The sequence below is a fragment of the Oryctolagus cuniculus genome, chromosome X (genome assembly GCF_964237555.1).
Source record: "Oryctolagus cuniculus chromosome X, mOryCun1.1, whole genome shotgun sequence".
NCBI lineage: Eukaryota > Metazoa > Chordata > Mammalia > Lagomorpha > Leporidae > Oryctolagus > Oryctolagus cuniculus.
The window spans coordinates 72,712,826-72,857,004 of NC_091453.1; the positions used below are offsets into that span (position 1 = coordinate 72,712,826).

Genomic DNA, 144,179 nt, shown 5'->3' on the forward strand with positions numbered 1-144,179 from the left:
GTTTTAACAAGCCCTCCAGGCAGGGAAATGCTTTGATTCTCCAATTGTGTGAAAAGAATGGATGTGAAAGTACATTTTATACTGTGTGGTTTGAAGGGTGATGGTGGTGGTGGTGTTGATGATAAGATGATGCTCCTGTTGACTTTTTGCCACACCTCAGCAGGCAAGTTTATCCCCTAAGCCCTTCACCCCTTAGCTCCTATTGAGTTTCTCTTAAGGCCTGAGAGAGAGAGAGAGAGAGAGACTTTTAGGAGCTTTTGCGCTGTGTGAGTGGGTAAGTTAGATAAGGTGAGCTGTTCCAGATGGCTGACAGTGAGGAAGTCAAAAGATGACTCCTGAAACCCTAGAGAATAAGAGGCACTGCCAGTATTAGCGATTCAGTGGGAGAGGTGGGAAAGCTCAGTTGGATGGGGGGTTGTGGTATTGGAAACAATGCCTCCTATTAGTGGTGGTGGCAGCATCTTTGTTTAGGTCTTGAAGGATGAGAAGGATTTAAACACTCTCCAGGAAGGTGGAAGTCATTAGAAGGAATGAATATGAAGGAGAGGCAAGAAATAAGGAAAAAGCATGTGACTTCAGTTTGTTATAGTATTAAAACTAGAAGGAGTCTTCTATTTATCCAGAGTTCTGGGTAATTCTGTGGGTATTGGCTGTAACTCCAGTCATTTCCTTCCCAATCTGGAAAATATATTGTAAAAAAAGTGAATGTGAGTGACATTATAGGGAGGACCTAGACTCTGTTCTTGAATATAAAAATTAAGTCATTCAAAACATTTATACTTTAATTTTAGTAACAAACTGTTTTTGACACACTTCCCAAGTAATCTGCATGTACCAGAAATTTTGGTAGAATAAATGACTTATATAAGGCCACTAAGAAAGTGAATGGCTGAACTGAAACTGGAACCAAGTTCTTTTGACTTCTAGTCTGGTGTGTTTCCCTTGTAATATGTATGGGAGTACTGAACAACTTTCTGGAAGATAGAAGTAAGAGCTAAATTTATCTTGGTACCAACTCATTTTGAAATCCATACATAGTTTTTCATAGTAGGCATTTTCCATGAACTTTTTGAAGATTCCCACCACTCACCTAGTATTTGCTTCAAGGCTGCTGGAATGGAGCAGTCTGCCCTAAGTACAAGACTCAAAAGGCATGTGAGGGAGGCTAAGGCAACATTATAGAGAACTTAGAACGCCAGATTGAAGCTTTTGGGCAGGTAATGGAACGCTGCTGAAGGTTCCAGAGCTGAGATGTGGCGCCACCTGCCATTTGGGAAGATTACTCTAATAGGGTAGTGCAACAGTGCCTGGTGAATTGGAGCAAGGCAGTACCTGAAGGGAGCAAAGCAACTAAGAAGTAGTCCCAAACATAGGTGGGAAATGCCACAGGCTCTATCCCTCTCCCCATGCCATGAGTACATTTGTGTTTTTAACAGAAGTGAGTTAGCTGCAAAATCCATCTCTGCTTCTGGGGTTTCAGCCACTAGTGATGGGAATATTGGGAGTGGGAGCCTTCCTGGCCCTGGAACATAATGCTGTGGGGGAGATCTCCTCCGGGACTCCACTCAGACCAGTCCTTACTGAAGCTCAGTGCTGCTCTCTGCTTTGATTTTGCACTCAAGTTTCTATGTGGTAGGAGCCCAGGGCCTAGAGTTTAGGGAGTACCCTGCTCCTCCTTTCACTCTTCTCACAAAGCCCCAGGCCCAGAGAGACTGCTGGTTCATGTCACCATGCCAGTTGCATCACCCAGGAAGCTGCAGAGACCCTAGCTACAACAAAGGGCTTCACAGTTTACAGCTTTTAAAGCTCACTCAGACCCATTATCTCATTTGGTTCTCACAACAGCCTTGTGAGGTGGGCAGGGCTTCTTATACTCACAAGTTAATGGGATGAAACTGAAGACCAGAGCGGGGGAAGTAACTTGTCATGCAGCCAGTGAGTGGCACAGCTTGTTTCTTCTGCCTTCCAGGCAATATTCCATGCTTCCACTTGTGCTATTGGGGTTGCGGTGGTCATTTTTATTAACATACCGAAAATCCTCTCAGATTTCAGACAGGGCCCAGACTGGGGTGTGGAAGGGCAAAGTCAGGAGACCAGATTTCTCTTTCTTTCCAATCCAGGGCCCCTCCTTCCACACTGAGCTGCTTCCCTCTAACTTGGTGGGAAAACCCTTGGCCCTACCTGCCTGCAGCCTGGTGCCCATCCCCTGTCTGATGCCATTAACACTCTGGGTAAGAATGTGTCACCTTTGCCTGCAGCCTGCCATGTTTCCTTTTTGCCACCCTTTTCCCTCACCCTGGGTCGCTGGAGCAAGGGTGCAGCCAAGGGGCTCCCCTTCCTCGGGCTACTCCTAGCAGCAAAGCTCACAACCCCAGATCTTCCTTGGGCAAAAGTACACAAAACCAATGGTTGACTCAGAGACCAGGTCAGCACTACACACAGGCAGCCTTTAAAATATGGATGGCACAGGGTCTTTGGCTGAGGCTGCTTTGGCTGGCCCTTTCCAGGGCTCTGACTGGGTCCTCAGTGTGAGCCAAAGGCAACACCAACCAGAGTAGCATCAGCCCGGCTCTCAGAGTTCATACAATGTCATGCTGTCTAGATTTTCATCATGAATGTTCCCGAGACTCAAACGCAAAGGGAATTGGGTTGATTTCAACTGGAAAATATTCCTGCCATCTCAACATTCTCTGGAAGAACCTGCCTGCAGCTGTCACGGGGCGGCCCCCTCCCTGTAGTGCGTGGCTTTTCCAAGGCTCAAGCTCCAGGGATCTGGAGGGGAAGAGGAGGAGGGGACCAGATTCTGTACTGCCTGCCCCCCACCCCACCCCAGGCCTGGCTGGTGCTTGAATTTTTCAGGCCTGGAATTGGGTCTCTGGGATTGGGGGAGGGGGCAGAAGAGAGGGGTTCATGGAACAGGCCCCTGCTGGGTGGATCCCTGCTTGCAGCTGGTTGCATTTCTTTAACTGACTGGCTTCCAACAGAAAGAAGTCATCTTCTGATACAGAGGCATATTGCCTCGGTCAGAGACTTTAGCTGGCTGAGGAGGGGCAGAAGACCTGGGTTTAGGTCTGGGATCTGCCAACGACTAGCATTGCGGCTTTAGGTTAGTTAGCCATCACTTCTGTGTATCTCAGCTTCGTCTATTTAAAGTGGAGCTGCTAGGTCCTGCTGCTCACATGTGTGGTGTAAGAACAAGGTGTGGGGGACATTGACGAATGTGCTAGGGTAAATTAAGGGATTCTCGGAATTTATTCTTACCTCACCCAGACCCAGGGGGCTAAACTCATTGCACTTTTTTCCTTTTCCACTGTCCGATTGTGTTGGCAGAATGGTCAGGTGTGGGAAAATCTCTAGGGACTTGGAAGGCCAGAAAGCAAGGAGGAAATAGTGGTATAAGTGTAGAATACTGCGACATGAAAGTGAGGATATCCTAAAATCTTATCAAGGTGATGTTGACAGCAAGCTGGAAACAAAGTCCTAATAATGGGAAACAAGATGTTGGGATCAGGGGTGATGCCTGGGGTGCCAGGAAAGTGAAGAATGCCAAGAACAAATTTTATTGCCTCTTAGCATTGTGCCTTGGATTGGTGCTAATCCTACTCCAGACATTGCCATCATTAGCTGCCTGGGTTTCCAGATCCTTGGCCTACCTCTGACTTCTTCAAGCCACTGATTTTCATTGTATCAGGGTAGTTTGGGGGCTGTATATACCTGGGAGGAGTGTCAGAGAATACAGAGACCAATTTCTGACCTGAGATCAGAAATCACTTTAGTTCTGCTTGTGCTCTTGTACTGTTGTCTCGGACTGACTGGCCTCCTGAGATCTGTAGGTGTTCTGTACAGTTTGAGCTGCCCTGTATTGCTAAGGAGAAGGCCTGGATGACAGGAGGATGACCTGGGGTAGCCCAGCATTCCTGGGACTTCAGAGTGGACATCTTCCTGAGAAGAGAATATGGCACTTATTCTTTACAAAGATTCTTTTATGGAATTTTTAAAAAGATTTATTTATTTATTTGAAAATCAGAGTTACACAGAGAAGGAGAGGCAGAGAGCGAGAGGTCTTCCAACCACTGGTTCACTCCTCAATTGGCTGCAGTGGCTGAAGTTGTGCTGATCCAATGCCAGGAGCCAGGGTCTTCTGGGTCTCCCATGCGGGTGCAGGGGCCCAAGGACATGGGCCATTTTGTACTGCTTTCCCAGGCCCTAGCAGAGATCTGGATTGGAAGTGAAGCAGCCAGGTCTTGAACTGGCACCCATATGGGATGCCGGCACTGTAGGCAGCAGCTTTATCCACTACGCCACAGCGCCGGCCCCCTATGGAACATTTTTTTTAAAGGAAAGAAAAAAGAAAGGGAAGCAAACTTGGAAAAGAGGGATTGAGCTAGGCTTCTTACCATCTGGTGGTTACACACCGGCTTATGCAGTGAGCCTAAAATCTCTGAGTTAGCCCAAGACCTCCTGTTTCATAGTCCTTTGTACTTGGAAAGATCATTCTCTGTCATTCTTTCAACCTCCTAATACAGTGGGGGGAAGTATAATAGGAGTTACTATATCCATTTGGCACACAAGACAACTGAAGTTCAGCAAAGTGAAGTGATGAGCAAGGTCGCTAGTTATTAAATGGTAGTGTCAGGATGAGAATGGAAAAGACCTGGCAGTATTCTTGATACCTTTCTATTTTCAGTCAACTGCCAAGTCTGAGTGATTCTCCTACATTCTCCATCAGTCCACTTCTCTCCATCATCATCGTCACTACCATAGCCCCAGCCCTCCAGACCATCTTCCACAGAGGAGAGTGGTCTTTCTAATCCGGAAAGCTGGTTATGATGCTATCCCGCTTAAAACCCTTCTGCTTGCTCATAGGGTGAAGAACAAGTTTTTGAATCTGGCCTGTACGAGCTCCATAGGGTCTGTTGCATTTGGCTCTCCACTCCTGTCTCTTCCCACTCCATCCTTACACTCTACTTTCCAATAACTCCTAATGTTTTCAGGTCTTTGAAGATTCTTGGCATTCTTCTGACTCCAGTCTGTGAACATGCTATTTCCTCTGCTTCCCATACTCCATTCCCTACTCTTCTTCATTTGGAAAATTCCCACTTGTCCTTGTAGCCCTAGCTCCAGCATTGCCTTCTTGAGGAATCATTCCCTGACCTCCTTCCTTACTCAGGCTGGGTTATGTACTAGTTCACTGAACTTACATGGCACCCAAGACTTGTTGGTTAATATAACTGTTATTGTACTGTGCTGCAATTACCTATTTACTTGTATTTACCAACAGATTGTGGGCATCACAAAGTCAAAAACAACGTCAATTTTAGTTCTTTACCATGTCCCTAGCACCGAGTCCAGGGCTCGGAACATAATGAGAATTTACAGATATTTGTTAGTGAATGAATGAATGAATGCATAAACAAATGGAAGAAGGCCGGCGCCGCGGCTCAACAGGCTAATCCTCCGCCTAGCGGCGCCAGCACAGCTGGTTCTAGTCCCGGTTGGGGCGCCGGATTCTGTCCCGGTTGCCCCTCTTCCAGGCCAGCTCTCTGCTGTGGCCAGGGAGTGCAGTGGAGGATGGCCCAGGTGCTTGGGCCCTGCACCCCATGGGAGACCAGGAAAAGCACCTGGCTCCTGGCTCCTGCCATCAGATCAGCGCGGTGCGCCGGCCGCAGCGCGCCGGCCATGGCGGCCATTGGAGGGTGAACCAACGGCAAAGGAAGACCTTTCTCTCTGTCTCTCTCTCTCTCACTGTCCACTCTGCCTGTCAAAAAAAAATAATAAACAAATGGAAGAATAAAGGAATGATGTAATCCAGGTCACCCACCCTTTGTACTTGAAAGCAACATAATTGAATAGAAACAGTCATTTAGCTTTCAAATTATTATTCAGTGGATATCCAAGAAATATTTATTACTCAAAGGACTTGAACTTTGAAGGAAGTGGCCTGAGACCTGCAATGCACTGTATCTACATATAACACATTCACTTCTTCAGTTATACTTAAATTTTGAGCACCTACTCTATACCAGAGGACACCATCATTATCTTGTTTTTCCAATTAAGAAACAGAAGATCAGAGAGGCCAAGTCACTTGCCCAAGACCACATGGCCATTAAGTGGCAGATCTGGGATTCCAACCTAAGTTTGTATGACTTTAAAACATGCATAATCTGTTGCACTGACTCACACCATGGTTACTTGAGAACAGAAGCTACCTCTCTGTTTCCCACATTAAAGGGTACACAAGAACAGATTAACCCTTTGGAATATGGATGTTAGAAATTGCTCATTAAGGCACTAGGTTTTCAGGGGCTGATCGATTTCCAGAATGAGATAAATTTCCCTGCACTGCCTGGTCTTTAAATGATTTGTTTATCTGAAAGGGAGATGGACAAAGAGACAGAGCCCTGTCAGAGGCTACTGAGGTAGACACAAAGGGGAGAAAAGCAGGACTATTGGTCCACCCTGCCTCCAGCTTCATCAGAGTCACTCACTGGGCAAGGTAATATCTGGTTGCCTGCTAGCTTAGACCCTCCATGACTCTGCTTGCTGGAAACAATGCTGGGAAACTTGCTCACTCTTCCTTATAGCCCATTCAAGGACATGTGGAAATTTCTTGAGTGATATGGATATCATGAGGATGAGGGAGGAGTAAAGGGAAAGGACTGTCACCTGAAGCACCAGCAGTTTTTCTCAGTGATGTCATAGAGTGGGAAAGAAGACTCCTCATGCTTGTGGGTTGCAGCAACTTCCATGGTGCTGGTTATCCAATAGTGGACTTTTTCAATGGCATCAAGCTCAGATGTTGAGAATGTTTTCGACTTGCTTAGCCTTGGCTCACAGACTTAAATGCTGTAGAACTTGTAGGATTTAGTTAGCCAGTGAGGGATGCCTCGTCCATGAGACTAGGGCAATTCATACAAGCTACCGCATGGGAAGGCCTTTAGAATTGATGATCAATTTTAGCATGTCAGGCTATCTGAAATGATAGATAGGTCAAGGCCAAGGGTAATAATTTATTTTTATTATTTATTTATTTGAAAGTCAGAGTTACACACAGAGAGAGAAGGAGAGGCAGAGAGGGAGAGAGAGAGAGAGGTCTTCTATCCGCTGGGTCACTCCTCAGTTGGCCACAATGGCCAGAGCTGCACCAATCGGAAATCAGGAGCCAGGAGCCTCTTCCAGGTCTCCCACACGGGTGCCCAAGGACTTGAGCTATCTTATACTGCCTTCCCAGACCATAACAGAGAGCTGCATTGGAAGTGGAGCAGCCAGGATTCAAAGCGGCGCCCATATGGGATGCCAGCACTGCAGACGGTGGCTTTACCACCTACACCACAGCACTGGCCCCAATAATTTCTTACCTCTGTATGCTACATTGTGTTTTACACAGTGCTCTTCAATCTAGGCTCTCAATTGAGTTTCACATTAAGCCTGTGAGGTTGATTTGGCTTGGAGTGTTATTTCCGTTTGATAGATCCTACCTCTTCATCCTTTAAGGTCCAGGTCCAGAATCACGTCCTCTATGACAATTCCATTTATATGCTTGATCTTGCCACTTACCCATCAACCACCGTACTTACACTTTATGTTCTGTAACTTTGTCATTCTTGTTGGAATCTCTGTTTCATGTGTAGATGTTTTGTTCCCTTAACAACCTGTCATCACCTCTAGTAAAGCCTTCTAACTGGCTTCCTTGTTTCAACTCTTACTACTCTCCCTAGGGTCTATTCTCACGACAGAAGCTAGAGTGTTCTTTTTACAATGCAAGTCGTATCATGTCACTTCCTGTGATGAAAACTTTGTAATGATTCCTAGTCTCATGCAGAACAATCCAAAGCCTTAACAATGGCCTATAAAGCCTCTCTTATGCTCTTCACCCTGCCTGCTAACCTCTCTAACATTCTCTCTTGTTTCTTTATTTGCTCACTATGTTCCAGTCACATTAACCTCCTTGCTTGTCCTTGAACATCTCTAGTATATTCTTTGTTAGGGCTTCTGTGCTTTTTATTTCCTCTGTCTGGAGTTATTCCCACCTCCCAACCTCCGCCACAGCTACATGACTGACTTTATTACTTTCCTCATGTTACTTTATAAGTCAAATGTTACTTTATAAATGAGGCCTTTCTTTATTGCACTACACCTTAGCGCTCCATTTTCTTCTTGCTCTGTAATATTATCATCCATTGCACTCAATGACATACTATGGTTCTGCTTGTTTATTTGATTATAGTCTATCTTTTCCTGATTAGAATATGAGTTTCTTGAGAACAAGTACTTTGTTTTGTTCTATGCTACATTCCCAGCCTCCAGATAGTGTTTGACACACAGTAGACATTCAAAATATTTTGTTGGGTGAGTAAATAAACAAGTCCATAAAAACCTTAAGGACAGGCTCTATTCAATTCCTACATTCAGACTCTTCATGCTAAACACACTTTCCTTATTTGAACAATGGGACTTAAAGTAAAAAGGGCATTTAGGGACCTTATATTATAGTCTTCCTCCCTTATTCCCTTATGTAATAGACAGTATAACTGAAGTGGTGGGTCTTTAAAATTTTATTTATTTATTTTAATTTTTTATTTGAAAGAGATGCAGAGAGACAGAGACAGAGGCAGATAGAGAGGCACAGAGAGATCTTCCATCTACTGGTTCACTACCTAAAATGCCCACAACAGCCAGGACTGGGCCAGGCCAAAGCTAGGAGCCCAGAACGCTATCCAAGTCTCCTACATGGGTGGTCGTGACTCAAGTAGTTAAGCCATTATCTGCTGCTACCCAAGGTGCATATAGCAGGAAGCTGGATCAGAAGAAGAGGAGCTGGGACTCAGATCAGGAACTTTGATATGGGATGTGGGCATTCCAATTAGCAACTTAATGCCCACTCTAAGAGAAGGGTATTTAAAGAAAAGTTTATTTAGTTCCATCTACTTGAAAGGGAGAGAGAGAAATTGAGAGAGAGAGAGACAGAGAGAGAGAGATATCTCCCATCCACTGATACACTCCCCAAATGCCCATAACAGCCAGGGGTGGGCCAGACTTAAGCCAAGAGCCTGGAATTCAGGTTTCCCACATGGGTGGAAGGAGCCCAAGTACTTGAGCTGTTATCTGCTGCTACCCAGGATGCACATTAGCAGGAAGCTTGATTGGAAGTGTAAGAGCTAGAACTCAAACCAGGTACTCCAATATGGCACACGGACATCTCAAGTGGCAACTTAACCCACTGCACCACAATGCCTTGCCCCAAGGAGGAAGCGTCTTGATCAGAGTCCAACAGCAATTTGTTGGCAGTATCAGTACAAAAAGTCATCTGAATTTAGATCTACAAATTTTATTACTATACCCTGCTAGGCTCACAATTTAGGCTTATTTCCCAAGTACCGGGCAAAGGCAAGGCATTGTGAGTCTAGTAAGCTTAATAAGTAAGTAAGTAAGCTCAGGGCAAATTAATGTGAAGGTGGAATAATTTGGCTTTTTTGCAAAGAGGAGTTTCCCTGAACATTTTCCTCTCTGGTTGAGGGGGACAATAAGAACTGGAGAAAGTATTACAAAAATACCTGAACTTAGTAAACCATAAATATCAGAGTCATTCAATACATCCATCAGTAAGCCATTCTGAGTGCCTAACATGTACATAGAACTGCACTAGATGATCAGAGAGCTCTGGAGACATTCAACCTTGATTCCTCTACTCTAGGGGCAGTCTAGCCATGGAAGTAGAACTCATATGCCTGAAGCAAGCAGATACCAAACTGGGAGATGCAGACAAGGAGCACTGTTGAGAACAGTGGGAGACCCTTGAAGGTTGACGTGGTCCCTGAAAGCATGATGGAGGAAAGGAGACATCTTTGCACCTAGTTCAGGCTGTACTCTTGTGGGTGCTTTGTCTGCTGTCATTGAGACATGTTCAGTTTCTTCCATGGATGTGACCCTGTCTCCAGTTTCCCAGGGAAGGTTGATGTGTTTGATGGACTTACCAGGTTGTTTGCATCTCCCTCTTCCCTCCTTCCCAAATGGAGTCTGCTCTCAGTGTGATACATGTTCACTGAGCATCCCTTGGGTACCAGGAACTGAGGCTGGGGTTTGAAATGAAAAAAGAGATGAATATGGTACAATTGTTTAACTCCATAGCTCAGCCTGTGAGAAGACAGATAGATACACAGAGAGGTTTGCAAAGTAGTTCAGTATTTTTTGAAGAAATCAGTTTTTTACAAGTTTGTTCATAGCAAATAGAATTGAAATGGCAAATTTAGCATATTATGCTTACGAACAAATTGTTATGAGAGGTCATATGAGAGAAGAAGTGATGTGGTGGGGTCAACCAAAGCTTCCCTCACCAGATGATATTTGAATAGAACTTAGAGAATGCTCAGAATTCTAGGGATTCAGGGTTTGGGAGGTCTGGTTAGGGGAGCATTCTAGACAAACAGGACAGCACACAAAGGTGGGAGTTGTCTAGCTTGTCTGAGAAAGTTAGTTGCTCTATGTGTTGAGAGTAGGTATGCTAAGTTCCTGGCATGCTCATCACTGTCACCTCCTCCCAGTCCATAGCAGAAGTTGTTCATCAGACGTAATATTCTTGTCCAATGCGATTGGATGTGTCTTGAAATCTTAAACACAGTCCTCCAAATGGTTGCTTGTAGCCAGTTTGAATTGACTCATGAAGTGAAATATATTTGCCATGCTTGGTTCATCTGAAATTTTTTTAAAGTTACAGATTTTCAGGAAATGGAATCTACGTTTTTAACAAACTACTACCCCATCTCGTGCCCGTGATTCTGATGTAGTTAGTCCGTAGATTTGTATTTGGTAATTACTGTGGTATATGATATTGTCGAGTTTAATTTTTTCTCCTACTGTCAGATATTTTAAATCAGAGTAGTGGTTCGTATTTTGGAAAGCCGAGTGAGGCAACAGCATGGAATAGAGACTGGAGGAAGGAAAGACTGGTGGCCAGGAGACTGCCTAATATATAATTGTAATATTTCAGGCAGGAGCTGGTGAGTGTCTAAGAGGAGAGGATGAAGTAGAAAGGCACTGAGACAGATGATAGAAAAACAGTAAGCACAAGAATTCAGGTACTTTGGGGGAATACAAGAGAGGGAGAAACAACTTGTAGGTGAATGGGGAAGCTTGGTTTATGGAGAAAGATTTATACAGATAGAACTTAAGCCAGGCCTTGAAGGATAGTTGGCATTGGACATCGAGAAAGGAGTAGGAAGAGGTCATTTCTGACCTCTGGACCAGCAAGAGCAAAGATCAAAAGGCAGAAAAATCACAGGGCATGAGAGCGGTGAATAGTTCGATTTGGCAGGCTTTAGTCTGGCATTCGGAGGTGACTTTTTTCCCATCATCATCCCTGTTCCTAGATGGCTTCTCTCACCATCCAGCCTGCAGGTGCTCAGGAAACATAAATTGGTGTTAATATTAAGTGAAGTGTGGCTGAATGAGGAAGGCTTCTCATCTGCAACAACACCGCTCTAGTGTTGATTCTGAGCCTTTTGGTTTCTGTGTGGTTCTGGGTTGTTCCCACTGCCATTTGCCAACTTTGAACACTGCTGAGGGAGGAGAGCTAAGGAAGGATGAAAGCTGTTTATTATCTAATGGAGGAAGGAGAACAGGCCTTCAGCCACAGAAAACTTCTCAGGGAACACCCAGCATGTATAGTGGCAATCTCTGAAGAGCCGTGAGAAAATCCCCATCTATTCCTAGGCAAAAAAGAGTTGTGAGAAACAAATTCGTTCTTCAATTGAATTATGTTATAAATTAACTCCACTCTTTATATGACATCGCATTCACAAAGTGCTGACTGAGTTCATTTTCTCCTTACAACAACCTTGTAAGGGTTGTTTTTGATTGTCCTCATTGTGAGGATGAAGAGTGGTTTAGAGAGGTTATAGGTCTTGATCAAGGACATCAGGTTAGTAATTGGCAAAGAAAGGCTCACACCTGTGACTTCTGCTTCTATCTCCAGACCCTGAACATTTCCACTGCACAAGCAAGTACCAACTATTGGTAAGCATAAAAGCTAACCCCTTCTTGCAAGGAGGATTCAACAACAGTTCATTTCACCAAATATCTTCAGAGTACCCATCCTGTTTTAGGCACTATACTAGGTCTGTGGAATGCAGACACTGAGAAAACACAATTCTTATCCTCAAGGAGCTCATAGTCTAGTGGAAAAATAGGCACATATACTGATAATCAGAAGCTAATGACAAAAGAGCTGATAGAAGACTATGAAAAGCACTGTGAGAGTTCAGAAAAGGGAACTACTGTACTGAGAGGAATTGGAATTTCAAGAAGGCCAAAATTTTGCATAAACACAATGAAATTCCTATAGCATATTGCCAACTTGTAGAGGAAAGATTTGAATGGGTATGTTTTAGGGCCTTCCTGAGAAAAAGCCTTTGTGCTGCTTTGATTGGAGAATTAACTGGATGCTTTACTGGTTGTCATCATTGTATAGCTACTGTTTGGGCTGCTTCCATTGGGTCCCCTGGCTTGTCCCAGCAACTTGTGTATGGACTTCTTCTAAGTCTGGGTGTAGGTATTGGATACTGGGACAGCAAACCAGGTATTGCCATTTGTAACTGTTGCACTTGTTCCTGAGGCTGAAGTGGGTGAGGTCCCTGAGCTGTAAGAGTTTATAGTCAGAATAGGGCCTCTTAGGCATTATTTCACTTGCCAAAAGAGGAGAATTGAACTAACATCGACTGAATGTTTAATATTTTATTCATTCTAAAATGAAATAAAATATACACTTATGAAAATTCTCCTGTTTGCTAGGCATTTTATGAGTCACATATATTCAGCTGGGAGAGACAATATCTAAAGAAGTGATATGCTATAGAGTAAAGTTATCTGTGATGAGCTGTAAGTACGTACATGATGGAGAAACACATTGTATTTCAGGGCTCAGAACCATCTTTCATGGGGAACCACCATTGGAACTGGGCTCTTATGGATGAGCATAGCAAGCATTGTGCTAGGTGCTTTAGGAAATTAACTCTTGGTCAGGATGCTTTTGGCTTCAAATTACAAAAAAAATCCAACTTAAATGGGCTGAAACAAAGCAGAGGACTTATTGGCTCATGCAACAGGAAAGTCTAGAGTTCAGACAGATTTCAAGCAGGGTTCAACCATGACTCAGGCTCCTTTCCTCTGTGATTGTCTTGACCCTGTCTGGGTTGGCCTTGCCCAGAGGCTGGTTTTTCTCATGGCTATAAGAGGGAGACCAGTGGCAATTGAGATTGATATTTCCTCTGTTCTATTTAGTGAGGCAGATGGCATTGCTTCTCACAATATAGCACAAAAGTGAACTTTAGTGGTTCAGGATAACTAAAACTTAGGGTAAGATTACAACAAGCGTGAGAAGTCTCTCAATAATTATCTCAAAAGCAGTTGAACAGTGACAATAAATGGAAGGGAACTTTAATTTTGGCTTATGTTATATATCTATTTCTTATTTTTAAATATTTTATTTATACTTAAATATTTTATTTTCCTATGCCTCTCATGATATGTGCATTGATCTAGAGACTAATACATTCTGGACTTCTGGAATAGTAATACACTTATCATGAAACCAAGGTTACCTGTCCTATCAAGGCATTCTTTACAGGATGCATATGCAATGCAGCTGGTGTGCAAAACTAGTTATAAGCATAGTGGATGGCATAAGAGCACTGTCTCTGGAGTCTGCCACATCTGGATCCTCATCTCTGCTTTGCCATCACTTAGCTGGGTACCTCAGGCAAATAACTTTGTCTTTTGGAGCCTTTGTTTCTTGATCTACAAAATGAAAACAATATTGAGACTGACCTCATAACATCTGAGGATATAATTCATAATTCAGTAAATGAGATAATTCATGTGATGTATATGCAAAGGTTCCTAGTAATATTTTTCCACAGCACCTATAAGCCCAAAGAAATATGTAACACTTTGGTTTATTGAATAATTACATGAAAAAACCTTAATAGTAGTAGTTTACAATGCATCCAACAGATGTTGCTGTTGTTTCCTTCAGAAATTTAAAGTGTCTTATAGTACCCCCGTAAGTTGGCTATGGTACCCTGGGGTGCCTTGGTGACCAGTTTGGAAACAGAATATTAGGCACATAGTTCATGGTAATTATGTGGTGGCTACTAATATTGTGAAGGGGGGCTCCTGTTGTTGGCACAGTGGGTTAAGCCACCACTTGCAATACCAGCATCCCATATGCTGCTTCACTTCCAATCCAGCTCTCAATTAATGTGCCAGGGAAAGCAGTGGAGGATGGCCTGAGGGAATGGGCCCCTGCCACCACATGGGAGACAAGACAAGCTCTTGGCTTCATTTTAGCTAAGCCTTACCCATTACAGCCATTTGGGGAGTGAACCAGTGGATGGAAGATCTCTCTCTCTCTCTTTCTCTGTCACTCCCTCTCTCTGTATAACTCTGCCTTGCAAATAAATAAATAAATGAACATTTTAAAAAATATTGTGAAGGATTTATGATTATTATTAGAGGGGACCTGGCTATTACAGAGGTAGTTTTTAGTTTGACCTAGATATTGACTATCCCTAAGGAGGGAGGCTTCCCTTTTTTCATAGTAATCCCTGGAAGACCCAGCTGTCTTCTAAATCAGCACTGTCTCACACCAGTCTGGGAGAAGAGTGTGATTTCTATGTGTACAGACAAGAGAACCTCATTCTCTAAGTAGAGCCAATTTTTAGCTTTGCCACTACCAAGATTTTTTCCACACTCCTACTCTCACCCATTGACCAAAAGTCAGTCTTTCAGAAGAACCTTCTATATATCAGATCGGAAATACTTCCCTTGGTCTCTGCCTGACCTTCCCAATCCTGCTTTTCTTTTTTCCCCTCTTCCTTGTCTTCTTTTCTCCATGTCCCTCTTAGTTGGTGTCTGAGACTGGGGTCCTGCCCCTCATCATGAGGGGTGACTGGCTACATACTTTAGGAAGGATGATTGATTGGATTTTGTTTGGAGTCTCATCTTGGCCTGTGTGGAGGCTGGGACAGTGAGTACTGATAGCTTATCCCTATGCACCTCCTTCCTCTCTCCTAAGAGGACAGAGGAAAACAAATAGAGACTTCAGAAAGTGGCCTGGCATTGGGCACCCTTGAGAGGCTGAGGGGATGGGGGTAGGGACTATGCTGAATCTTTAAGTCTCAGCAATTGAGGTCCATGGGAAAGCTTTGATTTTCTTCTAGAGGCTAGATCTGACTTTAGTTCTATTTGGTTGTTTAGATTCACTGAAGGGAAATCTGATGTTTGAGGAATGAGAAGGAACGAAATAGCAGACCTGTCCATGCACTGTTGACTCTGGGCCTCCTTGGTGCTGGCCGGCAGAGGTCGGGAGCGGCTGGCTGGCTTTTCGCCCCGGCCGGCGGCGTTTGCTTTGGCCGTTTGGGGAAAGAGCACTTTGTGGAAAGCAAGCCTTCCCGGCCAAGGGCCTATTTTCGTCCTGAATCTGTTGAGTCCAGCCTGAAGGCAGGGTCCAGGATCAACAGAGGCCATGGAAAATGGGACTGGATGCCTGGCAGCCAGAATTGTGGGCTTTATCTTCCTGACCAGGGCGTTCAGACCCATGAAGGCAGGAACGATCAGGAACAGGGAACCTTGTGGCATCAGGGCCAGAAAAAGCTAGTTGTTCTTTGAATGGTCATTGTAGTCCAGGCCTGGCTTGAGTATATCACTAGGCCTCACCCCTTTCCACGCTATCCAGTCGAGAAAGGTGAATACATGGCTAGAGCTGACCTACTTCCCAGAGTTCCTGAAGTGCCCTAAGTATGGGCCTCCCCATACCAAGGGACCACTAAATTACTGGACCAGTATCCTTCCAATGAATCAGGTGCCACGGGAAGCAGAGAAGTCTCAATTATGATACCTGTCTTCTAGGATCTCAAGGTCTTTCCAGGGAAACAGGCCATTTTTACAAAGAGATACTTTCAGTACTAGGCAGGGTATAGACAGGATGATGTAACTGATAGAAGAAAGCACTAAGGGAGTTCAGAGGAGGACTAGAGCCCTGGGGGAGGTGTGAGTTGATTTGGGTCTTGAAAAGTAAATAGGTATCAGATACAGATGTGATGAGACATCTCTTTTGCTCCTAAGGCAGAAATCTTTTGAAATTGACCCAGCATACATCTTTGGTTTACTGTACGTTTGCTAGCCTCTAACCAGATTGTGTTTAGACTAGGGTACCTGTGTTGAGATGGTTCTGAACCTGACTGACCAGAATGACTTGAACTTGTCAGACAAGAACATCTTGTCTAGAGCTGGGTTAGAACCAGAGTGATGTCTGGAAGCATGAATCATCTTCACCAAGTCCTGCTTTTACCCTGTCATTCAACCCTATCGCAACCTGAAACTCAATAGTGACTCTTTGCTTGCTTTCAGGATAGCCAGGCAACTTTTGTTTGGTGTCAAGTCCTTTCATGGTCTGAGCCCAACCTTTCCTTCTAGCTGTTCTCTCATTCTTAGACTTTGTGCTCTATACCAGCTAAAACTCCTCCTTATTCCTTGGAGCCTGTGGGAAATGACTTGAAATTATCTGTGGGCTTGGACATTATCCAGAGCTTTAATATAAGTCCCCTTCCATGCTTTGGGAATTCTCTCTGAGGTCTCTTTATTTTCTTTCATATCTACAATTCCTGCTTTACTTAAGCAGAGTGCTGTTGAAAATGGATTCTTTATTGCTCTGGATCAGAGTCATGAAGGGCCAGATAGTAAATAATTTAGGTTTTGAGTGTCATATTGTCTTTGATTCTATTATTGTATCTGCTGTGGTGATGTGTAATATGCTATGGTAATATGTAAATGAATGAGTCTGTCTATGTTCCAATGAAACTTTATTCATGGACAGAAATTTGAATTGCATGTAATTTTTCACATGTCATAAAATATTATTCTTCTTTTGATTTTTTTTCAACCATTTAAAAATGTAAAAACCATTCTTAGCTCTTGCCCTGTACAAAAATAGGCAGTGGGTTGGATATGCCCTGCAAGTCCTAGTTTGCCAACCCCTGCTCTAAAAGGCAGAACACAAACTTCTGGGTGGAAACTATGGGGAAGAGATTTGGGCTCAAATTTTTTAAAATGATCAGAGTTTTAGGAAAATGGGGTATGTTGTCCAGGAGTTAGAACTGCTACATTTTCACTTAAGGTATTCAAGCACCACAGGATAAGAATATCACAAGAAAACTCAAAGGTCTTGCAGGCGGTTGGACTTGATGCTTTACAAATCCATAGGACTGTGCTTTCATCAAAGTGTTGCGTTGTTCACATAGCCATCCTTCCCCAATTACTTACTGTCCTTTTATTTTTGAAGATCCGTATGTTTGTCTTACACTCCTCCCACTCAGCATTTGATGATACTCTGTCAATTTACTCCCAAGTTTTCCTGTGTACACTTTATTTGTCTTCCAAAAACCTGGGGGTTAAAGTCAAAAGGGCAAGGTTCACCAGCAGCTGCTGTATGGCTGGCTGCCTAGCAACCATTAGGGGCAGCTGAGAATTACTGCAGAGGCCTTTGTGGGAAGATGGTCTGACCTAACCATCAAAGTAGAGTAAAAAGCAAATGAGATAATATCTGAAATGCTCTTTGTTAGTTATAAAAACAGGGCTTGATGTTGCCTTACAGATTATAATGCCTTCATTTGCTTCCCTATAAAAAATTTAAAGTTATTTGAAGAGATTTAAGTTTCTTTTTGCTCCCCTCCCTTCCACAGTGGTTTGGTCCTGCTTCTTTACTAAGTCAGCATCCCATTTCTGCCAATCCTCCACAGTGGTCTGATCCTGTCTCATGGAATACCAGGCCCTTTGTGTTTTAATTCTCTCCTCCACTTGTCCATTCCTTTCCCCGAGTGGTTTGACAGCGCCTTGTAGAAAAGCATCCCGGATTAGTTTTCTATACATCTCAGTGGTTTGCTCCTGTGTGGAGAGCATCAGCATCTTTCCCCCTCCTGTCTCGTGGCAATGATTTGATCCTGCGTCATTGAGCATCAGTTTCTTTTAGCCCCTCCTCCGGGGTCCACAGTGGTTTGATCCTCCCTCACTATTAGGTCCTCTCTGATTCCCCCTCCAGCATCACCACCACAAATGGTATGGTCCTTAGCATCAGGTCCTTTTTGTCGCCTCCTCCTACACCCCCCCTCTGCCCCCGCACTGGTCTTCCAAGCAGATTGAAGCAGCCTCATCTCATTCCTGATTCATCCTGGTCTCCTCAGTGGCTTGCTCCTGCATTAGTAATGTGAAACTGGCCTAAATGGGTTTAAAATGATTGGAAGTTGAAATCTTTCCTGACAAGGAAAAAAAATCAGTTCTGATCAGTTCAAATCTATTTTGTCCAGTTTAAATCAATTCTGCAGAGCTGGAGCCTAAGGTTGGTCACCTAGGAAGATGGCTGAAGACTATGCGGATTCAAGCCAAAGCAAGGAAGCAGGTACGTATAGAAGTTGAAACTGAGCTGAGAAGTAAGAAAGAAAACAGATCAAATGAGGATAGGAAAATACAGAATCTAGGATTGTTTGAGGGGTGATTCAAAAGAGGTTAGTTGTATCCAAAGTTGGTGGGGTTTATTTGTGGGGGGCTGCGTGAGAAGCCATTTGGGGGAGGTAATGCTGGATTTGGGGCTCTGCCTTGGTTTGTCTGAAAAGCAGTTTGGGAGCCCATTCCAGCCAGTTGCTCCATCTGGCTAGAGCTGAGACTGGGTTTTATGTGGATCCAGTGAATCCTGGCTATGCAAACCAGCCCTTGGGGCCATTCTTTGTGTCTGGCTTTACCACTGGCTGAAATTAATAGAGTCCCAAACCATGCAGGACAACCTTCCTATCTTTTTTACCGTAGAGAATCCTGTTTAAGGCTGCTTATTTAGGTTGGGAGAAGACTGGTAATCTTGGAAAAAAGAGCTAATTGTAATAAGTAAGACATGAAATGAATGAGCCTATTAATCAGAATTGAATTGAGGAGTATATTTTGTGTTTTTTTAGAGAGATGTGCAGGAGACCAATATTTAATCTCTCATCTGTAGATCTGGTTATCTATCTCCTTGTTGTTTGTGGGCTGAACTAGAAATTGGCCAGTGTTGTTTGGATTTAACCTAGCTGGTTTTTTTGTCCTTTGTGGGGACTGCAATATGAAAGGTACAGGAACTGAAAAACGTGAAGGATGAAGAACGAAAATTTCAGACTGCAGTATTTCTAATTTGTGCAAAACCTCTGCAGTGGGACAGTGGGCAGGCCAGATGCTTTGATGACGAGTGACATAATGCTGCAGGATTGAGGGTGGGGTTGGAGCTCTGTTTGGTGCAGTGTGTCTCAACATCTTTTCCTCAGATAGACAAGGTTCTGCGGCTGCTTACCTGTAGGGAAGATTTCCTGGAATGGCGTAGGAACTTGGCTGCTTGGGAGGAAACAGAACCTTTTGTGAGAGAACTTGGTTTAGGAGCCTATGAGTTGAAAGATGTCTTTTATGTAAGATGACTTCAGTTAGCCACAGCCTATTTCTTGATAGGGAGGATGGCGGCCATTTTAGTCAAGGCAGTTGAATGGCACTTCCAAATGTTGAGGTAGAAAAAAAAATCAGATTGGAGTCACATAACCCAGACATTGAGGCCTAGCTCTACTATTTTCTATGTGGACCTTGAAAAAATGATCAAACCTTCTAGAGACTCGTTTTCCTATTTGTAAAATAAGGTTAATATCATTTGTTCTAAAAGATAAGAACTTAGAGTTTAATGCCTTTGGGAGTAAACTAGCTGCCATTCTACATTTTTGTCTGACGAAACCAGATTGCATGGCAGGGATTACTTCTGTGTCTGCATGTAGGAATAATTAAATCTGATAAAGATAATTTCTCTTTAAATTTTCAGCAATGTTTCCATCAAATGAAACTACTGGATGGACTGTTTTAAGGAGCAAAGGAGAAATTGTCATTGAAGTATTTTATAAACCACAAAGCACAATGTAGATGTGAGTGATTATTTTTAAAATAATTGTTGATTATCATTAGAGTGGTGCTGAGAAAAGCCACAACATAAAATGTCTTCCAGTGTTGCAGACTCACAGATCTCTCTGATTCCAGATTCAGTTCTTGCCCTACATCACACTGGACCTGTGGCCACCAGAAGTCCTGACATGTGGTATGCAGCATCATAAAGCACAGTGACCTGAGGCGAGGGGTGGTAGGTGTGTGTGGGTGACCATGTCAAATATATAGATGACAACAAGGTGGGGTGTAGCTGGTACTGTAGGCATACACATCTTGGAATGATCTTATTTGCAAGGCAAATCTGAATTACATTACTTGGATTCCGTCACCCTCCCCAAAACAGCAGGATCAGGTGAAAGAACATAAGAAAAGGTAGTGATGTGGGCTTTAGAAACATGGAGGTCCTGATTCTGGCATTCGCAGATAAGGAAGATGGGAGCAAGATTGGGCTGTAGAGTCTCAGCTTGAAAAACATTAAATTTCAGAATACCTGTGGTTGTAATAGTGCCATCAGAGAGCTGTACCCTGTGCTCAGATTTGTGGACTGGAAAATGTGAGCTTTTTGACAGTCACTTGACTAATACATGCAGGAAGGTGATGGTTACAGTGAACATGTATTATGGCAAGGGGTTTGACAAAGGTTTTTATTTTTGTGGCATCCTGTTGAACAAGATGGAGGAAGCACAAGCTGGAACACCATTTCTTTAGTTGGATTCCAAAATGGTTTTTTTTTTCCTTTAAAAAATACCACTTATTATCTGTCAGACATTGTGCTAGATACTTTATATGCATCAATCATTTAAATCTCTCAGTACCCTCTGAGCTGTGTATTAGTCATTCTGTCACACAGGCGAGGAAACTATTTCCAAAGGATGCTAATTATGCAGTCTATGTTTCCCTGGAGCAGCTATTCTTAAGAAATGGCACATTCTCGGAAAGATTTTTCAGAATCACTTGGATAAGGGCTTTTCCAAACCACACAGGCATTTTTTCCACTTAACTTCCCTTTAGGAGGACTGTCCTTCTTTGGGTACCTCTGATATTTTGTGAGCTACTGTGATGGTTGGGACTGGGTAGTGGGAAAAGCTCTCAGGTGTACTGAAGTATGAGAAAGCTTGACTTTCACTATTGCAAAGAGAGTTCCTTTGTGGTAGTTGCAGGGCTCTGTGCCTAGACCTTAGTTTCAACATTTTAATTAATGAATTGCATAGGAAAATATGTTCATTAAGTATTAAGGGAAAACTGGAATGGGAGGGAAAATATATATACTGATTGACAGAATGAGGAATCCTCGAAGAATTTACTAGACTATAAAAATGGCCCAAGGACATCAAAATAAATTTGATAAGAATAAATGTGATATCTTGCACTAGCATTAAAAAAACCAGAAATTTAAAAAATTAGCAATTCTACTGGATGGGTTACATGTTTAATATGGCTGCCAAAACAGTTAATGGAAAATTGGTCTGAATTAATGGTAGTATAGAGTCTAGAATGAGGGAGATGATTATTCCACTCTTTTCTGAGTTGGTACAATCTTACTTTAAGAATTATGTTGTGTTATAGCTATTACCTTTTAAAGAGGCACAATGACAAAATAGAAGAGAAACCTGGAGGGCAGCTTAGGGTTTGAATGCTATCTTCCACTATTTGTAAGGTTGTCACTAAAAGAGGACTTTTATCTGAATGGCTTGACCCCAAACAGCAGGATTAGGATTACTGGGTGGCAGTTAGAGCAGAGTTAGAAGGGAATGACTTCCCTATCATATGAAGCCTTTAAACAGAAGCTGGCTAACTATATGTTAGGTATTTAAGGTTGCTCTAAGGCCTCAGAAGTAGCCTGAAATGCTCCAGTTTAGCAGGTTGAGAATCACCATGGGCATTTCTTGAATGTTCTTTATCTGATTGATGGGGGGAGTGGTGATCAGAAAGGAGAAGTATAGGGTGAAACTTGTTAGGAACTAGTGAATCCATAGAAATGCTGGAACTAGCTGGTGTGGTCCAGCCAAGGATGACACTGAAGGAAGGAAGCATTGACTAAGTGCTTGGTATATACCTAGTACTTTTACTGTCACACAAGTTTTTTCTTAATTGTCATAATGATTGAGTGAATTATGTATTATTAGTTGTTCTTTTACAGATGAGAAAACTGAGGCTCAGAGAGGTTAAGCGACTTGCCCAAGGTCATGCAGCTAGTATGTGGCCTTGGGAGAACACATCAGAACCCTCCATAGGGAAGACTGTTCCAGAATTTCTACTTTTACCTGATCACTTCTCCAGTTGAGTAGAGTTGGTATTGCCAGAGGCGACTCAGGATTGTGTGGACAAGTGCGTCATGCTGGGCTGGGTGCCCGGAGTAGATGAGAATATCATGAAGATATATGATCAGCCTGTAGTCCAGCAGGTCCTGGAAGATGGTGTTGGAACGCAGCTGAGCTATTACACAGGCTAAATGGCATGACTGTTTATTCACAATGTCTGTACCTTATACAGAACACTGTCTCCCATAGGATCTCAGAGTGGCACAGATATAAGAGGACCTACAGATCTTCTTTTTTTAAAATCAGGAAACTGTAGTCAGAGACGGGAAGGGATTTTTTTTAAACCTTCCTGAGACTGCTGTACAGCAGTCCAGGATCTTCCTCCCTCCCTTCCTTGTTTTAAAATATTTATTTACTTTATTTGAAAAGCAGAGTTACAGAGAGGCGGAGAGAGAGAGAGAGAGAGAGTTAGGTCTTCCATCCACTGGTTCACTCCCCAAATGGCTGCAATGGCCAGAGCCAGGGCGATGTGAAACTAGGAGCCTGGAGCTTCTTCCTGGTCTACCACGTGGGTGCAGGGGCCCAAGGACTTGGGCCATTTTCTACTGTTTTCCCAGTCACATTAGCAGGGAGCTGGTTCAGAAGTAGAGCAGCTGGGACTTGAACTGACACTCATATAGGATGCCAGCACTACAGGTGGTGGCTTTACCTGCTACGCCACAGCACAGGCCAGAAGGGAGTTTTAAAGCTTCTTCCACTTAATAATTTTCCCTCTGTTAGTGCCAGGAATTTATTTTTTAAATGTAATCTAGTAAATTTAAGATTAGCATTTCTTAGAGTAGATTTATTTATCAGGAATGACCAATTCTCTTATAAAAGTTGCTACTCAGTTTCAGAGCTACAAGATAGATACACAATGTTCTGGTGTCCTTCCTGCACCTTCCCCCAATATTATGGAAGCCAGTATAATAAAAATGGAAAGAGTTTTTATAAACGTGAGAGTCAAACAGATTGGGTTTACTTTCTTTACTGGAATTCAGAGGAAATTCTTCAACGTCTTTGAGCCTCAGATTCATTATTTGTGAAAATGGGAATAATAGGTTTATTTTAGCCATGTGGAGTTTGAGGCATCCAGTTGGAGAGATCTAGGGAGGGCCAAAGCTCAAGACAATGACCTTGTCTGGGTATGCAGATGTGAGAATCAAGCACGGACCAAAGTTTACAAATCCATGACCATGGGTGGCACTGCCTAGCCAGAGTTCTCTTCCATGTGACAGTCCTCCAGCTGTTGAGGGAGATAGTCATGTTATTCAGCTTATTCGATTCTCTAGATTTAACATCTTTGGTCATTCTGCATTTGCCTTGGATTCCAACCTTTTATCAGCTGACTTGTCCCTTGAGGACATACCATATTTTGATTTTGTCACTCTCGAGGCATGTTGCTCTAAAGCTAAACACAGTACTCCTGGTATGAGGTGGAGTAAGAGCAAGCCCATCACCTCCTTCATTCTAGACACTATACTTTCTTGATGTAGCCTGAGATGCATTAGTTCATTTTTGATCTCCAAGTCTTACCATTGAGTCATATCGTGTATATATATATATATATATATATATATGACTAGATCTCCTATGCCTTTTAGAAGGTACTATACATAAGGCATATTATGGACTCTCAGTTGATATGAAATATTGATTATATGTGGCAGTGAGCCTCCAAGTTCAGTGTGCATAGGCTTCATCTAGGAAGCTTGTTAAAAGCACAGATTCTAGGTACCCAGTTGCCAATATTCTAATTTAGTAGATTTGCAGCAGGGCCCAGGAAACTTTGTTTTAGCAAGCATTTTAGGTAATTCTGATGCAAATTGTCCTTGAGTGCATGCATACAGAAATATTGTCCTATCTCATGGGGAGAACTGCATTCTACCCATCTTTGCCCATGGCAGTGACTTCACCTCCAGCTACATGCTGCCCTGCTTCATAGCAGAATGCAGCCATGAGGTGGCTGTAGGATATCACCAGCCCCATCTCATTTCCTGATATCCAACACCTGGATTTAATGGAAAAGGTAAGACTTTTCTTCTGCTTGCTTTTACATTTTTCTCAAGTTTCTTAGATACTCTGTAACTGTTCTACCTATACATAGAAGGGCAGTTCACTGGGATCCACAGTGACAGTGTCAAAAATTGAGAGTCATTGATGGATGACTGGTGGCTTATTCCCTCCCAAAAAGATTTGATACACTATCCACCAAACTAAATTTCAGATGCATTTAAGGGAGTTTTCTTGCAGATACTGAAGAGTTAAAAGACAGAAGAAAGGATAAGTGAGTACATCATTTCTATTTTGGATAGGCTGAAGTACTATGTCCTAAGGCATTTTATTTTATTTATTTGCATACATAAAAAACCTATATAAATTGAGAAATATGAACAAAATTAAATACAAATGATATCTTGGAAAACTGTGTAATACTATAACCAATACAGTGGATCTTCATTTGTGGATTTACTGTTTGTGAATTTGCTTATTCATGAAACTTTGTTTAGTAATCCAAGGTTAATACTTGCCATGTTGAATATATCAATCTATCTATCTATCGATCGACAGATAGATAGATAGATAGATAAGGAAAGCCCAGCAGAATCTCAATTAAAACATAGGCAAAGGAAACATATGAGGGGGTCTTCAAAAATTTTGTGGGAAATACATATTAAGTGTGAATCTTAAATCTATTACACCAAAATAAAATTATCTTTTAACTCATTTTTCCATGAATGTTTTGAAGTATCCTTGTATATGATAAAATCAAATTATGTTAAATTATGTTAAAATTAAATACAAAAGAATAAATCAACATTGGCCGGCGTCGCGTCTCACTTGGCTAATCCTCCACCTGCAGTGCTCGCACCCCGGGGTTCTAGTCCCGATTGGGGTGCCAGATTCTGTCTCAGTTGCTCCTCTTCCAGTCCAGCTCTCTGCTGTGGCCCAGGAAGGCAGTGGAGGATGGTCCAAGTGCTTGGGCCCCTGCACCCACATGGGAGACCAGGAGGAAGCACCTGGCTCCTGGCTTTGGATCAGAGCAGTGCGCTGGCCATAGCGGCCATTTTGGGGGGGGGGGTGAACCGACAACCAACAGAAGGAAGACCTTCTCTCTGTCTCTCTCTCTCTCACTAACTCTGCCTGTCAAAAAAAAAAAAAAAGAGAATAAATTAAAATGAAAATAAGTTTGGTAAAGCACGTTTTATTGTATTTTTCTTTAATTTTTATCTAGGAACCATCACTTTAACCTTATTCAGTTGGGCATTAAGAGGTGGGACTACGGATTTTTGTAAGAATAGGGAACTGGGTGTCACTGGGTAGAACTAGGCTAGGCAGAACAGAAGTTTCTCTCTCTCTCTCTCTCTCTCTCTCTCTCCCCTTCATCCTCTCCTATCCCCCACCTAATCCCCAGACTTGAGTGAAAGAGGTAATATGTGCAGGATCTTAGAATAGAAGAAGATTATAGCAGTGGCCATTTGGTGATACTTGTGATGCCACATCCCATATTAGAGGGCCTGGCTTTGAGTCCTGGCTCTGCTTCTAATCCATTTTCCTGCTAACGTGCACCTTATAAGGCAGCAATACTTGGGCCCCTGCTACCCATGTGGGAGACCCAGGTTGAGTTTCTGGCTCCTGGCTTCAGTCTGACCCTGCTCCAGCTGTTTTGGAAATTTGGGGAATGAACCAGCTGGTGAAAGTTCTCTCTCCCTCCTTCCTTCCTTCTCAGATAAATAAAGTGAAAGCAGAAGATGACATGAAAACTGAATTGTGAAAGATATGTAGGATTGTTCTAGGTGGAAAATGCAGGCTAGATCTTGATTTCCTTAACTTCTAAATGTCAGTAATACTACCCTATGTTTTTGAGAGGCACGGCGAGTGGCTTTCCTTTGGAATAAATATACTTGGGATTTTCTAGTGCTTTTTCTTAAAGTTAAGATGTCATATTCTGATGCTCTGGTCTTGGGATCAATAAAGGATAGACAAACAGAAAAAATGAAGTCTGCATCATTTTAATCAATAGGATATGAAATGTGGAGAACAGATTGAGGGTACTAGAGTGCTGAGGAGATACCAAGGACAGAGGAGAAAAGAACATTTGGTGACTTTTTCCTAATTGTTATAGCTCTTATCTCATTTAATTTTATTGAATGTACTTAACAGCCTACGAAGTAGGAAATTATTCAAGTTTTGCATATGAGAAGTAATGGGGACCTGAAGGACGGTGGGGTAGTGGAGGTGGTGAGGAGTATATATATGTCTTATATTTTGGAAATAAAATCTAATGGCAGAGGTGGGGAGATTGTTAATCAGCTTAACTATAATGTACAAATAGCTACTGGGACTGCTAAATTCACAGGGCTCTGTCAGAATTAGGGGAAATAAGAGTTCCAACAGTGCTCTGTAAATTGAAATAAGACATGTGCAGATGTACCAGTGAGAGGTGTCAAGAACCTTTGATCTTGGGCAGTTTAGGACAGAAAGACTATTAGTGGAGATGGGTTCTCAAGAGGAAGTGAATATAGGACGGAAGATGATATCTCCTAACTCTTCCTTCCCTGGTGCTTGTCAGTTTACCCTGCTTATGGAACTTCCTATTGTTTTCTTTTTCTTTCTTTCTTTCTTTTTTTTTTTTTTTTGACAGGCAGAGTGGACAGTGAGAGAGAGAGACAGAGAGAAAGGTCTTCCTTTGCCGTTGGTTCACCCTCCAATGGCCGCCGCGGCCGGCGCGCTGCGGCCGGCGCACCGTGCTGATCCGATGGCAGGAGCCAGGAGCCAGGTGCTTCTCCTGGTCTCCCATGGGGTGCAGGGCCCAAGGACTTGGGCCATCCTCCATTGCACTCCCAGGCCACAGCAGAGAGCTGGCCTGGAAGAGGGGCAACCAGGACAGAATCCGGCGCCCCGACCGGGACTAGAACCCGGTGTGCCGGCGCCGCAAGGTGGAGGATTAGCCTAGTGAGCCACGGCGCCGGCCCCTATTGTTTTCTATAATAGCATATAGACTCCATATATGTAAATGTTTGTAAATGCATGGGCCATTGCTTTCGAAATTTTTCTAGTTTGTAAATGCATGGGCCATTGCTTTTGAAATTTTTCAAGTTTTGTATTTTTCACTGATACATAAAATTGTAAATGTTATGGGGCACTGTGTGATGCTGTGATATGTAATTACATATACACACACACAAACTTCTATAGTGCTCAAATCAGGATAAATATTTCTATCTCATCAAGCATGTATTATTTCCTTATTGTGAAGACATTCAAAACACTTTATTCTAGTTTTAGAAAAGTATATACAGTAAATCATCATTATCTATAATCATCCTGCTGTGCAATAGAACATCAGAACTTCTTTGTTCTATCTAGCTCTAATTTATTTTTTCTAGCTATAATTTAATAACCATTAAGCAACCTTCCCCTATACTACCCTCCTCCCTACTTTCCCTTCCTCAGTAACCACTATTATACTCTCAACTTTTATGAGATCACATGTTTTTAGACTCTACATATGAGTAAGATCGTGTGATACTTGTCTTACTGTGCTTAACATAAAGACCTTACCTTTATAAAGACCTCTTTATAAACTTTATCAAGACCTCTACTTCCATCCATGTTGTTGCAAGTGACAAGACTTCATCCTTTTATAGCTGAATAGTATACCATTGTACCCCATTTTCATTACCTATTCACTAGTGGATGGATAATTAGGTTGTTTCCATTTCTTGACTATTGTGAATCATACTACAATAAACATGGAAATGCAGATGTCTCTTTGACAGAATGATTTTATTTCTTTTGGATATATAAACCTATGAGTGGGATTGTGGGATTGTTGGATATATTGGTAGTTCTTTTTTTTTTTTTGAAAGAAAAGATTGATATGCTCAAATGCTTTTAAGTACTTCATCATTTTCCTTTTTATTTGAATGAGAAACACACAGAGAGTAAAAATAGAGAGAGATCTTCCATCCACTCATTCACTTGCCAAATGCCCACAACCGCTAGGGTTGGACCAAGCTAACTAAAGCCAGGTGTCTGGAACGTGATAAGGGTTACCCACATGGGTAGTAGAGGCCCAAGTACTTGAGCCATCATCTTCTGCCTCCCAGAGTGTACATTAGCAGGAAACTGGGTCAGAAGTGGAGGAGACAGGACTCAAACTGGGCACTCAGACATGGAATGCAGGCATCCTAAGTGACTAAATCCCTGCTCCCAAAACCTGCCCCCTCACATGGTAGTTCTGTTTCCAGGTGTTTTGGGGGAACATCCATACTGTTTTCTATAGTGGTTGTACTAATTTACATTCCCACCAATAGTGTGCAAGGGTTCCATTTTCTCCAAATCCTCACCAGTACTTGCTACCTTTTTTTCTTTTTGATAATAGCCATTCTAGCTGGGATGAGGTGATATCTCATTGTGGTTTTGATTTACATTTCCCTGGTGATTAGTGGTGTTGAACATTTTTTCATATACCTGTTGGCCATTTTTATGTCTTTGTTTGGGAAAATGTCCATTTAGATCTATTGCCAGCTTAAAAATTGGTTTATTTGGATTTTTGCTATTGAGTTACTAATGGATTTTTAACGTATTTTGAATTTTTAATGTATTTTGGTTATTAACCCCTTGTCAGATGTATAGATGGAAAATATTTTCTCCCATTCTGGAGGTTTTCTCTTCATTCTGTTGATTGTTTCTTTTGCTGTGCAGCAGCCTTTTAGTTTGATATAATCCCATTTGTCCATATTTGCTTTTGTTTTCTGTGGTTTGGGGGAAGAGATATAAGAAGCTTTGAATAGTGACTGCCTCTAGAGTGGAAAACTGGTTAGGAGTAGGAAGATTTATTTTTTCTCTTTGTACTTTTTGAACTGTGTAAATGGTACATACAGGCTCACCAAAAAACTGTCAACATTGTTGAGATAGAATTGAGGGTGAATGTGTATCTAGAGAACTAGTCAGAAACAGTTCTGGAAAGCACTCTGCAAAGAACCAGATCCTAGAACAGGCCCCTTTGTGGCCATTTCCAATAACAGCTCTTCACAATTACTCCTTTTGGGTCTGCTGCTCTCAGGCATTCAATATTTGTTGAATGATTATTGTGAGTAAAGTACAGCAATTGTTTGATTAAATATCTTGACATGGCATTCACAAAGAGGAGGGAGTTTCTTTGAGAGAAAGGGTGCTTGAATATAGGTTTTGTGAAGGATTAGGGTCCAAGGGTTGTGGATTCTAACAGAGCCGATACAGTGCTTGGTTCCTAGTAGGTGTTCAGTAAGTGTTTGTGACATAATTCGTTTATTGAGCACCTCCTATCAATCAAGCACTGTGCTAGGCTCTGGGACCACGTAGATAAGTTTAACAAGGTCCTATTTTTTTGAGGTATTTAGGTCTAGCAGTTGTTGCTGGGGGTGGTGGTGGTGGTGATAATTTTATGATGGAGGTACAGACAGGGGTAAGAGAGGACCTACCCCAGAAACATAATCAGATTTCAGTAAGTCAAGGGGATTAGCTTGGGAAGAGAAAGCAAAGACAGTGAATGTAAGCTGTTTTCTTAACAAGTTTAGTTAGGAAGAAAAAGACCAGACAGCAAGCAGACAGTGAGGTGAGGTAGGACTGTTTTTCCAATGATGAGAGGTCTGAGATTACTATGCAGAGCAAATGCATCATTAGAGAGCATGAAGAGGTGAAGATGTGGAAGTTAGGGCAGTGACTGATAGAAAGAGATCTCTGAGGATATAAAGGTGAAAATAGCAGAGGAAGCTGTCCAGGAACTCCTGGACAAATTGCTGTGTGGCATTGAGAACTCTCCTGAAGTAGAAACCCATGAATTTTCAGGTAACACTAGATCAAAATGTAATATGATAACAGTCTGGAGAAGTTAATGATTGAAGAATGACTGAAGTAACCATTTTCAGGGCCTAGGCCAGGCAGAGATGTTAATCAGGCTGAAAAGTAGTGATATATTGGGAAAAAAACAAAGAATAGGAGTAGTGAAGGTAGGAAAAAGTCCTTATTGGAAAACTATAAAATAGTAGCCAGAGAATGGGATATATGAATTTAAGATTTCAGAATTGGAGCAGTTGCAGGTGATGAAAAGAACCTAGATGTGGCCATGGGTGTGGACAACTGAAATTCAGACAAAGGTCACTGGGGTTGATTCAAGGAATAGTTAATCTTCATAGCTGTTGAAGTCCCTCTATGATCACACAAAGAGTCACATCAGGGGTCAAACTTTCACTGTATGTTCCAGAGAAACCAGGAAGTAGGCAGATGTCTGTGGTGAGACTTATTGGTAGGGAGATGCAAACATCTTAGTTGTCATTCACCCACGCTGTCAGATAGAGGTAAGTGAGGGAAGATGTGCTGGGTATCTGTGAGCTTGACTTCCCCTCCTCAAAAGGGTTCTAAGGGAATGAGATGGTAGATCAGCCTCATATGGCATTTTATCTGTGACTGTGGACTCCAGCCTGTCCCAGTGGCACCAGATGTCTAAAAGTCTAGCCAGCAGGATAAGGCAGTGTAGTGTCACTGGCTAGTCAGTAACACGCAACTCCTCAGAAGCAGTGAGATCACACAAAAGAGAAATGGAAACAACATGTTCTAGGCTGAGTAATTCCCCAGAAAGTGTGGTGAACTGCCGGTTTGTCCATGTATTTCCACGGTCTTTACAAGAACAGTAGTGAGTAATAACATATGAAACAGTTTATCTCACTGATGCTGTGAGAGGAACATCAAGCAAGTGAGGCCAAGTTTTCCTTGTGTCCAGGAGAACTTTTGAGGTATGGTTTTGTTTATCAATGGCTCTGTAGCTCAGATTCTGGTGGATTCCAGAGAAAGAGTAGTGACAGAAGGTGACTCACAACTTGGAGGTACCTGTAAGAAAAAGGCATAGTAAATAGGGAATAGTTTCAAGAAGCCCCAAGATATTCTCTTTCACAGTAACAATGACAAACAATAGTATTAATGATCATGACAGCAGCTAACATTTACATAGCATTTGCTCTATGCCAGACACTGTTTTAGGCACTTCATGCATATTTATGCGTATCACTTCTTTCAGCACTGAAAACGATCCTGTGATATAGAACTAATATCTCCATTTTCCTAAGAGAATGACACATAGCTTAGACAGTGCTGTGGGAATCTAGTTTTGCTCTGAAGCAAATCTGACAGAGAGAAGCCTTTACAATGTTTTGTTAAATAAGATTTACAATTATAATTATGTATATATGTACACAAAGGTATGCTTGTAAATATAGAATGTCTGTGGAGGGTAACACAAGGAACTGTTAACAATGTTTTTCTCTAGCAAAGTTAAATGGCTTTAAAATTACATATGCCCTTTTGAATATGTTAGAATTATTTACCACGTGCATGTATTACCTTTTCCAAATTAAAAAAAAAAAAAAAACAAAGCAACCCCCCCCCCCCAAATAGACAGGAGAAGGGAGTAACTTTCTAAATAGTCTTTTGAAAATTCCATTTCCGCATCTCCCATTTTCCCTTCAATAATCCTGTGACAGTCCTACGCTCATGGCAGGACTTCAGACAGGGAACTTAACCGGAGACGAGCTTTCTGCTGCAATTTTTGCCATGTTTTCTGAGAGATTTTATTGTGTCCCATAACATTTCAAATAACCTCCAAAGTGTACATTCTCTATTCTATATTCCAAATAGAGAAAAAAGTAGACATTTATCATCGTTCCTACCCATAGCTTTATTTGAACAGGGGTTATAACTAAGTTTGAGTTCTTGGAGTGTTTGTTTTAATAGAAATGTTCTATTTCAATTAGCCTGAGGGTCCTTCAGCAAAGAAAGCCATCATGTAGATGTCTGGCCATTTGGGAGGGTTTCCTGTACCCTAGGAAGTCATTGTAAATTCTATTTTAATATTAGGCCACAACACACTCTTGCTGCATATGTTGGCCTAGTTTCTCCGGTGCCTCTCATCTTTCTCAATGCCATCTTGCCTCTTCACTTCAACCTCCATAAAAATGAAAATCTTTTCCTGGTTCAACCTTCCTATATAACCTTAACGCCTCTCTATTCCCAGCTCAAACTCTGCCTTTCATTTCTGATTGTTAGACTGAAAGAACTGTTTCTTATGGTTACATTTCAAGGTGAGTTATAAGATCTCTAAGGTCACTTTCTGCTACAAGTCTTTGGTTTGCTTGAAGCAAGTATTTCTCATTCCTAAAGGCAGACCTCCCTGTTTTAGATTTCCTCCTCCACCTTAAGATTGGTGCTGTCAGGGACTGAATGTACTTCTTTTTTTTCCCCCAGGGGTATCCTAGGGAATTCACAATGCTTAAACCAAAGAAATGTATCATTAATATTAACAGTGAAATATCTAGTCTCAAAGAGGTTGATGTTTGGAGGCCTTCCTAATGTCCCTTGCATTTGCCTGCCCTCATAACCAGTTGTTCTTCCCTAGGGAAGGGATGGACAAACAAAATAGAAACTCCATCATTCTTGTGGAGTCTCCCTTGATATCCCTCTGTATCCCAACATTACCTTTACGTTTTTGAGGTTACCTTCCAGATCAAACTTACTTAATCTGGGTGCTATGTAGATTACAGCCACCTTGTTGAAAAGGTCTTCAACATTTGGACTATTTCAAGCCACTATGCTCTTGAACTAGCAGGTTCTTCTGGCTCCAGGTCCTGGGTAGAAGGGCTTCACCTCCTGAATTTGTTTTGCCCCAAAACTAGTTGCTTCTGACCTCAGAATCAGGTTGAGAATTCTGGGAAAATGAAACCCTTATGCTTTGCCCTAAGGCAAAACTCTATCCATCTGATTACCTTAAGTGCCTGATTTCCATTAGCTACTTTCTTTTTTTTCTTGATGAAAATTAATACCATATTTAGGGAAGACAAAGTCACGTGGTCCTTAGTCCCAGTGTCAATATCAGACTTTGGCTGATAGATATAGTGGAAAGCAAAAGATGGGAAGAGTGGTTCTCTGACTTCGTGGAGTGGATCTCTACCAGTCAGCAAATTGCTGTAGACCAAGGTCCTGTACCTGGAACGCATTTTACTCAGGCGGGCTGGAAGCGATCCTTTGCTTCAAAGGATGGCACACCTTTTCTTTTTTTTTTTTTCAGTAGCGTTATCTCTAACTTCTCTTCTAAATGTATGGCATGACAATGAAAGGGAATAGTAGAAAGCTCTGGCAAGATCTAGAAGACATCCTTTTCTGTAGCTTGGCTCTTGGTGTCAGCCATAATTGTCAGCAACAAGAAAAGTCTTCAGATGACTGAGTTGGGCCATCAGAAGGAGGCTCTAGAGATCATATAATTCACCCCATTCTTCTTTCCCTCACTCCTAGCTCCTATGTGGGATTACACCTGCAATAAGCTCTTAACTGCCAAACTTGTTGGGGCTTGTCAGGAAAAGCTCTAGGATTATTATTTCTGTTTCTACCCAGGGAACTGGAGTGCAAAAGAACAGAGTAACGGGACTCAGCTTCAGTTGCCAGCCTGGCTGCCTACGGGTTTATGCTCCGAATATCAACTTCTTGAAAAACATACATGAACAGTTTAGATGAGAGAGTGAGGAGAGTATGGGGCCTTCAAATAGGCCAAATGAGCTGTGAAGCTTCTGGTGTCTTCCTGGTGCTTTCTGTCTACTGAATATTTTTTTATAACAAAATCTTCCTCCCCACAATCTGTAAACTCTCACTTACTTCTTTCTTCTGGTTCCCAGTAGCTCCCTGAGTGCAGGGGAAGAAAGCCTGGGGAGGCACACATGTACACATACTGTCTTAATGCTAGGAGCTAAAAACTCCTAAAGAAGGGTCATGAAATACACTTCTCCTTCATTCAGAGCCAACCAAGGTGATTTAAATGTGAGTATGATACTAAATGTCCAATCACTGCCTTGACAGCCTGCCAATTTTCAGTTTAATGATTGTTGGTGGGACAGAGTTATCAAAGAAGGGTAGCAGATTCTCAGGAATTATGACACAGGGTCCTTTGATCATTTCAAGGAGGAACACAGAACCTTATGGGGGTGCTAAGAAATCTAGTAGATGATCAATTGTATTAGCAGGGAGGCAGAAACGATGAAAATGAAGCTGCATTTTTAAATCTTTACCTTGTTTTACTAGTTCTGTAGATATATTAGGTAGAAAGGTAAAAGAAGAAGAAATAATTATCAAAAGTAAAGTGAGTAAAAAAATGCAAGGGAAGAGGCATGGCAGAGGTATGTGGGAATCAACCTGAAAGAACACCCAGTGGTCAAAACTGGAACAATGGGAGCAACAAGGTAAATAATATAATCCTGCATTCTAAATCACTTATTTGGATATCCTCCCAAGATGGTGGAGCTTAATTTTTCCCATCCCAAATGTCCATTGAACTTAATGACTTGATTCCAAAGAGTACAGTATGGGGGCAGGTGGTGGAAATAACTTTGAAATGGAGAAACTTGGCCAAAACACCTTGGCCAGGTGATCAAGGTTAACATCAATAGTGATAAAATCTTGTTGATAGCATGTATCCTTGTTTTGATGTGATGAGAAGAGCACTTAAGCTTTGTGGTTTTACTCTCCAAACCATATTACCTCAATGTAATCATGAGGAAACCATGGGAAAGATCTCAACAGAGGGACGTTCTACAAAATACCTAATACTTCATGGGGCCGCACCGTGGCTCACTTGGTTGATCCTCCGCCTGCGGCGCCAGCATCCCATATGGGCACCGAGTTCTATTCCCGGTTGCTCCTCTTCCAGTCCAGCTCTCTGCTGTGGCCTGGGAGGGCAGTAGAGGATGGCCCAAGTGCTTGGGCCCCTGCACCCGCATGGGAGACCAGGAAGAAGCACCTGGCTCCTGGCATCGGATCGGCACAGCACTGGCTGTGGCAGCCATTTAGGGGTGAATCAAAAGAAGGAAGACCTTTCTCTCTGTCTCTCTCTCTCACTGTCAAATAAATTAAAAAAAAAAAAAACCTAATACTTCTCAAAACTGTCAAAGCCGTAAAAAAAAAAGAACGTCTGAGAAACTGTGCCAATAGGAGCCTATGGAGACATGACAATTAAATGTATTGTGGTATCCTGGATGGGATCTTCGAATAAATAAAGGCTATGAGATAAAATGAAGGAAATCTAAATAAAGTTGACTTTAGTTTAAAAATATAAATAATAAAAGTACGAAAATTATGTAACATCTTTCTTTAAAATAGTTATTTGTTTATTTGAAAGAGTTACACAGAAAGAAGGCAAGGCAGAGAGAGAGAGAGGGAGATGGTTCACTCCCCAAATGGCCGCAATGGCTGGAGCTGTGTTGATCCAAAGCCAGGAGCCAGGAGCTTCTTCCGGGTCTCCCATGTGGGTGCAGGAGTCCCTGAACTTGGGCCATCTTCTACTGCTTTCCCAGGCCATAGCAGAGAGCTGGATGGAAGAGGAGCAGCCGGGACTCAAACCGGTGCCCATATGGGATGCTGGCATTGCAGGTGGTGGCTTTATTGGCTACAGCACAGCACTGGCCCCGTAACATCTTTTTTATGACTGAATAGTATAGATATATTTACCTTAATTAGACACTATACAACATCACATGGAACCTCATAAATACTTTTAACTGGCAATGTTCATATGTCAATTAAAAATAGAAATAAAATTTAAAAAATAAAATTGTTCAAAAAATATGAATCAGAAATGGTTCATTAATTGTAACAATTGTACCATGCTAATGTAAGATGTTAATATTAGGGACAATTGAGTGGTGACTATGCAGGAACCCTCTTCACTACCTTTGTAACTTATCTGTAAATCTCAAACTATTTCACAATAAGAATATTATTTAGAAAATGAAAAGAACGCCAAAGACAAAAAATTGAAAAAGATGCATTTAAATAAGAAAGATGAGAAAAAAGGTTTTTTTTAAAAAAGTTTTCACAATATAGAAAAAGAGAAACTTAAAAAAGACCTAAATTCTTAAAAATCCCTCAAAACCAATAAAACTCCTCCAGAAAGAGAAAAGGCAAACATGATTCAAATCCGAAGAAAGAAAAAAAACGAAAAAAAAATAAGGAAACAAGAAATTTTAAATTTAATTATTAAATTATTAATTTTTAAATTAAATTTTAAATTTAATTGGAAAAGATAAAATTGAAATGAAATCTACAGGGGTGGGCATTTAGCCTAGCAGCTAAGACACTTAGGTCCTATACCTGAGTGCCTAAGTTGGATACCTGGCACTGGCTTCTGACTCCAACTTCCTGCTATTGCAAATCCTGAGAGGCAGCAGTGATTTCTCAAGTATTTGGTTTCCTGCCACCCATGAAGGAGACCTGGATTGAGTCCTTGGCTCCTGAATTTGGCTCCAGCCCAGCCTCAGCTCATGCAGGTATTTGGAATCAGTGAGTAAGGGATCTTTCTGTGTCTGTCTGGCTGCTTCTCAAATAAATAAATTAAAAAAAATTTACTACAAGCAAATAAAGAAACAAAAGAAACATAAAGGCCCCATAAAATATAAAACAACAGCAAAAAAAGAAGAACTGGGAGACAAAAATCCCCAAACAACAACAAAAAAATTAAATGTAACCTCTCCAAAACACAGCAAAAATGAAAAAGAAACACACAAAGACACCCCAAAAGCAGAAATAGAGGAAAAGGAAAGAGTGAAACATTAAAGACAACAACAAAGGAAAAAAAATCCCAAGCACTCAAAAGAATGAAAGGAAAACAAAAATCCAACAAACAAAATGTGTAAGAGAATGAAAAACCAAAAAGGAAAGATTTTAATAAATGAATGGTAAAACCCCTATAAGCTAAAAAGCAAGTTTGGGAGTAGTAAGAAGTGATTTGCTTTCTTTGGGTAGGTGTGTGGAGTGAGAGAGAAGTACCCACAGAATGTGGCTGTCCACAGTGCCCTGTGGGAGCTGTTGGAAGGAATGAAAAGGGCATGTTATTGTAACATAGGCAGACAGGCATTTAAGTGGCTCATTACCACCATATTAACTTTTTCCCATGTGAGTCTGGGAAGCTGACTGTTTTACACAAAGCCCCTGAGCCCTGTTTTATTTTACCAGAGTCTGAGAGATAAACATTTATTGATGGGCTAGGTCTGAGATCTGTATTGGGCTATCCGGATAGAGATACTGGTTTCTTTTTTCAAAGGGTGCATATTATGAATGAAGGCAGTTTCTGGCTAGGGCACAGTGAGGTGGCTACTATGTGTTTCCTCTCAGGACTCTGCTAAGTCAGGGTCCTAGATGTCGCTAACCACCCACTTAACCAAGAGTCAGAAGGCTGGCTTTGCCATCTGTTCTAAGCAACATGTGATTCCTGTCTGCAGAAAGAGGTACAGAGATGGGAATCGTCCCAAACAGCCAGAATCCTTAATAGCAACAATCCCAAATAGTGGCAGTGCTAAATAGCATGAATCTCAAGGGCCTGTGGGTTAACTTTGGAATGTATTATGTGGTTTTTATGAGATAGCATTATTTGATCTACCTTTAAAATTCTGTTTGGTTTAGGATGATGCTTAAGTCCATTAGTATTGTCAGATTGAGTACTAAAGAAGTGGTGCAAGGTGATGGTTAGGATGAAGCATTTGTCTGATATAATCCATAAATCAAGGCATATCAGAGAGGATCACTGAGATTATTGAGAATAATGCTGATACTTGGGTGTGTACTCTGGTATACAAGTTTGCTCCTTTGCCCATTATCTGGCTGGAAGTGGCAGTAGCAGGTGGTTACAGTGATAGGCGGGAAGGATCACTTACTTCCCACAAATTGCACCAGTGGGTGGCTAGGTGGGCCTGGCACCCAGAAGGGTGAAGCTGGTCACTTTGCAGGGCAGACAGTATTTACCTAAGTGTCATTGTGTGACCCACCCCCCCCCAGAAACTGAGTTAAAGTGCACACAATACAGATATGTGAACTCGAGGAAGGACTGTGAAGTCTAGAATGAAGTTCTAGAACTTATTCCTGGCTCCATTCTATAGGAACCAAGTGATTTTAAACAAGTCACTTAACCTCTCTAAATTTCTTTATGCAATTTATGTACGTCACAGAAAATGTGACTTTTTTCTTCATGATGAAACTTTGACTTAAACCACAAATGAGAAATTTAAATATCTAGGGAAGAACACTGGCCTCATCAATCAGGGTATTGTGGTAATTTAAAGTTACCATAACAAAGCCAGGATGTGGTACTGAGCACAAGCCAGTATGTTCTGCCATGTTCTATCATGCGCTTCCTTCCTTTCCTCGTTTGTCATCCACCCCACAGCCCCACCAAATCAGTCTCATTTTAATGCATTGTTCACTACCTAACAATTCAATGACATAGTGGTTGAATACAAAAACTCTCAGGGTAAGGAGAGACCTTGGACTGAGTGCTGATATCCCAGGAGATTGGTCTAGGATAGTGGTCAAAGACTTGTGATTTTCACACACTAAATGTTTTCCAAACAATTAGTTGTAATAGGGATGCAAATTTATTATTTTGCTAATCAAGGACATTATATAAAAACAGCTACTCCTCATGATTATCATGATTTCATTAGAGAAGGGATACTTTAAACACCAAAAAGAAAGGATATGACCTAAAAATTAAAAATAATTTCAACATTTTAATTTCAGAAAACAATCACTACATATTCCTTTTCTCATTTTTCCCTTAGACCAATGAAATGTTCATTATGAACTGTTGTTTGGAAATCACCCCACTAGACATGGGTTCTAGTCTTGACTCTGTATTAGCTTACTGTGTGAAATTTACCCACTTTTCTTGCCCAATCTGAATCTCAGTTTTCTCCCCTGTTGAATGGGGACAATTATATTGGATAAAATCCAAAATTTTTCCCAGTTGTAATGTTTAGGATACTGAGACTTCTAGAGGTTCTTTCTAGTCTTTGGCATCTTAACTTGTGCTGGCAAAAAGGAATTTACTTACAATTACAGAACCCCAGATTAAGTAGCAGACAATTCACTTTCCTGGTGTGCACATAACAGAAAGCATTGCACTAACCATGAGTCAAGACATCAGTCTTGTTCTGTTTTATATTCTTCACAGTTTCTTTTTGGAGTGGGTGTTACTTCTTTGAGATCAAATTGCCATTTCTCTAACATTTTCTACAATCACTGATTTCTCCTGTTTGATTTTCATGTTTACTCCTAAATCATCCAAACTTAAAGCCTCCAGGCCTTCCTCTGGTATATGTCTGTTTGGGCGTGGTTGCTATACGAAGTTTTACCTCTTGTCTCCTTTCCTTCTCTTCTGTCCCAATCCTCTAATATGTACTTACCATGAATCCTTCCCTATTTATTTTTTTCTTTCTTTCTTTTTTCCCCTTTAGACAGAAAGCATGACCTCAGCTGTTGGCATGGTCCATAAATGGCATTATCTGAATTCTTGGCAAAATCCCAATTGGGGAATGTTGGGCTGCAGTTGGTTCTAGGTAGCTGGAGGAAATATAAAATTAATTAGCAACATAATTTTGGGCTTTACCTGCCTTGTAAAAATGCACTAGTGTTTGTACTAGAAAGCACTTTCTGGCCAAAATCCTACTTTGCTGTTTTAAGAAGACTTGGAGTTAAAATGAGACATTTTGAGCAAAGTGGTCATTTTATTGGCAACCCCAACTTCACTAGTCCTGGGCAAGAAATACAAGAGCAAATTCAAGACTTCAAGGCTACTGTCTTGGAGTTTAAGGAGAGTTCAGTTTGCACTTGCCTGAAGAGACCCTGGGTCTCCAAAGATGAAGTTCTGCTTCTTGCCTCCACCCTTGCCTCCAGTGTATCTCTTCATACATTGTTTTCTTGGCATCTGTATGACATCTGAAGAGTGGGTCACTGAAAAAAAAAAAAAAAAACATGGCACTCGAGAGGCGGCCCAAATTACAGTGGTTTCTTTTTTTTTTTTTTATCAAATTTATTTTAAAATAAGCCAAAATGATACAATCCTAAATTCAATTTGGATTCAATTCCTCCAGTTGTTCACTGTGAGAGGGTGATGCGTTGTTTTGTCTCTTGGAAGGCCTGAGCTGAGGTCTTTCCCTGTGAGCCACAGCCTGCCCATCCCCCTGCCTGCCTTCCCACCCCAGCCTTAGTTGCCCTAGAGCTGGGCCTTCCCAGGCTGGGGTAGTGGGAGCGTGGCACAGTGCACTTTTGGATTCTTCCAGCTGTACTCTCACTGGGGAAAATCAACTTTGAAGTGAAGCTGGGGGCCTGCCAGGAAACTGAAAAGGGGTTATTAAAAATGGTATTTTTCAAACCACGAGTGATGTTTTGCTAGCAGAGGGTAACAGGTTACTTGGAATCTGAACTGCTTTGGGTTTTGGATTAAATTGCAAAGTTGGCTGAGATTTCAGACCCCCAGGGTCTTGAGGGCTGAGGACACAATTGAAAGCATATTAGATGCTGGCTGCATCTATACAACACCAACCAACTAGTTAAAAAAAGGAGAATTTACTAAAATCTGTTTATTTAGTGTCGTGAACACAAAAACATAAGTTTGAATTTAGCCTTGTTCTTATTTTAAAATTTAGTCTTATTTAGTTAGGTTTATTTTAATAAATCCAGAGAATGGAAATTGCCTGTATTTCTACTGTAGTATGTGGGTATTGCTTACAATTCCATTATATTCTTCCTCATATTCCTACCCCCAACAGCTCTTAGAGGTGATGCTTCTATCTTGTGGACAAGAGGCAAATAAAGAGTTCTATAGGGGTTCTTTAAGGTATCATTATCTTATTCTACTATCCTAATTGTTTTTCTTACAGAAATATAACAGTACCTGAAATTTTATGCTTAACCTTTTAACCTTTTGTTCGTTCAGGTCCTTCAAGAGGTTTTGATTTCCAAGAATCCTCATTCCAATATTTGTCTGTGGTTTGCTCAGGCGTTTGGCATCATCTCTTCTGACTCATGGTTGATAACCTCTGCAGCGTGAAAGCACTTTCTGTCCTTGTGTTCTCCTGCTGAGTTTTCAGGGGTGTTTCCTTCTATAGTTCTGTCTTCAAGAACTTTCCCAGCCTCATGTTCCCTGATCCTCTGCCATTGGTTTATTTGCTGTTCCCTAAACATGCTCTGGACACAGTAGCTGAGTCCTGTGTCCTGACTGTGGTGCTCTTGAGCTGTGTCCTCCAGGGTATCTCCTTACTCACCTTAGCAAGGTTTGCTTGGCAATATTCTTAGGGAAAAGCTGCTATTACTTTACTGTCATCTGTATTCTGACATTTCTGTCCTGGCAACCTGCAATTTTGAGCTGTTCCTGCTTTGAGCATGATCACCTGGACTTCTGTTGAGGTCCTGGCCTTGTATTGGCTATCCCTCCTCCTTCCCAATGCAAAGAGGCCCCCAGGAAACATGGCTTTATGGAACTATGGCCAATGCCTGTTGAGGTTGGGGATGGGGTGGACAACTCCACAGAGACTAATCTCATTTGTGTGTTTTCCAAATTCAGAATCCCAGAAGCAACCTAACTACTAGACTTGAAGAGGCTCTTAAGAGATCTTCTAGTGCAATTCTTCATTTTGATAATGGGGAAACCAAGGTTGGAGTAGGGATTTGGCCAGTTACATGGCAAGCCCATGGGAGAGTTGGATGAGTCTTGGTCTATGGAGTAAGTTTAATGTTGTAATGAATGAGTAAGCAGTGGTGTTGAGATTCAATGTATGACCAGTTCAGCTCCCAATCAACTCTTTCCACTCTGCTCTAAGTTTAACTTGATAAGAAAAAAAGATAACTAACAAAGCAATAAGCACACAGAAAATACCAACTCAGGTGGTAGAACATTCTTAGGTCTTGATACCCCAACTATGTCATCTTGAGCCCTGGCAGTTCCCCCCTCAGTTGCCCTCCCCATGGGATTTCTAAAGTAAGGGCTCTTTCTTCATTGTCCAGGACAATCCATGGAGGGAAGGTGAGGGAATTTTTCTGCCTCCATAGAAGGCCAGTGCTGGCCTGAGGCCAACTTTCCTGAGTTTCTCCCGGGCTGATTCCACAATAGATTGGGGTAGGAGGAGGCACAATTGGCCCAGACTGTTTTTATTTGGTCTGCAGTGTGGGAGATCAGACGTTCTAAAGAGAATTGAAAACACTTCTTTCTCTGGATTCCTGGGGCTGTGTAGGGGGAGCTTGGGCCCCACTTGGCACAGAGTTGATTACAACATTCAAAAAAAGCTCCAATATTGTTGCCCAAGGCTGAATGGAAAGTTTTCCTTCCAGTCAGGGCCGACTCCTAAACCCCACACCTTCTTAAGCCTTTGATTAGCAGACACCTGCCGCCAAGGAGACCAGCAAACAATAAAACTGTGAGGGGCTGCTCAGAAAGCTCCTGAGGGTGGATCAGTGTTAGCAGAGCCCGGATGGGAGGAGTACAATGATTTGCCACCTCTGTTAAATAAATCCCTAAGGACCCAAAACCTCAGCACTTTTTTGCTGAGATTTTTTTAAACTTTCTTTGAATCTGCTGGAAGTAGAGTTTTTCTATTTCTGACTCATTTACATGTACTGAACTTACCAAAAATACAGCTTTGTTAAATGCCAGCATGTCCAAAGAGTTAAGCCATCTCTTCCATTTTTCCTTTGAGGCAAGAATGCCAACCATCACACCTTTTATCATCTTTTCTTCAAAATGTGTTAAAGAGACGAGAGGAGAGACAGGAAGATTGCTGTATTACCAATGACCACCTCAGGGGAATTTGTGGCTTAGAAGAAGGTGTTGGAAGAAAGTTATAATGAATGCAAAGGAAAAAAATAATAATGACTCACAAATAAAGGAACTTCAGACTTACTGGGGAGGATACAGCTTTTCTAGATTCCTCAAATCAACTTGCCTGCATGTGAGTCTATCTCTGGAAATCAATCTCCTTCAATCAACATAAAGAACTGTTTTAATAATTAATGATTATTTATTTATATGCCTATTTATTTTCAAAAACAGTTTGGATTGCTAAGAGCAAGGATTTTGATCTGATGGGAGGTCATTGCAAAGAGGCTCCTTCTGCAACTGGCCCTGATGAGGTATTTACCCAGAGCAAAGCACATTGGCCTAGTTGTCTTGGTGATAGACAGCTTGGCAGCGTGAGCTGTCTGCACAGCTCTGAGGTGGGGTTGAACTGTCTGTAATGTCTCCATTCAAGTTTGGCTAATTGAAATCAGGAAGAAAAATTAATGTAGAAAGAAAGCGAAAAAAATTACACCTCCAGTCGCGTTTTGCACGCCTGTCAGTATGCTGGGTTAAAAAAAAAGGTTCAGGGAGTTCCTGTTATGTTATTTTTACTATGTTATTGTTATACATGAGCTGGCACATTAGCCTCCAAGTCAGGGTTAGAAGTTGTGGCAACATGCCAGTTTCCCAAAGACCCCAAGTGAAGTTGAGCTATGCCACGACCCACGTTTCATCAGCATAGTATCTGAGGCAGGGAGAGAACAAGGAACATGTCTCTGGAAGGTGATTCTGCTAGTATCCGGCTAATATTGTTATATCTTTAGCCAGAAAAGGAAGTAATGTGCTGAGAGCCAAAAGAAAACAAGACAGGGGCCCTTAAGTTCAAGTCTATGAATCCCCCAAAATTACATTAAAAATTTGCATCTACATGTATGAGAGGTCTTACAAAAGTGCAAAGAAAACCTGTATCATTAATGAGCTATGCTTTCTGGATTTCAATAAGTTCTGCATCAAGATAAACTTACCTTTTACTTTCATTTCCCACAACCATTTTAAGACCCCTTGTATATGTACATTTTTCTGGAGTCCTTAACTGTAATCAGATTGTCTAAGGCTCTGAAGCCCTCCAAAATTATGAACCACTGCTACATAGATTCAGATTTACAGGCTTGGCCCTTAGTTAGTTTTTCCTGGTATTTAGGTATTGGGTGTCAGGGGAATGACAGAATCGTGTTTATTTTCCATGTAGACCCATTAGCTAGACATGCTATAGTTCAGGGTTGTTGAGTGTGGAGATCCTTTACATATTATTTTTTGGGTAAAATAAAAGCATAAATGCTAACCTTTTGGTAAGATATGTCATAGTCCATAAAGTTTAAAAAAATGAAAACACACATATATGGATTAAAATCTTTCTTCCATATTCTTATGTCACTATTTAATTTAATCTTGCCTTCATTGCTTTAATTTACCTCTCATTCCCATTAAAATAGCTGTGTTGAAATGCTTGTCCCCACTTCTCCATTAATTGCTGTTAGCATTAGTGGAATCTTTGTTGATGCCACAGTTTCTCCTGCTCTGGCAATGTTCTTAGTTAGCACCAGCTAATCAATCTATTTTATTTTGCTCCCCATCTTTTTCAACTCAGCCAGCATCAGTTGGTGAGATGATGGATTTAGCCAATCTTTCTGTAATGTTTACACAGATCAAAACATCACATTATACCCCATAAATATACACAATTATTATTTGTCAAGTGAAAATAAAACCATTTTGAACACACATACCAATATGAAGGGCATTTTGATTTTATCCTTTTGTTGAAATTGGTCCAGCTAGGAATAGTTACTGTTTTAAACCTATCAGTTGCTGTGTGTAGCACACATCTCTACATAGCTCTAATCTTACTTAGCAGAGTCTTTTACTTCTCTTCTATTTATTTCTTTATTTTAAAGAATTTGATGAATGTAATACCTTTATAGTTTGAAAAAAAAAGAAAATTAAAAAATACTTATCTGTTGGGCCAGACAAGCTAACTTCTTTTGAAAACCCTCAAGTAAAGCAGTATTATGATATTAAATATATACTTAAATATATTAAATATATACTTAAAAACTTCATGAGAAATTGAATGAAGAGTTTATTTTGGTCCCAAAATATTTGAAATCCTTGGATAGATTTTTCATAATTCACATTTCCATGAACTTTTTGAAGTGCTCTCATATATTGTTAAGTACCCGAGATTAGCATTAGACATTCAATTGAAGATCTGGATCTAAGAACAAGAAATTTTAATTTTGAGTCAAACATCTTCTCTGTCAAACATCTTTGACTTTTAGGGGGGAAAATCGGGATTTTTGCAATGTGTCTATTAGGATACAAATAACTTCTCAGAGAGTGAGAAGATAGTTCACTGAGTGTGATTGTTAGCCCTTAATGAGATGATCAGGGGTGATCCATTCACCGTTCTTGGTAAGTAAAGTATGTCAAATTCCCACTCCATCCCTGAACCTTACCCTCTTATAGAGGCTGGCATTAGGGTGAGTCTCAGTAGTGGATGAGGTAATCTGTCTTAAGCATTACTTGGTAATTTATAAAACAGCTGGAATCATAATTGTTCTTTTTTTTAAGGCTGCATCAAAATGACTGGGTTAAAATAAGGAAAAAATTTTCCTGGTGTCAAAAACGGCTGTATAGGAATCAAAATTGATGCTTAGCTCCAGTGTTACTGCTTTCAGAAGGCTTTGCAAGATAACTCCAGTCAAAATTAACTGCTGTCCTTCTACTTAGATAGTTCTTATTCTATACTTATTTCATATCATAGAAAACCACATTATATGTATTTATATATATGTAACTGATTTTTCTTATTAACATTGTGAGAGCATGATTATCAGATATATGTTAAATATATATTCTAGCCATAATTCTGGAGCCATTTTTTTGTCATTCGAAAAATTAAAAGAAAAATAAGAAAAGAAGGAAGAGGGAAGGTGGAAAAAATCATTATGTTCCTTAAGTTGTACTTATGAAATAAATAAACTTTAAAAAGAATATTTAATTTTCTTTTTTAACCATCTGAAAAGAACACTTTAGAAAATATAGAAATTTCCTCACAGCTACTGAAGAATTTTTTTTTGGTAGCTGCATGTGTCCTGAATTGAAGACTTTTAGTGTGGAATTTTATGATTTTAATCCTAATTGAAAGTTGTAATGTACTGAGATGGGGATGGGGTTACAGACACCAAAGAATGTGTTATAGAGAATTTATAAATGTTCCAGTGACTGTAGCACATGCACCTGTGGTGTGTATATGGTAGAGGAAGAGGAAGTGAGTGTGTAAGGAGATCTTTTAAAGTTAATACAGGTTTCCAACTTTATGAAATCTCCTGGAATTAATGAAAGGGGAGGTGAAGACTCCTTTGATATTACTATGCTTGAACTGAAAAATTTCCCTAGCAGTCCCATATTACTTCTAGGGTATTACTTCTTGATATGGATGCATATATCTTAATGCTTGCTCACATCCTGAATTTAATGTTGTATATTTGTTGTATATTTCCCATAAAATATATTTAGCTTAGTTTATTTTTTAAAAAATGTTTATTTTATTTGAAAGGCAGAATCAGGGAGAGCGAAAGAAAGGGAGAGGGAGAAGAAGAGGGAGAGGGAGAGGGAGAGAGAGAGAAAGATACAGAGAGATCTGTCATCAGCTGGTTCACTTCCCAGATGGCTGCAATGGCTGGAGCTGGGCTGGTCTGAAGCCAGGAGCCAGGAGCTTCTTCTAACCTCCCACATGGGTGCAGGGGCCCAGGGACCTGGGCCATCTTCTGCTGCTTTCTCAGGTAGATTAGCAGGGAGCTGGATTGGAAGTAGAGCAGCCAGGACACAAACCAGGTGCCCATATGAGATGCCGGCACTGCAGGCGGCACTGCAGGCGGCAGCTTTACTCACTACACCACAGCGCTAGTGCCCTTGGCTCAGTTTAGTCTATAAGTTACCAATGAGCAGGTATGAGTTTTCCTTCAATAGCCTTGTGTAGTAAGTTTCTTACTCAATGCTTTTTGATGATACTGATGATGCTGACAGTAATTTATGGAATGGTATATTAAGGATGAAAGTGTTTCACAGAGTAGAACTGAAAAATCTAAATCAGTATTTCAAGGTGTGAATGACACATATAAAAATGTTCCCACAATCTGTCTTGAGCATATCATGTTGACAATAAGCTACTATGTGTAATTTTATTTTCCCACAAATTATTCCCTAATTTAGGGTTTCTATTAGTTTGCTTTGGCTTGGCACATTTAATATATACCAGGAGAGACTAACCTCTTACTTAAGATGTGGGAATCTGTCAGGAGCTCTTGGCTCCACACCATCAGGTATTTGAGAGACTGAATTAACTGTTTGATTGATTTAAATGATAAGTGGTTGTACTGAATTGATTTTTGTGAGGAAGGATTAACCTTTTGTGGGTTGAATTATTTATTTGATCAAAGTCATTTTTGAATTGACAGAATGTTTCTTAGACAAAATTAATTTCTCTTTAGATATCTGTTAAAATGGTTTATTTTGATAGCCAATCATGTATTCACCCTAAGAATATTTGAAAGGTTGCAGAAATGGACATTTTTGTCTCCTTGGAGTGTAGTATTAAAAAGGAATGACTCTGAATTGAAAGACCAGTTGCGCAATATTGGGCTTGCAAGAAACCTCCTATCTCTTGCGTAGGACTGTTAACTCTACATGGAGAAGACAATTGTTCTGATGAACTTGGAGACTCATGCTACACTTTTCTTTTGGGAAAGTGTAGTTTTCCAAGAGCAACATCAGCTCTCTGTTGGGCACTGGCTCATTCCTGGAACCAGATGAAAAAAAAATCATTATAGGGAATTTGTGTGTGATCTGCAGAAGCAACTGAAATAGCTCATTTCAAAAGTAGCATCGGAAATAAATGTGCCAGAGGAGGGTAGAGAAAAACACACACACTAAAAATATACTTAGAATTCACTGTAAGCATCATAAATTCAGCTTTAACAGACTTCTGGAAATCAAAACAATGCTACCCTATCTGCTGGCAGATGAGCGGCTGGGATGGAGATGAGGCAATCAGAGTTAGGCCACTCATCTTTGCATCAGCTTTTTAAGAGGAAGCCATTTGATTTCATCCCTTCCTCTCTCTTTCTAGGTCTATTCTTCTGAAATTTTAAATAAGACACTAATTTCTTTCATCTTTTCAAAATAAGTTCTGAACTCTTGGCTTCAGCCTGGCCCACCTCTGGATACTGCAGACATTTGGGGAATGAATCAGTGGATGTAACATCTCTGTTTGTCTTTTTGTCTCTCTGTCTCTTTGCCTTTCATAATAAAAAATAAATAAATAAAATTTAGATATTAAAAGAATTACAAAAAAATCACTTCTAGCTCCTACCCTCCTCTCAAATTGCCATTTATTTTGAGGCAAAGCAAAAATCCTCCATCCCTGGGAGTCTGTGGCTTTAGGATCAATAAGGGTTGTTGAATCTACCGACAGTGCAAATTCAAATTATAAAATTATAAAATCAGACACATTTACTTTCTGTGTACACCACCTCCTTGTTGATTTCCCTTTTGAATCAAATTCTCCATAATATTCTCTAAGTAGGACTTGGGAAACTGTCATAAGATATAATCCTAGCTGAACTGACTCAAGGGAGATGAGTAATCTATTCACAATTCTAAGAGGTGATAAACATAAAAAGTACTTGAAAGCTCTCCAGAACTTTTCATTCTCTGGAGCTCTTGGGGACTCCAGAGGGCTCTGACAATTGGTTTTCTCGTTAGGTTGGAAGGTGGTGGGACCAGAGAACTTCAGTAGGAATTTATTGGGAAACAAGTTGGGGGAACCCCTTATATCACACCTACTTTGGGGAAGTTGGCTTTTACATTGGAAATATGTAAACTTGGAACTATCCCTAGTTACTGGGGCAAATTCACAAAGTTTCCAAATAAATGAAAATGTCCTCAATCTTGAATACCAGATGGCATACCTTAAAGTGTTTGAAAAGTTCTCAAGAGTTGGCCAAGTATATTACATGTTGGGGTTGAGAATAGAATTTAGAGACAATTCTCTAAATCTGAGTATGCTGAAATTAGAGATTGGAAAGCTATGAGTTGCGTGCAGCTGATGTGTTTACTTGAAGTATCACCTGACAGTGACTGTCAGAATCAAGACACAAATAACTGAGAAAAAATTGACTGACACTTGTTAAGTATTTACTATGTTCCAGGTAATTTTCTAAACATTAAATTTATTCATTTAATCTTCAACACATCCAAAGAAACAGGTATACTTATTATCTACACTTAAAGATGAAAAAATGTATTGGTGGATATTTAGCCCAGTGATTAGGATACTAGGTAAGATGCCTGATTCACACATCAGAGTGCCTGTATTTGATACCTAGTGTAGGCTCCTGACTCCAGATTCCTGTCAGTGCAGACCCTGGGAAACAGAACTGATGGCTCAAGTAATTGAGATCCTGCCATGTATGTGAATGACCCGGATTGACTTCCTAGCTCGTGGCTCTGGTCCCAGCTAAAGATGTTGTAGGCATTTGGGGGAGTGAACTAGTGGGTGGGAGATAGATCTCTCTCTCTCTCTCTCTCTCTCTCACAAACACATTTTGCCTCTCAAATAAATAAATAATTAAAAAAATAAAGATTAAAGGGTCCGGCGCTGTGGCACAGCAGGTTAATGCCCTGGCCTGAAGCACCGGCATCCCACATGGGCGCCGGTTCAAGTCCTGGCTGCTCCACTTCCGATCCAGCTCTCTGCTATGGCCTGGGAAAGCAGTAGAAGATGGCTCAAGTCCTTGGGCCCCTGCACCCATGCGGGAGACCCGGAAGAAGCTCCTGACTCTTGGCTTCAGATCGGCTCAGCTCTGGCCATTGCAGCCAATTGGGGAGTGAATCATCGGATGGAAGACATCTCCCTCTCTCTGCCTCTCCTCTCTGTGTAACTCTGACTTTCAAATAAATAAATCTTTAAAAAAATTAAAAATAAAGATTAAAAATGATGAAAATAGTATCCCTGATCACAGATGACTGAGCCAATATTTAAATCCAAGCAATCTAGTTTCAGGCTCAGTCAGTTTATATGAATTACTGTAATTGCCACTTTACATTTATAGAAGTACATTATTTGCTAATTGTAACTTATGTGCATGGGGGTATTTATTTATGCCCTAACATTCTAAAAAGTATATCAGGTTAGAATATCATGTAAAGTAAAATGTATAGGTGATATTATTTTTCTTTTATAGGTGAGAAAACAGGCACAGATAAATTCAGGTAGGTAGCAGAAGAGTAAGGTCTATAAATTCAGTTTACTGATTCACAGAGGAATATGGAATTTGGAAAATTTTATAAGGGCTGTGAGGTACAGTTAAATGAAAGAGAACCTGAGCATAATTAAATATGAGTAACATCCTAATACCACTGTAGGGGACTGGTACATAGAAATATTTTGTAGATATTTACATCCTCTGTTTTTGGCACAGAAAAATTGGATAAATTGGATGAGATCTTTACACTCAAGGAACTTATGGGCTAGTTGGAGAGCCAACCATGGTAAAAATAGTATGGCTCATGCTATAGTGAGAGATGAGGCAGGCAGAGGGCAAGTCATGGATGACCTTGTGTACTATGCTTAAAAGGCTCAAATTTTGGGGCTGGTGTTGTGGTGCAGCTGGTTAAACCACCACATGGGATGCCGGCATCCCATATGGGTGCCTGTTTGAATCCCTGCTGCTCCACTTCTGATCTAGCTCCTTGCTAATGCACTTGAGAAAGCAGTAAAAGACAGCCTAAGTCTTTGGGCTCCTGCCACTCACAATGGAAAATTGGGTGGAATTCCAGGATCCATTTAGTGTCTGGTATTTCTATACCTAGCTTTGTCTCAGCCCAGCACCGACCGTTGCGACCATTTGGAGAGTGACCAGCTGATGGAGGATCTCTCTCTCTCTCTCTGTCCCCCCTGTGTAACTTTGCCTTTCAAATAAATAAATAAATTTATACTTAGAAAAAAAGATTCAAATTTTTATCTTCAAGGCAATATAGACCCAATCAACTAGGGGACAGGCAGGAAACCTTTTTTTCTGCCAAGGGCCATTTGGATATTTATAATAACATCATTCATGGGTCATACAAAATTATCAACTAAAAAATTAGCCTACTATAGATTTATTAAATTTCGAGTCTCACCTGCAGGTGCCTTGGCAGGAACAGATCAAATGATTTCGAAGGCCTTATATGGTCCACACACCAGACATGCCCCACCCTTGAACTAGGGCAAAACTTGAACAGATTTGTAGGAAATTTCATTCTAAGAGAAGTATAGCAAGTAGATCAAAGGAAGATGAGATTAGAAGCTTCCAATTTTGACCTATTCCTGATTTTTAAAAAGATTTATTGATTTATTTGAAAGTCAGAGTTAGAGAGAGAGAGAGAGAGAGAGAGATCAATCTTCCACCTGCTGGTTCATTTCCCAGATGGTAGCAACAGCCAGGGCTGGGCCAGGCTGAAGCCAGGAGCTAGGAACTCCATCCAGATCTCCCACATGGGTGCAAGGGCCCAAATATGTGGACTGTCTTCCACTCCTTTCCCAGGCCATTGGCAGGGAGATGGATTGGAAGTGGAACAGCTGGGACATGAACTGGTACTCCTATGGGATGCCGGCATCACCTATGCCACAACGCTGGACCCTATTCCTGATGTTGTTTTGTATAGTCTATAGCTGTCTTCTTTTGTTAATATTTTGGACAATGAGTTTCCACTATTTTTGCTAGATATATGGATACATAAATGAAAAGAATAGCCTTCAAAGATGTCACAACTCAGCTGAGAAGACACTCATTTTTTTAAAAAAATTATTTAAGTTATACAAGTTTCATGTAATTTATATATACAAATTTAGGAACATAGTGACACTTCCCTCCCACTCACCCTCTCACTCCAACACTTCTTCCTCCTCCTCCCTCTCACATTCTCACTCTTAATTTTGACAAAGATCTATTTTCAGTTTACTTAATGATCATTTAGTTAATCCTACACTAAGTAAAAGAATTCAAGATAGTATGCAGAAAAAAAATAAAAACTACTGTTCTTTGATGGAAGAGACAAGGGCTGTTTACAATCATCGAATCTCAAAATAAGACATTTACTTTAAATACATAGATGGCAAAACAAACTCTTAAGTGTTTTAATTGTACTATAATTAATGTGATGTGCAAGTACAACCTGAAGTGTCTGGGAAGAGTCTACCCTACTGGATTGTGAGATTTCCTTGAGGAGATGTGACTGTGTCTTTTGTTTTCTTATATTCATTGAAAATAGTGCAAACACATGGTAAGAACTCAGTATATTTGTGTTGGTGTCATTGTTGTTTAGTGTCTAGTATTTCTATCGACAATGAACTCCGTAGTATCAGCACAAGGCTCAGGTTTGCTCCTGCTCCATTCTCATCTCAGTTGACCTTTTCACCTCTTGGTCAAGTTAAGTATGTGAAATCATTGATAAAATTAGTTTTATGGCTCATTCTTCTCTTCCTAGCATAATACACATAGTAGATGGAAATATTCGGTCATATATTGGATAAGACTGTAGTTTAGATGCCCAGATCCATGACCTTATTCTTTTTGGTTTTGCAAGCCTTGTTAAGTAGGACTTTATAAACTCAGGACTTAAGGTTCAAAAGAACAGGCTGTAAGAGTCAAACTTGTCTTTTGTTTAATATCAAGATGATATCCAGTGGAGGAATTGTAGCTGGGCTCAGAGTGAACTGATTTTGTTGTATTAAACTTAGTAATATCCCTTTGGGAAGTCTCTGGAGGACTCCTCAAAGAAATCTGCTCAAAATCTGCTCTGGAAGTTTTTCAGTCGGCTTCAGTGCTGGAAAACGACTGTTGGTTATGGACAACTGCTTTCATTTTGCCCTGGTTCAGAGGCGTTTTACCGCAGGGCTGCAGCTTGTGACTCTACTTGCTTTTAATTTATGGCCAAATGGTAGTTGCTGACCCCAAGTATTTTTTTAAAACCTTTATATATGAGGGTTGGTCATACCCCAGGTTTCCTTGCAAGTGGATGGAGTTGGTAAAAATGCAATGAAGGTGAACATCCATGGCACAGGCCAAGTTTGCTCTTTTTATAACAGCTATTATTTTAAGGCCCATTGTTAGCCAGGGAGTCTCAAATTGTCAAATTGTGGTTGATCTTTTCTGAATTAATTTATGTTCAAATAGTGGAGAGGTAGTTTCCAACTCTCATATAATTATAACAGGAAGTTTTGTTGGCTGATCTGAGCAGTGAGTTACTGTCATAATTTTAATAGGGAAGTAACAAAGAGGAGAGAGAGAGAGAGAGAGAGAGAGAGAGAGAGAGAGAGAGAGAAGCTCTTTATGCAACTTAGTCAAGAGAAAAAAACAAGAAGAGAAAACAAAGAGAAACTTTGGAAAAAATCTGAGAGGGGTAATACAATTAGGTTATGCTAAGCAAACAACAAAGTCCTGTTGTCATTTCAAAACCCGTTCCAAATTCCCATCTTGCTGTCTGAGTTAAGATTTGCTCCTGATAGTCATCCCAGTTCCAGGTGACTGACCCTAAACCCAGAGGGTGGGAGGAAAGAGAGATGAAGCAAGATGTTTTTCTTGACAGCAATTCAGGCCTGATTCAAGCTGTCTTCATCTCTGTCTAGCTGTCCAAAGCAGAAGACCCATTTTATTAGAATTTGTTTGATCACCATAGCTATGAAATGGAAGTCTGTTCTAGAGCCAGGATGAGGACTCAGAGAGGAACTCAGAGGTTCTATCACCAAAGATATTTCCCACAGATGCTTTGTTAATTGCAGCACAATGTTTACTATGTGGTCTATAATGTTCATTTTTTTCCTTGACAGTACTCAGTGGAAAACATAGTATTAAGTGAAGGCAACAACAATGTAAGACTTTAATAGGTTTTCAATATGTGCAGTGATACCCTTGACATTTTTAAATTTGATTTCAAGCAATAGAGTTCAGTTTTCTTCATTTTTTAACTGCATTGTTAAGTTCAGCCACTTTGCATACTTCTAGGGTACTTACCAGACAACCATTTTACCTTGGGCAACAATAACAACCTAAGTGTTGTCTGGAGTTCTCTGCAGAATCTATATTCCTGAGAAGAGGACCCAGTAATTTATTTCAGAATAACAGAAGTCTCATAAGAACTGACATTTGTGTCAGAAAATGTTAGAAATATTTAGAAAATTGGGAAGCTGAAATGTAAGTTCCAAAGAAGGTTGTTGCTTGATGTTGACTTAATAGACATCTTCTAAACTGGGTATACTCCTTTCATGTACCAATAATTCATTAACTCTAGAGTATGTTAAGGTTTTCAAGGCTTTAAGTTACCAATGCTGTCCGATTAACAGCTATTCTTTTTTTTTTAAGATTTATTTATTTATTTGATTGGCAGAGAGAGAGGTCTTCCACTGGTTCTCTCCCCAAGTGGCCACAATGGCTGGAGCTGAGCCAATCTAAAGCCAGGAGGTAGGAGCTTCTTCCGGGTCTCCCACACAGGTGCAGGAGTCCAAGGGCTTGGTCCATCTTCTTTTTTTTTAAGATTTTATTTAGAGAGGTAGAGTTACAGACAGTGAGGGAGAGGCAGAGAGAAAGGTCTTTGGTCCATTGGTTCACTCCCCAGTGGCTGCAATGGCCAGAGCTGCACCGAGCTGCCAGGACCCAGGAGCTTCTTCCCCATCTCCCATGCAGGTGCAGGGGCCTAAGGACTTGGGCCATCTTCCACTGCTATCCCAGGCCACTTGCACCATGGCGCCAGCCCTATGCACAGGGTTTTAATCTCATTTTATAGGCAAGAGCCAGGCTGGAAAGGTGTCACTGGGCTTTAACAGCTATTCTTTTTAAAAATGTTTTGTTTGTTTATTTTTATTTGAAAGGAAGAGAAACACACAGAGAAAGACAGGGACAGCTAGACAAAGATCTTGTGTCCATTGGTTCACTCTCCAAATGACTACAACAATCAGGACTGGTCCAGACCAAAGCTAGAAGCCAGAAACTGCCCAGGTCTTCCATGAGGAGTGGCAGGAATCCAATTACTTGAGCCATCACTCGTTGTTTCCCAGGGTGCACATTAACAGGAAGCTGGATTCAAGAGCAGAGCTGGGACTCAAACACAGTCATTTTGATACACGATGTGGACATTCCAAGTGGCATCTTAAGCACTATGCTAAATGCCTTCTCCCAAATAACAGCTTTTCTCAGCAGATAGAACATGTTCCTCAGAAGTAGAAGTTTTTCCTATTCTGTTTCTACACTTTTGCCCATGCTATACCTCATATTTTGAAGACCTCTTAATCTACACAAATCCTATTCATTCTTGAGGACAAGATCCAATTTCAACTTCCATCATGAAGCCTTTCTTAATAATTTCAAAAACAACTCTCTCCAAACTCAAGGCATTGATCATACACACTGTAGCATTTGCCCTACTCATTAGAAAAAAAGTCTTTGTAAGAAAATAATTCATTTGTGGTATACCTACTATGTGCCAAAATCTGTGGGGAATGCAAAGAAAGTGAACAGGATGTTGGAATGTATTCATGGACATAACTAAGTATTTGGGCTTGGAAAAAAGCCTTAATAATGCAGCAACATAAATGTTTTAACTAAATCTTCCCCCAATAGGTAGAAATTGATGGTGAAACATGGGCAGTTTTGACCTGAGACTATGTGAAGGTGTGGAGTAAAAGAGGTTGGAAACCAAGCAGAATAGGCTCTAAGATTTCCTAGTTCTAGGGATTCCAAGAAAAAGCTAAATAGTCCAATGATAATATGGCTGTAACTAGAAAAAATGAGATCTCTTAGTTGAGGCAACTGAGACTTCTAGTGTCTGTTCCAGCACATAAGGAACTTGGAAGTCTTTTTCCCCAACCTCATAGCAAGAAAAAAAAAAGAGATATCAATTGAAAATCAGCAACTTAGACATATTAGAAAATTGAGGAAACAGGAAAAATACTGCCCCCAAAATTAGACAGATAAATAGATGGAAACAAAGAATCATGGCTTACTGAAGCATAAATCACACTAGAGCCAGTAAAGGGATAGGAAAACTTAAACTTAATTGCTAAAGTTTCAATGTGGACAAGATTGAGAGTTTAAAGTCCAGTTTTAGGGGACTGAATTTTATCTCCAGGATCCCTACCAGGTTCTATAGTGAAGATCTGAGAAATATCTATTTGTGCTTTGCTAACGGGAATGGGGAAAGTAACCATTGTATAGTATATCCAGAGCATTTTGCTCTTCTTAACAGGGTTTGCCCTCCAGGGAAATTATTCTACCATAGCCCAACCGATTGAAGTTTTATGAAAACCTAATTGACCAGGTAGAAGGGAAATACTGAACTCCACCTCCTTCTAGCTTTCCTGTTTTACCTAAGGGGTAAAGTTGAGAAATGCTTATGAAAGTTACAGACCAAGGGCACAGGTTCAATAAAAGACTGAAGCCTAATCACAGGATTATGGAATGCTCTCACTACATCAACAAGGCCTGTATATTATAACAAAAAACATTCAGGAACTACATATCTCAGATAATATTTGAGAAATATCTAGGGAAACACAGAGACAATGGAGAAAGCAGCAAGGATACCAGAAGAAATTTTAACCTCTGATATCTATACTAAAGGAGACAGTGAACACAGTATAAACCCTAATCATATAAACACAGAATCTCACACTAAAGACCTACCTACATCAATTCTTTTTACCCAGTAAATCATTTCTGTCCATCAACAGAAAACTACAAGGCATACTAAAAGACAGCTGCAGCAGAGATGTTAGAATTTTCAGACTGGGAATTTCAGATAACTATAATTAATATGTTAATGGGCCTAGTAGGAAAAGTGGATAGTATGCAAGAACATACAGCAATATAAGGAGGGAGATGGAAACTCTAGGAAAGAAAGAAAGAAAAAGAAATCATAGAACTAAAAACTATTATGACAGAAATGAAGGATAATTTTGGTAGACTCATCAATAGACTGGACATACCAAAGAAAAAAATAAAGGAACTTGAAAAAATATTAATAGAAACTCCTAAAACAAAAGCAAAAAGAAAAATAGCAATGAAAAATAAAGAATGGAATATCCAACAAGTGTAGCACAATTAGAAAAGATGTAACTGTTCTTAATATGAATGTAAGAAGAAGAGGAAAAAAATAGAAGAAATATTCAAAGTAATAATGAATGATAAATTTCCAAAATTAGAAAATGCAGAGAACACCAAACAGGATAAATGTCAAAAAAAATCTATTTCTAGGCATATCAGAATCAAATTGCAGGAAATTAAAGACAAAAGAAAAATCTTGAATGAAGCCAAAAGAAAACTCCTTGTCTATGAGGAACAAAGATGGGAATTATGTTGACTTTCTCTTCAGAAACTATGAGGACACTTGGTAGAAAATGGAATTAAAAGGTACATTTATTCTTTTGTCAAAAATTTTTGAAATCCATGCACATGAGGGTCTTCAAAGAATTCATGAAAAACGTGTATTGTGAAAAAAGTTGCATGATTTCAGATTCTTTGCATCAAAAATAAGCTTTGAATTCCATTTTTCTGTGAACATTTTGAAGTACTCTCATATACAAGTGAGTAGAGAATAGAACGAAATATTTAAAGTATTAGATGAAGAAGTCCATGGACCTCGATTTCTGTATCCAACAAAATTAAACTTGAAAAGTAAAGGAGAAGTAAAGACTTTCTCAGACATGTGAAAATGGAGAGAACTTGTCAGCAGTGGAACTTTCCTGCAAGAAATATTAAAAGAAGTTCTTCAGAAAGAAGGAAAATGATATATAGGTAAGAGACTTGCATCTACACAAAGAAAGAAAGACCATTAGAGAAGAAATAAAAAGGGTAACAGAGCATTTGTTGCTTTTCTTAGTTTACCTTATAGGTAAATAGAGACATTATATTTGATGATTATATGTTATGAAAAAACAAATGACAGCAATATTATAAGGAATGAGAAAAATTAATTGTAATTTCTCTTTCTGTCTCTCCAGCCCTCTCCTTTCTTTCTCTCTCTTTCTCTGTAACTCTGCACTTCAAATAAAATAAGTAAATCTTTAAAAATACAAAGGAAATATAAGAAATAGTTCTATGACCACAAATTTAATCATCTAGAAGAAATGGACTAATTCTTGAAAAGAAACAATCTACCAAAGCTCACATAAGGAAAAGTAGATGATCTAAATAGGCCTGTATCTGTTAAATATTAATATTAATGATCTTCCTAAACAGAAAGTACCAGACCCAGATGGATTCAATGGTGAATTCTACCCCACCTCTAAAGAAGGACTTATACCAATTCTCTACAAACACTTCCAGGAAACTCAAGCAGAAGGAATACTTCCTAACTCAATCTGTAAAGCCCCATGAAATAGTAGAAAAAATGCAGGCCCAGAGTTTAAGAGTTCTGAGTTCTGTTCTTGACTTCAATTACTAGTATGTGCAAATTACTAAACCTCTTTGAGCCTCTGTTTCTTCATCAGAAAGCACAGATAATAGAACTGTTAGAAACTGAACTGCGTCACCTTCACCCCAGTTCATATCTTGAAGCCTTAACCCCTATGTGACTGTATTTTGAGATATGACTATTAGGGAGGTAACTAATGTTAAATGATGTCACAAGGGTGGAATCCTAATCTAACAGAGTTGATGTCCTTATAAGAAGAGTAACAGACACCAGATATCTCTCCCTCCCTCCTGCCCGCTCTCTCTCTCTCTTTTTTTTTTCTCTTTCTCTCTCTCTGTGTGTTTTATCTCTCTCTCCCTCTCTCCTTCCCTAAGCACGGAAGAAAGGTCATGTGTAGACACAGTGAAAAAGTGACTATAAGCCAGGAAGAGAGGCCTCACCAGAACCCAATCATGACACCTGGATTAGACTTCCAGCCTCCAGAACTGTGAGAAAATAAATGTCTATTGTTTAAGACCCAGTCTATGGTATTTTGTTATGGTAGCCCAAGCAGACTAATACAAATACATCATAATGCTTTAAGCGTTTCACTGGAGCAAGCGATTTTCAAAAATGGTAAAACTCTATGTAAATGTTTGATATTGTTAATACTCTTCGTTTTCTACAACTAAGCCATGTAAATCTGTAATAAATAATTATACTATATGCCTTCAATTTATTGACCTTTAGCCTTTGGTGTTCGATTCCCAACACTGTAGTTAATCAATTCTATTTTACAAATACTATCTTGAAGGTCAGAGACACAGGAAAAGACAAGGGAGATAGGTCACAGTCCTCTATTTTAATATTTATTTATTTATTCGAAAGGTGGAGTTCCAGAGAGGCAGAGGCAGAGACAGAGACAGAGAGAGGTCTTTTATACACTGGTTCACTCCCCAAATGGTCACAATGGCTAGAGCTGGGCTGATCAAAAGACCCAACAGCTTATTCCAGGTCTCCCACACAGGTAGGCCATATTCTACTGCTTTGCCAGACCATAGCAGAGAGCTGGATCAGAAGTGGAGCAGCTGGAATATGACACAACACCCATATGGGATGTTGGCACTGCAGGCGGAGGCTTTACCCACTGTGCCACAGTGCCCCCCATCCTCTTGCTTCAGTCTAAAGAGCAGATATTCTAAGTTTGGGGAGGTGGGTAGAAATGGAATATACTGGCGTGAGGGATACCCCTGGATCAAAGGTTTTATTTTTTGGGACATGAATTAAAGATTTGAACATATCTCCACACCTTCTCCATTTTGTCTTCCTTCTTTAATTTCAAGGTATTCAAGCTATATATTCTGTTTTTTCCTTCAAAGGCACTATCCAGGAACCAAAAACAGAGATGGAAAGAGACAGGTTTAATCCAAAGCACCAGTTTCCATTACCTTAAGCTGCCTCAATGATTTTTCTGATGGAGTGAAATTTCTCACACTTGGTCTTATGCCCAAGGTATATGCAACACTTCAGTGAAATTGTTTGCGACATATTGGAATGAGTGCCTGGGAACTATGAGTTCCTCAGATAGTGTAAAAAAATTCTGAGTATTTCTCATACAGGAACTGAACTAAAATGTGGAATAATTTTCAAAGTTTCTACTTCTTATGAAGCTATACCCTAATATTGAAAGAGTTCTGTTTTGCATAAGGCACAAAGATGCACAATCACAGCCTATGTCCGAAACTATAGATTGGAGACACTTCATTCAAAGCCCTCCACATTCTTGTACTGGCCTCTCTTTTCATTTCAATCTTCTATTGTACTCATTCTTTCAGTTAGGTTCCATATACATTTGTGCGAGTTCTTGCAATGTACTGGCTAGGCCCTAGGAATAGACAGACCGAATTTCTTTAAGAAGTTCACAAGCTAACAGTCTCAGAGAGGAAACCTCTAAAGTGTCATTCCAAGATGAATGGAACAATAAGAGCTTGCTTCATGTAAAGAAGTCATATATGAGAAAGTGGGAGCCACTTCTACATTTCTGGCCCTGGGTTTACTGACAGCCTTGGGAAGCAGTGAGGAATAGGAAAGAAATCTCTTCTAGGGAAGTACAAGTCTTGGGTTACAGTTCTGTTGTGTTGATTTTGAGTAAGTTGTTTATTGCAACATATACAAATGTTATATTTTCCTTCTTAACCATAGGGAGGACCTCAAGTAATGCAGTATAACTGTCAATACACTTTCTCCCAGCAGTGAATCTTTGCCCCTGAGCAGGAAGTTTGGTCCTCTTAATAATTTGGGGAAAATCTTGGAAAGTAGGCAATGTACTGACATTCCAGCTGACTGTGTATATGTAAAGATCTCAACCTTAGTCATTTGGGAATGGAATTCTGGAAATAGCAGGTAACCAAGTTTCACCTGTGTTTCCCTTTACTATTCCATTTGACCCTGAAACATTGTGGGTGTTTCAGTTGAGAAGAGGCAAAGATATCTGGATAAAGAGAGGAGGTGTTTCTGCTGTAAATTAAAGGAATTTGTGCTGATGAACATTAGGGGTTCAGCACTTTTGCACTATGCTCACTTGGTAGTGGGCCCCATTCCTCCAGGAATTTATAAGGAAGAGGGCAGGGATGAGATGTGAAGCAAGAACAGAAAGGCTGCTGCCTAAATGGATGTTTGGTGTTTGAGAAGATGCTTAGAAAGGCAGTGTATGTGGATTCAAGGTCAGTTCTGCCATTGACTTAACTCTGTGACCTTGTGCAAATCATTCCTTAGCTAAGCCTGTTTGTTTATGTATAAAAGCACAAGTCAATTAACTGATCTCCAAGGTACATTCTCATTTGGACCTTTAATACTTTGGGGTCCTCAAATTCTCTAGAGGGGAAAAATACCAAGACTGCTAGATATCACAAGTTGGAAGTTGTAGAATATAAAAGTGATAAAAGAAAACAACTCTAGAGTAAAAAAAAAATCATTAAATATAGATTACATCATTAGTATCCTGCTCTAAGGAGTTCCTGGATTTCCTAGGGTAAATATTCAGTCCTACCATTCCTAGAAATAATTTAAATGGTCTAAAAATTGGAATAGCTTACAATTTCAATTCTATCTCCTAAATTGTCTCATTCTATCAGAAAGGAATTTGAAATATCAAGTTTTTCCAAGAGGAAGTGATGTCCAATTTTAGCTTCAGAAAATATGGTCACTAAGTCTGTAGCATCCACCTTGTTTTTTCTTTCTAGGTTTTTCTTTTCATGCATGTCAATTTTTTCATTGGTGTAAACAACTTTCAAAACAACTGAATCTTTGATGAATGTAATCTGGATCACTTATTAATCACAAATGACATGTATTTGGGAACATAAAGAATCATTCTTAGAACTAGATTTTTATAATGTATGCTTGTAATACACGAAGAGGCCAACTGGGTTTCTTTACTGTAAGGTTCTGGAGATAATCAGAGGGCCAAAGAATCTGAAGAGTGGGGAAGACTAGCAGAAGAAGCAGGGAGAAGGCAGGAAGTTTCAAATATCCTTTGAATATGGTGTCTACTTACAGGAATTGAGAGCAAATGGGCTTAGGCTTAGCTGCAGGAGCTGGCAAGTGATGCCTGCCTGAATTTTTATCTCTAGCCCAAATTTCTCTTCTTGAGTATCAGAGTAGAATTTCAACGTGCCAGTTCTATCTCTCAATCTGGCACTTCAAATTCATTTATCTTCCCTCCAACACTTTTTTCTTCTCCTAAGGTACTATTCCTGTTATTAGCACCACTATTTTTATCTTATGAATTACTAACACTTACAAAGGCAATATTGTTGATTCTTCAATTGCCTTGCTTAATCCAATCAGTTGCCAAATCATGCGGACATTCCTTTATAATCTGTCTCATAATCAGAACCTCCTTTCCATACTTATTACCACCACCTTCATCTAGACATTCATTATTTTTAATTTCAAATATTGAAATAACATCTTATCATATCCATTTCCTCTAAACTTTATCAACTTCAATTAATAACAATATACAGAAACTTTATTAATTTTCCCACAAGTATTTTTAGACAAAGTGTGTGAGGAGATGATATTCTCAGTTTTCAGTGATGTAAGTGCATTTTCCATTGAGAGATGAGAAGAAGGAATAGCATTATTAGTCACAAGGAATAGCATCAGCTTGCAGAACTTCCTGGAATAGCTGGAGGAAATTCCAGGACTTCGTAGTGGCTTAAGAAAAGATTTCCCCATAATTAGGTTTTCGTTTAACTTCTATTGTATATTTTATCTTCTAATTTGGATGTTAAAGCAGACCTGATACCTGCAGCTTTCCAATGGGCACAGCATGAGATTTGGTCTTCTTAGTTTCTTTCTTTATACACCTATATCAGCTGAATACTTTTCTGTTGCTTTTTGTCCTCTAGCCTCATCTGATACATCTCACAGATGTTGGGGATTCAGGGATTCCCCTTAGATTTGAGTGTCTCCTTCCTCATTACCGGTCTTGGCCTCTTCCCACAGTCATGTTTCCATCACTCACATGGACTTGGCCACGTGGCAGCTTTGTTGATGGGCTCTGCAGTCTTCTCCCACAAACTAAGGCCAAGAGGTGACATTCAATCTATCCACAGAGTATACTTCCATCCTGCCAAAGCTGTAAAACTGTCTGGGATTATAGTCCCTTCCAGTTATGTGCGCTAGGAGGCACCTTCCAAAGACATTAATCAGTTCCCTAATGATTTCAAGGCATAGCAGGTAGAGCTCAGGTGGCTTATAGCAGAAAGTAAGGTCACAGCAATGCTGGGCTAGTGGTTTAGGCTCAGAGCTCCTGAAACTCTCAAGCCACAAAACAGAAGAAGCCATTGGGTGTTTCTGGACCCTGTCCCAAAGACAAGAAAATATGCAGGCAGAAAAGAAAGTAAAGTTTAGGAGAACGCAAATGTCCTAGCTGTGAGGTGAAGACTGCCACTTCAGTGAGGCTTATGGGTTGATCCAGCCAATCAGTAATCTCAGCCCAGTTACCTCAGGGCTACCATCTCTTTGTGGTCCTACTTGGCTGGATCTATGGGCAGCTCTGGAGGGCTTGCCCAGTGTCCCAGGCATGTACAATGCTTCCATCTAACTCAAACCACATGTAGAAAGATCATGTCATACTTGGCGCATAACCAATCGAGAAAGGCATCAGAGGGTGTCCAGACCTCAACTTGTTTGAACAAATGTTCAAAAAACATTTCTAAGGGGATAGTCCAGAAAAACATACTCAAGGTCTTAAAACAGATGTTCAGTCTCTAGGATTGTGTTGCTTTGCAGCCATTATTATTGAATGCTATAAGTGAGACCAAATCACTTCAAGGTTTGAACTATGATGGTTCTTTAGATTTTTCTTGCAGCTTTATTGTGGTCAAGGGAAAAGATGGACCAGACAACGGAGCATAATGCTGAAGAGGCAGCATACAGTGGTGCCTCAGTGCCTGGGGTTCAGAGTTAGGCAGGCAAAGACTTATACTCCTGATTAGCTTGCTCACTTAAACTCTCAGAGCCTCAGTTTCTTTATAAAATGGGGGTCATAACACTGCCTAGTTGACAAGTGTGCAGAGGGCTAAAAGAAGTATCACATGTAAAGTGTTTGTACAGTTTACATCGTGTATTATGCATTTAATAAATGCTAAATAATATAATTATTAATGTTATTAGCAGTACTATTAAAAGTATTCTTATTTTTACTACTACTATTACTACTACTACTACCACTACTACTTTTGCACTACTAATTCTAGTACAGGAAATGAGGACTATTCCCAAATTAGATGGAGAGTGGAAGATGGCCTCATGGTCATGATTTCCTAACCTATGAAGAAGGTTATAATATCAAGGAGGAAGATTCCAGGACTCCAATCTTAGCTTGGAATAGGGTAAATAGTAGACCAATTCAAAGACCTAGTATTTTAATTTCCTCATCTCAGACACAAGCTTTCCCACTCTTCATTAATTTGCCATGTGATCTAGCTCAAGCCACTTAACATCTCTGGATTTCAGTAACTACCCTTGAAAATAAAACCTGGTGGTACCTTGCAAGTTCCAGCCAGAGGCTGAATCTGTCAGTGGTACACAGCATGAGCTAACTGGTCCACAAGGGGAATGGTACTAGCTTTCACATGCACTAAGCTAACCAGTTCTTAATCAAGAAGTATGTTGTACCCACCCCTAAGATCTCATGGCTAAACCATGATGGTTTGGACTCATTACCAGAAGGATACATAGTCACACATTCAATATGGCCATCACCCCAGTATTTCACATTTTCCTATGTTTATTGACCTATAATAACTCCTCAAAGTAGTTTACAACTATCCACCCAGCTATCACTCCATCCACCCATCCATCCATCCATCCATCCAACCAACCATCCATCCAACAGATATTTTCTGGGCAACTACAATAGGCAAACCCTGCTCTTTGAACTGAGAATACAGCAATAAATCAAAGTCTCTGCTGTCAAGAAGCTTACAGTCTAGCTGCCTGGGCTGGCCAAATGCAGTATACCAAGAAATGCTATCAGGAAAAGTTCTGTCTAGCTTTTTGAAACAAATGATGGTCAATAGTTTTCAAGTTAACATGTCTTCTGGGAGGGAGGTTTGGGTGGAGAGAGAAGGGATGATCTCATATCTAGCCTAAGAGTAGACTCTGAGGGAGTTTGGGAAAAGGTTTTTTAATAATGACTATTTTAATTTCAAAGATTAATCTGGTTTATATAACTTATTTGCCTACTATGTTATGTAACTTATATGTTGCATGCATTACCTTTTGAAATATTGAGATATAAGAATGTTATGTGACTTTTTATTGTATAGTTCATAAACTGGCTCTGAAGGCAGTTTTGAAAGCAGCACTACAAAGCATTCTGAGTGATGACAAGATCATCAGAACAAGGATGTATCTTCCCAAGGGGACTATTTAGAAAAGTACAGTATGAATTTGTGTGCACAAGTTCTGCAATGTTTTTCAAATAAATATTAAACTAGTAATTAATTTGGTTACAAAACAGTGAAAGAACTAGATCGTTTTTTAAGTTAGATTTTTAAATCTATATGCATCTTATGTTTGAACTGATGGTTGTACAACTCAGTAAATACATATAAAATTAGGTTACTTTTAAAAGCACTGAATCAAATTTTTCATTGCACTTAAATCCTTTCAGTTAATTCATGCGTAGTCTTCTGCATATGGGTCTTAAAGAGTATAGCAGTTTTATTTGGCCATTACCTATGCTATGTTACCTTTTTCATATGAAAATCAACCTACTGGTTATATGACAAGTCTGCAGAAATACTGCCTTCTTATTTGATGCCAGTGTATGATCAAGTTCCTTGGATTTTTAACTGGTATTTATGTTACAGGCAGAATGTTAAATCAGGAATTGTAAACAATTCCTAGGCAATGTGTATAATGTTTGTAAGTCATTCCTAGAAATTGTTCACAATGCCTGTAACATATATGCAACTAGCAACATACCTGAAATATATAGGAAACCTTCAAGATGCTAACTGGCCATCCCTATGAAGTCCCTGGATTGCAGCAACATTTGTTTTATCGATTCTACTTGTTTATCTGTTTGTATGTCTAGATATTAACCATAATTCTTGTATTGATAGTGCTACTTTATTTTCATAGCTGTCATAGATTTCTGGGTTTTTACCAGTTGTTTGGTGATCCAGAGCTCATTTTAAGAGGGACTAGGAATAAAAGAAAACAGTACCTAGAAATAAAGGGGATCTTGTTTGTCAGATGCTCTGACATCCAGATCCATTATTCCTGTTCATAAACTTTAGGCCAAGCGTCCCCAGCCCATTCTATCTAAGCAATTTTTGATATCCTAACTCCTCCAAGATTCCCTAGGACACTCAAAAAAACCTAGTAACTTTTACCAACATCTGTCTAAACATAAAATTTCTTGCCTTTCCCTGCTCTAATTTCCTGCTAATGGCCCAGGTATGTTCACAGTATAACTATTTATATATTCAATCCCTGTCAATATATATCTTATTTTCATTTACCATTTTGAAATCATCTACATATTGGTTTATGTCACCATTGTATGTTGTGAGTTATAGTTACATAGCCAGCCTAAACCAGTTTAGAGATGAAGAAAAAAAGGTGAATGGGTCTAGTCTTTGAGTGTTAAGATTATATCAAATTATTGATTAGAATGCTTCACCTTCTCATGCTGGAATATTTCTAATCTACCCAGACAACTAAACTGATTTGGTCAGTTTCAAATTGATTAACAAACCTGGACTATCCCAGGGATCTCAGTAAGTTGTGGCCAGGGAATGAGCTGGCAAGATAGGACGTGAGATCAAGTAGGAAACCTCTGAGAGGTTGGGCAGGGCCTTCTGCCAATTGATCTCAGAATCTAGTATAGGTGTCGAGGAATTGACTAGCCTGGGAAGATGCTGCTAAGCAGTGTTAACAGCCATATAAATGAGACCCTTAATCTGATCAAATGGTGACCCTCACCCCCATTTCCATCTTCACTGTATCCACATATGACCCATTTCTCAGGGTCCAGTTCCAGTCCTTCCCTTCTCTGTAAGGCCCCTCTGGATGCTTCAGAACACACTAATCTGTCTTATCTTTGAACTCCTCCAGCTCTCAAAGTTCATTTGCTTTGCTTTTCTTGCTCTGAATAACTCCGGTCTAATTATGTACTGTATTGTATTCTTAATGTATAACTTGTACTTGTGGTGACCATATTTTCCAAACTAAAAATTGGAATCCATCACCTGAAAATTTAGGTAGACTATTGGAAAGTAGCAGCACCCTAGAAAATGGATTTTTTTCCAACTCTGTAGGTCTCTCAGCTAAGAATAACATAGTATAATATAGTGATTTTTGTTAATAATGCTGACCTTGAGCGATTAAGACAGACTTAAATTATATTCCATCTATTCAATTCATACGTAATTGGTGGTTCTTAAGAATAAGACTGTAAGAAATTATTTATAATCAAATTTGCTTCACCACAGCATCCTGAATTTTTTCATACTGAGATAGAAGGTTATAAGATACAAATCATTTCCAAACCTAGGAAGTAGGTTTTTTGGGGGCAGGGGTGGGGAGGAGTAATGATCCAAACAATAGAAGGCAAAACAAGATACTCTTGCTAATAAAGTCTATTGAACTTTGAAAGGTCACAAATAAAAACATGGTGATATAGTACTCTTTGCCCCTTTTGCCAAATGCTAATAGCATTTCTTGGCAATTTAGGGAAATTAAAGAGCTCTGAAGTCCCAGCACAGAAAGAGTAATGGTTTTAGATATTCTTTAGATTGAATATCATCAACAAATACTGGAGTCCTTCGGTAAGCATTTCCAAATGTATTTTCTCTAGTAGACAATACTCATGACTAATGGGCCCAAGGGAGGGTGGCATTTGGAGGCCATAATTCACTATGACAGTCTGCAAGCCAGCCACAGAGTAGGTGGTGGGATGCCAACAAAAAATGAAAGAAGGAGATAAAGACTTTTCATCATGTGGCAAGTCACTGGATAAATTTAGAAGATTTATTGGAAAAGTTGGTTCTGTCTCTTCATATTGGAAAAGTTGGTTCTGTCCCTTCATGGTAGGAGGCTAAGCCATGCTTCTAATCATACCTAGATTGTTAAGTAATCTTTGGCACCAATCCTTTGTGCCATGTTTGGCACCAGTGGTCTGATCCTACTAGATGTTAAACTCACTGAGGGTAATGTATGCATCTGATTTTATCCTCTGTCCTCATTCTGCCCCCCTCCATCCCTCTACCCTGCCAAAGCCATGTCTTACACATAGTAAGAGTTCAGTAAGTATTGCTAAAATAATGAACATATTAAACATATAAACAGAGTTCTACTAAACTAGGAGGTAGGGTATAGGGAGGTTCTAAGTACACATTTGTGCATGTTCAAAATAGTTTCCTTGTCTTTGGAAAATTAATATATGCTCATAAAATAACTAAAGTCCTTCTGCCCTTAAGAACTGAATCTAGGTGCTTTCATAAGTATCTGATATTTCAGGCTTGGGAAATTTTTAGGCAGATGCTAGGTTGGCTAATACTTATCAGGGATGTCATGGACGAGGTTCTTGTATTAGGTTGTAATGAGGGTAGTTAAATAAAATAAACTTTAGTGTATTACTTTTGATAAAAGTATCAACATTGTAATATGGCCCAAGAAACATGGTTATAATTCAAAGATGTATTAAAATCTCCCTGGAAAGCTTGTAAAATTTTTGCTAAAGCTTAGATGTTCTTTGTCAGTATAGACTGACAAGTTAATCCTTTATCAAGAAAACAAGAGGTTAAAATTATTCAAATCAGACTTCTTAACTCACTTGGAATAGCTCTTCGTGGACTCCTCCATGCTCACTTCCGTGTTGCCTCAAATGAAAGCCAGCTTAGAAGGCTTAGTAGAACCAAGGACTTCCTGAATCTTCAACTTTTGGGGATTAATGTGCCCTATGTTTGTTGTGATCCCAGTGGAGAACTGAACATTGCGGGGAAAGAGAAGGAGCTGGAAGGCTTTGTTCTTACCCTGGAAGGCTTAGGGGAGAGCTACTTGATTAAGTTGAATTGGCTTTTCCCCCAAAGTATATCACCAATCTTTCTCTGTCCCTTTCCCTTTCTCATTCTCTACTATAAAAAGATAATCAGGCTCTCATCACCTTCTGCTTAGATTCCTGCAATAACTACTTAAGACACTTCTCTGTCTCCATTCAGTTCTCCTCAAATCCAACATCTATACTGTAGCCAGAGGTTTTGTCCTAACACACAAGTATGATCATGTTGTCACTCCCAAGTTTACAAATCTCCAGTGTCTACCCATTGCCTATGAAAGTAGCCTAACTCTGGGAATATCATTCAGTGAGTGCACAGTCTATACCTAATCTACTTTAGTTTTATCTCTCACTACATTTGATTCTCCAGCCTCAAACAATCATTTGATGTTTCTTCAGTATAACACATTCTCACTGATTTATTATTTCCCATACTTTATTCCCTGTCATTTGCCACCTGAAAAAATACTATTTTCTCTTTCTGAATTTTTTCCCAACACTTCCAAGTGGGATTAACTGCTTATTTTCTACTCTCATAGGTGGGGTAGATAAGGATTCATATTCATAATCAGCTTTGTTCAGAAGCAGCCAAAATAGCCTTCCTGGTATAATTTGAATTTGTTGAGAAGATTTCCATCATTAGTACTTTATGTAATTTAAGTACTCAAAGAAACCTTAAAGTCAGCTGGCCCAACCCCTTTCAGACTAAAGAGTGTCCTCCAAGGCCCACAAAGGTGAAATGACTTGTTCAAGTTTACAATGACTGTGTTAAGTTCTTAGGGATAAGTCTGTAGCAGACTCCCATTCTATCCCTTTCTATTTATAACCATTGTTCATCATGATAGATCAAAGTTCTTTTTCAGAATTGTCAATTTAGTCAAAACCTGTGGTTTTGGGTTTATTATTGCCTTCTTCCAGCTTCTTTTTAAATGCAGTAACTCATGAAGGATATTATTTTAAGCCTTCTACTCTTCGAAATAAATTCATTGATCAAATCAATTTCCTCTGCAACAGGAGGCATTAGTGGCAGTAAGTGAGAATATAGGATGAAATAGGAATGAAAAGCATCTTGGACAAGGTTTCCAATTTTTATCCTGAATCATTTTACCTTGAGAAACCAACGGATTAATGGATGCACAGAAGGACTAGAGGAATTTAAAATATTAAATGTCACATTTTTCATCAGTTCCTGAATTACTCTGTCAAGAAAATACTCTATTGATTTTGGTAGTATGATGGTACTAGAAGTATTCAGGTATGGGCCCAGGTGTGTTCTGCATGTAAACAGATGTTAGCAAATTAGAGAAAGTTCAAGGAAATTATTGAAATATAACTAGAATCAGTCAAATAGTCTAGGACTTCTTGATGGATGAAATTTTGAAGGCACTAGGGCAGGGGTGGGGAAACAACTAGCCTACGGGCCATATAAGGCCCACAAAATCATTTAGGCTAAACTTTCTAAGGCAACTACAGGTGGGACTCAAAATTCAGTAAGTCTATAGCAGGCTAATTTTTCAGTGGAATTCACAGCCAGTGAGTATGTTTAAATATCAAAATAGCCTTTGGCAAAAAAAAAAAAAAGTTCCTTACCCCCACTAGGAACAAGGAGATTGCTTTACTGCCTGCTAAGGTCTGAGAGGAAAGAGGCAACTACACTAGCCCAGAAATTGAGAAGGCAATATGTAGTTGTACCAAGAAAAGTAAGACTAATGATATGAAATTCATATGGCTTGGTAGAATATATGCTGACAAGGCAGAAAATATCTTAGCAGACAAAGCTAATGAATGATGGCATCATGTTCTCAGTGGAGGTAATAGAAGCACTGGAACTTGAAAAATGCCGAAGAATATAGAGCATAGGATAGGAAAGTATTGAGAAAAAGCATGAAGCCTTCTAGTTCAGATGACAGGATGGTATTTTTTTTTTAATTCTAAAATTAATAATATTTTAATACTTAAGGGCCACACAGGACTGGTATTTTCTTTTTTCTTTCCTTTTTTTTTTTTTTTTTTGACAGGCAGAGTGGACAGTGAGGGAGACAGACAGAGAGAAAGGTCTTCCTTTTCTGTTGGTTCACCCTCCAATGGCCGCCGCAGCCGGTGCGCTGTGGCCGGCGCACGGCGCTGATCCGAAGGCAGGAGCCAGGTACTTATCCTGGTCTCCCATGGGGTGCAGGGCCCAAGGACTTGGGCCATCCTCCACTGTGGCCTTCCCGGGCCACAGCAGAGAGCTGGCCTGGAAGAGGAGCGACCGGGACAGAATCCGGCACCCCGACCGGGACTAGAACCCGGTGTGCTGGCGCCGCTAGGCGGAGGATTAGCCTATTGAGCCGCGGCGCCGGCCGACTGGCATTTTCTAAGATAGAACTTGGGCCTCAGGAAGTCTGAGCAGATCTATTCCCCAATGTTTGGGCTATTATGGAAAGAGTATTGAGTGGGAGATAAAGGGCAAAATTATTGGTAGATTTTTTCTTTTTTGGTATTTAAAAGCAAGATTTAGGTTGGCACTGTGGATCACTAGGCTAATCCTCTGCCTGCGGCGCCGGCACCCAGGGTTCTAGTCCCGGTTGGGGTGCCAGATTCTGTCCCGGTTGTTCCTCTTCCAGTCTAGCTCTCTGCTGTGGCCTGGGAGGGCAGTGGAGGATGGCCCAGGTCCTTGGGCCCTGCACCCACATGGGAGACCAGGAGAAGCACCTGGCTCTTGGCTTCGGATCGGTGCAGCACATCAGCCATAGTGGACATTTGGTGGGGTGAACCAACGGAAGGAAGACCTTTCTCTCTGTCTCACTGTCTAACTCTGCCTGTTAAAAAAATAAAAAATAAAAGCAAGATTTATTTAAGTCAGAGACCTTCAGCCAGAGGGGGGTGCCAAGAGAGACAAAACCTGAAGGGGCTGGTGGTGCTAGGGCTTTTAAGCACAATTTTGGGGAAGAAGAAAACTTGAGAATTGACTTTACATTCAGTTACACGACAAAGACAAAACTCATCAAAAGACCTGATCTGTAATCTTATTTGCCAAGTGGTGGGATAGTAACTTTTTTACAGCAAACTGTGAGCTCAGAAGTATAGAATTGCCAATCCCTTGCTATTCTCATGGTAAAACTGGAAGCTCCCAAGGAGTGGGGCAGGCACTTGACCTTGCTAAAGGTAACTTTTGGGGAAAGGATTTTGCACCCTCAATTTCCACTAGGACCAACCTGACTCCTAACATTCCCATCCCCAAAAGAATGGACCCTAAGTTCTGTTAGGGTGTATGGGGCAATGACTGCTCTAGCTTCTTCAAACTGAGTGAGGGCAAAGTGTTCCAGCAGAAGGTGGCCTCTTGAGGGGATGCAGTGCCAGCATTCAGAAACTGCTTCCATCTGAGGTTTCATGTACATGGCCATCTAGAATTTCACTGTTTCAAGTCTGGAGAAAATGATGCTAACAAGCAGATTAAACTCACCGGTTCTCAAACAAAGGGCGAAGTCATTATTTGAGGACCTAAGAAAGGTACTGTCCAAGCCACAAAGTTTTCCCATTGAGAGGCAAATAGAAGCTGACAACAGGGGCTTGATAATAATCAGGTGGGCCTTAAGACATGGTATGAGGCCCAAACCTATCTATCTCTTTTCATGGGGTACTGGAAGAGACATCAAAAGGGAGGTGTGAATCTCCTTAGGGGAGGCACCCTGTTGACTTCCATTATATAGCTGGCCTGGGAGGAGAGCTGGCCTGAATAAGAGGTATGTGGCATCTCTAAAAGGAAATTTAGTTTGTGCAATGTTACTGACCCTACTTGGTCCTCACCTGAATAGCGGTGGTTACTTTGTAAGCTTACTTTGTAAGCTGGGTCGAGTGAAGGGCTTTTTACAGTTTAGGGTCAACAGAGTTTGTGGCTCTGACTCAGAAGTCCTTCAAACCCCAGAGCAGTTCCATTTCCAGTAACCCAGCTCTTGGCTGGCAGAGTTGCTAGGGCTCTTCATAAGCTGACTTCTGTGTCCATTTGTAGTCCTGGCTTTCCACATAGAAGCCCAATGCCATTTGGGGTGGACTGGCCTGTTGGATGTCTTTGATGGCGGACCACTGGGCAAAGCAGCCATTAATTAGCCTGCCAGCTATCATTACATTACTCTTACTGCCTAGCTTGCTATTCTTCCTTCTGGTCTTTGGTAAAATAGACCATGGAGGCAGCCTTTAATGTCAGCCAAGGGGGTACTCAGGCCCATCCCTAATCTTTGGTGGCCTGAGCTAGAAATCCATAGTCACAGGCATGTTCTGAGAGTGATTTTTCTGTGAGGTAGATAGTGCCCATGAGGAAAGCTATGTTCTTACTTAAAGATCCAACATGATGACCACCTTACCTATAAATTTTGAAGTCATTAGTAAAATTTTCTCTCCCTTAGTTTGGTTTGAAAAGGGAGGTTTTGCCTGTTTACTGTGCCTTGGCTTTATCTGCTTACAGACCTGTCCCAAAGTACTGAATACAATAGAAGTCAGGAAAAGGAAGTGCTTTGGAACCTAAAAGAGGACACACTTAAATACAGGAGGAACAATGTTTTAACTTCCATGAGCAGTAAACTTGATTTTTAGTGTTTGGAGAATACAAAACTATGGATGACAAATGACTTCAAATAGCCATGTTTAAAATTATAAACTCATTAACCAAGAAGAAGAGGCACTTGCTTACTCCACACGGTATTTTAGAAAGCACATGTAAGATTTTATAAAACATTTATCACTTTTAAGCTTCTGGACCTTTCTCATTAAGATAACCATCATGTCTGATAACAACACAACAAATCATTAGACTTTTTCTTGGACATTTGTATCAGTAGCATTTTACATTATCATAACTTAAAATTTAGTACCACTTCATATCTTGATAGGACATTTAATATAATCCAAATAGCCTTATTAGTTGGTATCTCTACAAGATGAGAGATATACTTTGATATTTCTAGGGGCCCAACTGGAAATATAAAAGTCCAAATAATCTGGAACTTTGATTTTTTGAATGCTTGTCAAAGATGCCAAGAAGGTTTAAAATATCTGGCAGAAATAGGAACCTTTAACATCATGACATAATATAGACCACCTTTGATCATTATTATAAAGTGATCACTCAAATGCTTTAGAATACATAAATATTTAAACAAATTGTAACTCTTAAAGCTCAGTTCTTTTTAAACAATTAGAACTTAACAGAGACATTAAGAGAATACAATAGATTACTTCAACAGAACACAAAATCTATGTCACTTTGGTCATTCCCAAAATTGAAATAAAACCTTAAATGTAAGAGTTAGTGAATGGAATCATCCCATAACGTGAAACAATTTTAACAGAGTCAGAACTAGTGAAGAGAAAATAGCTTATTGGAGCTGGCTAGAAAGCTGACAGAGAGTTGGCAATTAAACAAAAACTATTACAAAGAGATACTGCAGTTTTTAAACAGATTTTTAAAAATATTTATTTATTTATTTATTTGAAAGGCATAGTTACAGAGAGGCAGAGGTAGAGAGAGAAAGGTCTTCTATCTGCTGGTTCACTCCCCAAATGGCCGCAATGGCTGGAGCTGAGCTGAGCTGAAGCAGGAGCCTGGAGCTTCTTTCAGGTCTCCCATGAGGGTGCAGGGGTGCAAGGACTTGAGCCATCTTCTACTGCTTTCTCAGACCAATTCAGAGAGCTGGATCAGAAGTGGAGCAGCCAGGACTTGAACCAGTACCCATAAGGGATACCAGTCCTGGAGGCAGTGGCTTTACCCACCATGCCACAGTGCTGACCCCTTTAAAATAGATTTTAAGACTATTTCAAAATACTTACCAGCATATGTATTGCAAAACCCTTATTGCTTTAACAGAGGATCATATTCTAATTCTATGCTAAAGATAAATAAATTTAATAGCTTTTGTATCCCAAAATTTCTTTCTTTCATGACTTTCTATGACTTCCTCACACCTTCTTCAACTTACTGAAAACTTTATATCTTTTACATTCCAGTCCAGAGTAAACTAGCCATTAGGATAAAGTAATTCTTACAAACCATGTCCTTTCTTTACTCAAAAAAGTCTTTCCTTCTTAACCTTCCTTACCAAGAACACATTTTTTTATACTTGTGACCTTTTCCATCTGCTGATTTCCTTGATTTATATTTTGAAATAACCCTTTAAATGTCTCCAAATTAAGGCAACATTTTCTAAATTAAGTAACACATTGAATTTCAGCCTTAGTTACTTTCAAGCAGTGTTAAACTATTTGTCATATGTTAACAAACCCAAATAGTTTTTCCCATAGAATATAAGGTGCTAAGAGTACCAAAGTTTACATTTAGAGACATATATCTCATTTACCTTTACCCAATTTACATTTAGCAATTATACCCAGATGACTTAAGATGCTGATAATGTATCATACCTTTATCTAAATTAAGGTCAAAATTATATTTATATGGAATTCTAGTCCTTTCTATAAAACTCTAGCTATAAATCGGTGACATTAAACCTGAGATTGCAAAATCCACCTTAGAGGGGCTATAACAAGTGCTGATTACCCATTGCTATTTCATCAGAAACTAGTTCAACCAAGTTGAAAAGCAAGTTCTGCAACTTACAAAGCAATATTTTTTTTGACAGGCAGAGTTAGACAGTGAGAGAGAGAGAGACAGAAAGGTCTTCCTTCCATTGGTTCACCCCCCAAATGGCCGCTACGGCCAGTGTACTTCACCGATCTGAAGCCAGGAGCCAGGTGCCTCCTCCTGGTCTCCCATGTGGGTGCAGGGCCCAAGGACCTGTGCCATCCTCCACTGCCCTCCCGGGCCACAGCAGAGAGCTGGACTGGAAGAGGAGCAACCGGGACAGAATCCGGCGCCCCAACCGGGACTCGAACCCTGGGTGCTGGTGCCGCAGGCGGAGGATTAGCCTAGTGAGCCACGGCGCCGGCCTAATCCATATATATTCAATAGCATCTGAGGTTATTGGCCCCAGATTCTTGTCTAGAATCCCCTGGGCAAAATCGCAACAACGGGGGCAATGGTCACCTGATTAAAAAAAACTCTCCTCCACCAAGGATTAAAAGCCTCAACAATAGTCAAGGGATTAAAAGCCTCAACAATAGTGAAACACAATAACCAAGGGACCCTGATGGCTCACTAAATAGACCCAAGGACCCCGTGATGGACTCTGGAAAAGAATTCAATGCATATCGAAGCACTTGCAGGATAATAGAGGCAAGAGGCCATTCAGGAGACAGAGTTCTGAGACAGGTAGTCAGAGTAGAGGGGCTGACACTTTTCATAACTAACTTAGGCCTACTTCTCCACCCTCTAGGTTGTAATTAGTCCAGGTAGTGGTGCAGAAAAAGATGAGACTTTTTTTTTCAACTCAGGGATCAAAGAAATCTCAAAGTTTGCTTCCTGGCCATCCAGCAAGATGATCCAACATTGGCTGGAATTGAACTCGCATGGGATCTGAGTCACGTTGGAGTTGCTATACAAGTTACGGCACCAAAATGTCACAGGTGGAGAAAAGATTATCTTGGTTCTTTGTCTCACAGGGAACAAGAACTTCCAAGTAGACAAGGTAAAGACAAAAGCAAGATACATTTAAAAGCAAGATTTATTTAAGTCAGAGACCTTCAGCCAGAGTGGCCTGGAGGGGGGCTCCAAGAGAGGCAAAACCTGAAGGGGCTAGTGTTATTGGGGCTTTTTAAATTTTAACTTTAGATTGAATATTTTCCAGATCTTCAGATACAGAAATCAGAAGTCGGGGCTGGTGCTGTGGCATAGCAGCACCGGCATCCATATGGGCACATGTTCCAGTCCTGTCTGTTCCACTTCCAATCCAGCTCCCTGGTAATGAGCCTGGGAAAACAGCAGAAGATGATCCAAGTACTTGAGTCCCTGCACTCACATGAGAGATCCTGATGAAGCTCCTGGATCCTGGCTTTGTTCTGGCCCTAGCCCCAGCCATTGCAGCCATATACAGAGTGAACCAGTAGATGGAAGAGCTCGCTCGCTCGCTCACTCTCTCTCTCTCTCTCTGTAATTCTGCCTTTCAAGTAAATAAATAAATCTTTCTAAAAAACAGAAGTGGTGTTATATTTTTTCTTTAATTTTTTATTTCTAGAATTTTTGTTTTGGTTTTACTTTCAGAAGTTTATGGTATGTCTTGGCAAGAATTTCTTTAGGTTTTCCTATTTGACGTTCACACAGCTTGTTGAATTTGTGGGTTTATGTCTTTCAACAAATTAGGGAAATTTTCAATTCTTTCTCCTTTTCTTCTGGGACCTGACAATACGAATGTTGGATTTTTTGTTATTGTCCCACAAGTCCCTGAGACACTACTTTTTTTGCCCCAGTTTATTTCTTCAGATTGAGTAACTCCTACCTATATATTCCCAAATTCACTAATTCCATCTTCTTACATCTACACTTGACTATTGAATCTAACCTGTGAATTTAAAAAAAAACTTAGCATTCTAATTTTTTCAGTACTTTCTATTTCTTTATTATAATTTCTATTTCCTTACTGTGATTTCATGTTTTCATGTATTTCAAATGAACTTGTAATGCTTATTAAGTCATTTTATGATTTAAAATTCTTGTCGCTATAAAATCCTTGTCAGATAACTCCAACAACTGATTTGTTTTGGTGTTGGCATCAGTTGATTGTTTTTTATCATTAAAATTCTGATTTTCTTTTTCTTGGTATGGCAAGTGATTTTTAAAATTATATTTTAGACATTTTGTCTCTTATGTCAGTAGATTCTGGGTTCTAGTTAAAATTTTAATTTTAGCAGGTTAAGTTTAGCATCCAGGTTCTATTTGCCCACTTTTGTGAACTATGCTTTCAATGACAGTCTGATTTTCAGAACATTTCCAGTGCTATTCTGATCTGCTTGATCTGCCTTTTGCTACTGGGTCTCCCACTGGTCTCCACTGGTACTGCTTGAAGGACAAAAGAGGCTTCCTCAGGCAAGGCCACCTAGTGATTTCAAGTGAGAAATGGAATCATCTCTGCCCACTTCCCCTGGTCATTTCTTATCAGTAGACAGATTCAACCCCTTGCCTGTGGTGCTGGTCTGGCCTTATTTTGTGTGTTCTGCAGAATGAATGAACTTATCTCTACCACCTTCTATTGCTAAATTAGAGGTCAGAAGATTCCAGGCCTAGATTATTTTATCACTATTTATTATGATGATGATTTATGACTATTGAATGGTGTGATATAAGGCTCCCTGACTGTCTTTTTTATGAACCTGGGAGCTCCTAAGCAGCTCTACCTTTTCGAGTTCTCCTTTTTCTGTTACCATCATTCTTAGTGGGGGCAAAGGGAAAATTTATGAATTTATGCTTTCTTTCCTGGACAGAAAATCCTAAGTGTATATCCCTCCTTTACTTTTACTTGTACAACGAAAGCCATTTTAAGTGGTGACTAGAGTGTGGGACTGACTTTGGTTGAGGATCAACACAATATAGGATAGATCTTGAGAATGTACAAAGGGCTATGAAATTTACGTGAGAAACAGGAATGGTCTGAGCAACTTCATCTTATTTCTAGAGTAGTATGAGTCCTGTTTCAATTTAGCCATTTGTATAAATCCTTTGAACTATTGGAGCAATAACAGGAGGTCAGCCTACACTGCTTTGAGTATTTGAGGTAATTGTACACATTGTGGAAAGCTCTGGAAAAAGGCAGAGTAGAGGAATTCCCTGGATTTTGACCTGAAGTAAGTATGTAAAGTAGAGTTCAGATGAAGCATGTTGCAATGTTGTAAAAGACCTTTGCCCCATTGAGGAAGGCTACCTTATAGGGAAGCCTTATAAATTGTCTTATTGGTAAATTGCGTGCATTACCTGATTGTCAATTTGAAACTGGCATGTTATGGATAAGTATACCCAACACTGTAGAAAATAGAGTTTCAAAGGTAGAACTGAAACAGGATGGGCTATATGCTCTCCAAAGTGTCTTCTGGCTTTAAAATACCCCAGCAGATTGGGACAGTGACCTTTATAATCAGTTGTCATTTTGAGTCACCCTCTCAAAAGGTTTCCATTTCTGGAGGAACCATGACATAGCTTGTTGGGTTGAACTCAATTATTATTGCTATTTCTGGCCATGGTTACTGTTTTTCTCTTGGTTCTCTCAACTGATCTTTGTCTGCAGTGACTATGTGCATCTTTTGTTTTTTCCTTCTATATAGTCAGTATAGTTTGGGATTTTACCTTGATTTATCTTTGTAACTCATAAAATACAGAGTCCAGCATTGGAAATTATTATCTAAAGTGTGGTTTTATTAGTAAAGCTAGTAACTTTTATTTTTTTAAACTTCTATTTAATAAATATAAATTTCCAAAGTACAGCCTTTGGGTTACAGTGCCTCCCCCCACCCCATAACTTCCCTCTCACACGCAACCCTCCCATCTCCCGCTCCCTCTCCCATCCCATTCACATCAAGACTCTTTTTCAATTATCTTTATATACAGAAAATCAATTTAGTATATACTAAGTACAGATTTCAAGAGTTTGCACCCACACAGAAACACAAAGTATAAAGTACTGTTTGACTACTAGTCACACTGTTAAATCAAATAGTACAACACATCAAGGACAGAGAACCCACATGGGGAGTAAGTGCACAGTGACTCCTCTTGTGGATTTAACAATTGACACTCTTCTTTATGGCGTCAGTAATCACCCGAGGCTCTTGTCTTGAGTTCCCAAGGTTATGGAAGCCTTTTGAGTTCGACAACTCTGATCTGATTTAGACAATATAATAGTCAAAGTGACAGTTCTCTCCTCCCTTCAGAGAAAGGTACTTCCCTCCTTGATGGCCCATTCTTTCTGCTGGGATCTCACTCACAGAGATACTTCATTTAGGTTTTTTTTTGTTGGCCAGAATGTCTTGGCTTTCCATGCCTGAAACACTCCCATGGACTTTTTACCTGGATCCGAATGCCTTAAGGGCTGATCCTGAGGCCAGAGTGCTGTTTAGGACATCTGCCATTCTATGAGTCTGCTGTGTATCCCACTTCCCATGTTGGATCATTCTCTCCTTTTTAATTCTATCAGTATTAGCAATCACTAGTCTTGTTTATGCGATCCCTTTGACCCTTAATCCCATCACCATGATCAGTTATGAACTGAAACTGATCACTTTGACTAGTGAGATGGCGTTGGTACATGCCACCCTGCTGGGATTGTATTGGAATCCCTTGGCACATTTCTAACTCTACCATTTGGGGCAAGTCTGATTGACCATGTCCCAAATTGTACATCTCCTACCTCTCTTATTCCCACTCTTATATTTAACAGAGATCACTTTTCAGTTAAATTTAAACACCTAAGAATAATTGTGTGTTAATTAAAGAGTTCAACCAATAGTATTAAGTAGAACAAAAAAAATACTAAAAGGAATAAAGTATTAAGTTGTACCTCGACAGTCAGGACAAGGGCTGATCAAGACATTGTTTCTCATAGTGTCCATTTCACTTCAACAGGTTTCCCCTTTGGTACTCGGTTACTTGTCACCGATCAGGGAGAACATATGATATTTGTCCCTTTGGGACTGGCTTATTTTACTCAGCATAATGTTTTCTAGATTAATCCATCTTGTTGCAAATGACTGGATTTCATTTCTTTTACTGCTGCATAGTATAATATAGAGTACATATCCCATAATTTCTTTATCCAGTCTACTGTTGATGGGCATTTAGGTTGATTCCAAGTCTTAGCTATTGTGAATTGAGCTGCAATAAACATTGAGGTGCAGACAGCTCTTTTATTTGCCAATTTAATTTCCTTTGGGTACATTCCAAGGAGTGGGATGGCTGGGTTGTATGGTAGGGTTATATTCAGGTTTCTGAGGAATCTCCAGACTGACTTCCATAGTGGCTTGACCAGTTTGCATTCCCACCAACAGTGGGTTAGTGTCCCTTTTTCCCCACATCCTTGCCAGCTTCTGTTGTTGGTAGATTTCTGTATGTGAGCCATCCTAACGGGGGTGAGGGGAAACCTCATTGTGCTTTTGATTTCCATTTCCCTGATTGCTAGTGATCCTGAACATATTTTCATATGTCTGTTGGCCATTTGGATTTCCTCTTTTGAAAAATGTCTATTGAGGTCCTTGGCCCATCTCTTAAGTGGGTTGTTTGTTTTGTTGTTATGGAGTTTCTTGATCTCTTTGTATATTCTGCTTATTAATAAATATAAATTTCCAAAGTATAGCTTATGTATTACAATGCCCCCCCCATAACTTACCTCTCACACACAACCCTCCCATCTCCCACTCCCTCTCTCATTCCATTCGCATCAAGATTCATTTTCAATTCTTTATATACAGAAGATCAATTTAGTATATATTAAGTAAAGATTTCAACAGTTTCCAGCCACACAGAAGCACAAAGTATAAAGTACTGTTTGAGTACAGTTATACCGAAAATTCACATAGTACAACACATTAAGGACAGAGACCCTACATGAGGAGTAAGTGCATAGTGACTCCTGTTGTTGACTTAACAAATTGACACTCTTGTTTATGGCATCAGTAATCTCCCTAGGCTCTTGTCATGAGTTGCCAAGGCTATGGAAGCCTCTTGAGTTTGCCAACTTCGATCTTATTTAAACAAGGTCATAGTCAAAGTGGAAGTTCTCTCCTCCCTTCAGAGAAAGGTACCTCCTTCTTTTATGGCCCGTTCTTTCTCCTGGGATCTCGCAGAGATTCTTCATTTAGGTTTTTTTGTTGGCCAGAATGTCTTGGCTTTCCATGCCTGAAATACTCTCATGGGCTCTTCAGCCAGATATGAGTGCTTTAAGGACTAATTCAGAGACCAGAGTGCTGTTTAGGACATCTGCCATTTTATGAGTCTGCTGTGTATCCTGCTTCCCATGTTGGAATGTTCTCCCCTTTTTTATTCTATCAGTTAGTATTAGCAGACACAAGTCTTGTTTGTGTGATCCCTTTGACTCTTAGTCCTTTCATTATGATCAATTGTGAACTGAAATTGATCACTTGGACTAGTGAGATGGCATTGTTGTTTTGATTTTCATTTCCCTAATTGCTAGTGATCCTGAACATTTTTCATGTGTCTGTTGGCCATTTGGATTTCTTCTTTTGAAAAATATCTATTGAGGTCCTTGGCCCATCTCTTAAGTGGGTTGTTCGTTTTGTTGCCTGCGCCTATATATGTAGAGTTTCTCCAATGTTCTCTAATAAGTTGATGGTGTCGGGTCATAGATTTAAATCTTTAATCCATGTCGAGTGGATTTTTGTGTAAGGTGAAAGGTAGGGGTCTTGCTTCATGCTTCTGCATGTGGAAATCCAGTTTTCCCAGCACCATTTGTTGAATAGACTGTCCTTGCTCCAGGAATTGGTTTTAGATCCTGGATCAAATATAAGTTGGCTGTAGATGTTTGGGTTGATTTCTGGTGTTTCTATTGTGTTCCATTGGTCTATCCATCTGTTTCTGTACCAGTACCATGCTGTTTTTTATTAGAACTGCCCTGTAGTATGTCCTAAAATCTGGTATTGTGATGCCTCCATCTTTGTTTTTGTTGTACAAGATTGCTTTAGCTAGTCGAGGTCTCCTGTGCCTCCATATGAATTTTAGCATCATTTTTTCCAGATTTGAGAAGAATTTTTGGTATTTTGATTGGTATTGCATCGAATCTATAAATTGCTTTTGGGAGAATGGACATTTTGATGATATTGATTCTTCCAATCATGAGCATGGAAGATTTTTCCATTTTTTGGTATCCTCTTCTATTTCTTTCTTTAAGATTTTGTAATTTTCATCCCAGAGATCTTTAATGTCCTTGGTTAAGTTTATTTATTATTTGATTGCTTTTGTAGCAATTGTGAATGGGATTGATCTTAGAAGTTCTTCCTCAGCTGTGGCATTGCCTGTGTATACAAAGGCTGTTGATTTTTGTGCATTGATTTTATATCCTGCTACTTTGCCAAACTCTTCTATGAGTTCCAATAGTCTCTTAGTAGAGTTCTTTGGATCCCCCAGGTAAAGAATCATATCATCTGTAAAGAGGGATAGTTTGAGTTCTTTCTTCCCAATTTGTATCCCTTTAATTTCTTTTTCTTGTCTAATGGCTCTGGCTAAAACTTCCAGAACTATATTGAATAGCAGTGGTGAGAATGGGCATCCCTGTCTGGTACCAGGTCTCAGTGGAAATGCTTCCAACTTTTCCCCAATCAATAGGATGCTTGCATGGGTTTTTTATATTGCTTTGATTGTATTGAGGAATGTTCCATCTGTACCCAATTTTCTTAGAGTTTTCATCATGAAATGGTGTTGTATTTTTTTTTTGACAGGCAGAGTGGACAGTGAGAGAGAGAGACAGAGAGAAATGCCTTCCTTTGCCGTTGGTTCACCCTCCAATGGCAGCTGCGGCCAGCGCGCTGCGGCCGGCGCACTGCGCTGATCCGATGGCAGGAGCCAGGTACTTATCCTGGTCTCCCATGGGGTGCAGGGCCCAAGGACTTCGGCCATCCTCCACTGCACTCCCTGGCCACAGCAGAGAGCTGGCCTGGAAGAGGGGCAACCAGGACAGAATCCGGCGCCCCGAACGGGACTAGAACCTGGTGTGCCAGCGCCACAAGGTGGAGGATTAGCCTAGTGAGCCACGGCGCCGGCCTAATGGTTTTGTATTTTATCGAATGCTTTCTGTGCATCTATTGAGATAATCATATGGTGTTTCTTCTTCAGTTTGTTAATGTGGTGTATCACATTGATTGATTTGAAAAAGTTAAACCATTGGAGAGAAATCAAAATGAAATGAAGAATTCAATGTAACAAATGACTAACGCATTTGAGAGCCTTAAAATAGAATCAGTGAGATAAAAGAGAGAATATCGGACTTAGAAGACAGAGCACAGGAAAGTATATAGTCAAACCAAAGGAAAGAAGAGGAAATTAGAAATCTAGAAAATATTGTTGGGAATCTACACGACACTATTAAAAAAACCAACATTCGGGTTCTAGGAGTTCCTGAAGGCATGGAAAGAGAAAAAGGATTAGAAGGCCTTTTTAGTGAGATACTATAAGAACACTTCCCGGGTTTGGAGAAGGACAGAGACATCCAAGTACAGGAAGCCAATCCCCAATAAATGTGACCAAGAGATCCTCACCACAGCACATTGTAATCAAACTCACCACAGTGAAACATAAAGAAAAGATTCTAAAATGTGTAAGAGAAAAATGTCAGATTACTCTCAGAGGATCTCCAATTAGACTCACAGCTGACTTCTCATCAGAAACCCTACAGGCTTGGAGGGAATGGTGAGATATAGCCTGGGTACTAAGAGAGAAAAACTGCCAGCCCAGAATATTATATACTGCAAAGCTCTCATTTGTGAATGAAGGTGAAATAAAGACCTTTCATAGCAAACAGAAATTGGAAGAATTTGTCACCACTTTTCCAGCCCTGCAAAAGATGCTTAGAGATGTGTTACACACAGAAACAAAGAAACATGGCCATCAAAATGAAAGAAGGTAAAGGAAGAAAACCTCTCAGTAGGCCGGTGCCGCGGCTCACTAGGCTAATCCTCCGCCTAGCGGCGCCGGCACACCAGGTTCTAGTCCCGGTTGGGGCGCCGGATTCTGTCCCGGTTGCCCCTCTTCCAGGCCAGCTCTCTGCTGTGGCCAGGGAGTGCAGTGGAGGATGGCCCAGGTGCTTGGGCCCTGCACCCCATGGGAGACCAGGAAAAGCACCTGGCTCCTGGCTCCTGCCATTGGATCAGCGTGGTGCACCGGCCGCAGCACACCAGCCACGGCGGCCATTGGAGGGTGAACCAACGGCAAAGGAAGACCTTTCTCTCTGTCTCTCTCTCTCACTGTCCACTCTGCCTGTCAAAAAATAAAAATAAATAAATAAATAAATAAAAAGAAAACCTCTCAGTAAAAGTTCACAGGAAGTTCAAGGCATATATTAGAAATATCTTTGGGAAAATGGTAGGGCAAAGTCTCTACTTATCAATAGTCACATTGAATGTTTTTGGTCTTAACTCTCCAGATAAAAGACACAGACTTGTTGAATGGATTAAGGAACAAAAGCCATCTATTTGCTGCTTACAAGAAACACATCTTTCCAACAAAGATGCATTCAGACTGAAAGTGAAAGGTTGGAAAAATATATTCCATGCCAACAGAAACCATCTTAGTATCAGACAAAATAAATTTTAACACAAAAACTGTTAAGAGAGACAAAGAGGGGCACTATATAATGATTAAGGGATCAATTCAACAGGAAGATGTAATTATCATAAATGTATATGCACCCAATTACAGGGCACTGGTTCATTTAAAAGATATGTTAAGAGACTTAAAGGGAGACTTACTCCAATACAATAGTACTGGGGGACTTCAATACTCCACTCTCAGAAATAGACGGATCAACCAGACAGAAGATCAACAAGGAAACAGCAGATTTAATCGACACTATTGCCCAAATGGATCTAACAGGTATCTACAGAACTTTCAATCCTACATTTAAAGAATTTACATTCTTCTCAGCAGTGCATGGAACCTTCTCTAGGATTGACCACATACTAGGCCATAAAGAAAGTCTCAGCAAATTTAAAGTAATTAGAATCATACCATGCAGCTTCTCAGACCATAAAGGAATGAAGTTGGAAATTAGCAACTCAGGAATCCCTAGAGAGTATGCAAACACATGGAGACTGAACAACATGCTCCTGCATGAACAATGGGTCATTCAAGAAATCCAAAGAGAAATAAAAAACTTTCTGGAAGTAAATGAGGATAACAGCACAACATACCAAAACTTATGGGATACAGCAAAAGCAGTATTAAGGGGAAAGTTTATAGCAATAGGTGCCTACATCAAGAAATTGGAAAGGCACCAAATAAATGAGCTTTCAATGCATCTCAAGGATCTATAAAAACTTCAGCAAACCAGACCAAAAAATCTGTAGGAAAAGAGAAATAATAAAAATTAGAGAAGAAATCAACAGAATTGAATCCAAAAAAAATTACAAAAGATCAGCCAAGCCAAGAGCTGGTTTTTTGAAAAAATAAACAAAATTGACACCCCGTTGACTCAACTAACTAAAAAAAGAAGAGAAAAGACCCAAATCAAAAGTAAAATCAGAGATGAAAAAGAGAATGTAACAACAGACACCACAGAAATGAAAAGAGTCATCAGAAATTAGAACAAAGAGTTGTATGCCAGCAAACAGGGAAATCTATCAGAAATGGATAGATTCCTGGACACATGCAATCTACCTAAATTAAACCAGGAAGGCATAGAAAACCTAAACAGACCCATAACTGAGACAGAAATTGAATCAGTAATTAAGTCCCTCCCAACAAAGAAAAGACCAGGATTCACTGCTGAATTCTACCAGACATTTAAAGAAGAACTAACTCCAATTATTCTCAAACTATTCAGAACAATCAAAAAAGAGGGAATCCTCCTAAACTCTTTCTTTGAAGCCAGCATCACCTTAATCCCTAAGCCTGAAAAAGATGCAGCATTGAAAGAGAATTACAGACCAATATCCCTGATGAACATAGACTCAAAATCCTCAATAAAACTCTGGCCAATAGAATGCAACAACACATCAGAAAGATCATCCACCCAGGCCAAGTGGGATTTATCCCTGGTATGCATGGATGGTTCAATGTGTGCAAAACAATCAATGTGATACACCACATTAACAGACTGCAGAAGAAAAACCATATGATTATCTCAAGTGTGGTCTTAACAGCTCATAATAGAGTGGAACTGTCATCTTCCTAAATCTGAACATTATGTTTCAGCAAATGCGACCCAGCTTTACTTGACTTTTTGACAGCTTGCTGACTCATTTTAAACTCAGAGTCAACTAACTAGGCCTTAGTTTGCAAATCTATTCTGTAGCAAACTCCTATCCTTTCAGTAACATCCTTTTATTGTCTATTTTTGGAACTACATGCATAGGAACTGTGTGGAAATCTTTGAGGCAATATTTATTTTTAAAAGGTTCTTTTATTTGAAAGGCAGGGAATTGGGAAAGGATGAGGAAAAGTTAGAGATAGAGAGAGATTCTATTCTCTGGTTCACTCCCCAAAATGGCCACAGTTACCAGGGCTGGGCCAGGGTAAAGCCAGGAACGAGGAACTGCATCCAAGTCTCACACAGTGTGGCAGGGACCCAAGTCCTTGAGCCATCATCTCTTGTCTCCCAGGCACATTAGCAGGAAGTTGGATCAGAAGTGGAGGACTCAGGACTGTACCAGATACTCTGACATGTGATGTGGGCATAAGCATCAACTTAACCCAGTGTACTGCAATGCTCACCCCCAAAATTTAACTCTGATATGTAAAGCAGTTTCTTGGGATTGTGTCTCCAACATGTAAACAATCAGTTAAAGTTTTTTTTTTAATTTAGTTATTAATCTCCTTTCCTATTTGCCACACCTAATTCCTCACTTTCAGTCTTCAAATTTTTACTGTGTTTATGTCATAAAGGTAGTGGCTGGAATGCTCCATGTTCAGTTTCTTTGCACCTGTCTGTCGTGAGCCTTTGGGTCTCTTCCATACTGAGCTTGCTCAAAACCATGAACAGTTTGCTGTAATTGGCCAAGAACAACATGGACAGCTATGCCAGATAAGGCCAGACTAACGGGAACTTTGGCTCCAGGGTGTGGGTGGATTACCTAAGGGGTCAATAGGGATAAGCATCTGGGAGCCACCCCCTCCTGAGCTCTTAGTAAAGGCTCGCCCCATCTCAGAGGTCATCAGAAGGATGAGTCAGGAGGAATACTACAGCATGATTGAGTATTCCTGAACTCCAAACCCAAGCCCAGGCAGACAGACCATCTGAAGGGAATTTGGATTTATTGGCATCCAAGAACAATGTGGGTTTTACCACAGGAAGGACATTTTGGCTATGGAATGAGTGAGGGAGATGAGACTTTCTTTTTCAAGTCTGTAGCAATAGGCTAGCATTATGTACACATGGCATGCATGCTTATTTTCTAGTGCTCTCTGGCTGGAAGGCAGGGGAAGGGAAGATATATGTGTAAGAATTTTATGATAGATGGATCAGTTCCATCTTCATTGGGACTTCTCTGATGAAATCTATTCAATAAGTCAGGTTCTTCTCTGAAAACCTATCATTAAATTATTTGAAGCAGAACAGAAGACTAGCAGAATTTGTCGTCTTCTCTTTGTCTCTCCCTTCTTAAAAAATAGAAGGGAAGGGAGGGAAGGAGGGGGAGAGAAATATCACTCCCATATACTGATTGACTCCCCCAAATACCCACAATCGTCAGAGCTGGGCCAGAGATGGGGCCAGAGATGGAGCCATGAGCTGGAAATACAATCCAGGTCTCCCACATGGGTGGCAAGGACATGTCTACTCAGGTTCTCCTGGGTGGCCATTACTATTGCTTCTCAAGGTCTACATTAGCAGTAAACTGGAGTAAGGAGCTGAAGTTGGGCATCCGACCCAGGCACTCTGATAGGGGATGCAGGTGTCTTAACCCCTAGGCTAAATGTCCACTCCCTGACTCTCCCAGAAAAGGTTGTATACTCTCTATACATGCACTATTCAGTCTTCTTTCATCCTCTCCCAACACTCACACTTTTCCTGATTTACTACCCCATAGCATGAGGCATTTCTAATGGGTGTGTTCTTGCTTGATAATATCTTTCATAAGAACCTTATCACAGGGGCCAGTGCTGTGGCGTAGCAGGTAAAGCTGCAGCCTGTAGTGCTGGCATCCTATATGGGTGCTGGTTTGAGTCCTAGCTGCACCACTTCTGATCCAGCTCCCTGCTAATATGTCTGGGAAAGCAGCAGAAGATTGCTCAAGTCCTTGGGACCCTGCACCTACGTGAGAGACCTGGAAAACCTCCTGGATCTTGGCTTCTGATGGGCCCAGCTCTGATCATTGTGGCCCTTTGGGGACTGACCCAGCAGATGGAAGATTCATTCTCTCTCTCTCTCTCTTTCTCTATCTCTCTCCCTCTGCCTCTGCCTTTCTGTAACTCTACATTTCAAATAAATAAAAATTTTTTTTTAAAGAACCTTATCACAGAAGTCATTGACCAGGTAACCCGCCTCTGTCTTTTTTTTCTGGCATAGTTGTTGAGGTTTCTAGAGTTACTGTCCTCCTGAGACAGGGCAGGATTGGGAAGCAGCTTTTCTTAGCAGAAATACTGCTGACAGTTTAGGCGTTAGGAAACTTTTTGCTGGGAAATTGAGGTGAGAAATCATAAGGGGAGAAAAGGGTATGTTCTGATGATCTAAAACTATTGCAAAGTCACTTTTCCCAAAAGGTACATTGTATTACTTCTTGGATTGTTACGTTGTGGGGGTGGCAATGGGAGTGGGGTGTGGAGGTAGGATGAGTAACACTTTTGGAGCATAAGGCTCAAAAGCTCAGTGGAAATGCTACATTTTTTCCATTTTATGTCTAGTTGAGACTATATTAAAGAGAACAAAAATGAAAAAATGAAAACTACCTCCAGAAACTCTCCCTAGAACACTTTGCAATTGTTCTACCTTGTAGGAGACTCTAATAAAAGTCTAAGTTTAATCTCTTCATCTCTCCTTTATGAAAAAATCATGAGTTTTGTTTTTTCTTTAAGTGGTAGGATAAATTTCTTTGAGCTTAAAGGGAAAAATGGCATCAATAAGACTCATTTTGTTTCCTTCATTTTTCATACTGTCTTTCACCTTCGGTTAAAAGATGCATCCTGGAAACACTATTTAATAATCATAAAATAATGTAGAAGTCATAGAGTGAAGCGATTAAGAGTGTAGATTCACACAACAGAATGTCTGAGTTCAAATCTTGGCTCAGCTGCTTACTAAATTTATGGTCATGGACAAGGCATTTAATATTCCCACACCTTACTTTCCTCACCTCAAAAAAGGAGATAATAGCATCTGTCTCAGAGTTATTATATAAATTAAATCACACACACACACACACACTGCTTGATACTATATTTGTATTAACTCTTTTTTTTTTTAAGGGAAAGGGTTTATTGGGGGAAACCCAACAGACTAGAGGGAAGGAGCGAAGAGGGAAAAAGAGGGAGATGGAGAGTGTAAGAGAGAGATCCAGAGAGACATCAAAAGACAGAGAGAGACAGACAGACAGAGATCGGGAGACAGAGAGAAAGAGAGCCACATGTACAGGAACGGGTCCTTTTAAAACTGCCAGGGCGCAGGCAGGGAAGTAGGAGCAGTGAATCCCATTAGGATGGGAGTGGAGTTTGACACTGGTGGTTGGGCCCTGTGGCCACCTGGCTTCCAGTAATGAGGGTGGGGTGGGGTGGGGTGGTGTGGGCTAGAGTTTAGGATGGAGTCAGGGTGTAGATCGTGCCATAGATAAGACTGCACCATTTTACTAACATTCCCCTCTTTTGTTTTTCTATAAAGCAGGAGTTGTATGGGATTACATTAGTCCCAAAAGTCCAGGAGGGGTAGAGGGACGATGATCTGTCTTTAGAGCTACTTCCTGCTGACATGGGGTGATGAGGTACTCTTCGCTGGCGTGGGGCCATGTCTCAAGCCTCTGTCTCCTGGGTGGGGAGCCGAGTATATCCCTGTAGCAGCATTTGGTTGGCTACCATGTATTAACTCTTATTATAGTCATCTAAATTGGGTGCATTTCTATTTGGAGATAAGAAATGGATAGTATAACTTCTGGAAACCTCTTTTAAATGAAGATATATAGGTGTCTTAGAAAAATTCAGGCAGTTATATCTGAGTGCCCCTAGAGATTTTTTTAATAAGAATTATTCAGTGATGATTATTCTTTGAATCCCTCAAATGTTTCCATACTACCTAGTTTGGGGCCTGTGATATAAATTCTCACTGTGTGTTTGTTGAAATTATGAAGGGGTGAATTACTGAATTTCATATACTACAAATCCTTACAACTTTAAGTTATGGCCTTTCCACCGTGAGTACATACTCCTGTTATCTCTTTCTCTTCTTGTAAGGACACTAGTCCCATTGGATTGGAGTCCCCTCATGACCTCATTTAATCTTAATTACTGCCATAAAAGGTCTTGTCTTCAGAAGCAGTAACATTAGGATAGGGTTAAACATTTAAATTTGGGTAGATACAATTCAGATCACAAGATTCCACCCTCTGATCTTCAACATCCGCCAGATTCATATCTTTCTCACATGCAAAATATAGTCACCCCTTCCCAACAGCCCCAAAAGTCTTAAGTCATTCCAGCATCAGTTCTAGGTCCAAAGTCTCATCTATGTATTTCCCAAATCAGATATAAGTGAGATTGAGATGTGATTTATCCTAAGGCAAAATACCTCTACAGCTGTGAATCTGTAAAACAGGACAAGTTATATGCTTTGAAAATATGATGGTGGAAAAACAGACATTTCCATTCCAAAATGCAGAGATTAGAATGTTCAATAGCTAGCAAGACAGATTTCATTAGATATTAGAGCTTAACAATAATTATCTCTGACTTGAGCTCTGCCTGTGGTCCCATTGGGGTGGCAGCAGTGCACTTGGTCCAGTTAGTGGCCTTGCCCCCCCCACCCCAAACTTGTGAAGTGGGATAAAGAATCTGGGTGGCAACCCTGCCCTTGAATCCCTGAGTTGGGGGCAGCTTGATCCTCTGAAAGTGAGGATGGGACAGCCTTGACTCCTGGTCTATATTCTCTGGGTCTGTGGAGGGAATGTCAGTTCTACTTATCTCTGAATTATATTTAGAGTAATTCTTCCCTTTTTTTCTTGAAGGATAATGCACATTCACAGATGAATAGCTGTATTATTTCATCCCGTAGAATCCAAGAAGTCTGACAGTCTTTCTTCATTTTGTCCTGTTTCTTTCCCCTTTAGTTCAAACTGACAGCTCACCCAGTCCTTTGTGTTCTCTGTAGAATATACTTTCTCATTTCTTGCAATACATACTGGCTGATAATTTTCCAAGTCTTAAAATTCTGTTACTTTTCACTGAACAATTTCTTCTTAAATTCATCTCTCACCTCTTGAATTTTACTGTAAACAGTAAGGAGAAACCAGGCCATAACTACAACAGTTTGCCTAGAAATTTTCTCTGCTAAATACTCAAGATCATCACTCAGAAATTCTACCTTTCAGAAAATTTTCCATGATTTCCCCAGGCATATCTGCTTTGAAAATGAAAGAAATAATTAACCTCTTATGCCTTTCAAAGTCTTTCTGTTCTAGTTATGAAATTGATTTTTATGCACCATATATTTCACGGCTCCTTACATGTACAAAAATCTCCCAAGGAGTGCAGTTGAATAGGAAGAATAATTTCTAATGTTCTATAGCACTGTAGGATAACAATCATTGATAACAATTGACCAAATATTTCAAAACAACTGGCTTTCTCTATCATAGCTGCCTTTATCACAGAACTATTTTTTCACCATCAAGACTTCTCAAGTCATAGTTGTTTTGATCACAAGAGCAGACTTCTCAAGTCATAGCTGTTTTGATCATAAGAGCAGACTTTCCATAATTCTTGCTATTTAGCATTTAAGGAGATTTTAAAATCTTTGCCTGCACAGCCATACTTATTTTTGTCACCTACAAAGTTTCCAGTTCCTTGTTTTTCTCGGCCATAACTCCTTTGGCAGCCCAACAATTTGCTTAAACTTAGGATTTCTCTAGTCACAACTGCTTTGATCATGAATGAAATCTGTCTTAATATATCTTTCCTTGGCAAAGCTTCTTTAGTCATGAAAGAAAGTTTTCCACTTTCTTTTGGTCTTCACTAACCATTAGCTGCTTTGGTTATAAAAGAAGTCGAGTACAGTTATCCCAATTGTGATCACAAAGGGAATTTTATCTTTCTTTTTATTTCTACTTTGGCCATGGAAAAGTGTTCTAATTATGTGTCTTCCCTGGCATAGCAGGTTTTTGATAATGGAAATCTGTACCATCCTTGTTCTTCTCAGTCCTTCCTTCTTTGGTCAATGAAAATGTATCTTACTTCATTGTCTTCTCTAACTATAGCTGCTATTGTAATAAAAGTACTCTTCTGCTCAGCCTCTTGTGGTTTAGGGTTATCTGGGTGTCTGCGTCAGTAATTGAAGTTGTGGTGGTACCTGCTTTTCCAGGCCATGTAGAGAGCTGGATAGGAAGTGGAGCAGCTGGGTCTTGAACCAGCACCCATATGGGATGCCGGCACTGCAGGCAGCAACTTTACCTGCTACCCCACAGCGCTGGCCCCAGAAAAACATTATTTTGAGTGTATCTGTAGGGGTGTTTCCAAATGAGATTAGCATGTGAGTCTGAGTGGACTATGTGGGGGAGACCCACCTTCAAGGTGGGCAGGCACTTGACCTAATGCTTAAATATGTTCAATATCAGAGTACCCAGGTTTGATTCCTGACTCTGACTCTGGATTCCAGCTTCCTGCAATACAGACCCTGGGAGGCAATGGTGATAGCTCAAGTGATTGGGTTCCTGCCACCCAACCTGGAGACCTGGATTGAGTACCTGGCTCCTGGTTTCAGGCCCTGGGCTTTTGTGGGCATTAGGGGAGTGAACCAGTGGATCCAAATCCCCCCTCTCTCTCCCCCTCCCTTCCTCCCTTCCCCTGTCCTTCCACCTCTCAAATAAATAAATAAGTTTTTAAAGTAAAAAGGCAAATTGGTCTCTCTGAAAACTGGGACATGCTCAGCTTGCTCAGTTCCTACCTTGAACATCAGAACTCCAGACTTGCTGGCCTTTGGATTCCAGGATTTATACCAGTGGTTCCTTGCTGGTACTCAAATTTTTGCTCACAAATTGAGGTAAATCTTTCGTTTTCTTGGTTCTGATGCCTACAGATTTGGAGTGAGCCATGCTGCTCACATCCCATGGTTGCCAGCCTGTAGACAACCTATGGTGAGACTTCTCAGCTGCCATAATCAGGTGAGCCCATTCCCCTAAAAAACTCCCCTTCATATATTTATATGCATATCCTATTGATTCTGTCTCTCTATAGAACCTTGATTAATACAAATGTTGAATTCAAAACAATCTATCACTCCCGAGACTGGTAATGATCATGGTTACCAATGCCCTGTCCCTACCGACTCTGGCTACTTTGCTCATTAAATAATTTTTCTTTCATGTCTGGATTGACCATGTCCAGCCCTTTTCTTTTTTATTAGAGAATTGTTCCATTTCTAGGCTTCAAATGCCACAGGTGCTTTGTTTATAAGCCTTTGAATTTTGTATTTACATTGGCTATGACTGCAGAGTTCAGGAGAAAATTTTTTTCCATTTTCCAGTTTTCAGTGGCCAGGGCTGCTTTGTTCCGGAAAAAGTCTTCCATGAAAACTTTCATCTCTTTCTCTGCAGTGGTTTCGGACACATGATTTGCAGGTTTTGTCATTCCTATGCTCCATTTACCTTAGGGATTCTTCTGTGGTTTGGCAGCTTCTTTCAGACCTGATATGTGCTGTTCCTACTCCAGATCTATATACCATAATTGTAGGTAAGAGGCTTTTAAAAAATTTATCCAAATGTCTTGGTCATCTTTTTACCTCACACTCCTATAGCATGAATTAAGTATAAGCTTAGGTACTCTGTACAATGGGAAAATAATAACTAGATGGGAGGGAGGGGTATAAGCTGACTTGCAGAGGCAAAAGAGAGCTAGTACCAATCAACCTGTCGTTAGATCTTCTTCCCACAGCCCCACTGCAACACCCTCAATGACAGTTCATCTTCATCCCTCAGAAAGCAAAAATGGGAAATTCATATGTATTTTGTTTCCTTATAAAAATTATACAGGTTATACAATCCAAAAGTATCTAGGATACATGATTCCTAAGGAAATCTGAAATGCTAATGTCTAAAGAGTCTTGACTACAGAGAGAGGTGTTAAGATGAAAGTCCTGTTCATTCCACAGTGCATGGGAAGATTTTTTTTCCAATTAGGCACATGAAGATTATTCATGGTTTTTGACTACCATCTGATTATTTTTGTCCCATTCAGGTACTTCTGACCCGAGCAACCATCCATTAGCTCTGCCAGGAGAAACAGCTATTCGGCATGCCACCATATCAACAACTTGCCTAGGAACTGTCTGCAATCCCAAATCCCAAGAATATCTGGATACCAAGCATCACTTCTGCATACTTTCATAAATGCTAATTATCCAGTAACATATCAAGGAAGTAAATAAAGACCCTAGGAGGTTCCTACATGTCCTAGTTCAGACAAGAGGGCAAAAACATAGGAGGCAAGGATGTGTTGCAGAACAAAATGGAGGGTATCTCCAGCACAATGGAAAATACATTTAAATACGTAAAGTGAAAACCAAAAAGAAATGTGTGTAGGGTAAGGTCATGGGAAAAACCTGGGAAATAGCCATGCCAATGTAGCAAATATTGTACCATCCTTAAGAGAGGAGACATTCTCTTTTAGTAGTACGTATTTTTTAAAAAGTTTTATTTGTTGTATTGAATACTGAGAGAGAGAGAGAGAGAGAGAGAGAGAGAAAGAATCTGTCATCCAGTGGTTTACTTCCTAAATGATTCCAAGCTAAGACCCCAGAAATCCATCCTGGTCTCCCATGTGGGTGGCAGGAGCACAAGCACTTCAACCATTTCTGCTGCCTTCCCATGTTCATTATCAGGAAGTTGGATTGGAAGCAGAACAGCTGGGACTTGAACTGGTACTCTGATATAGGATGCTGGCATTGTAAGCATCAACTTAACCTATTGTACCACCATGCCACCCCTCAGTGGTAGATTTTTAAGTGAAAGACTTAAGTTCTTCCCTTGTTCAATCTGGAAGCTGTCATGGGTGGACATTTCCTTTATGTAATTGATTTATCTCTTCTTCCTTTGTCCAAATAGTGTTGAGCCTTTGTTCAGATGGTGTTTTCTAATGACAGTGGATGACAGACCAGCTCTTAGAGCACCACATTTTCTTGGGAAAATGTCATTTTTAATACAGCAGGAATTATCTTTAGCTCAGGATTTTAATTTGTTTTATAAGAGTGGGCCTGATGTTATATTCATATGAGCTGTGGTAAGTACTCTTTTTTTCCTGTTACTTTTAAAATTTTAATTGACAATTAGATGTTTTGATGCACATATACATTAAGTAATGATCAGATCAGGGTAATTAGCATAGCTGTCACCTCAAACATTACCAAGACTGAATTACAAAGAAATAGAAACTATTAACAGACCAATAATTAATTATGATTGAATCAGTAATTTAGAACTCTCCCATTAAAGAAAAAATCATGTCTAGATGGCTTCGTTGCTGAATTCTATCAAACATTCAAAGAAGAGTTAATTCCAATTCTTCTCAAATTATTCCAAAAAACTGAAGGTGAAGGAGTTATCCCAAACTTATTCTGTAAGACCAGTATTGCTATGATACACAAACCAGATAAGGATACAACAACAAAAAAAACCTACAAACCAATATCACTGATGACTGTTCTTTTGAACTTTAGAAAACTGGGACTCACATGTATAAAAACATCACATGGTACTCCCAAAATATGTACAAATTATGTGTTTGTTAAAAAGAAAAATGAAAAAATTAAAAATGCTGTGACTCATGAAAGGTTGTGAAAGTGCTTTGTCATTTACAGTGGGAGAAATCCCACTTTACATTTATTAAAGAGACCCAGGATCCAGTCAGATTCTTGAAAATGAGATCACTCCTCATAGGATCCAACATTTTAAATTAAAGGTATGTTGTCTTGTGTGTGTGTGTGTATAGAATTCACTTTTTCTAAAGGAATAAGAGCTTGATTTGATGGTAAGAAGAGGTTTGCGTAAGAATACATTATTTGGGGGCCGGCGTCATGGCACACTTGGTTAATCCTCCACCTGCAGCGCCAGCATCCCATATGGGCGCCAGGTTCTAGGCCCAGTTGCTCCTCTTCCAGTCCAGCTCTCTGCTGTGGCCCGGGAGTGCAGTGGAGGATGGCCTGAGTGTTTGGGCCCCTGCACCCGCATGGGAGACCGGGGGAGGCACCTGGATCTTGGCTTCAGATCGGCACAGTGCCGGCCATAGCGGCCATTTGGGGGGTGAACCAATGGAAGGAAGACCTTTCTCTCTCTCTCTCTCTCTCTCTCTCTCTCTCTCTCTCTCATTGTCTGTAACTCTACCTGTCAAATAAATAAATTAAAAAAAAGATTTTAAAAAAGAATACATTATTTGGAAAATATTTTTATTATTGTTGAAAGCAGTGGTAGAAGCCAGAAAGGATATTCCTAGTTATCAGATCAGAAAACTCAAAAACTAGAGGATATACAAGAGAACTGAGATAAGAATAACATGGGGCAGGTGTTGTGACATAGTGAGTTAAGCCACCACCCATGATGCTGGCATCACATATGGGCACCAATTCAGACCTGGCTGTTCCACTTCTGATCCAACTCCCTGCTAATGCACCTTGGAAAGCAGCACAAGATGGTCCAAGAGTGTGGTCCCCTGCACTCATGTGGGAGACTTGGAAGAAGATCCTGGCTCCTCCTGGTTTTGGCCTTGCACAGCCCTAGTCTTTGTGGCCATTTGGGGAGTGAACCAGGGGATGGAAGACCTCTCTCTCTCTCTCTCTGTCATCTTCCCCCTCTATATGTAACTCTGTCTTTCAAATAAATAAAAAATAAATCTTAAAAAAGAGATAGGAATAACATAACAGCTGGGTTCACCAGTTATACCAAAGGGCACTTTTTGTCTACAACTAAAGAAGAGACCTGGACTTCAACTGGGAATTTGAATAGTTGATTCTGAGAAGACTGTGAAGATAATGGGACAGGAGGAAGGAAAGAAGATTGTTAAAAATACTTTGGGTGTGGGACCGGCACTATGGCACAGTAGGCTAAACCTCCACCTGTGGCACCGGCATTCCATATGGGCACCAGTTCGTGTCCCGGCTGCTCATTTTCCTATCCATCTTTCTGTTAATGGCCTGAGAAAGCAGCAGAGGACAACCCAAGTAGTTGGGCCCCTACACCCATGTGGGAGACCCAGAAGTTCCTGGCTCTTGGCTTCAGATCGGCTCAGCTCTGGCCATTGCGGCCATTTGGGGAGTAAACCAGCAGATGGAAGACCTCTCTCTCTCTCCCCCTCTCTCTGTCTATAAATCTACCTCTCAAATAAATAAATAAAATCTTTAAAATATTTTGAGTGTTTGGCTGGTTTGAAAGAAGTGACTGAATTTATAAAAAATGGGCTAGTAGTTTGAAATGTTAAAGGGAGCAAGGTACATGACGTTTTGTCATACATTGCGTGATTTTGATGGTGCTCTTTTAGAGTACAAAATGTATAACTTTTATAGTGAACTGACTGGGGTTAAGGGTTGTATTGTTAAATGTGAGAGAGGAGTAGCATTAATATTTTATATATAATACTAGTATTCTGAACAACATGTATCTTGTAATGACCTTTGTGGGATGAGAGGGTATTTATATGGCTAAATGTGAGGGGGAATATTTGTGATGGTTTGGAGTGATGCTGTTATTTACAATATAATGGTACATGTGCAGTGCACTTAGTCACTTAGGATTGGTAGATTGGGGGGTGTATATATTTAGTACCTGCCCCATTATCTGGAAGTAGAAACCATTTAAGATTATTTGTTGACTTAATTAATGATTAATCAATTGAGTATTTTTCTTATCTAGTATTTCCTCTTTGCCTATATTCCTGGAAGGCCAATTAAGTGTTGACTATATCAGTGGCATACATATGGAGGAAAATTCCGGTATTCAAACATTGGAACTGTGGGACAGAGAGAAACTTGGTGTTTGAGCTACATCATTTCTGGAAGATAATTCAAACTGAAGTAGCAAAAGAGACCAGATAACAATGATGAAAATGATGACACCCTCTGAATTGGACTGAGTGGAAGAAAAAGTTGCTGTGGTGTTCAGTGGCTATTTTAAACTGACAATTCCCCTTCTCTGGGAAATCACATTCCCAACATGCATGGTCAGAGGAGTAGGTTCCCAGTGGTTATGTTTCAACAATTACACTTTTCCTGTAATCACAGTTGATTGGATCAGGAGGGACCTCAGATTCAGCTGAGCTGCTCAGAGTTGGCTACCTGAAAATTTAGAATTGGAATAAAAGGAAGAAAATTTTTTTCTTTCCCCAAGTTTACTTTATGTGGAGCAAGTATAACTCTTTACAAATGGACATTTAAAAATGCCACATTGTAAAGTATTTTCGTTTCATTAGGTCTGAGTTCAAATCTCCCCACCCTACTGAGCTGGTGGGAAATTAAATCCAACTTGTTTATGAGAGTTTCCCCGTCCCATAAGCCATGGAAGAATAGGAGAGGATTAGGTTGTGCTTGAATAATGGAGGTTACAGATGATGTCTTTTTTATCCATGCCTGCATAGTACCTATGAAATCCAGTGTCTCTTTATCTTTTGTGTTAACTTTGGGTAAGAACATGTTTTACTAGAAGATAAAATGTTCCGGAGATAATGTTTTGGTTTTGGTTCTAATGCCACTGAGGCAAGAGAGCACAAAGGGCTTGACTATTGGGCTGGTGTTGTGGCTTAGTGAGTAAATTGGCCTCCTGCAATGTCGGCATACCATATGGGTACCAGTTTGAACCCCAGTTTCTCCACTTCCAATCCAGCTCCCTGCTAATGTGCTTGGGAAAGCAGCAGAGGATGGCCCAAGTGCCCGGGCCCCTGCACCCACATGGGAGACCCAGAAGAAGCTTCTGGCTCCTGGCTTCAGTCTGGCCCAGTCCTGGCAGCTGCAGCCATTTGGGGAGTGAACCAGCGGATTGAAGATTTCCTCTCTCTATTTCTCCCTCTCTCTCTCTCTCTCTCTGTTACTGTCTTTCAAATAAATAAAATAAATCTTAAAAAAAGAGTTTGACTACACTTCTTGGAATGGCATGGAATAAAATACATGAATGAGGAATAAAATACATGGATGAGAAAACCCTACAAAATAATAACTTAATAAATTAACTGCTTTATATATAAATCTCAGTGCTATTAATTGGACATTTTAGGAGTGCGCACAGTGTGGTCTCCACAGATCTCTATAGAGTTTCTCCCTTTCTGGTTACTTCCCTGTTCTAATCTACAAAGCTGGGCCAAGAACCACAGACATATGCTTTATTCAACATGATTGTCATTCTTATTTGCAACCTTGGCTAGGCTACTGTTCTCCATTATTCAAACACCACTCTAGTTGTTGCTGTGGAGGTGTTTTTTCAATGTGGTTAAATCCATAACCAGTTGACTTTAAGTAAAGGCAGATTATCCTAGATAATCTGGGTGACTCATATCCGATTGCATGAAAGACTTTGAGACGAATGGAAGGTTCCCTGAAGAATAACTTCTGCCTGTGAGTAGCAGCTTCATCTTGTGTCCAAGAGGTTTCTCTCATGCTTTCTAAAAGTTTACCATATGGATTTTGAATGTTGCTAGCTATGCTTCATAATCATATAAGCCAATTCCCCCCAGTAAATCTCTTTATATATATATACACACACACGCACACACACATACACACATACACACACACACACACACACACACACACATATATATATATACACATACATATATATATTAAGGGTACGGCACTGTGGTGTAGTGGGTAAAGCTGCCACCTGCAGTGCCAGCATCCCCTATGGACACCAATTCAAGTCCTGGCTGCTCCACTTCCAATCCAGCTCTCTGCTGTAGCCCGGGAAAGCAGTAGAAGATGGCCCAAGTCCTTGGAGTACTGCACCCACATGGGGGAGACCGAGAAGAAGCTCTTGGCTTCTGGCTTTGAATATTCCCTGCTCCAGCCATTGTGGCCATTTGGAGAGCAAACCAGTGGATGGAAGACCTCTCTCTTTTTCTGCCTCTGCCTCTTTGTAACTCTGTTTTGCAGACAAATAAATAAATTTTTAAAAATATATTTTATATATTATTATCTGTAACATCTATCTGTCTCTATATACATCTATCTCTATATCTATACATACACATTTTATCTATAATATAGCCCTTAATATTAACATAAACCTGTTCTCACTCTTCCTAGCCATGGCTGATTGGCTTAGGGATAGATACACTTACTTCAAACTGGGCCAATCAGATTCTGTCTCTGATAAACTTGTGATTGTGAATTTAGACACAGAAATAGTAAAATATCTGCATCAATTTAACTGCAATGCACTAGAAGAAAGGCTCAAAATTCACTGCTGTGTTCCTAAAGCTGCTATAGTAACTTGGATTCTGTGACACACCTCAGTTTAATTCTGATAAATTCCGCTTACTTTTTTTTTTTTGCTTAAGTGAAGTAATGTTGATTTATGACTTTTGTAACTTGAAAATTGTACAGGGAGAAACCTGAGAGTACCTCATTTTGTTCATTTTCTAACACAAGTAAAGAGCACCATCCCTCCTTTTTGTGCTCCACTTTAATTTTGGCTCATGCATAAATATGATTTAAACTAAATATCTGGAGAGTAGTATGAATAATCAGTGTAAAATAAATGGAATTCTACCTAGAAAATAATTACAGGATTTTCTAGTGACTATTGGAAGATATTCTGGGAGAAATACGTGACCATGGATTTTGAAGTTTCTCTACCAAGGGAAGCCAAGACATAACTTTTGATTAGGCTGATAGTCATTACAGGCATTTTATTTAGTATGTTAGCACAACCCACAGTTGAGGTTTTCCTGGTTTTCTGAGAGGGCTGTTGCAAAACAGTTCCAGAACTGACTACTCTGGCTGCCATTGATAGATCAAAAATAACTGAAAAGATTGAGAAATGAACAAGCAAAATGATGTAGGTATCAACAAGGGCCCATCCCTCAAAAGAAACACCAAATTGAGCCAAAATTTGTCAGAATCAACTTTTCAAGAACTCAGGAAAACAGTCAAAGGTTTATAGTAACTAAGAAAATGCTGAATCAAGAAAAAGGCCATTGTAAAAATACTATAAAGCTTTGAAGCATTTTTACTTGCCCTAATCCTAAATTCTCCCTGGTTCAGCAGCATTTTTAAAAAGATTACATTTATTTATTTGAAAGGCAGAGTTAGAGAGAGGCAAAGAGAGAAAGAGATATTCCATCTGCTGTTTCACTCTCCAAATGGCCACAATGGCCAGAACTGAGTTAGTCTGAAGCCAGGAGCCAGGAGCCTCCTCCAGGTCTCCCACATACTTAGGCCATCTTCTACCACTTTCCCAGGCCATAGCAGGAAGCTGGATTGGAAGTGGAGCAACCAGAACGTGAAGCAGTGCCCATATGGGATGCTAGCACTGCAGGTGGCGGCTTTTCCTGCTACACAACAGCCCCGGCCCCTCAGCAGCATTTTAAGATTTATTTACTCATTTATTTGAAAGCCATAATAACAGAGGGAGGAAGAGGAGGGGGAGGAGGAGGAGCAGGACAAAAAAGAGGAAGAGAGAGAGACAGAGAGAGAGAGAGAATCTTCATCTTCATTTGGGTCATTTTCTGTTGCTTTCCCAGGTCATAGCAGGGAGCCCTCTTGGGAGTGGAGTAGCCAGGACATGACTTGGTGCCCATATGGGATACCGGCATCACGGCCACAGGCGTAACCCACTGCACCACAATGCTGCCACCCCTGCCCCCCCTACTGCGGTCTTTTTTTTAAGAATTATTTTATTTATTTGAAAGACAGAGTTACAGTGAGAGGTAGAGCCAGAGAGAGATAGGTCTTCCATTCTGCTGGTTTGCTCCCCAAGTGACCACAACAGTAGTAGCTGTGCTGATCTGAAGCCAGGAGCCAGGAGATTCTTCCAGGTCTCCCACGTGAATGCAGGGGCCCAAGGAGTTGAACCATCTTCTACTTCTTTCCCAGGCCATAGCAGAGAGTTGACTCTGAAGTGGAGTAGCCAGGACTCAAACCGGTGCCCATATGGGATGCTGGTGCTGCAGGCTGGGGCTTTAACCTGCTGTGCTACAGCATCAGCCCCTGCTGCAGTCTTGAAGAGAGCAATCTGCATTCCCAGTGCAGGATCTGGTTCCTGATTCCTGTTAGAGCAGAGCAGATGTACTGTCAAAAAAATGTGGTTGTCCTGACCTGGGTGAGGGCTACATGAAAGACTTACAGAAAGGGCTCATCTCTGCTTCACCTTTCTGAGATCCCAATTTAGATGGAAAAATGGCTATCCAAAGTTTTCCTCAAAATCATTGTAGGACAGGAGCGGCGCCAAGATGGCGGAATAGGAAGGGAGCACACTGATAGTCTGGGGAGAGATAGTTTAATAAAAGTGGAGATACTGCAGGTTCAAGGAAGAGTAGGGGAGGAAACAGCAGAAGAAACTCTTCCGGAACGCGTGACTCACAGCGGACCTGCGTGGAGAGCGTGGGAGCCCACAGTTCGGGACATCAGTGGCAGACTCAACACACCAGCGCTGGAACGCGAGGTGAGCCGAACCTCAATGGCCCGAGACACCGGCAGGGAAGCGGAGAGAGGAGACTAGAGGGAACGACCCCCGGGAGGGGAAGTTCACAAGGCTAACTGGAAGAGAGAGAGAGAGAGAGAGAGAGAAAAAAAGGGTGACTAGTACGGACACGGGTTTCTCTCTCTCCGCTCACCTCTCAAGGGCGAGCAAGACAAAGAGCAGGCGCCATCTTGGACATACGTCATAAGCAGAGCGACCTCAGGTCTGCACCGGCCCTGAGCCTAGCAGAAAAACCTGACTCTGGGCGGGGCGAATTAACAGGAGATTAGGAGCTAGTAAATTTGTGGTGCTACTGAACTGAGACTGTGAAAAAAGAGACGGTGGGGGAGAGAACTCACGGAATTCACGTGAGCACTCTCCAGAGACGCTACAATTCCGTAACTTTGGCAACCCAGTGGGAGGCTGAAGGAGAATTTGAGCCCACTCTGAGGGCCGAACAGATTCCCTGTGGGGATCTTGGGAAAGAGCTTCGGATCTCTGGCTCCTGTGGGTATATCATTTGCCTGCTAACTACCTCCAACTTCGTTCAGCTGTGCGGAATTACTTCCCTTTTGAATCAAAAAAAAAAAAAAAAGAAAGAGAGAGAGAGAGATTTACCATGCCTAACCTGGGAGTGTCACCTTTGGCACACCAAACAGAGCTCTCAGGCCACACCCATCTCAAGCCCTAAGGCTCCATCAAAAACAGATAGTCCACTTAATCTAGAGTCATAGTATAACAAGAAAAAGCACCACAGTGAAGAAACCAAATATCTCCAATATGCCAAATAACAAACGCAAAAACCGAGGTAATAAAAACAAGGAAGTCACCATGACGCCCTCAAATGAAAAAGACACCCCAATTCAAGATTATGAGGATGATGACATAGAAGAAATGCAAGAAGCAGATCTCAAAAAATTGATAAGAACATTAAGAAGTTCTCAAAAACAAATTCTGGAACTACACAAATCCTTAATGGACAAGATAGAAAATCTCTCTCGTGAAAATGAAATATTAAGGAGGAATCAAAATGAAACGAAACAACTAGTACAACAGGAAACTGTGATAGTGACTGAAGTGAAGAATTCAATAGATCAAATGAAAAACACAATAGAGAGCCTTACAAACAGAATGGGTGAAGCAGAAGAGAGAATATCGGACTTAGAAGACAGAGAACAGGAAAGGATACAGTCAGACCAAAGAAAAGAAGAGGAAATTAGAAATCTGAAACATATTGTCGGGAATCTTCAGGATACTATTAAAAAACCCAACATTCGGGTTCTAGGAGTTCCTGAAGGCATGGAGAGGGAGAAAGGATTAGAAGGCCTTTTTAGTGAGATATTAGCAGAAAATTTCCCAGGTTTGGAGAAGGACAGAGAAATCCTAGTACAGGAAGCCCACAGAACCCCTAATAAACACGACCAAAAGAGATCCTCACCACGACACGTTGTAATTAAACTCTCCACAGTGAAACATAAAGAAAAGATCCTAAAATGTGCAAGAGAGAAACGTCAGATTACTCTCAGAGGATCTCCAATCAGACTCACAGCTGACTTCTCATCAGAAACTCTAAAAGCTAGGAGGGAATGGCGAGATATAGCCCAGGTACTAAGAGAGAACAACTGCCAGCCCAGAATATTATATCCTGCAAAGCTATCATTTGTGAATGAAGGTGAAATAAAGACTTTTCATTGCAAACAGAAATTGAAAGAATTTGTTGCCACTCGTCCAGCCCTGCAAAAGATGCTTAAAGATGTGTTACACACAGAAACACAGAAACACGGTCATCAATATGAAAGAAGGTAAAGGAAGGAAACCAAGGAAGGAAACCTCACAGCAAAAGATCACAGGGAATTCAAAGCATATATTAGAACTTATCTTTGGCAAATGGCAGGGCAAAGTTACCACTTATCATTATTCACTTTGAACGTGAATGGCCTGAACTGTCCAGTTAAAAGACACCGATTGGCTGATTGGGTTAAGGAACAAAACCCATCTATATGCTGCTTACAAGAAACACATCTTTCCAACAAAGATCCATACAGACTGAAAGTGAAAGGCTGGAAAAAGATATACCATGCCAACAGAAATGAAAAAAGAGCGGGCGTAGCCATCTTAATATCGGACAACATAAACTTTACCATAAAAACTGTTAAGAGAGACAAAGAGGGACACTATATCATGATTAAGGGATCAATTCAACAGGAAGATATAACAATTATCAATGTATATGCACCTAACTACAGGGCACCAGTTTATCTAAAAGATTTATTAACGGACTTAAAGGGAGACTTAGACCCCAATACAGTAGTACTGGGGGACTTCAATACTCCACTCTCAGAAATAGACAGATCATCTGGTCAGAAGATCAACAAGGATACAGTAGATTTAAACGACACTATAGCCCAAATGGATCTAACAGATATCTACAGAACTTTCAATCCTACAGCTAAAGATTTTACATTCTTCTCAGCAGTACATGGAAGCTTCTCTAGGATTGACCACATACTAGGCCATAAAGCAAGTCTCAGCAAATTCAAAAGAATTAGAATCATACCATGCAGCTTCTCAGACCATAAAGGAATGAAGTTGGAAATTAGTAACTCAGGAATCCCTAGAGCATACGCAAACACATGGAGATTGAACAACATGCTCCTGAATGAACAATGGGTCATAGAAGAAATCAAAAGAGAAATCAAAAACTTTCTGGAAGTAAATGAGGATAACAGCACAACATACCAAAACTTATGGGACGCAGCAAAAGCAGTGTTAAGAGGAAAGTTTATATCAATAGGTGCCTACATCAAGAAATTGGAAAGACACCAAATAGATGAGCTTTCAATTCACCTCAAGGATCTAGAAAACCTACAGCAAATCAGACCCAAATCTAGTAGGAGAAGAGAAATAATTAAAATCAGAGAAGAAATCAACAGGATTGAATCAAGAAAAACATTACAAAAAATCAGCCAAACAAAGAGCTGGTTTTTTGAAAAAATAAACAAAATTGACACCCCATTGGCCCAACTAACTAAAAAAAGAAGAGAAAAGACCCAAATCAATAAAATCAGAGATGAAAAAGGAAATGTAACAACAGACACCACAGAAATAAAAAGAATCATCAGAAATTACTACAAGGACTTGTATGCCAGCAAACAGGGAAACCTATCAGAAATGGATAGATTCCTGGACACATGCAACCTGCCTAAATTGAACCAGGAAGACATCGAAAACCTAAACAGACCCATAACTGAGACAGAAATTGAAACAGTAATAAAGGCCCTCCCAACAAAGAAAAGCCCAGGACCAGATGGATTCACTGCTGAATTCTACCAGACGTTTAAAGAAGAACTAACTCCAATTCTTCTCAAACTATTCATAACAATCGAAGAAGAGGGAGTCCTCCCAAATTCTTTCTATGAAGCCAGCATCACCTTAATTCCTAAGCCAGAGAAAGATGCAGCACTGAAAGAGAATTACAGACCAATATCCCTGATGAACATAGATGCAAAAATCCTCAATAAAATTCTCGCCAATAGAATGCAACAACACATCAGAAAGATCATCCACCCAGACCAAGTGGGATTTATCCCTGGTATGCAGGGATGGTTTAATGTGCGCAAGACAATCAATGTGATACACCACATTAACAGACTGCAGAAGAAAAACCATATGATTATCTCAATAGATGCCGAGAAAGCATTTGATAAAATACAACACCCGTTCATGATGAAAACTCTAAGCAAACTGGGTTTGGAAGGAACATTCCTCAATACAATCAAAGCAATCTATGAAAAACCCACAGCCAACATCCTATTGAATGGGGAAAAGTTGGAAGCATTTCCACTGAGATCTGGAACCAGACAGGGATGCCCACTCTCACCACTGCTATTCAATATAGTTCTGGAGGTTCTAGCCAGAGCTATTAGGCAAGAAAAAGAAATTAAAGGGATACAAATTGGGAAGGAAGAACTCAAACTATCCCTCTTTGCAGATGACATGATTCTGTATTTAGGGGACCCAAAGAACTCTAGTAAGAGACTATTGGAACTCATAGAAGAGTTTGGCAAAGTAGCAGGGTATAAAATCAATGCACAAAAATCAACAGCCTTTGTATACACAGACAATGCCATGGCTGAGGAAGAACTTCTAAGATCAATCCCATTCACAATAGCTACAAAAACAATCAAATACCTTGGAATAAACTTAACCAAAGATGTTAAAGATCTCTACGATGAAAATTACAAAACCTTAAAGAAAGAAATAGAAGAGGATACCAAGAAATGGAAAAATCTTCCATGCTCATGGATTGGAAGAATCAATATCATCAAAATGTCCATTCTCCCAAAAGCAATTTACAGATTCAATGCAATACCAATCAAGATACCGAAGACCTTCTTCTCAGATCTGGAAAAAATGGTGCTGAAATTTATATGGAGGCACAAGAGACCTCGAATAGCTAAAGCAATCTTGTACAACAAAAACAAAGCCGGAGGCATCACAATACCAGATTTCAGGACATACTACAGGGCAGTTGTAATTAAAACAGCATGGTACTGGTACAGAAACAGATGGATAGACCAATGGAACAGAATAGAAACACCAGAAATCAACCCAAACATCTACAGCCAACTTATATTTGATCAAGGATCTAAAACTAATTCCTGGAGCAAGGACAGTCTATTCAATAAATGGTGCTGTGAAAATTGGATTTCCACGTGCAGAATCATGAAACAAGACCCCTACCTTACACCTTACACAAAAATCCACTCAACATGGATTAAAGACCTAAATCTACGACCTGACACCATCAAGTTACTAGAGAACATTGGAGAAACCCTGCAAGATATTGGCACAGGCAAAGAATTTCTGGAAAAGACCCGGGAGGCACAGGCAGTCAAAGCCAAAATCAACTATTGGGATTGCATCAAATTGAGAAGTTTCTGTACTGCAAAAGAAACAGTCAGGAGAGTGAAGAGACAACCGACAGAATGGGAAAAAATATTTGCAAACTATGCAACAGATAAAGGGTTAATAACCAGAATCTACAAAGAGATCAAGAAACTCCACAAAAACAAAACCAACAACCCACTTAAGAGATGGGCCAAGGACCTCAATAGACATTTTTCAAAAGAGGAAATCCAAATGGCCAACAGGCACATGAAAAAATGTTCAAGGTCATTAGCAATCAGGGAAATGCAAATCAAAACCACAATGAGGTTTCACCTCACCCCGGTTAGAATGGCTCACATGCAGAAATCTACCAACAACAGATGCTGGCGAGGATGTGGGGAAAAAGGGACACTAACCCACTGTTGGTGGGAATGCAAACTGGTCAAGCCACTATGGAAGTCAGTCTGGAGATTCCTCAGAAACCTGAAGATAACCCTACCATTCGACCCAGCCATCCCACTCCTTGGAATTTACCCAAAGGAATTTAAATTGGCAAACAAAAAAGCGGTCTGCACCCTAATGTTTATTGCAGCTCAATTCACAATAGCTAAGACCTGGAACCAACCTAAATGCCCATCAACGATAGACTGGATAAAGAAATTATGGGATATGTACTCTTTAGAATACTATACCGCAGTAAGAAACAACGAAATCCAGTCATTTGCAACAAAATGGAGGAATCTGGAACACATCATGCTGAGTGAAATAAGCCAGTCCCAAAGGGACAAATACCATATGTTCTCCCTGATCGGTGACGACTGACTGAACACCAAGAGGGAAACCTGTTGGAGTGAGGTGGACACTATGGGAAATGGTGGCTTGATCAGCATAGCCCTGACTGTTAATGAACAACTTAATACATTATCCCTCTTAGTAGTTTTTTTATCTGTTCTACTTAATATGACTGGTTTAGATCTGTAATTGATACACAGTTATTCTTAAGTGTTGAAAATTAACTGAAATGTGATCCCTGTTGAACATGGTGGTGGGAATGGGAGAGGGAAGAGATGTATAATTTGGGACATGCTCAGGCTGACTTGCCCCAAGTGGTGGAGTTGGAAGCATACCAGGGGATTCCAATTCAATCCCATCGAGGTGGCATGTACCAATGCCATCTCACTGTTCCAGGTGATCAGTTTCAGTTCACAGTTGGTCATGGTGAAGGGACTGGGAGTCAAAGGGAGCACATAGACAAGTCTAGTACCGGCTAACGCTAACTGATGGAGTAAATAAAGGGGAGAGTGATCCAACATGGGAAGTGAGATACTCAGCAGACTCATAGAATGGCAGATGTCCTAAATAGCACTCTGGCCTCAGAATCAGCCCTAAAGGCATTCGGAGCTGGCTGAAAAGCTCATGAGAGTATTTCAGGCATGGAAAGCCAAGACACTCTGGCAAAAGATCTCTGCGAGTGAGATCCCAGTGGAAAGAACAGGTCATCAAAGAAGGAGGTACCTTTCTCTGAAGGGAGGAGAGAACCTCCACTTTGACTATGACCTTGTCTAAACAAGATAAGAGTCGGAGAACTCAGAGGGCTTCCATAGCCTTGGAAACTCATGACTGGAGCATAGGGAGATTACTGATGCCATAAACAGGAGTGTCAATTGGTAAAGTCAACAACAGGAGTCACTGTGCACTTACTCCTCATGTAGGATCTCTATCCTTAATGTGCTGTACATTGAGATTTAATGCTATAACGAGTACTCAAACAATATATTTCACTTTGTGTTTCTATGGGGGTGCAAACTGTTGAAATCCTTACTTAATGCATACTAAACTGATCCTCTGTAAAAAAAAAAAAAAAAAAAAAAAAAAAAAAAAAAAAAAAAAGAAAAGAAAAGAAATTATCAATTCCCAACTTGACTCTCACTGGGATTAAACATGACAATAGGTCTGCTCTGATTTCATCATCATTTAAAAAAAATCATCTATTATTTTTCACTTTATGTTTCTGTGTGGGAGCAAACTGTTGAAATCCATACTTAATGTATACTAAGCTGATCTTCTGTATATTAAGATAATCGAAAATGAATCTTGATGTGAATGGAAGGGGAGAGGGAGTGGGAAAGGGGAGGGTTGTGGGTGTGAGGGACGGTATGGGGGGAAGCCATTGTAATCCATAAGTCGTACTTTGGAAAATTATATGCATTAAATAAAAGTTTAAAAAAAAATCATTGTAGGACAAATGAACAATCTGTTGTCAGCTGGGAAGAAACATTAGAGTTGAGGCTACTATAAAAAGAAAATATTCATGATACTTGTTAAACATAATAAGGCATAATTTATACAGCGGGATTATGACAATGGAGTTTTGTGGTATGCAAGAGAGATTGGGCTCAAATCCAAATATATTGAAAACGAGTGAAAATTTATAGCCAAAGAACAGGATGGGAATGTGGTCAGTTGGTCTTAATTTACCACAAAGGAACATTACAATAATGAAGATTCTGGCTAAACTGACCTGACCCGATTATTACTAAAGGTAAACCTGGGTGATAAGATATTGAGGATGGGTGTTAAAGAATTTGATGAGATATTAAGCATGAGGGATTCTCATTAAACTGACCCAGAAGAAGCCCTACTAAGGCTGGACTAAGCAGGGAAAACCACTAGATGAAGGGTAGAGGCCAGTGTTGGAAACTAGCCTGAAAGAGGATACAGAGAAGTCTACCTCAAGTGTGGTTAAAGGAGAGAATCTTTGTCAACACAATCAACAGACATGCTGAAAATGTGGAAGAAAAGCCAGGGAAAGAATTTCCTTGTGAAATTAGGGCATTCAAAAGCATGTGCTTGAGAATTTAGAAAGACAAGCACATAACCAGAGCAGAACACAACTTAAAAAAACTGAGAAGACCCTGAATTTTCACCTATGGCTGATTTCTAGGCCCAAAACAAGCAGTAGGTACAGGATAAGGCAGAGCTGTAAATGGCTTTGCTGAGTTGAAGGATTATCCCCAAACAAAGCCAATCTCCAGTACCTAGGAGAGGTTTTTTTTTTTCTTATTTCACTTTTAGCTCTAGGAATTTAAAGAAATATTGCTAACTGACTAAAAATCATATGAAAAGAAACTTCAGAGATCACACACAAAGGACAGTTTACAAAGGACAGTTTAGAGGCACTGGTGTTGTGGCAAAACAGGTTAAGCTGCCATAAATGAGTGCGAGTTTGAGTCCCAGTTGCTCCACTTCTGATCCAGCTCCCTGCTAATATACCTGTGAAAGTAATGGGAGATGGCCCAAATCCTTTGGTTGCTGTCACCCATTTGGGAGAACCACTTGGAGTCCCAGGCTTCTGTCCTTGTCCTGGACCAGCCCAAGCCATCCAACACCATCACAAGTAGACCAAAAGTGATCTCCCATACCTGTATCCAAAGCAATGAAGATGTATGAACTGCCTGGCAAAACTTCAAAATAATTCCTTTAAAGAAACTAAACAAATTTGAAAAAATAGAGAAAAAATTCAATGATATTAGTCCTAAAATCTGTATATATGAAATACATGAAACTTGTATAATTTATTTTTTGAAACTTGCATAATTTAAATAAAATTTTAAAAAAGAAAAAAAATAACCAATATTAGGAAAACAACAAATAATCAAATGAAAAATTTAATAGGAAAATTGAAATTATTTTTATTTTATTTTTTAACCTATAATCTTTTTATTTAAGGTATACAAACTTCAGGCATTTCATATATACAAATTTAGACACATAGTAATTGTTCCCACTAGACCCTTCCTCCTACCCACCTGTACTTTCACCCTTCTTACTCCTCCCTCTTCTATTCCCATTTTATTTATACAAACATCTATTTTCAATTAACTTTATATTCATAAGATTAACCCTACATTAAGTGGAATTCTTTTTTAAAATAATTTAAAATTTAAAAAAATTTCAAAATCTGGATCTGAAAAATACAATTAATTAGATGAGAAATGCAATACAGACCATTTATATCAGCATGACCAAGCAAAAGAGAGCATCAGACAGGTCATACACATTTAGTGGAGAAAAAAAGCAGAATGGATGGAAGTAAAAAAAAAAAGTTTATGAGACTTATTAGTCCCCAGCTCTATATTGTCACTCACAGCCCCAGGATTTAGCACCAGAGCCAAGGAGATTCCTTCCCTCCTAGATGACTTCTTGGTCAGCAGCAATGTAGCTATGCAAGGGTCTAGTGGTTTCTGAAGTGTTCCAAGACAGGAAGTTTCACCAAAGCCTGGAGGAGATTCCACTTTGAGCAGTCACCCAAAGGTGAAAATCCTTACTCACTGCCCAGTTCCTACTGTAGTATGAACCATGACAAGGCTGGTCCTCGAAGCCCTGGACATCAGGCCAAAACTGACAGACTTGGCTTCTTGCCTAACCCCCATGGATGCAGACTACTGGCCCACCACAAGTTTTAGACCAGCCCAAGGCCAGGTTGGCTAACATAGTTTCCAAAATAATCTCTGCTGGGGGAAGGAGAAGGAAGTTAGCATCAGACTTTGCATTGAACTCCAACCTTGGACCCTCCCCAGTAAAAAAGCAGTGCTGAGAAGATCCTCCCATAGCCCCAGGCTCCAGTGTGGTACACTCAAACTGTCTCCATGCCTACTCTGCTTCCAGAAGAGTTTCACAGTCTTAAGTTGCAGACTTGTCTGACTGATAGACGTGCTCTCTGAGCCTACCCCATTTCCAGGATGATTCCTATTGATACTAATATCCAGACTGATTCAACACTGAGCTGGCCTCCATAGTCCCAAGCTTCCGACCTGTCCTTTCAGATAGATTGTCCAGGCCTGCCCAGTGCCAGATACAGGTTCTAAACCAGTACTTGTAGATGGAGTCTCTAAGTCCATTCTAGTGAAAGGTAATAATCTCACGGCCCCAGGTTCAAGGTGTGACTGATAAATTAGGTCCCTTGGCAATCCCAGTTCCAGATTGACTCCTGTAGTCCCAGACTTCAGAACGGCTATAGCACTAGGCTGTCTTCAGTGGCTCTAGACTTCAGGTTTGTCCCAAAGCCATGTAAATCTCCAAACACTCAGCATCCAGCAACTCTTGGCTCTATACTGTCTTCCTCAAATAAGCAAGTGTTCAGATTATAGGAGTTTAAGGAGAAAAAACAGACAAAGGAGTAGAAATCTTATTTGAAGAAATTCTAGAAGAAAACTTTCCAACTCTGTGGAAAGAAATAAATATCCACAACAAAAAGTAAAATGTAGCCAATAATATTAAATCCAAAGAAAGCTAGACCAAGACATGTTATATTATGTCAAAAAAGCAAAGACAAAGACAGGACTCAAAAGAGAAAGAGAAAAGAAGCAAATAATATATAGGGGGATTTAAGACTACCAGTGGATTTCTCAGCAAAAGTCTTAATTATCACAAGAGAGCAGGATGATATGTGTGTATCTATATATATAGATTTTACATATATTATATATATAGATTATATATATGAAATATGCTCAAGGAAAAAACATTTTTTCAAAGATTTTTTTTATTTGGAAGTCAGAGTTAGAGAGAGACACACAAAGAGAAATCTTCCATTTGCTGGTTCACTCCCCAAATGACTGCAATGTCTAGGGCTGGGCCAGGAGCCAGGAACTTTTGGTTCTCCCATGTGGATGTTGGGCCATCCTCTGCTGTTTTCCCAGGCCATACCAGGGGGGCTGGATCAGAGGTTGAGAAGCTGGGACTCGAACTAGTGCCCATATGGGAGGCCAACATTGTAGGTAGCAGCTTAACCTGCTATGCAATGTCAGTCCCAGGAGAAAACTTTTTTTATTTTGTAAAGATTTATTTATTTGTTCTAGAGTCAGAGTTACAGACAAAGAGAAGGAGAAGCAGAAGTCCTCTGTTCTCTGGTTCACTCCCCATACAGCCACAATAGCAGAGGCTGGGTTGATCTGAAGCCAGGAGCCAGGAGCTTCCTCTAGGCCCCTCACATGGGTGCAGAGGTCCAAGCACTTAAGCCATCCTCTGTCACTCTCCCAGGCCACCAGCGGGGAGCCAGATCGGAAGTGGAGCAACCGGGCCTCGAAATGGGATGCCAGCACAGCAGGTGGAGGCTCAACTCAATATGCCACAGTGCTGGCATATTGTTTTTTAAACAAAAAATACTGTGCCTAACAAAGCTGTCCTTCTGAAATATAGGACAAATACCTTCCTAGACAAAAAAAAATGCTGAGGGAATTCATCACCACCAGACCTGTCTTATGGAAAATTCAAAAGAAGTCCTTCAAGTTAAAATAGTGTATACTAATCCATAACACAAGAATGTATAAAAGCATAAAATTGACTGATTAAAGTAAGTACACAAATTCAGAGTACTCTGACACTAACACTTCCACAAATGGCCAATAGACACATGAAGAGACTCACAGGATCACTAGCCATCTGGGAAATGCAAATAAAAGCCACAATGAGGTTTTACCTCACCTCAGTTAGAATGGCTGTCATCCAAAAATCAAAAATAACAAATACTGGCAAGGATGTGGAGAAAAAGGTTCCCTAATACACTGTTGGTAGGAATGTAAACTAGTACAACCATTATGAAAGAACATATGGAGATTCCTCAGAAATCTGAAAATAGATCTACCATATGATCACAAGCTATCCCACTTGGTGGTAATTTACCCAAATGAAATGAAATCAGCATATGAAAGAGGTATCTGTACCTCCGTGCTTATAGCAGCTCAATTTACAATAGCTAAGATATGAAATCAACCCAGATGTCCATCAACTGATGACTGAACAAAGAAACAAACTGGTATATGTACAGGATGAAATACTACTCAGCCATAAAAATAATAAAATCCTGTCACAACCAAATGGATGCAATTGGAGACCATTATGCTTTGTGAAATAAGCAAGTCCCCAAAAGATAAATATCATGGTTTCTCAGATTTGTGATAACTAATATAGAGTAGTAAAAAAAGTGATGTATTTGAGTGAAATTGACGTCTTGAGATTTGATTATTGTTTATAGCCCTTGTCTATACTCTTGAGGAACAGTGGTTTTTATACTTACTACCCATTGAATTCTTTATTTAATGGAGAATTAAGTTTGTGATTATAAAGTAAATTGAAAGTTGTCATTGCAAAAATTAAAAGAAAAATAATAAAGAAAGGAGGAAGGTGGCTGGGAGCATGGTATGAGGGAAAGAGGGTGAGAAGTATCATTATGCTATTAAAACCATATATATGAAATACATGAAATCTGTTACCTTTACATAAATAATTTTATAAAAAGAAGACTTTAAAAAGCCCTGAAATTAAAAAATAATAATACTTAATGATAGTGTGTAAATCACCATCTTTTTAATATTAAGGTTGAAAGTCAAAGCTATTCAAATAATAGCTACAATAAGTTATTAAAGGATACATGATATAGGAGATGAAATTGTGATATAAAAACAAAATGGAGAATGAGATGCAATAAAATTGTGGAGTTTATGCATCCAATCAAAGTTATCAACTTAAGATAGTTTTAACTATAGGACAACTTATGTATGTACGTCTCCAAATAACCATAAAGTAAAAACCTGTAGTAGATACAGAAAAGATAAGAAGTAAGGAATTAAAGCATACCAAAGATAAACGACCTAATCACAAAGGAAGGCAGCAAAAGGGGGTGAAAAGGAACTAAAGATCTATAAAACAACCGGAAAACAACTAAGAGAATGGCAGTGGTAAATCCTTACCTATCAATAATTACCAATAATTACCTCATTGAATGTAAGAGGTTAAAATTCTCTAATCAAAAGACACTGAGTTACTGAATGAATAAGAAAATAATATCCAACTATATGCTGCCTACAAAACACTCACCTTACTTCTAAAAACAGGGGCCTGTGTTGTGGCATAGCAGGTAAAGCCACTGTCTCCACTTCTTTTTTTTTTTTTTTTTTTTTTTTTTTTGACAGGCAGAGTGGACAGTGAGAGAGAGAGACAGAGAGAAAGGTCTTCCTTTGCCGTTGGTTCACCCTCCAATGGCCGCCGCGGCCGGCGCGCTGCGGCCGGCGCACCGCGCTGATCCGATGGCAGGAGCCAGGAGCCAGGTGCTTTTCCTGGTCTCCCATGGGGTGCAGGGCCCAAGCACCTGGGCCATCCTCCACTGCACTCCCTGGCCACAGCAGAGGGCTGGCCTGGAAGAGGGGCAACCGGGACAGAATCCGGCGCCCCGACCGGGACTAGAACCCGGTGTGCCGGCGCCGCTAGGCGGAGGATTAGCCTAGTGAGCCGCGGCGCCGGCCCACTGTCTCCACTTCTGATCCCTGCTAGTGGCCTGCAAAATGCAGCAGAAGATGATCCAAGTACTTGGGCCCCTGCTACCCACAATGGGAGACCTGAATGAAGCTCCCAGCCCTAGCTGTTGCAGCCATCTGGGGAGTGAACCAATGGATGGAAGATTCTCTCTCTCTCTCAACTCTGACTTTCAAATAAAGAAATCAGTCTAAAAGAAAGAACACATATAGATCGAGAATGAAAGAAAAAAAAAAGATACTCTGCAAATAGAAACCAAAAGAGAACAGGAGTGGCTATACATATTTAACAGATAAAATATACTTTAAGCCAATCTAAAACAAGGCAAAGAAGATCATTACATAGGGATAAAGAAATCAATTCACTAAAAGAGGCTATAACAATTGTCAATATATATCCACTCAACATTGGAGAACCTAAAAATGTAAAGTTGATCTACATATCTGAGTGGATTATAAAAATCATAAATTCTTTGGTCTATATCCATCATATCCTTGGCCCATTCTGGCTCATAGAAGGCCACAGCAAATCACTTTTGCAGTCCCAGGATGGAGTCTAGAATCTCTTTTCCTTATTAAAGCCTTCCAGCCTTTCCAATATGCTTGTGATCTGTATTTCCTGCTGGCATTTCTAAATAGCACCCCGATGGCTTGCAACAAGAGGTAGAAAGGGATTTTTCTTAAATAAACCATAATAAACAAAGTCATGTTCCCAAATTTGAAAAAACAGTGTTTGTAAGGCCTATAACTTGAAACATATTTCATAAATTAGACATAGATTTGGTCTCTTAAAAATTATGATTTTATTGGGGCTGGTGCTGTGATGTAGTGGGCAAAGCTGCTGCCTGCAGTGCCAGCACCCCATATGGGTACCAGTTTGAGTCCCGAATGCTCCACTTCCAATCCAGCTCTCTGCCATGGCCTGGGAAAGCAGTAGAAGTTCTTGGGCCCTTGCCACCCACATGGGAGACCTGGAAGAAGCGCTAGGCTCCTGGCTTTGGACTGGTCCAGCTTTGGGCATTGTGGCCATTTGGGGAGTGAACCAGTGGATAGAAGATCTCTCTCTCTCTCTCTTTCTCTCTCTCTCTCTCTACCTCTGCCCTTGCAACTCTGCCTTTCAAATAAACAAATCTTAAAAAAACTAAAAAAAATTACTTTATTTCCCAAAAGAGGCTCCCTCCCTGCCAATAAACTTGTTTTGTTAAAAAAAAAAAAATACAGTTGATTAACAGATCTCAGTGGATTACAAAATCAGAATAGAAATGTTGGACTTGAGCTACACTTTAGAACAAATGAACATAACAGACATATATAGAACATTTCATGCAAGAGCACTAAAGTACATATTCTTCTCAGACACATGTGAAATATTATCCAGGATAGATCGTATGTTAGACCACAAAACTAACTTTAACACATTTAAGAAGACTGCAATAATACCAAGTACCTTTTCCAACCACAATGGTATGAAACTAGAAATCAATCATTGGAAGTTGGGGACATTCACAAATACATGGAAATTAAGCAGTGCGCTCTTGGAGAACCAATAGGTCAATGAAGAAATTAAAAAGGAAGCTAAAAATACTGTAAGAAAAGATGTAAACACAACAAACTTAAGGGATGCAACAAAAGCACAAAAGTAACCCTTTTTAACTTAATATTTTATTTGTTATTTTGAGGTAACATATTTTTAATTTACATTATAGTCAAAGATTTACTGCTCCACTAAATAGTCAAATAAATAATAAAATGACCATAGTTCACCAGAAATATAGGAAAAGCTTATAAACAATAATCGATTGGAAAGATGCACTCGTAACATTAAATTTAAAAATAGTCACAGATCATTAAGACTATAGTAATATATAGCTCTTAACAATTTTTTGACAAATATTTAAAACAAAATTTGACAAAAACACTATATTTACAGCAAAACTGATATACACAGGCATTTCTCTGTTGCTTTTTAAATGAAATTTTAGCTCCCATATATAATGGAGAACATGCAATATTTGTCCTTCTGTGTCTGGCTTATTTCACTCAACATGTTGTCCTCTAGTTGCAAACATTTTGATGCAAATGATAGAATTTCATTCTTTTTATGGCTGAATAATATTCTGGTGTGTGTGTGTGTGTGTGTGTGTATGTATGCGTTAGGAATAGAAGCTAACTTTCTCAACCAAATAATGGTCTTTAAGAGAAATCAAGGGACTGGCACTGTGGCACAGCATGTTAAGCAGCATCCCACATGGGCACCGGTTCCAGTCTCAGCTTCTCCTCCTCTGATCCAGCTCCTTGCTAATGTGCCTGGGAAGCAGCAAAAGATGGTTCAAGTTCTTGGGCCCCTGTACCACACAGGAGACCCAGATAAATCTCCTGGATCTTGGCTTCAGCCTGGCCCAGTACTGGTTGTTGCAGCTATTTGGGGAGTGGGGAATGACCCAACAGATGGAAGATCTTTGTCTGTCTCTCCCTCTCTCTCTGTAACTCTACCTTTCAAATAAATAAATAAATAAATATTTAAAACAAAAAAGAGAAATCCATAGCTAACATAACATTCAATATGAAAGATCAAAAATATTTTTTCAGCAGTCATAATATTTGGACGCCCATTTTTACTACTTCTTTTCAACATTGTACTTGAGAGATTGAGCCAAAACAATTAAGCAAGAAAAATGAAGTCATTCAAATTGAAAAAAAAATCATAACTGTTACAGAGGTCATGATCTTACACTTCTACATAGAAAATGTTACAGAATGCACAAAAAAGCTATTAGAGCTAATAAAAAATTTCAGTAAATCTACAGGATTCAAGAACAACACAGAAAAATCAGATGTATTTGTATACATTGTTATTGAAAAGCTCTTAAAATAAAATTAAGTAGTTCCATTTATAATAGAATCCAAGAGTAAAATACCTACTGATAAATTTCATTATACAAGCAAAAGATTTGTAAACTGAAACTTGAAAACATTTCTGAAAGAAATTTTAAAAAGATCTAAGTAAATGCAGAGGCACTCTGTGTTCATGCATTAGAAGATTTAATACTGTGACCTAAAATGATCTGCAGCTTCAATGTCATCCTTATCAAAAATCCAGCAATCTTTTTTTTCAGAAGTGGAAATGTCAGTTCTAGAATTCATATGGAATTTCAGGGGCTGCAAAAATCCAAATTAATATCAAAAAAGATAAAGTTGGAGGACTCACACTTATAATTTCAAAACTTACTAAAAGTTACAGTCATCAAAACAGTATGATATTGGCATAAGGATGGGGATGTGGAGCAATGTAATATAATTGAGATTCCAGAAATAAACCCACATATCAATGGCCAAATGATTCTTAACAATGACACCAAGGCCATTCAGTGGAGAAACAAGTTTCCAATAAATGGTGCTAGGATAATTTGATTTCCAAATGAAAAAGAATGAAGTTGGAGTTTTAACTCATACCACCTACCAAAATTAATATAAAATGGATTGACTGAGATGTATTAGTTAAAATGATATCCCTCTGTATTAGGGTTCTCCAATCAGATGTCTGTCTGCCTGTCTATATATCTATCTATATTTCTATCTATTGATCATATTTTTAATGTATCCATATGTTATCTAACTTTGTTTTGAGGAATTAGTTCATGAAATCAATCATGGAGGCTAGCAAGTAAAAATCTTCAGTGTGAGCTAGAAAGGTGAATTTTAAGAGAAGATCTAATGATGCAGTTCAAGACCAAAGACTATCAGGTGAGAAACTGCTAGTGCTGCAGTTCAAGACTTTTCTGTGGCAGAATTTCTTCCTACTCAGAGTTCAGTCTTTTGTTCTATTCAGGCCTTATACTGATTGGATGAGGCCAATCCACATTACAGAGGGCAATTTGCTTTACTCAAAGTTCACCAAGTCAAATGTTAACCACAACCTAAAACACTCTTGTAGAAACACTCAGAATAATGTTTGACCGCCTACCTGTTTCTGAGCACTATGGCCAAGCCAAGCTGACATTTAAAATGAACGATCACAATTTCTTAGAAGAAAATACAGAGGTAAAACTTCATGAAGCCTTCAGTTCGGCAATGAATTATTAAATATGGCACAAGAGTACACAACAAAAGAAAAAGTAATATTTCAAAATTAAAACTTCTATGCACCGAATGACATTATTAAGAAAATGAAAATATAACCTGCTGGGTGGAAGAAAATATTTCAAATCACGTGTATGAGAAGGGTTTCATATCCAGAATACATGAATTTCTCTTACAATTCAACAAAGACAAGCAACCTAATTAAAATTGGCAAAGAACTTGAATAAGTATTTCTTCAAAAAAAGACGTATGAATGGCCAAAAAGCACATGAAAGAATGTAAATATCACTAGTTATAAGGGAAATGCAAATCAAAACCACAATGAGATACTATATCCTATGTACCATAGTGGCAATAATAAAAATGAGAAAATTAACGCTGGTGAGGATTTGGAGAAATTGAAACCTTTGTACATTGCTTATGGGAATGTCAGGTGGTACAGCCGCTATGGAAAATACTATGGTGATTCCTCAAAAAGTTAAACATAATTTTTCATTACCATGAAGACCTATTCTTTTTGGTACACTGTGTTTACAACCTCTAAAGAGCAATAGAACGTGGGGCCGGTGCTGTGGCGTAGCGGGTAAGGCCGCTGCCTGGAGTGCCAGTTAGAGTCCAGGCTGCTCCACTTCTAATCTAGCTCTCTGCTGTGGCCTGGGAAAGCAGCAGAGGATAGCCCAGGTCCTTGGACCTCTGCACACACATGGGAAGACTGGGAGGAATCTTCTGGCTCCTGGCTTCAGATCGGTGCAGCTCTGACCATTGCGGCCAACTGGGGAGTAAACCAGCAGATGGAAGACTCTCTCTCTCTGTCTCTGTCTCTGTCTCTCTCTCTCTCTCTCTCTGCCTCTCCTTTCTCTGTGTAACTCTGACTTTCAAATAAATGAATAAATGAATGAATAAATAAATCTTTTTAAAAAAGAGCAATAGAACTCATAGTCATCTTGGTGTGGCCAGTGTCTACTGTGCCCTTAATGATCCCTTGTTGCTACTAATGCACAGCTCTATCCTGTTCTACTGACTCATAGGGGCTTCCAGACCTTGGCCCACAGGAGGGCTTATGATTTAAGGAGCCTTATGCTCTCCTTGTGTTGGCAAATTAAGTTAATAAATCAATGTTTTTTTTTTGTGAAAAAGGACAAAATTACCATATTACTTAGCAGTTCAACTACTAGGTATCTATTTAATGCAATTGGAAACAAATACTTGTACGTGAGTGCCATGGTTTGAATATGATTTGTTGCCCAGAACTCATGCAAGAGTTTAATCCCCAGAGTCTTATGTTAATGATACTAATAGGTAGAAATTTAGTTCAATTATAGTGTTAAAGATGAGAACTTTAGAAAGTGATTCAATTCTAATCAGTAATAAAGACCCTCCTAACAAAGAGCCCAGGACCAGATTGCTTCACTGCTGAATTCTATCAGACATTTAAAGAAGAACCAATTCCAATTCTTCTCAAGCTACTCAAAACAAATGAAAAGGACAGAAACCTCCCAAACTCCTTCTAAGAATCCTGCATTACCTTAATTCCTAAGGCAGAAAAAGATGAAACAGAGAAAGAAAACTATAGACCAATATCCCTCATGAACATAGATGCAAAAATCCTCAACCAAATATTAACCAATTGAATCTAACAACACATCAGAAACATCATTCATCCTCACCAAGTGGTATTTATCCCTGGTATGCAGGGATGGTTGAACATTTGCAAATCAATGTGATACATCACATTAGCAAACTGAAGAACAAAAACCATATTATTATCTCATTAGATGCAGAGAAAGCATTTGATAAAATACAACATCTTTTATGATGAAAACCTTAAGCAACTTGGGTATAGAAGGGACATTCCTCAACACAATCAAGGCAATCTATGACAAACCCACGACCAGCATCTTATTGAATGGGTAAAAGCTGGAAGCATTTCCTCTAAGATCTGGAATCAGACAAGGATGCCCACTCTCACCATTCAATATAGTAGCAGAAGTTTTTAATACAGTAGTAGAAGTTTTTAATATAGTAGTAGAAGTTTTAACCAGAACCATTAGGTAGGAAAAAGAAATCAAAGGGATACAAATTGGAAATGAGAAAATCAAACTATTCCTATTTGCAGATGACATGATCCTTTATATAGAGGATCCAAAAAACTCCAATGATAGACTATGGGAACTCATAAAAGTTTGGTCAAGTGGCAGGATATAAAACCAACATGGAAAAATCAATAGCCTTTGTATATACTGACAATACTATGGCTGAGAAAGAACTTTTAAGATCATTCCCATTCATAATAGCCCCCAAAAGAATCAAATACCTTGGAATAAATTTAACCAAGGTTGTCAAAGACCCCTACAATGAAAATTACAAAACACTATAGAAAGAAATAGAAAAAGACACCAAAAATTGAAAAATCTTCCATCTCCATGGATAAGAAGAATCAACATCATCAAAATGTCCATACTACCAAAATCAATTTACAGATACAATGTGATCCCAATCAAAATACCAATGACATTCTTTGCAGATTCTAGAAAAAATGATGCTAGAATTTATGTGGAAACACACAAGACCCCAAATTGGTAAAGCAATCTTATTCAACAAAAACAAAGCCAAAGGCATCACAATACCTAACAAGAGCCTAGGGTGATTACTGAGGCCATAAACAAGAGTGTCGATTTGTTAAGTCAACAACAGGAGTCACTGTGTACTTACTCCTCATGTAGGATCTCTGTCCTTAGTGTGCTGTACATTGAGATTTAATGCTATAACTAGTACTCAAACAGTATTTTTCACTTTATGTTTCTGTGTGGGAGCAAACTGTTGAAATCTTTACTTAATGTATGCTAAACTGATCTTCTGTATATAAAGAGAAACGAAAATGAATCTTGATGTGAATGGAAGGGGAGAGGGAGTGGGAAAGGGGAGGGTTGCGGGTGGGAGGGACGTTATGGGTGGGAAGCCATTGTAATCCATAAGCCGTACTTTGGAAATTTATATTCATTAAATAAAAGTTAAAAAAAAAAGAATGGCCCACATACAGAAATCAGCAAATACAAATGCTTGCAAGGATGTGAGGAAAAAGGTACTGTTGGTAGGAATGTAAACTAGTGCAACCATTATGGAAGACGGTATGGAGATACCTCAGAAATCTGAGTATGGACCTACCATATGATCCAGCTGTCCCACTCCTGTGAATTTACCCAAAGCCAAAGAAATTGGTATATGAAAGAGTTATCAGTACCTCCATGTTCATTGCAGCACAATTCACAATAGCCAAGAAAAGGAATTAACTGATGATTTGATAAAGAAATTGTGATATATATATATATATATATATGTACACTATGGAGTGCTACTGAGCTGTAAAAAAAAATGAAATCCTGTCTTTTACAATGAGATGGTCTCAACTGGAAACCATTATGCTTAGTGAAATAAGCCAGTCCCCAAAAGATAGATATCATATGTTTTCCCTGATCAGAAGTAGTGAATAGACTACCTGAAATATAATGTATTGAAATGAAATAGACATTTTGACAATCAATGATGGTTTACAGCCCTTGTCTCTTTCATTGAGGAATAGTATTTTGTTTTGCTTTGTTTTGTCTTCTCTTCATACAATTTGTTGAACTCTTTTACATAGGGTAGTGTTAACTAAACGAGGGGATTCCAATTCAATCCCATCAAGGTGGCATGTACCAATGCCATCTCACTAGTCCAAGTGATCAATTTCAGTTCACAACTGATCATAATGATAGGACTAAGAGTCAAAGAGATCACATAAACAAGTCTAGTGTCTGAAAATACTAACTGATAGAATGAAAAAGGAAGAGAACAATCCAACATGGAAAGCGGGATACACAGCAGACTCATGGAATGGCAGATGTCCTAAACAGCACTCTGGCTTACCTCCCCATATTTATTGTAAACCTCATAGTTCCCAGAAGTTTCTCCTTCCAACTTTTGTCATTCTTACATTAGGATTATATTGATGAGGAAAAACCAAAGTGTTTACAAATTGCTCCTTGGGGCCAGTGTTGAGGTGTAGAGGGTTAAGACATCACTTGCAGTGCTGCCATCCCATATGGGTGCTGGTTTGCATTCTGGCTGCTCCACCTCTGATCCAGCTCCCTGCTAATGGCCTGGGAAAGCAGGGGAAGAAAGTCCAAGTTTATGGGCCTCTGCATCCATGTGGGCCACCTGGATGAAGCTCCTGGATCCTGGCTTTGGCCTGGCCCAGTCATGGCCATTTCAGGAGTGAATCAGCAGGTGGAAAATTCTCATTTATTTTCTCTCTCTCTCTCTCTCCCACCCTCCCTCTCTCTCTTTCTCTTTCTCCCTTTTCCCCCTCTATCCTCTCCCCTCTCTCTCTGTAACTCTTTCAAATAAATAAATATTTTTAAAAAGGTGATCCTTCAGCTTTTCTTTCAGTTCAAGGATGTTGGTAAACGTAGCTGCAACTCCAATGGAATCACTGATCTTAGTAATAATAAAGTTTATTGAGTGAATAAAGTTGATTAATTGAATGGTAGAAGAACACTGGAAGGCACTTGATTTTGTTTTGAACAAATAGGTTTATAAATTTTCCATTTAAGGAGGTGGGGAAAACTAAGAAGATAGTATAGGTTTGGTGGCCCAAACAAAAAAATCTAGAGTCCTATTTAGCCATGTTAAATTTGAGGTGCCTGTAAAACAGTGGATGTGTTAAGTAGAGAATTGGGTATATGAGGGAGCTTCAAAAAGTTCATGGAAGATGGAATTAAAAGATAAATTTATTTTGGTGCAAACATTTTGAAATCCATACTTAAGTTTTTCATGATATGCATTTCCATGAACTCTTTTGAAGTACCCTCATATGATGTATTTACTGCCAATTATAGAGAAGGTTTAATTTGCAAAAACTCTGTCTTCATAACTTTATTGAGGACTTGGCTACTGATAACATTTACTCATCTGTCAGTCAGTCAGCATGTGGCAGTATAAGGCCATAGTGAAATAGAGACAAGATTCCTATCCTCAGAAAGATAGTAACAGAGTGGGAAGAGAGAAGATAAAAAGGCTGATTACAGAACAGCATGGCACGAGATACAAGAGGGTTAAGTACAAAGAGCTGTTGAGGCATAGGAGAGGGAGTTTGGCAAGAATTCACAAATGAGGTAACAATTGTGCACAGCAGGAGCTTTTCTAGGGCAATGCTTTCTCCACCTGGAATATGTAGTAAAATCACAGAGGAAAGCTTATTGAAAAGAGAAATTATTGCTACTTAGTCCCAACCTTTTGAGTCAGAATTCCTAGGGATGAGGCCCAAGAAACTTCTCAGATGATTCTGGTACACATGCAGATTTGGGAAATAGTAGTCAGTGTATTGAGGAAGGGCATTCTACATGGGGAATAGTGTGTGTAGGAGAAAGCACTAAGGAAATGACATCCCTGGAATAGGGAAAAGTTGAATGTGTATGAAACTCAGGGTGTATCTAGGATAGTTTACGGTAGATAGAGAATGGTAGAATGGGATCCAACTGCAACAGGGATATGCCTTGAAAGCCACTTAAAACTCAGTAGGGAGGAGCCAGTTAGATATTTTAATTTGAAAGTCATCTGTGGGGAAATGGTGTTCAGCTTAAAACCATGGGTATTGATAATATTATATGGGTGAAGACAGTATGCAGAGAAGAAAAGGGGGCCAATGACTGAGCCTGGGCTCCATATTTAGGAGCTGAGAGAAGTAAGAAGCAACAAATGAGGCAGAGAGATAAAACTTAGTGAAGTAGGAGGAAACCGGGGAGAGCATGGTGTCACAGAAGCTAAGAGGAGTAAGTAATTCAATGAAGAGGGAGTAAAAGATCCTGTGGAATTATGTTAGCAGGTTGAGCAAAAGTAGAGCTTCATCAACTGAAATTGGCAATGTGGTGGAAACTGTAGGAGAAGAGGTGGAATTAAGGAAGTTGTTCAAAGATGGGAGATAGCAAACAATTGTAAGATATGGTAGAGATGGAGAAACTGATGATGCAATTGGAAGAGAGGATAACTGTAGTAGTCAAATCTATGATAAAGTGAGAAGATTTTACAAGTAGAGGGATTAGTCTTAGAAGTAGAAGTTCTTATATTAAAAAAAAAAAAACAAACAAACAAGGGAAGGCAAAGAGCATGGATACGGTTTGAGGTACTTTTTCTGGGGGCTCATGGTCTATTTAAACAAGCCTAAGTGTCCTATGAGAAACTACATGCCTTCTTTACCCCTCAGGTATTCCCAGTCAATGAGGATAACTTCTCTTTTAAGGTGGCAGGGTTAGGGCAGGAGTTGAGATCTGAAACATAAGATCTGAGTATCCTGTCTCACACTGTCCTTTTCCTGAAAGCACTTGGTTTAGCATAACAGGCCAACCAGAGTCGAGTCTCTGTCCTCTGAGTGTCTACTTCCCTCAAAAATATAAAAGGGAAAGAGGATAATGAAAGAAAGGAGCACACAAGAGTGGCCATTTCTTTTGAAGCTGCCCTCTATTTAAAATCCTCAATCTACTGAATTGGGAAAAAGGGTTTATTCGGCCAGTCAGCGAGGGAGACATCCTGAGATCGGGCTGTGGAGAGCTGTTTGCATGCAGGACTTCTCTTTTTTCTCTGGATTGGAGGAAAGAGAACAAAGCTGAGAAAGGAGGGAGTAAGGAGAGAAAGATTTGGCAACAATGATAGATTCAGTCATTTATTTAATGTCTCCTTACACATTATTGTGGGCTCAGTTGTGCTTATCCCCAGCTGTTCATGTATTGATATCCTAAGCCCTGGTACTTCATAATGTGAATGGATTTGGAGATACAACTTTGAAGAAGTGATTAAGTTAAAATGAGGCCATTAAGTTTAGCCCCAGTCAAATATGACTCACATTATTATAAGTATTACATAATTATTGTATAACTGAATTTTATAAGTAGAGGAAAACTAAACAAAGATGTCAGGATGGACATGAAATTAATAGGTATTCATGTACATTATATTAACATTCATTTGCTGTTTTGAAAAGAAGACAACATGTTTACTTTCTTTAATCAAGTTCCCTTCACGCTAATAAATTTTTGGGTGGACATCAAAACTAAAACTTGGTTGTTTTGAATTACCAACAATAATAATAATATACTCTCATTTTTTAATTTTAAAAGTAATACTCATTAGAAAGTACTTTCAAATATAAGAGCAAAAATTTAGAAAACTTGCTTAGTATCATTCTTCAAATACAACAAATATGTATGCCTGAATGATATATTTATGTATACTATTCCTTACTTTCATGTGTATACACAGTATATCTACTAATATCTCATGTCATTATTTTGTATACAACATTGAACTATCAAGTTACAAAAAGTATACCAAATTTCATGTCCTATCCTATAACTTTCTAAAAATGATTTCAGCTTTATTAAGGTTAAATTAACAAATACAAATTTTTATGCACAGTGTACAATGTACTGTTTTGGTATATGTATGCAGTGCACATTGATGAAATCAGGCTAACATATTAATACCTTATGTTATGGTTTGGATGGTAATTTGGATGTTAAAGGATTAAATCTAATGGTTAACAGATTAAGGGTGGAGATGATCTAATTATTGCATCTAGAAGGTAGGCCCAGTGGGAAGTCATTAGATCACTGAGGGCTTGCCTTTGGAAGGTAGTTCTCATTAAAGAATTGATTATTTAAGCCAAGTTTGGCCTAGCTTCCCTCTCTCTTTCTGATTGACCATGTGACTCTCTCTCTACACATGTCATCAGACACCAGATTAATGGGGCTGCTTGATATTGGACTGTGAACTTCTGAAACTGTTAGCTGAAATAAACCTTCTTTCTTCCTAAGAAACTCCTCTTATGCATTTTAGTAGTAATAGCAAAACACTAAGATACTTCCCATCTTATTATTTCTTTGTGATGAGAACATTTAAGATCTATTCTTAGCAATTTTTAAATATATAATACATTGCTATTAAATATGGCCACTATGCTCTACAATAGATCTCCAGCCCTTATTTCTCCTGTCTATTTAAAAATTTGTAGAGCATGACCAACATCACTCCATTTCCCTCTCCCCCTAACTCCAGTCCCTGGTAACCACCATTCTGCTTTCACTTCTATGAGTTTCAGTTTTTCAGAATCCATATATAAGTGAGATCACATAATTTTTGTCCTTCTGTGCCTGGCTTATTTCACTTAACAGAATGTCCTCCAGGTTCATCCATTTTGTTGCAAATGGCATGACTTTCAGTTTTTCAGAATCCATATATAAGTGAGATCACAGAATTTTTGTCCTTCTGTGCCTGGCTTATTTCACTTAACAGAATGTCCTCCAGGTTCATCCATTTTGTTGCAAATGGCAAAATTTCCATCTTTTTGAAGGCTGAATAATAATATTCCCCTCTATCTACATACCATTTCTTTAACTATTCATCTGTTGATGGATTCTTAGTTTGATTCCATGTCTTGGCTATTGTGAATAATGCTAATGTCATTCTTATTAAAATCTAAATATATAAGAACTCAAATGTTTTACATTTTCATATATCACAATACAAATTAATGTGATTTTAGAGTATTTAACTTAATTTTAGAAGGAGAGAGAGAGCGGGAGAAAAATCTCATCAACTGGTTCATTCCCCAAATGCTTGCAATGGTTGGAGCTACACTGGAGCCAGAGCCAAGATCCAGACCTACAATCCAGGTGTCCCATGTAGACGGCAGGAACCAAATCACCTGAGATATAGCTATTACCTTCCAGGATCTGCACTGGTAGAAAGTAGGAGTCAGGAGTTGGAGCTGGAAATTGAACCCAGCAACTCTGATATGGGATATGGCCTAAATGTCCATTCTCAAGGTGATGTTAATAGGAAGGAACACCCCTAAATTATTTCCAGAGAAATTAGTTTAGTTCTTTGTATACCTGCATGCTATAAACCATTTTATTGACACCCATACCCTAAAACTGGTATTGTTTTCTCATTTAATGCTATAAAAATAGTTCTCATTGACAAGGATTTTCTTTTTATTATTCCAAGAAATCTTTATTTAAGGAACACAAATTTCATGCATTTCATAAATACAACTTTACAAACATAGTGATTTTTCCCACCCTACCGCCCTCCCACCCACACTCCCACCCTTTTTCCTCCTCCCTCTCCTATTCTCATTCTTATTTTTTACTAAGATCTATTGTCAATTAACTTTATACACATATGATAAACTCTATAATATGTAAAGAGTTCAACAAATAGAATGAAAAAATACTGTTCCTCAATAGTCAAGACAAGGACTGTTCAAAATCATTGCATCCTAAAGTGTCAATTTTACTTCTATAGATTATTTAGGTACACTGTTATCACAGATCAGGGAGCACATATGGTATTTGTTCTTTTGTGACTGGCTTATTTCACTAAATATGATGTTGTCCAGTTTCATCCAATTTGTTGCAAATGACAGGATTTCATTTTTTTTACCACTGTGTAGTATTCCATAGTGTACATATCTCATAATTTCTTTATCCAGTCTTCAGTTGACTGATATTTGGGTTGATTTCATATCTTAGCCATTGTGAATTGAGCTGCAGTAAACATGGGGGTACAGCCAACTCTTTCATATACTGATTTCATTTCCCTTGGGTAAATTCCCAAAAGTGGATGGCTGGGTCATGTGGTAAGCCTATATTTGTGTTTCTGAGATATCTCCATAATGTCTTCCACAGTAGCTACATTAGCTTACATTCCCACCAACACTGGATTAAGGTAAATTTTTCCCCACATCCACACCAGCATTTGTTGTTTGTTGATTTTTGTATGAAAGCCATTCTAAATGGGATGAGGTGAAACCTCATTGTGGTTTTTTCATTTGCATTCCCATTACAGCTAGTGATCCTGAGCATTTATTCATGTGTCTGTTGGCCATTTGGATTCTCCCTTTTGAAAAATGCCTGTTTAATTATGTGCCCATTTCTTAACTAGGTTGATTGTTTTGTTGTAATTGAGTTTCTTGATCTCTTTGTATATTCTGATTATTAATTCCTTTTTTTTCTTATGGTACAGTTTTTATTTGTTTCTTTCCTACTCCTTTATTTTTTAATTTAATGAATGCATTTTTACATAGATACAACTTTAGGAATACAGTGGTTCTTTCCCCCATGCCCCCCACCCTGTTCCCATCCCACCTCCCATTCCCTCTCCTATCCCCTTCTTCATTATAGATAATTTTTAGTATGACTTTAGAGGACCAACTCTGTGCTAATCATAGATTTCAACAATTTGCCCCCACACCCACATAAAACATATAGAGTACAGTTTGGGGAAAGAATTTGCAGTTGATTCTCATATTGCAATTCAATAGGGACAGAGGTCCTACCTGGGGAGCAAGTGCACGGTAAGTACTGTTGTTCCTTTGATTGGTAACAATTATTAATTGCTAAAGGAACTGTTTATTAATTCTTTATCAGTTACATGTTAGCAAATAATTTCTCCCATTTTGTTGGTTGCCTCTTCACTTTGCTGAGTGTTTCTTTTGCAGTGCAGAGGCTTTTCAATTTGTTATAATCCCATTTGTAAATTTGGGGTTGGTTGTCAGTGCCTCCAGGGTCCTTTCCAAGAATTCTGTGCCTATACCAATATCTTGCAGGGTTTCCACAATGTTTTCTATTCTATGGTATTGAGTCATAGATTTAGGTTTTTGATCCATTTTGAGAGGATTTTTATGTAAGGTGCAAGGTAGAAGTCTTGCTTCATACTTCTGCATGTGGAGATCCAGTTTCTCCAGCACCATTTGTTGAAGATACTGTCCTTGCTCCAGGAATTGGTTTTGGATCCTTGATCAAATATAAGTTGGCTGTAGATGCATGGGTTGATTTCTGGGGTTTCTATTCTTTTCCATTGGTCTATCCATCTGTTTCTGTACCAGTACCATGCTGTTTTGATTATAACTGCCCTTTGGTATGTCTTGAAATCTGGTATTGTGATGCCTCCAGCTTTGTTTTTGTTGCATAAGATTGCTTTAGCTATTTGAAGTCTCCTGTATTTCCATAAGAATTTCAGCATCCTTTTCTATATCTGAGAAAAATGTTGTTGGTATTTTGATTGGGATTGCATTGAATCTATAAATTACTTCTGATAGTATGGGCATTTTGATGATTTTGATTCTTCCAATCTGTGAACCTGGAACATTTTTCCATTTTTTGTATCTTCTTTTATTTCTTTTTTAAATGTTTTGTAATTCTCATCATAGAGGTCTTTGACATCCTTGGTTAAATTTACTCCACGGTATTTGATTTTCTGTAGCTATTGTGAATTGGATTGATCTTAGAAGTTGCTTCTCAAGGCCAGCATTGTGGCTCAGTGGGTTAAAGCACCAGCCTGCTGCGCTGGTATCCCTATGGGCTCTGGTTCGAGTCCCAGCTGCTCCATTTCCCATCCTGCTCCCTGGTAATGCACCTGGGAAAGAAGTAGAGGATGGCCCAAATCTTTGGGCCCCTGCACCCATGTGAGAGACCTGGAAGAAGCTCTTGGCTCCTGGCTTCGGATTTGCTCAGCTCCAGCCATTGCAGGCATGTGGGGAATGAACCAGTGTATGGAAGACCCCCCCCCCGACTCTTCCTCTCTCTGTAACTCTTTCAAATAAATAAAATAAATGCTTATAAATTCTTTCTCAGCCATGGAATTGCTTTTGTATACAAAGGCTATTGATTTTTGTGTTGATTTTATATCCTACCACATTACCAAACTCTTATATGAGTTCCAATAGTCTCTTAGTTGAGTCTTTTAGATCCCCTATATATAGAATCATGCTATATACAAATTGATCATTTGACTTCTTCCTTTCCAATTTGTATCCCTTTGATTTCTTTTTCTTGCCTAATAGCTCTGGCTAAAACTTCCAGAATTATATTGAATAACAATGGTGAGAGTGGACATCCTCATCTGGTTCTGGATCTTAGTGGGAATGCTTCCAGCTTTTCCCCATTCAGTAGGATGCTGGCTGTGGGTTCCAAGGTTTTTCATTCTCATATCTGTGGATTATGATTAGGAATCCTCTCCTTTGCAGAATTTCAAATGTGGAAATGGGTGAACCACATTACTTTCAACCAACTCATCTTCTACCTTGTGTTTTATCTGTATACTGTTGACAAATAGAACATGAGTTTCTTGAAAGAAATTGCATTTTTATAAGATTTTATGACATTGGTTTTGAAAGTATTGAAGACAGTATTTTATTTTTTTAAAATTTAAATATATATTTATTTGAAATGAATTGGGAAAGAATGGAAGAGAGAATGAGAGCAAGATGAGAGAGAATTATCTTCTCTCCACTGGTTTACCCCCCAAGTACCCACAACAACCAGGGCTAGGCCAGGCCAAAGCCAGGAGCCAGGAACTCCATGCATGTCTTGTACTGAAGACATCTTTTAAAAATTAATTATATTTTCCAATGTAATTGGACATTGTGGGTGCTCCCACAGAGGAAAGACTATATTAGAACACAGGCAGAAGGCAGGTATCTGCAAGCCAAGAAGAAAGGTGTCAAGGGAAACTAAACTTGTCAATACCTCGATCCAGGACACCTAACTTCCAGAATTGTGAAAAAACACACTTCTGTTGTTTATACAGTCTGTAGCATTTTGTTTTGGTAGCTTTAGCAAACTCCCTACACACAAAAATTGTTGTGGGCCTCCTTTTAATTCCTAATAAGAAAAAGGCACAGTTGTCAGAGCATGCTGTGTAGAGAGAAGTCAAACTCAAACTCTGATAAGGAACACACTGACCTCTGAGGTGAATGGCAGTCCCAATATTTCTTCTCTAGATGACTTTTATTGTCATCCCAAATGTGGCGTAAGGCCTAAAATTATTGCTAAATGTTATATGCTGCCTTGCTTTCTGTCAAAATTGGAGATCCTTGACTGGCCTAAACACAATTTCCTCTTCCACACTCTACTGCTGTATATAAGAACCCATAGACAAACCACCTCATTTATCCAGGGGATCAGACACTTGTACTATCTCTTCTGTTTACGCCACACAGTCTTTCAGGTCTCCACCAGTCTGCAGATTTATTCAAATAAGCAAATCACTTTCTGCCATGGATGCCAGAGGCACCTCATCCCAATGATAATATAAAACCTGCCTCCTACAGACCCTGCCTGCTTACTTTGTTCCTCAGTGTGGTCCTTTCTGGTATACCATGTCTTCATCATAAGCCGCTGTTGCTCTCCTCTACCCACCCAACAACGTTTGACAATCCCCACAACCCTAGGATGTAAATCCCTCCCTAACCAATAATAGGAGGCTATTAGAACACCCACCACAAGAAGCTAGATCCAGCTCAGTTCAGCCTATGTAGCCAAAATTTGACCTGAGTCTCCTTTGGTACCTGAGATCTATGTACACTGGATGATTCCCCAAAATATCAGGCTTGGCCAAAGACCACCCAGTCAGTTCAATTACACAAGCAATTTCTGAACACCTACTAACTGCCAGCCTTATTTTACTAGGCACTGCCGTATAAGAATGAATGCCGGGCCGGCGCCGTGGCTCAATAGGCTAATCCTCCACCTTGCGGCGCCGGCACACCGGGTTCTAGTCCCGGTCGGGGCGTCGGATTCTGTCCCGGTTGCCCCTCTTCCAGGCCAGCTCTCTGCTATGGCCAGGGAGTGCAGTGGAGGATGGCCCAGGTGCTTGGGCCCTGCACCCCATGGGAGACCAGGAAAAGCACCTGGCTCCTGGCTCCTGCCATCGGATCAGCGTGGTGCGCCGGCTGCAGCGGCGGCCATTGGAGGGTGAACCAACGGCAAAGGAAGACCTTTCTCTCTCTGTCTCTCTCTCACTGTCCACTCTGCCTGTTAAAAAAAAAAAAAAAAAAAAAAAAAACAGGCAAAAAAAAAAAAAAGAATGAATGCCATCTTAAAGGAGACAGATATGTAGTCAGTTCTTTCAATTCACTAAATAAGGGCTCAGGAAGAGGTATGACACAATAAGGTGGGGCTATAAGATGGCTTCCTGGAGGAGTGAATATTTGAAGGATTTGAAGGACAGAAAGACTAACAGAAACAGAGTATGTTTAGAGAGTTGTCCAGAGAAGGTTAGACTGTGGGGATCAAGTGATCAGATGTAGTGTTAGACCTCTAAATATGATCTCAGAAACAACCTGGTAGACAGAATGCCTTCTCTCTGGTCCAGCCCTCCCTCGCATTTCCTCATTAATTTAAAGACATTTGCTGAATACCCACTTGACCTAAGCTAGTCAATATTCTAGTTTTCTAATCAATATTCTAGTTGCTGGAGTATATACAGTAGGGAGAAACACACAATAAAACATAAGAAAAGTTCAGACTGGGATTCAATCTATGAAAGAATTTAATGATGCCATAGAGAGAAATTCATTTGAGGGACACAAATTTAAATAGATTGTTCATGGATGGAGTTCTGGTTAGTTATAGATGTGTAACAAACCAACCCAAACTTAGTTATAATAAACAAGAAAACTCACTATTGTTTTATATAGCTCTGGGGATTAATTTGGCGTAGTGAGGGGTTTTCAATTAGGACCTCTTCATGTGGTTACTGTCAGATGCCAGCTGGAGCCAGTCATCTTCAAGACTTCATCCATATGTCTGCCACTTATGTTGAAAGGCACAAACAGCTAGGAGCTCCTTCAGCATCTCCTGTTACTTCTATGTTGTCTCTCCTTGTGGTATTTCTAGCATGGTGGCTTCAGATAGATTTAATTCTATGTGGTAGGACGGGGTTCCAAGGAGCATGTACCCAGAGAATGACACACAGAAGCTTTAATTTCTTTTTAAAGAGTTATTTATTTATTTATTTGAAAGGCAGAGTTACAGAGAGGCAGAGGCAGAGAGAGAGAGAGGCCATCACACCTCGGATGGCCTCAATGGCTGGAGCTGCACCGATCCGAAGCCAAGAGCCAGGAGTTTCTTCCGGGTCTCCCACGCAAGTGCAGGGGCCAAGGATTTGGGTCATCTTCTACTGCTTTCCCATGTCATAAAAGAGAGCTGGATGGGAAGTGGAGCAGCTGGGACTCAAACCAGTGCACATATGGGATTCTGGCACTGCAGGAGGAGGCCCCTAAAAATTTTTATAACCTAACCATAGAAATCACACAATCTCACTTTTCCCACATTCCCACATTAAGGCAGTCACAAAAGCCCTCCCAGTTTCAAGTGGATGGGATATAGAGTCCTGTGGTTGATTGCAAAGTGTCAAAGGATATGAATGCATTTTAAAAAACACTTCAGCTGCCAGTGCTGTGGCTCAGCGGGTTAACGCACTGGCCTTAGGCTCCAGCATCCCATATGGGTGCCAGTTCAAGACCCGGCTGCTCCACTTCTGATCCAGCTCTCTGCTATGGTCTGGGGAAGCAGTGGAAGATGGTCCAAGTCTTTGGGCCCCTGCACCCATGTGGGAGAGCCAGAAGAGGCTCCTGGTTCCTAGCTTCAGATTGGCGCAGCTCTGTCTGTTGCAGCCAATTGGGGAGTGAACCATCGGATGGAAGACCTCTCTCTCTCTCTCTCTCTCTCTGCCTCTCCTCTCTCTGTGTAACTCTTTCAAATAAATTAAAAAAAAAACACTTCAGCAGGATTCATTAAAAAGATGGCATTTGAACTGAGACTTGAAAAAAATTTTTTAACCTCTCCCCCGTTTTATTATTTTATGTCTTGACATAGATTTATAGCATACATTTTAAAATAATTGTTTATTTATATATTTGAAAGACAGAGAGAGATGGAAACTCTCCATCCCTGATTCACTCCCCAAATGCTGCAATGGCCAGGGTTAGGCCAAGCCAAAGTCAAGAGCCTGGAACTGCATCTGGTTCTCCCATGTGGCTGGCACAAGCACTTGGGCCACTTACAGGCTCATTAGCAAGTAACTGGATCAGAAGTGGAGCAGTCAGGACTTGTACCAGTGCTCATGATATGGGATGCAAGTATTGTAAGTGGTGGCTTAACCTGTTGAGCCACAATGCCATCCCCAAACATGATCGCATTTCATACATTTTTGTTCATGTATTATATACCATATTTTTTATCTTCCCAGTATAATGAATTGATTTTTATTAACAATAAACATTTAAATAAAATATACACATTTTCTCCCCAGTATATTTTAAATAAATAAAATAAACGAATAAAATATACTTTACCTGTCCAATATGAAAATATATTACACAAGCAAAAATATATTACATGTAGTTCAATTTACCCAAATTCTCTTGCTCTTTTCTCATAAAAACAGAAACCATCAAAATTTCATGCAAGGTCAAGAAAATAATATTCCTACCCCCTACTTTCTGTCTTTAAGATTTGAAAATATTATGTCTTTCTTGTCTGTACTTTGTACAACCACTTCTCAGGTTGCGAGCCATACCTACTGGCTTCTGAGGCCCACAGTCCCCCTAGTGACATGGGAATTACCACTGTCTCTGTAGCTATAGGGCATGCATTTTCTAACCACTTCTGATTTTTCTTGTCTAGCCCAATGTCATATAGACTCCTCAGGTCTTCTGATTCTCAGTTGAATCTAACTTTCTATATATTTGGTTGATTTTCCATTGATAATTGTTAGTTAATGAAGCCATATGAAATTTAGTCAATACTACTTACTATTAGTCAATACTATTCACTATTGAAATTTTTTATATATTTTGACTATTTCATTTTTTAAAAAATTGCCATCTCTTAAGATGTAGTTTGAACATTACTAGATACAGGACATATATTTTTCCTTCCAACTAATCATGAAATGTATAAGAATATAAATGTAGGGTATTTAGTATTGATTTTCATAGTAAATATTGACTTCTTTTCCTCCTGAACAGGTCATTATCCAACTTTTAGAGGTGATGGATCATCTGCATAGAGGGGAATTGGTTGCTGCAATGCTCCGTAACCGGTATATTCATGGAAACAATTTACTTTAAGTTATCTAACATGTCTCACTTCCTATTTATATACCTAAACTAGTAGGCATTTGGCAAATATTTGTTGAATACCTGGTATCACATAAGAAATATTTTCTATGTGAGTGACAAACAAATGGAACAAAGAGGATGCTAGTCTATCCTGAGCTAATGAAAAAACAGAGAATATAATTAGAAAACACAATTGATATAAATTGAACACCTGGAATATAGTCAATGGAGATTTCTCTAGTATTAAAAGCATATCTGTGAATAAATACCGGTTTCCATAGCTTGAGAATTCAAGGATTGCGTCCATGTTTCTGTTACTTAAAATCCTGTTGAAACCTCTTGAGGGAGTTACCCCGAGGCATATTGAACCACCTTGGGCAGTTTGGGATTTTTAAATTCGTGCTTTAAAGAAACACAGCGGCCGGCACCGCGGCTCACTAGGCTAATCCTCCACCTTGCGGCGCCGGCACACCGGGTTCTAGTCCCGGTCGGGGTGCCGGATTCTGTCCCGGTTGCCCCTCTTCCAGGCCAGCTCTCTGCTGTGGCCAGGGAGTGCAGTGGAGGATGGCCCAGGTGCTTGGGCCCTGCACCCCATGGGAGACCAGGAAAAGCACCTGGCTCCTGGCTCCTGCCATTGGATCAGCGCGGTGCGCCGGCCGCAGCGCGCTGGCCGCGGCGACCATTGGAGGGTGAACCAACGGCAAAGGAAGACCTTTCTCTCTGTCTCTCTCTCTCACTGTCCACCCTGCCTGTCAAAAAAAAAAAAAAAAGAAACACAGCAATTTTTTGCAGACATAAAAGAGTATCTCTTACACCTAATAGCCTGATTGTACACTTTGGTTGAAGCATTTGGAATAGCAAGGTAGAGTTGTGCATATTCTGACTCCGAGGCATCTGGCTGCGTGCTCTTGGGAATATTTCCTTTTTTCCTTTTTTATTTTAATTTTCATTAATTTTTAACAGATTCAATATGATTTGTAGATAAAATTCTGAGAACATAATGATATTCCCCTCCTCTCTCCCACCCTCCTTCCTTCTACCTTTCTTTTTTTTTCTTTTTAGTTTTTGAGATAACTTACTTCAAATTTGCATTACAGTAAAAAGACCTAATACTTCACCAAATAAGAACTTTAAAAAGGTTAAAAAAAAAACAAAAGTGAACGTTTCTTAATTGTGCTGTACTTCAGCTTCATCTGTGAAATGAGGCCAATAATATGAGAAGTATTCCAAAACTTCATGGAAAACATACATTATGGAAAAAAACTGGGCATGGATTTAAACATTTTTTCACCACAATAAACATCTTTTAATTCTGTTTTCCAAGAACTTTTTGAAGTATCCTTGTAGTTCCTATATCACAAGATTGTTATGAAGATTATGTTTAGTGTAGAGTATATGTGTATGTAAGTATGTGTATATACCTGTGTATGTTTACGGAGAGTGAGCACACAGTAAATGAGCAAGCTGAGACTTGAAAAATATTTAACCAACCTTGGAGAATAGCATCAAGTAGAAAGAAGATAGACTCAAGTCCTGAAGGCATGAAAGGAACAGAGAGGGCATTTTGTCTATATTACAGTAGGCATGAGTAGAGTAATATGAATTGAAGCCACTTAGGGACTTGATCATGTAGACTACAGAAAGAGTGCAGGGGAGAGCCAATCAAAAGTTCAAGTGCAGGGGAGAGCCAATCAAAAGTTTTAAACAGGGGCTGGCATTGTGGCACAGTGGTTAAGCTACCACTTGCAATACCAGCATCCTGTATCAGAGTGCCGGTTCAAGTCCTTTCTGCTCCCCTTCTTATCCAGCTACCTGCTAATGTGCCTGGGAAAGCCACAGACAATGGTTCAAGTATTTGTGTTCCTGCCAACCACATAACCCAGATGGAGTTCCTGGATCCTGGTTTCGGTCTGGCCCAGTCCTGGCTGTTGTGGCCATTTGAGGAGTGAACCAGGAGATAGAGATTCCTCTCTCTCTCTCTCTCTCTCTCTCTGTCTCTCTCTCTCTCTCTATTACACTTCCTTTCAAAAAAAATAAAATAAATCTTTTAAAAAAAGTTTTAGGCAGGGCCGATGTGGTGGCTTATAAAAATTTTTAAAGTTTTTATTTATTAATTTGAGAGACAGAGTTACAGACAGTGAGAAGGAGAGAGAGAGAGAAAGGTCTTCCATCCGCTGGTTCACATCCCAAATGGCCTCAATGGCCAGAGCTGCACCGATCTGAAGCCGGGAGCCAGGAGCTTCTTCCGGATCTCCCACATGGGTAGGGGCCCAAGCACTTGGGCCATCTTCCACTGCTTTCCCAGGCCACAGCAGAGAGCTGGATTGGAAGAGGCGCAGCCGGGACTAGAACCAGTGCCCATATGGGATGCTGGCGCCGGCCCCATAAATAAATAAAATTTAAAAAAAATTTTTAGGCAATATCTGCTACATATCCTTCCTTTTTCCCAGAGTAAATTACTACCCTGATTGTAGTGTTAAGCATTTTTCCTGGGTAATTTTACCATGTACATGTGTATTCCTAAATAATATTTGAGGGGATCTTCAAAAAAGTAGTAGAAAATGCATATTATTTAAAAAAAAACTGTGTATGTTTGCAATATACATGAATTGAGCAATGCAGGGTCTACAATTTTTGTTCACATTTTTCCAAAATTGTTATGGCTGTTACTATGGTATTGTTTTGCATTTCCACATACATTTAAGAATTTAGTTTGCAAAGATCCACAAAAAACTGTGACTGGCATTGTGGCATAGGGGGTTAAGCCACAGTCTGCAAGGCCGATATTACATATGGGCACTGGTTCAAGTCCTGGTTGCTCCACTTCCAATCCAGCTCTCTGCTAATGTGTCTTGGAAATCAGTGGAAGATGACCCAAGAGGCTTGGATGAAGCTCCTGGCTCCTGGTCTCAGCCTGGCCTAGCCCTGGCCATTGAGTCCATTTGGGGAGTGAACCAGCAGATGAAAGATCTCTCTCTCCCTCTCCCCCACGCAGTGTGCCAGTGTCTATGTGTGTGTGTATGTGTGTGTGTGTGTCTCCTTCTCTCTGTGTATCTCTGACTTTCAAATTAAATGTTTAAAAAAATTTCCATGATAATAATTCCTGAAATTTTGGCTAAAATTGTGCTGAATCTTTAGATCAATTTTTTTTACAGTTTAACTTTTATTTAGTAAATATAAATTTCTGAAGTACAGTATATGGATTACAATGGCTTTCCTCCCCATAACTTCCCTCCCACTCTCACCCCTCCCATCTCCCTCTCCCTCTCCCTCTCCCATTCCATTCACATCAAGATTCATTTTCAATTGTCTTTATATACAGAAGATCAATTTAGTATATATTAAGGAAAGATTTCATCAGTTTGCACCCACACAGAAACACAAAGTTAAAAATACTGTTTCAGTACTAGTTATAGCATTACTTCACATCGGACAACACATTAAGGACAGATCCCACATGAGGAGTAAGTGCACAGTGACTCCTGTTGTTTACTTAACAATTTGACTCTTGTTTATGACGTCAGTAATCTCCCTAGGCTCTAGTCATGAGTTACCAAGGCTATGGAAACCTTTTGAGTTCGCTGATTTCGATCTAATTCAGAAAGGGTCATAGTCAAAGTGGAAGTTCTCTCCTCCCTTCAGAGAAAGGTACCTCCTTCTTTGATGGCCCGTTGTTATTTCTACTGGGATCTCACTCGCAGAGATCTTTCATTTAGGTTTTTTTTTTTTTATTCCAGAGTGTCTTGGCTTTCCATGCCTAAAATACTCTCATGGGCTCTTCAGCCAGATCTGAATGCCTTAAGGGCTGATTCTGAGGCCAGAGTGCTGTTTAGGACATCTGCCATTCTATGAGTCTGCTGTGTATCCCGCTTCCCATGTTGGATTGTTCTCTCCTTTTTAATTCTATCAGTTAGTATTGGCAGACACTAGTTTTGTTTATGTGATCCCTTTGACACTTAATTGTATCATTATGATCAATTGTGAACTGAAATTGATCACTTGGACTAGTGAGATAGCATTGGTACATGCAACCTTGATGGGATTGCTGTCTGCACATTAATGTTTATTGCAGCTCAATTCACAATAGCTAAGACCTGGAACCAACCCAAATGCCCATCAACAGTAGACTGGATAAAGAAATTATGGGACATGTACTCTATAGAATACTATACAGTAGTCAAAAACAATGAAATCTGATCATTGGCAACAAAATGGAGGATTCTGGAAAACATAATGCTGAGTGAATTAAGCCAGTCCCAAAGGGACAAATATATGTTCTCCCTGATCAGTGACAACTAACTGAGCACCAAAGGGGAAACCTGTTGAAGGGAAATGGACACTATGAGAAACAGTGACTTGATGAGCCCTTGTCCTGACTGTTCATGTACAATGTAATACTTTATCCCTTTTAGTATTTTTTTGTTCTAGTGCTATTGGTTGAACTCTGTAATTAACACACAATTATTCTTAGGTGTTTAAAGTTAACTGAAAAGTGCTCCCTGTTAAATATAAGAGTGGGAATAAGAGAGGGAGGAGATGTACAATTTGGGACATGCTCAATCGGACTTGCCCCAAATGGTGGAGCTAGATCAATTTTTTTAAAAATTAGCTTATTTATTTGAAAGACAGGGTTACAGAGAGATGTAGAGACAGAGAGAGATGCTGGTTTACTCCCCAGATGGCCACAACAGCCAGAACTGCACCAATCCAAAGCCAGGAGCCAGGAGCTTTCTCCGGGTCTCCCACGCGGGTGCAGGGGCCCAAGGACTTGGACCATCTTCTCCTGCTTTCCCAGCCACAACAGAGAGCTGGATTGGAAGAGGAGCAGCCAGGATTAGAACCAGCGCCCATATGGGATGGTGGCGCTTCAGGCCAGGGCTTTAACCCACTGGGCCACAGCATCAGCCTCAATTTTTTTAAAGATTTATTTTATTTATTTGACAGCCCCAATTTTGAGAAATTATTTTCTTAATAACATTGAGTCTTCTAATCCACAGATAAGGCATATTTCTTCACTTTTTTTTCTCCTTGTATTTCTCTGAGCAAAGTTTTTTGTTTTCAGTTTGTGGGACTTGCATGTATTTATTTAAATTTACCCCTATATACCTGATGTTTTTCATGCCATTTTAAATGACCTTTGGAACACTTTGATTTACAATGATTCATTGTTATATATCGATATCCAGTTGAAGCTGAGTATTGATCTTGTGTTGTGTGTTCTTCCTAAACTCACTCTTATTTTTGGTTGCTTTATCTTGCAGATATCTTAGGATGTTCTACATATACAAGTATGTCATTTGGAAATTAAAAGTTTTGCCTCTTTTTTCCAACCTGTAAGCTTTTAGGATTTTTCCCCTATTTTTGTCTTTATTGGGTTGCTAGGATCTCTTGTATAATGTTAAACATGAGTGGTGGTTGTGGTCAACCTTGTCTTGTTCTTGATCTTAGGGTGGGGGCAGAGGAATATTTAGTCTTTCAACATTAATCATGATGTTAACTGTACTTAAAAATATATATGCTGTGTCCTGCATTGTGGTACAGCTAGTTAAGCCACCTGCTTGTGACGCCAGTATCCCATATCAGAGTGCTGGTTTGAGTCTCAGTTGCTCCACTTCATATCCAGCTCCCTGCCAGTGTACCCGGGAAAACAGCAGAAGATGGCCCAAATCTCTGGGCCCTTGAATACCCATGTGGGAGATTAGGATAGCTCCTGGCTTCAGCCTGGCTCATCCATATTGGTCTTTTGACCATTTAAGGAGTGAAACAGCAGATGGAAGAGCTTTCTATTCTCTCTTTCACTCTCTCTCTCTTTCAAATAAATATTTTAAAAATAGATGTCTTCCCTTAGGTCAATAAATTTCTCCTTTAATTCTAGTTTACTGAGAGTTTTTTTTAATCATTAATCAATGTTGAATTTTGCCAAATAATTTTTCTGCATCCTTTGAGATTTTCCCTTATATTGTCTCATTATAGTAAATTGCAATATTTTTATGGTAAACTTATCTTGTAATCTTGAGATAAACCTCATTTAGTCATGGTGTTAATAATTTTTATATATTACTGAATTTGCTTAGCTAAAATATTTTTTAACTGTTGTGATCATGAAGAATATTGGTTGACCACTTTTTATCTGGTTTGGTATCAGCATAAGGCAGACCTCATAAAATGGAAGCTTGTATAGCAGTGATATCAATTCTCCTTTAAATGTTTGATAGAATTCAGCAGTGAAACCTAGAGTTTTCTTTTGATAATGTTTTTTAAAGATTTATTTATTTATTTGAAAGGCAGAGTTACAGAGAGGCAGAGGAAGAGAGAGAGAGAGAGAGAGAGAGAGAGAGAGAGAGAGAATCTTCCATCCACTGGTCCACTCCCCGAATGGCCATAATGGCCAGAGCTGGGGTGATCCAAAGCCAGGAGTCAGGAGCTTCTACTGGGTCTCCTATGCAGGTGCAAAGGCCCAAGGACCTGGGCCATCTTTCACTGCTTTCCCAGGCCATAGCAGAGAGCTGTATAGGAAGTGGAACAGCTGGGTCTCCAACCAGCATCCATACGGGAGGCCAGCGGTGCAGGTAGTGGCTTTACCTGCTAC

General features: G+C 39.9%; 1 long non-coding RNA gene and 2 other non-coding genes across 13 annotated transcripts; all 3 read left to right on the forward strand.

Annotated features, from left to right (window-relative positions):
• Positions 1–18,122: 18,122 nt before the first annotated feature.
• LOC103351910 (uncharacterized) lies at positions 18,123–95,736 on the forward strand. Of its 11 annotated transcripts, none has more exons than XR_007912098.2 (6): positions 18,123–18,451; positions 19,880–19,979; positions 20,092–20,195; positions 76,364–93,874; positions 94,307–94,442; positions 94,947–95,736. It is a non-coding gene; the product is annotated as an uncharacterized lncRNA (long non-coding RNA). The 11 variants fall into 11 exon arrangements; XR_011385463.1 differs by having other exon boundaries at positions 18,138–18,451; positions 20,092–76,557; positions 76,717–93,874; XR_011385466.1 differs by having other exon boundaries at positions 18,138–18,451; positions 20,092–20,149; positions 24,206–93,874.
• Positions 29,556–29,615, forward strand: MIR325 (microRNA mir-325). The gene has a single exon (NR_162602.1). It is a non-coding gene; the product is annotated as a microRNA mir-325 (primary transcript).
• MIR384 (microRNA mir-384) lies at positions 65,826–65,888 on the forward strand. Its single transcript, NR_162633.1, has one exon. It is a non-coding gene; the product is annotated as a microRNA mir-384 (primary transcript).
• Positions 95,737–144,179: the final 48,443 nt, after the last annotated feature.